This window comes from Plectropomus leopardus, chromosome 10 (genome assembly GCF_026936395.1).
Source record: "Plectropomus leopardus strain MGB_pleo_1.0 chromosome 10, ASM2693639v1, whole genome shotgun sequence".
Lineage (NCBI taxonomy): Eukaryota > Metazoa > Chordata > Actinopteri > Perciformes > Serranidae > Plectropomus > Plectropomus leopardus.
Window position 1 is genome coordinate 20,325,307 of NC_142185.1, and position 144,179 is coordinate 20,469,485.

General features: G+C 39.0%; 3 protein-coding genes and 1 long non-coding RNA gene across 8 annotated transcripts in view; all 4 read right to left on the reverse strand.

Moving 5' to 3' along the window:
* Window positions 1-4,616: 4,616 nt before the first annotated feature.
* On the reverse strand, window positions 4,617-26,527 carry chn1 (chimerin 1). Its single transcript, XM_042494857.2, has 9 exons — window positions 26,469-26,527; window positions 22,711-22,853; window positions 15,701-16,361; window positions 13,802-13,886; window positions 10,185-10,358; window positions 9,019-9,096; window positions 8,039-8,176; window positions 6,797-6,902; window positions 4,617-5,439 (listed from the first exon to the last, which is right to left on the reverse strand). The coding sequence occupies exons 3-9, from the start codon at window positions 15,950-15,952 to the stop codon at window positions 5,268-5,270; spliced, it is 1,005 nt and encodes a 334-aa protein (XP_042350791.1). The 5' UTR covers window positions 15,953-16,361; window positions 22,711-22,853; window positions 26,469-26,527; the 3' UTR covers window positions 4,617-5,267.
* Window positions 26,528-45,601: 19,074 nt separating this feature from the next.
* atf2 (activating transcription factor 2) lies at window positions 45,602-69,393 on the reverse strand. Of its 3 annotated transcripts, none has more exons than XM_042494866.2 (12): window positions 69,310-69,384; window positions 68,278-68,350; window positions 66,820-66,916; window positions 66,611-66,729; window positions 66,371-66,496; window positions 65,774-65,952; window positions 64,174-64,288; window positions 60,403-60,507; window positions 56,946-57,170; window positions 56,078-56,284; window positions 53,197-53,302; window positions 45,602-47,482 (listed from the first exon to the last, which is right to left on the reverse strand). In XM_042494866.2, exons 2-12 carry the CDS (start codon window positions 68,323-68,325, stop codon window positions 47,283-47,285), a joined length of 1,527 nt encoding a protein of 508 aa, XP_042350800.1. In that variant the 5' UTR covers window positions 68,326-68,350; window positions 69,310-69,384; the 3' UTR covers window positions 45,602-47,282. The 3 variants fall into 3 exon arrangements, with proteins under 3 accessions (XP_042350800.1, XP_087939384.1, XP_042350801.1); XM_088083258.1 differs by lacking the exon at window positions 69,310-69,384 and adding an exon at window positions 69,223-69,245; XM_042494867.2 differs by lacking the exon at window positions 60,403-60,507 and having other exon boundaries at window positions 69,310-69,393.
* Window positions 69,394-71,401: 2,008 nt separating this feature from the next.
* atp5mc3a (ATP synthase membrane subunit c locus 3a) lies at window positions 71,402-74,311 on the reverse strand. 2 transcript variants are annotated; one of them, XM_042494451.2, is made up of 5 exons: window positions 74,192-74,311; window positions 73,895-73,991; window positions 73,038-73,112; window positions 72,084-72,274; window positions 71,402-71,972 (listed from the first exon to the last, which is right to left on the reverse strand). In XM_042494451.2, exons 2-5 carry the CDS (start codon window positions 73,931-73,933, stop codon window positions 71,858-71,860), a joined length of 420 nt encoding a protein of 139 aa, XP_042350385.1. In that variant the 5' UTR covers window positions 73,934-73,991; window positions 74,192-74,311; the 3' UTR covers window positions 71,402-71,857. The 2 variants fall into 2 exon arrangements, with proteins under 2 accessions (XP_042350385.1, XP_042350386.1); XM_042494452.2 differs by having other exon boundaries at window positions 74,104-74,230.
* Window positions 74,312-82,551: 8,240 nt separating this feature from the next.
* The window catches only part of LOC148188509 (uncharacterized), a 93,651-nt gene continuing 32,023 nt past the window's right edge, over window positions 82,552-144,179 (reverse strand). For both annotated transcript variants that reach the window (XR_015777766.1, XR_015777767.1), the window contains exons 4-5: window positions 105,178-105,274; window positions 82,552-83,315 (exon numbers count right to left, since the gene is read on the reverse strand). This is a non-coding gene — a long non-coding RNA (uncharacterized LOC148188509). The remainder of the gene's footprint in view (window positions 83,316-105,177; window positions 105,275-144,179) is intronic.

The following is a 144,179-nucleotide window of genomic DNA, read 5'->3' on the forward strand; positions in this document are numbered from 1 at the left end:
GTGGCAACTTAAAAATGAAAAGTTAAATTAGCCTGTTCTTTCTAAGTGTTAGCAACTTCAGTACACAAAGTTAGTCTGACTTGACCATCAGAAAGAGGATTTTGCTCTTAGCTCTGCCAAGTTCAAGTTTGACCTTGGAAACAATATTTGACAAAAAAGTCTTATAGGGCCATTTAGTAGCTGTCAGAGCTTTATAATATAATAATATTCATCAAGCTCATCAAAAAGATCCAAGATTAGAATTTTCTGTATCTGTTGATAAATTTAAGTGCATCATAAAGAATATGGTGACTGAGGCATGTGGTTGTTTTTCTTAAGAGGCCACTGTGTTTAATACCTGATATTTTTTGTTTCATTGTGATTTTTCCATGTGCCATGTTGTATATGTTATATTTTAATATTTTGTCATCTTATTGTGGCTGCTACCTTGTAAAGTTCTCTTTTGTAAAGTTCTTGATCTGAATGCAACTTCCTGGTAAATTAAACTTAGAATATGGCCTTAGATAGCTCAGATGTTTAAAACAGCCTTTTGTGTTTGCTGGTGGCCAGGTGTTACACCCATGTTTCCCCCTTCTGCTCCTCACCACCCCACCCTGTCGGGCCCGTGATGGGTCAGGCAACTCAATTTCCTCACATCCCGAATCCGTTCAATCAACCAGTCACTCAACCGCTCGCCTCATTCATCTCACTTAGGGACAAATGACCATTTTGGCAATGTCTGAATTAAGAGAGATTTGTCTCAACCCACCCCCTCTCTATCTCCAATCACTCAGGCCACCTGAATTTACACCATGTAAGCACCGCTCTGCCTTTCTTTCAGTCTGTCATGTAACACGAGGACAAGCCAGCTTTGTATGTGTTCAGTCGACCTGTAGTCCCCGGCGTCTGTGTGCTCTGTCCAGTGTTAATTAAAACACTTTGAAGGCTCAAGTCGCGATTAAAGTCTCTGGAGGACGATGAGCTGTGTGTTTATATGTGCTCTGTAAAGTGATTAAATGTTCACTGAATCTGAATGAAAGCGTCCATGTAATATCTGCAGGGGGGTGGCTGCAAACTGGACAACATACTGCATGTTTATGCCTCCATGAAGATTAAGAGGATTAAGAGTTTTCAAAGGAGAGATTATGATGTGTGTCGAGTGGCATATTCAAACATAAATATAGAAACATCTAACTCTCAACAGCATTAATGTCATTTCTTTGAAGAGGCAATTTAATATTTTCATCGTCTTAAACCTTTATATATGTGGTTTCACTGTTGCCAAGTATGAATGTGATATTTTAAAAGGATTTCTACTGGTTTGTTTACTTAATGTTGTTATGATGTTACTATAAGTTAACATCAATGAAACTCAACATCCATGATTACACCTCTGCTACTTGTAGTCTATGTGAAAAACAAAAAATAAAGGTTTCCATTTTGTTCACGTGGCTGAACGGAAGATTTTCTGATATTTCAACATTTGAAAATGTATTCAGGTCAGCTGTTTGCAGCGAGGAGAGCATTACCATCCAGTCAACAGAGAAAGGTCAGTTATCTCATGGATCACAGCCTTTTAAATTTAGTCTCATTACTGTGAATGAGGCAAATCCACTGCACAATGCATTTGGCAGACATTACTCCAGCACGGCATTATCGCACCATCTGACTGAGGGATAGAAAGCTTGATAGCTTTATTGGTATGGTTTACCTCCTTTCACAGTCAACGCCTGATGTAGATGGAGGTATGATATATTTAAAATCGCTGATAATGGCGGGGGAGGCTAAACGGTTGGATGAAAATCCAATTTTACCACACAATCACCAGAGACAAGTCTGAATTTGGCTTGTATTAACTCAACGTGATGTGGTCACAAAACCAGGTTGATTAAATGTCAAGCAGTGATTGGTACTCAGATGCATTGTGGGGAAATTTAAAGCACAAAAACCTAAACACAGGAAACAGCTGAATGCAAAGCTGCAGACAATATGAGGTGCCCAACACTGCGGTTACATCAAATTTTATATTCATCAATAATAATCACACCTAAAAGCTCACATCCAAAAAATCTAAATTTAAAGATTCAGTGTGTAGGAATAAGGGGCATTGGCAGATGTGGAATATAATAAATATGTTTCCTTCAGTTTATAATTAGCTGAAAATAAGAATTGTCTTGTTGTTGTTACTTTTGTTGTTACTCCTTGTTCAGCGATCCACCATGTTTCTACAGTGGCCCAGAACTGACAAACCAAACACAGGCTCCAAATAGGACATTCACATTTTCCCATTTTCAGCCAGCCTCTGTAGATAGCAGCCCCTCTGAAACAAGCAGCTTTGAAAATACACTGCTTTTTAAATGAGAAACTGCTTTATTCTGTATCTGCTTAAATCACCAGGTTTGTTTGTTTTGGAGACGAAAGGACCCGTGCCGATAAATCAGCTCATGGTAAAAACCCCTTGAACATCTGGATCTTCACTTGAAAAAAGATGAGCACACATCAGCAAGTGCTGGGCTAGCAGACCCACTCTGATGAGCCAAACAACATCAGAGAGAGAGACAGATTTGTAATGTAAAACTGCTTTATTTCATGTTTTTACCTGTTTAAATCACCTGGCCAGTACTTTTTTAAAGAGGAGGAAACCGCTACAGAAAATTCAGCTGCTGATAAAAACCTCCTGAACAATGAACACTTCAGGAATTATAACCAGGAGAAGTTTCAGCTGGTTACAATCTGCAATCCTCACCGCTGGATGCCACTTAATGCCCCGGAATCTTTCACACTGTTCCCTTAACACAAAATGTTAAATAAATACACTTTCCAAATATCCAAATAACTCCTGGAGCTCTAACAGTTTGAAACAGCGGTCATGTGATGAGCCCGTGATGGCTGTGCATGGCTGGTTCGTAGAATTTGCTTGGAAAGACATAACCTGTGGGTAATTAAAACTAAAAATGCATAAATTTGATGTGACATTGTTTGCACATATATCCAGTAATTAACAGTCTCTCAAATGCAGGAGTGGTACTGCCTTAGGTGTTGTGTGTTTGGGTTTTAATCTCACAGTGAATCAGTGTGACGGATGTGTTGTGAGAGGGGGTTTATGGAAAGTCACATGACGTGTGGCTTTTAGGCACGGCCTGTCATCCTGAATATGCAGGATGGAGGACTATTAGTCCTATCTGCTGGGGTCATGTTGCTGCCTCAAACAAGTATGTTGCTCTGGTCAAATGTTTTAAGCAGCATTAAATATTTATATATTCTTTAGGCTTTTCAAGGATACAGATGCTGTATCCCCTTTCTGTCTAGGGGGCTCAGCCTCAAGCCCATTATTCAAGATAAAAATCTTTAAAGACGGGTCACAAATATAGTTTTATTTACAAAAAATGTTGGTAATTTCCCAGAAGAGCTGGGCACTGCAGTTTATATTTAACTTAACCCTAACAGGAATGAATAGTGCAGTTGTTGGTCACTATTTTCAGCTGTGGATTAATACACATGTTGTGCTCTAGTGAGTATTTATGGCAGCAGGACGACGTACAAGAGACAAACTCAAAATAAACTACATTGTCCACATGTATGATACTGATGTGTCTCAAGTTATATGAAGGTTTAAAAGAACGAAAAGTTCAATGAGGTGTTTTGGACTGCAAATGAGGCTGAAGCCAAAGAGGAATTAACTTTTGTAACCTTTGGCTACATGGTCAACATTTGTTAGTAAAACCCATTTTTGGTTTTGGTCTTTTCATGTGATCTGATGACACTATGATGAATATAAAATACTTCCAGCCTCTTCTTTAGAGCAAAGACAAATAAAAAAAAGAGTGACCACTGTACTGTCACAACATTGAAACATAATGTTTCAGCATATTTGCGACGTATGAAACAAACAAATTTAACATATCTCTGGTTTTCAGAAACGTACAATGCCAATATTTATTCCAGTTGATTGGATTGATCATATAGTTGTCGTAGTTTCCAGATCCAACAAGCAAATGTGTACAGGGAAAACACTCTGATAAAACCATAATCTCCCTCAAAATATCCAATGGATACAGTTGGCTTCTAGTTGGTTAACGTAGAGGGTGGTTGTGACTTTTCAATACAAAAATTATAACTTGAGTCAAATTAAACAAATGTCTGTCTTGATAAGGATAAACAATTTTCTCAGTTAAACTTATGCACAGGATAAACTAACAAGAAATAAAATCTGCTTACTGCCACCCCATGTGATTAAAATGAAAGACCGAGTGAAAGGGTTGCAGGGTTTACATAGGGAGTGAACAGCTGAACTCAATAAGGTTAATGAGAAGTAAACAAAGAAAGGAACCAATCAGTGCCGGTTAAAGGGGAGGAAAGGAAGTGAGGTAAGTGAGGAGAGAAGTGTCAAAATAAAGGGGAAAAAAGGAATATTTACCAAATCTAGTCCAAATAAATGATTATGTTGCTGTGTATCTGCTGAATCCATCATCTAGCAGAATCTAGCAGCTGTTTGTTAACATGTTTTCCATGTCAGCTTACATGTCGCGCATACAGTTCGCTTCTGCTGCCCCCAAGTGACCATAAAAAAGTTGTTGATGCAGGTTTAACGCACAATTTGATCTTTATTATGGTAAATCAGATGACTCATGAAGCACTTAATTTCTCAGAGTAAGGTTTAATAAATTAAAGTGATCATGCACAAGTTGTGTACAAAAACATTACAATAAAAAAAAATTAAATTCACAAATAATGCTGTTTATAACAATAAAAATGTTAAGGTCAGGCAAATGCACCAGTGTGTACACATTAACAGGAAAGGCTCATTCAACTACTTCAGGTTACATAAAAACAGCCGAGAGGATAAAAAAATACAGCATCATAAAAATTACCCCAAACATCAGTAGCTTATCTTTATATCCAGCTAATGTTTAACTGAAAGGAGCTGCATCGCAGGCAGCCGGGAATGTGGACTATCGAACTACTACAGAACAGACAAAAGCAAAATCACAGCGCTACACAATCCGAACACATGCTGGGTTACCACTACAAAGCAACAAAGACCTTGCACCATGCATGCTGGCCTGTCAGCTTCTGAAAATCCCCCGACAAAAATGGGGAGACATAGAGTACGTACAAGTGTAAAGTTCACTGTCCACACCAGATACAGTGGAGGGCAGATGTTAGGTCAGCACTAGTCCATACGCAGGGCATTTTAAAAAAATGTTTCAATCAGTGTAATACAAACTGTCATCCAAGTCTTTACGCAAAAGAATGATTAGCAGTTCTATAAAAGTCCTGATCTGTGTTCAGAAGAGCACATCTTCATTTTTAATGAGCACCTCCACCACCTGTCTCTGGTAGCGAATATCATTAAGTGCTGTCATGGCGTCCTGGTTCGGTGCGCGCATGAGAGTGGGTCCGAAAACGATGGCGAGGTTCTCTGCGTTCATCAGGTTGAATTTCTCATTCTGTGTCACCCTATGAAAATATATTTGAAAGACAGAAAAGAACATTTTAAAAAGTTAGAAACAAAGATAAATTGTGGATCAAACAGAGTTTTAGGGACTGTATGAAAATTACTATAGTGGGGAGGGGAACTTTATTAAAGTTTTAAAAAGACGGGCCCTCTTCAGTGTCACTAATATTTGTCTTGTAGCTTCCCCCTATTTGCAACACCGTCCCCACAGTATCTCAAAATGATGTCACACTAATCATTTTTACACAGAGAGATCTTGGCAACAAGGCCGTTTCAGTACGACACCTTTGTTTTTTGTATAGAATCAACCAACAGCAGCAATATGGATGCCCCAGTGAGTTTTTTCAGACAGCATGCCAGCATCCCAGAAGCAACAAGACCCAAGTTGGGCCGACGCTGAACGCATGATTTGCACCGTTGGCCCTCTTCAACCCTTGTCGGCTTTTTTTCCACCGATTCAGCATGATGAATCATATTCTTTGACTGAGTAGCTAACTGCCTGCTACTTTTTTAAATCAGTGGGTCCTGTCCTACAGACTGTCCTTTTTAAACAGACATTGATTTAGCGCTGATTCTACCTCTGCTTCTGGTTTAAAGGTGAGACAACTCTGTCCCCCAATTCAGCGACTGTACATTTTACAAAGATCAATGAGGTTGAAAACTGCACAACTTCCTGCCTCAACCCTTTGAAACCTGAGAACATCATTTCTTTCAAAAACACGGGTTAAGGCAATAGGAACCTCAAGGACAAAATTACCCAATAAATTAACAAAAAATAAATTGAAAAACACAAGAAAATAAATCAAAAATTAAAAAAAAAAGAGTAAAAGAAGTTTAAAAAACAAACAACAACAAACAAACAAACAAGGAAATACTTACAAAGTAAAACAAAAATTCTGCAAAATTATTTAAAATATGTAAATATGATAATATAGTCATATAGTTTTTGGGCACTTTACAAGTAATATAAATATTTCTCCAAATTACTTATTTCTTGCAATTTGCAGAACATTTCTTGCCAAGTTGCTCTACCTTTTTTATTCTCGTGTTTTCAAAAGAAAGCAAAACAAATTGTTCAGGGTTTGAAAGTTTAAATATTTGTGAAAGGCGTCAGACACACAAGAAAAGAAATGTCAAACAAGGTTTCAAAGGGTAAGTTATTTTAGCCATCCATTATCATCAATTTGAGACAGTAAACTTCAATTGAAACCATAATAAAATTCCATATACTGGCCTATACATACTGCTCTTTTACCATCAAAAAAAAAAGCACAATAATTCCAGTTTTCCAGAAATACTTCATCCTATTAACTTTCACACGGGCCCTAACCTCCTGCAGAGTTTGACTGCAATGCTCACCTTTTTAAATGTGCCATGAGGTACTTCAAAGTTTCACTGTGCGATGGCGGCAGCAAAGCGAGCGCTTCACGGAAAGCTTCCAGCTTCTTCTCTGGGTCTGTGAGTTCTGAGCAGAAACAGAAAAGAGTTACGAATTAAAAGTGGCCAGAGTGCACTCTCTGACCTCAGAGGAGCAGGAATCGATGTTGGTATTTCCTGTGGGGTATGAAAAGCTATTAGTCTCAGAGAAGTCTGAGGCTGCTTGAGATCGCTAATGAACATTGTGAATGGGTTCTTGTTTGTAATATTTTGCAAATTATGGGTACAATTAGAGTTAAATACTGAATTCAGGAATCTGGGTCAGTGTTTTGAAAGTCATGGTCTGATTCTGAAAAGTCAGCTGAATAAGCTGCATTTCCATAGTTTTGTTCCAACTGAGACCGAGGAAAATTATCAATGAATGTTCTCTTTTTTCCCAATAACAGCCATAAAATCTGTGCAAGTGAAGTTGCAGCTTCAAGAATGTATCAAAGATGTGTCAGAATTAATGAATGTAATGTGACTCACTGTGTGACCACATGAAGACAACAACATAAAGCCCAACTGTGACTGTCTGCCATCTGTACAGGCACACTATTCAACAACACCTGCGGCATCATGCTTCAGTGATTTTAGACAGCATGCCAGCATCGTGGAAGCAAAACAGGTGTGACATGTGTGATGTGTAACACAACAGCATTGGCTTCTACTGTGACATAACATATATATATAACATGTAACACATGTCAGCAGTGCTTTACAAACAATAACAATGGCACAACATGTCAATAACAATTATTTACTGTCCATTTTATGGCAACTGATCTGGTCCTCTGCTCGGGGGAGTAGGGAGCTCCCAGACCTCATTGTTTTCCCAGTGTGCAGACATTAATGGACATGCTTCTTCTCTTCTTTTTTTTTTTTTTTTTGAGTTAGCTGCTGACTGCTATAAGCTCCTTTTTAAATCTCCCGCGGTGGGTCACACACATAAACATTGTGAAAACATCACACCTGTCCTGCCCATTATCCCATCCTGCCGGCTGTCCCTTTTACATAGACACCATTTTACTGCCATTACTGTCTTTCTTGCCGCCTCAATACCTTATATACAGAATAGTCTCCACATTTTTTTAGGTAAATCCTGCAGAGTATATCTTAAACTACAGCAAATCCAACACAGTGAAACAGGTGTGTGTCTGACTAATTTGTCTTGTTTTGACTTACTTGCAGCCTCGATGAACCTGGGGTAAGCATCGTACGAGATGATGGGAACAGGCAAATCCCTGAGGTAAAGTTTCAGTGCACCCGTGATGATATTGATGTCTTCATAGGCGTTCACTGAGATGTCTGTCTTGTCCCCATCTGTGAAAATGTGACATTACATTACATTAATTGCTGATGAGTTTATCAAAAGCGACTGACAATGAGTGCATTCAACAATGAGGGTACGACCTAAAACGAGCAAAAACCACATTAACTTCCTCAGATATGCTACTTCAAGTGCTATATTTGGTTGTTGGTTGAATGTGTGATGGATGAGAAGAAGAGTTTTTGCACTGTGAAAACAGCTGACGTCAACAATCTCACATCACTGCCTGAATTGAGGAATAAAGAGATTATGTTACTGTGGGTGTGAAAAAGAAATCTTCTCTCACTCTGTATTTTGCAAAGTAGCTGCTATCATCTGCCTGGCCTGTTTTATTCTGACTTCCCCTCAGTTATGCATGCTTTCCAGAGCAGGCCATGGCCTACTTGTGCTGGCAGACTGAACATCACAGCGCTGTGAGCTGGAATGACACTCTGTCATGGATGATCTCCCACATGCGGATCTGGAGAAGAGTTTAGCCCACTGCTGCAGGGTTTTTCTTACAGTTAAAATTCACACTGCACTGGGGCAAGACAGGCTCATTCCCACTAAGTCTACTACTGAATCCCAACACAGCGGAAGAGTTGTTTTTTTTCCCCGGCTATGTTTAAGGCAGTAAGAGTATATCCATGGTTTGTATCCCCTGAGGTCCCCCTGTCTGTCCACACTGTGAAACCCAGCGTGAGAGGGATAGGATCTCCCAGATGGACAGTAATCCTCCACAAATGTGTCACTTTATCATTAATCCAAAGTGTTCTTCGAGTCTTATGTAAACATATGAAAGCACAAATCAATCGTCACGTTGTGAGCTGACAGAAATCCATAAAGAAACACGTACCTTTGTCAAATGCCATCTTGACTTCTTCCAAAGAATCACTGAATCCAGATATTCTGTAGAGGCCTTCAGACTTCAGTCCTTGAGGGACAAACATAATTTAAAAAAATATTAAAAAACAACCTTTGAGACATCATCAGGGGTGTCATGAGTAATATAGAAAAAATCCCGTTCATATATCGCCTTGCATAATTAAGGAAATGCCATTAAACACCCTTAAATATGCATAAAAAATTAAGGATAAAATGTCCACAGTGTCACATAATAGAACAACATGGGTGGATGCAAATAGTTTTCCGCATCACTGGGCAAAATAATAAAGACATAAATCAAACTTAGCTACAGACATATATTAGAGGGCAGACAATGAGGGAGCAATGAGTTTCCTCCATAGCTGAATGATTTAACTGAAAAGCAATCAAATAAGGCAGCAGGAAACAGAGTAATGTATTCCTCATTACACGTTCACAATTACCCGCACACTCATCACTCCACTCAGTCATTCCCCCCGCCCAAAAAATATTAACTCAGTTAGCAATGTAAGCAGACTTTAAATGCTTCAAACTGAGTAGTATGTACTCGCTTGCTGATCCAAACAATAGTCCCTACCAGGGCAAAATCTGACTACATAATTAAAATGTCATCTTATGGGCCTTGGCAGGAATGTTCAATGTGGGCTGATGTCGATATGAAATTTTAAATTATTTACTGATACCAACGATGTGCCAATATTATGATGCAATACTACCAAAACATTACGTTTCTCAAACTAAATTCAGTTCAAAATGAAAAATAGAAACTTGAACATTCATACCACCATTTGTAATCATTTGACTATTAAAGATCTAGTAGTAATCAGATTTCAAAATGAAGTATGCTGTTTATTATAAGAATTAAATTATCATGGCCTTTCTTTGTTTGCAGCATGTCAGACACAAACCTTCAATGTAAAGTCTTCACTATATTTTTTAGTAGCAAATCATTTCTGAGCTGTTGTTGTTGTTGTTTTTTAGCTTTTTTTGAAAAAAAAATGTCTGGCTTAAAATGAACTAAATGTGTATTTAAACTACACTGCATTCATCACATTTACACCATGGAGGAAAGTAGTCTTATAATGAGCTATAAATATGACACACACACATACACACACACAGACACTCTAAACTGACCTCTTGATTCAATCTCTCGTATGCACATGTCCACCACCATGGGTCGCGCTGTGTTATAAGCTTGCACCAGGGTCGTGAGGTCACAGCTGTAGACTTTACGGATGTGTCTGAGGTCCGGCTTGCAGTCGTTGGGCACCAGAGATGAACAGTGTTTGTGGACGTTCAAACCACAATCTACAGACAGAGACGTACAGCGGATTTAGTTTTTTTAACTGCAGCTTAAAAAAAGTCAAAAAGGAAGAGTTACATGCTATGGTGTTTTTCAACTATAAAATGTATCAACCAGAATACAAAGTCAACTGAATCATTCCTTGCAGGTCAGTCATTTTATCTCTGAACTGAGGACTATTATGCAAATTGACATTCAACATCAGGTTCATTTGGATTTGGTTGGCGGGTTTTATGTGTGTTTTGGCTCGCAGAACAGTGTTAATTCCCTCGATCGATGTTTGCCCCCCTAAATGTCACAAGACCACTGAAGAGCTCCTCTCTCTACACCACATACTGGTGACATTGGAGTCACCTTGAGCACTGGCTGAAGTCTAAAGTCACCTCCAGAGGGCCATTTCTTTATTAAAAACAATTTTAAAAAATGACAGGGCATTAATCTATGAAATAGTCGTGTTTGTCGTTTTCAATTTGCATGAAAGCATTTAATAGTCAATCAAACAACAGGGAAAATGCATTTGATAATTTTTAGATGTGTGGAAATTCTCCTCTTGATGTCTTTTTTTCCTCCTGTATGATATTTTTCGAGACGCTGGATGCACCACACTGGGTGTTCAAATGGCATATTAGTCATGATGTCAGTTTAAGTATCCCACGTCGCTTTTTGTCTTCAGTCACAGCGGCTGGGGCCTGAGGCACAGCTGTTTCAGGGCAGGATTCACCTTGTCGGGAACAGAGGCGCCCGTGGAGAGCAGATGCAGAGAGAGAGAGCAGCTCGGCTTTGTAATACAGACGCATGGAGGGAATTAGAGAAACACTGAAAATGCAGTGGCCCAGAGGAGGGATAGTAGTCTGTGCTGCTGCTGCTGCTGCTGCTGCTGCTGTGCTCTATTCTTCTCCAAATCCAAGCTTGCACACAATGGCTGTGGAAGCAGCATTTGAGGCGCTGCGGGCAACACTAGACCTACTTTCCCAGACTAAAATGGGGCAGCTCCTCAAGCTCTTTAGATCTTTTGAGCCGTCTCCCAAGTTTTGAATGGGCTTTTTTGACAAATCATGTCTGCTATTTGATTCCAAAAACATAAAAAAAAATACCATTTTGGAGAATTACTACTTTTTTATTTTAAATGTATATTTTAAAAAAAAACTTCTCACAGCTCAGAATCTATGCTTCTGGAGAACCTCAGACAATATTGAGATTAATATGGGTCCCTGGAGAAATTCACGCAGCCTGAATTTATATGCATTGATGCAGAAATGTAATTACTTTAAGAGATGATTCTCTTAAGGATATGAGACAGGCAGTATAATAGAGGACGGCCTGTCATCACACACAAGTCTGCTGAGCTCCTGATGTCCATGTGAGCACACTGATGGTCCTGCTGGGTCCCAGGTGGGGCGGGTGAGGGTGAAAAAGAGGCCCTAGGGACACCAGTAGCCAGGAGACAGGGGACGCTGCTTTACTGCACCGTCAGCTCTGTCTCCGTTGCTATGGCGAGAATGCTGCTGATCAGCTTTGGCTAAAGGGCTCTGAGACGAGGTTTAATGGTGGCTGGTTCCTAATTTCTAATCAGCACATTATCATCATGCAGACTAGCAGAGATACCAGTTAAAACCGGTCTCATTTTAACTGGAACTGAAGACAAAACGCAGCACTTGTAGTTGTTGGATTTTTGTTTTTTTACCAAGTATTTAAGTTAAATAGGGGTTGAGCCGCTTGACCTAGCTCTTTGGTTGAAGCCGCAGAATTTTAATGTGTGTGGAAACAGAGCTCCTTCCCCACGCTCCGAGCTCTGCTCCTCATTAAAGAGACATGCCAGCTTTGTTTTCCTTCATGGGCATGATGGGATGAGGCTGGGGGGCGTACTCTGATGAGGAAATGTGGCACAACAAGCACAAGCAGAGGCTGGCTTCCTGGCACGCGGCCAAAAACAGTTCACACATACAAAAAGAAAAGGGGGTGGGAGGACATTTTTTGGTATGCAAATTTGAGCATCATGTGAGACTTCGCTGCCCTAGATTCTGGTAGCTGTGGTCGAGACTGAAGGAATGGCAGCAGAAGAGTTTATAAAGATTGGCTCCAAACATATGTGCCTTTTTTGTGTGTGTGTTTTTTCTTTTTTTATTGTTGTCAGCGTTCAAAATCAAGACATTAATAATTTACGCAAGCGCTCCCACAGATTTGTGTGACATACTTTGTTTCATCAATAAAACATCAAAGGCTCACATCAAACTATATTATAGCACTATTCTGGGATGTGGAGCAGATTCCAACAACAGCTACAGTGAAACAGAAATCTCATTTGAGTATTTGACAAGCAAACTGGCAAATATAACAGAAGCATTTACCTCACAATAACAACGTGTGTGTACACTCCATCCATCACTCAAAATAAAGGGGCATTTATAAAGGACTCAAAATAATTCCAGATTGAAGGCAGTGCTGGATCGAGCAAATTCTGCACCCTAGACAAGCTTATCCTGGGCCCCCTACCCCATCCCCCAAAGTTATATTATTTCCTCTTATCATTATTATTATTATATTTTCTTTATCTTGTTTTTATTACGAACCAGAGCAAGAGCTGGTGAAAAATCAAAACAACCAATCAATAAAGGAATACAGTATGCGCAAAATTTTTCTATCCTTTTTTGTTCTGCACCCATAATAGCTTTTGCCTCTTTTTTATGTTTACACTTTTTTACTCTGATAGTCGTCATTTGAGCTCCACTCCCTGATATCCCTATTATTTTTTTATGCAAAAAAATCAGGATACCCTCTGGGTATCGCCCTGGAAGATCTGTGGGAAGATCCACCACTGATTGAACGTGAATAGTGAATAATTTTTATGCTCACACTGTGGAGCATAATGACAAGATGCATTAGACAAACACAATGAGCTGAGCTTTGTATGCTGCTGTAGTGAGCTTACTGTTGCGTGTTTATGAGGTTATAATGCAGCAAATGTTTATCCATCAAAATCACAGGACTGGAAACACAGATAGCCTTTGTTTTTCTAATAATGACAAGATGTGAAGAACAACTCATGCCCTGAGCTGAAAAGAAATCATTATTTCTATAAAGAATAAAGAGCTACTTTTAGATTTTATGTATCTGTCAGCTCTGACTGACAGTGCTGAAACGCACTCTTCTGCATGTTCGAGCTCCATTCATAAACCCAGTGAGGAAAAAAATGTAGGTCAGAAATAAGGATTTAACATCACATAAAGTACATGTTACATCATAGCAATAGAGTGTACTCACTTTACTCTATTATACAACCTCTAATCCACAAACTACTGTTGGGATTTTTCGATTAGAACTCGATAATCCAGCTCCAGATGCACTAAAAACCAAGTAACCCATATACAGTAATGCCCGCTTTGTGCACCACGAATGTAGCATTAAAGCAGTTTATATAAGACAAGTGTTGATGCAGAACAAGATGTACCTGCACATTTGACTCCCTGAGCCATCAGTCCCCACATGAAGCTGGCACAGTGTTCACACCAGTGAGGCCCTCGAAAGGTATGGACCTACAACAGAGAGGAGGACAGTGACAGATATTAGTGATGAAGTGTAATGAGGTGACAGCGGGGAGTCGTAGCTACACAGACACCAGATCTCCTTCTTTGGCCATACAGGAGACCTGTTGATGCTGCCACCTTAAATGAGGCAGAGGAGGAGGATTGTTGTTCAAACAGACTCTCAAAATGACAACACTGAGGTGAGCTGGGACTCTGAGCAGAGGGGGCTTTGCCATCTCGGCGCAGTAGGATTTGACACTTCACCAGAATAAGGGCACAAGTTGTCAGGGAAACTTGCTATGTAAACAGTAGGAGGCCACCTTGCTGGTTTAGGAAAAGGAGCCTCCACACTCCACCAGGTGACAACAGCATAGCCAATCAGGAAGGCCCCTAGGGGCGAGAACGAGCTGCATCTCTCCCTGTGTAAGTCGACAGAGACAAGAACTGCTAGTCTCCTTCATAACACTGTGCAGTTTGATCATTATGTTGACAAATACCAAATGATGCTACCAAGGAAGTTATTTGAAAGTCAGCTATGATTTATGGCTATCTGAACCACACAGAGTGATGTCATCAGACATTTCTTTTCATGTTTACAGAATCTAGGATCACCATTTTACATGTATCTAATCCATTAGTGGAGGTGGAACTCACCAGAGGCCCTCAAATACAATATTGTTACAATACTTCGGTCACAGTACAATATTATTGCAGTTGTAAATGTTTTACAATATGCTTGTTATTGTAATAACATATAGTTCTATAAATTGCAATTTATTACCTTTCTTCAACTACAAATTGAGGAAAACCTTAATCATCTATTTTTATCTAATATGATCAAATGTTCAGTCTGTTTATCTAATTACAGTTCTTTTTTTGCAGCAAAATTGACTCAAAAAGTAAATTATTTTATTCTATCATGCCTCCAAAAGTCCAATTTGTGTTTGCAATATTCATATCTTTTTTAATTATAAAAAATCAATACTTGGTGTCTGTGTGTTGATGCAATATTACCACGCAAAATATCTGGATACTATTCTGTATCTATTTTTTCCCCACCTCTATCAATTTGTGCAGTTAATGTCGTCATATTCTATGTTTGGTCTGTTATATGTACTGCATCATTTATTTCCTTTATGTTTACAGTAAAGAAAAAGGTCGAAATGCAGGTAGTGAATACATTTATCGACAGTATTAATACGAATTTAGGAGTAAAACTGCAGTTTAATTTGATAAAAGTGGTGTTTGACTGTCAGAGCGGTGAATTTAGAAAGTTTAAAATACTCATTTTAGATGTTGATACTCTCTTTAGTATAAGTTCATTTAAATGTATCATCTTTTAGTTGTGGGGCTTTCAACACACGAACTAACCCATTGAAATGCAACATTCAGCAGTCCTTGCGCACAAAGCTGCAGCAGAGAGAGATTGGTAAGCATCAGCAGTTTGAAAGCCTTGAAGGTAATATTTCACCTGCTGCTCTCCATCCCATTAACCAGCCAAACTAGGAGAATGAGCCTGAGCCAAATAGGGATACACTCCTCCACTGTTTCCCCTCTCCATCGGCCTAATCTCTCCATCTGGTGCTCAAACTAACAGCAGTGGTCCACAGACCACCCAACAGATTTTCTTTTGATAAAGGCTCACTGGACAGACCAAAACAGCTCTGTTTTTCATCCTCTCTCTCCCAGTCTGTAGCACTCCCTCACTCCTCCTCCTCCTCTTCCTGTCTCCCACATGGGAAGCATGAGAAGCAGCCCTCTGGCCACACATGATGAAATTAAAGCAATGTTTTGGAGATGCAACAGCTGATAGGAGTTCTCACCTTGAAGTTGTGGACTTTCTCAGATTTGGGTGTCCGCTCGCTCTCCTTCAGCGTGGCTCTGCGAACCAGTGAGGTGAGCTGTGAATAGGCGAAGAGTTTAAGTGGCTGCCAGAAAGTGGCTGGAGGTTTCTGTGGCCCCATCCTCATCCCCAGAGCTGCCGCCAGAATATCCTCCTGATTGGCCTCTCGCTTGGCCTTTTGCACCAGGGACTTCTCTTCTTTGTGAACCTCGTAGGACTCTCTAGATGGCATTCTGGTGCTGCAGTCTCCCAAACCAGATGAAGGAACAAATCCGGTGGAAAAGTCCCAAAAAAGGAGGGGAAAAGTATTTGATGCTCAGAGCAAGATATCAAATGATATTACTTGCATTGTCCCAATAAAATAGAGACATCACAGACAACAAAGTGCAAATTTGAATTGCAAAAAAAAGATTCTGGATATCATTTAAAGGAGTCCAATAGAGGGGGAAAAACAGTGGTCCTTATTAAATCCTCTCACAGCAGTGACAGTAGATGAAGTGGAGCCTCTGTGATTGGAGTGCCAGGTTTTATACAAAAGAGGTGCAGCCCTGGGTGCTCATGTGGTTCTCTGGGAACGTGTATGCAGATGAGCTGAGTGGTTGCGCTAATCCTCTCCTCCCTGTGCAGAGCTGATATTCTCCCTGGAACAGAGACAGCACACTATTGTGTATGGATGCCGTCAGGGCGGGCAGAGCGAGGGGGAGGAGTACAGGGGCGGACCCTGTAGTAGTCACAGCAGATTAAATGGAACCCACCAGCCAATCGCAGCATGGACACACTGGCTTTATAGTAACCACTACCCCGCCCCCACTCAGCCGTCCCCATCAGATATCCAAGCAGGGGACTCTGGGTAGGATGAAATGAGAGTGGGATGATAATGAGCAATGAATGAGTCATGCATCAAGAGTGGGCTGCTGCTGCTGCCGGCAGAACTTGCGACAGCAGTGGGCCGTTGGAGAGGAGCTATTTTCAAAATCATGTTGCCACAGAAACTGGTCAAGACTGGGAGCACGATGAGCACAAAAGCACCAAACACGCAAGCAAAAATATGAGATCACTGATGAACGCATGCTTTGATTCAAGGTGATGCTCCAGCTTTCAAAGAAACAGAAGAAATGGTTTTTTTAACATTTGGCATTTGGATTAAAAATTAAGAGAAAAACAAACAAAAACATAAAATGATCAAGAATAAAAAGAAATATAAATTAAGTAAGGGAAAAACATTTCTGTAAGTGCATTGTTTATAACAATCCTACACAGTGATGAAACAGTTCTGAAATTTCCACTTTGACTTATTTATTCACCAAAAACAGAATAAAATCACATAAAAGTGCTCTGTTTAAGATAATCCCTGTTTTTTCTTCTAATTTTCATTTCCAATGTTTCTTTTTTTTTGCATTAAGCAAAGCACACTGAATTGCCTTCTGAAATGTACTGTATAAAAAAACTTACAAATAAACAAATGAACAATAAATATATTTAAAATTTTTGAAAATATTTTCCAGTTTTGTTGTTGTTGTTAATCAATATTCAGTGTGTTTAACAGCAGCTTACTCCATCTCCTTGCATGATGATAAAATATACAATAAAGATCTCTGGAAGCTGGGAGCTTTTTCTTTCTTTCTTTGCAGCCTTCTTTGTGTGAATGTTCATTTCCTCAACAATGATTCAAGCATCGTGTTGTGTGCATGCAAATGAAGTATCAAATATAGCATCACGATAGCGATGGGGGAGAAAGGAGCTGCAACCTGCTTCTGTAATTCACACCGCAAGTCAAATGTGATTATGTCTCAGAGTTACAATTCAGACTCAGCTGGTAAAGTGCAGCGTTCTCACCTTTTTATTGTAACAGAGGACAGCTGGAGAGGAAATGACTGTACAGACTGTCCTTCAGAAATCAATGAGGACTGTTATAGCTCTCACTGCCCCCCCTATCTCAGCAGAGAGGTATCAGAATGAGAGTATGAACAGCGGAGGCGAGCAGAAGGGGGCTTTGAAGATCAGTGTACTTATGTAGAATGGTATCCCAAACTGTGGCGTCTGACTGGGTACAGATCCCAACATGAAAGACGTGAAACGGAGGGGCTTCCAGTGCAGCTCTCCTCTCTCGTGCTCGGGGAAAAAGTCTCTGCTCAGGAGGGTACCTGAGAGTGGTATAGATAAAAGACAGTAAGAGCCTTTTATATGCACCCGTTCATTCTCAGACCCTGAGCACTTTAGAGGGTTTTGCAGCGTAATTGCATTGCCTGCTGTTAAGTGCAGGACCAGAGTCTGACTCCCAGGATGTGGTTTACTTTGAACGCAGCTCTAATTGACACTGATTGATTTGCTTGTTTCCCAAACATGTCCAGAAATGAGACTCTTGAGGACAGATGTATACAGTACAGTATCTTTTACATCTCTGATGTCCATCTGTGTAGATCCGGGACATGTGAGTCTCTCTGAGTGTTTGGATCGGGCAACATCAAGGATTTAAACATTAGCCCGTTTATACTGCCTGTTCATAGCGGGAATATTGGTTTGTTATGCTGCGTTGCTGGTCTGTATAAAAGGTACAATCGTGGAATGAGGGACAGAGTTGTCTTGCTTCTACGCCACCTTGGGAGGTAGTAACAGCACAGAAACTTTGTCTGTGTAAACAGGATAGCTGGCAGGATGGGACCATGGGCAGGACAAGTGTGACGTTTTTACGTCGTGTTTAGTGTACGACCAACCGTGGGAGATTCAAAAATTAGCTGGTAACAGTTTACTTAGAAAAGAAAAATAGTGGCCATTAATGTTGCTGCATGATGTAACACCTCTTACAAAGCAGACATGATGCAAGCCAGCCAATGAGGGAACATCAGATTGTTACAGTAGCCCCTTTTACACTGCCTGTTTGAGGCAGAAATATCACGCAGTTATGCCGCCTCACTGTATTGTATAAAAGTTACAATCCTGGAATGGGGGGACCAGAGTTGTCTTTCCTTTGAGCTGGCAACAAAGGTGGTAACAGCACAGAAACAAGGTCTGTGTAAAAGGTACAGCCGGCAGGTCGGGATCATGGGCAGGACGGGTGTGTCACATTGACGACGTGTTATGTGTGTGACCCACTGCGGGAGATTAAAAGCAGTTGGTAACAGTTAGCAGCTAACTCAAAGAAGGACAGCCGCTGTAAATGTCTACAAGTTGAGAAAACAATAAGATTCGGAAGCTCCTTACCCTCTGAGCAGGACGAGATCCGCTGCCATATCACAGACAGTAAATGATTGTTAATGCCATCTTATGCCATAGTTATTTTTTTTAAGATGCTTATGTTAAATGTCACACTAGAGGCCAATACTGTTGTGTTACACATCATGCCCTTCACTCCTCTTTTGCTTCCACGATCCAACATGCTGTCTATAATCAAACACTCAAGCAACATAATTCAGCTGTTGTTTCGTTCTGTGTAAAAATGTCACAAAGAAGGGACTTTCAGCCTATATCGCAATCTCGCTGTGTAAAAAGGGACAAATAATTCAGTCTTGCTGTTAAACAATTTGATACTGATTTAACCCAGAAAATTGCAAAACATTCTTTGTTCAAACTTTATTCCCTCTTACCCTCCCACTCTGTTGTAAGCCCTTAAGCGGGTAAAGTGAGTATTTCTGTGGGTTATAAGGTCGTTACATAAGGAAATGTTCTTCTAATGCACTGTTGACCCAGCACCAACATAAAGACCCATTAGGAGGACAGCTCTCATGATCTGTGAACTCCCAGGGCCATGATTTCTATCTCTCACATAACACTACGTTCAAAGTCTAGAAATAACAGTTGCCATAGTCTAAATAGGTCATGATTTACAGCCAAACAAAATGAAGAGCTGCAGTTTTAGTGATATACCACCCGTAAAGGCTTTAAATGAATATAAAAGGCTGCTTATCCAGCAATCTCATCCTTGAGTAAAGCTGCAAATCATGAAGTTATGTAATGTTATATAACAGCCTGATGACGAGAGTGAGAGCCAAGACGTTATAACGGGGTACAAGAATATAGAGGATTGATGTCAGAACGAGGATGCCTGCACACTGAAAGCAAGAGCTACATGCTATTAAACTTGCAAAATGAGGTCAGGAAATTTTAATCTTGTCGTGCATTGTAGATCTTCACACTGTGACAGCAGTAACCATTTAAAATGAAGCAAATAACACCTAACACATGCATTATAAAAGCATTGATTTTGGGACCTGGGAGATAAAAGCTAAGTGTGAATAAGAGACACAAAAAGGCTAAATCTTTTCAGCCACCACTGCCCTGAAATACCACATCTGCATAAGATGCGTCTCAATTGGTTTTGCTTTTTATTTCTGCTGGGCTTGCAAGAAACCTGGAACAAATTACACCATATTTTACCGGGACAAATAGATTACCTGGATGTGGCTGGAACAGTCTGTGTTTTGACAGTGATGTATGGGAGGCTGCTATCACGGTTGGCTATTCACACAGCAAGGTCAGAACATGCGTGGGACACACTCTTTACAGTGCACAGGCACAATATAGTGTGAGGTTACAGTCACAGCTGCATTTTAAACTGTCTGTATTTATCCCAGTATGCGATTTTACTCTTGAGAATTTAAAAGCTGTATAAATACATTGCTACCCGTCTGTTTCCGAAGGACCCATACCAATAGAAGAATATTTGAACCACATATATGCATGCATGTGGACAGAATAAGGCCTTTACACACCGGGACATGATGAATAAACACAAAAATGCAAAATACTTGACTGCGAATATTTTGCATCAAAAGTATTAACACCTTTTTATAACATACAGTGAGCAAGCGAACTCTGCTGGATGGATTGCTCGTAGTATATTGTCCCAATATACTACGAGCTATGCCACGGCTCGATCAAGTGATGAGGGTTTTGGGGGTTTTTTGCTGCCATTGTGATTTTTCCCTCTGCAAATGAATGTCTTACATACATTTGAAAGAATCATAATTTTCTAAAGTTTCAATCATTTCCTAAGCTACAACCATTATTCTTTGTGGTTTTTACTCAACCTGTAAATGGAAATCAAAACATCCAGGACTGCTGCAGTAATTTTGACCCATGAAAGCAGGTTGAAGGTGGAGAAATTGCCTAAAACTTCATAAAAATAGAGCCAGGAAGAGCAATTTTTCTTACAAGTGACACGTAGCTTAGGCTGTTTGTTTAATGGGACATTTTCATCAGGAAAAGCTGAAACAATCTGATAAGTTGTTTTTTTGTTTTTGTTTGTTTGTTTGTTTGTTTGCTGTTGTGATTTTAGTCGGTTTGTTCTTTTATGTGAAATTTTTTATGTGTTTTTTTTAGCCAGGACTCCCCTGACAAAGAGATTTTGACTTTCAGTTTGACTATTTCTGGTAAAATAAAGGTTAAATAAAATAAAATTAAGAAGTTGTCATGACGACGAAGACCTACAGACATTAAAACTGATTCTGATTTTGATTCTGAGTCTGAGCAGCAAAGTGTGGTCTGAAAATGTCACTGCTGAACATAACAGTGACTCAGTGGAGCAGAGCAACAATCACATTACTGCTGTCATGCTTCACGCTCACAATGAACAGCACAATCTCAGCTAAAGCCTTTGAAAATCTCAGTTTTGCTTCTGGTTGAAAGAAATAAAACAATCATTCTGAAGATAATACTAATACCTAAATAGTGGTATCACTCTCTATACTTGAATTGTAAATTTGTGGAGGCCCCACAATCAAAACCAACTACAGGCAGTCATGTACAAATGCTGCCATTAATTGTGTCTTGAGAAACAATCTGGTTCCCACAAAACCATCTACTTTGGGAATCACCTAGTTTTATAAAGAACGACTGTATTATATGGAATGACAAATGGTTGTGAGGAATAATTAAAAGGCTTGAGTGGTCTTTTATCTCTGTGTGGCTCTACAGAGAGCAGTTCCCTCCAACAACAGTCTGAATAGCCGTGCTTAGAGCATGATGAATGGCTCATTGTGCGTCGGCTATTTTGGCAACAGGGTGATGATAACAGGATGGGATGATTTAGTTAATGCCTGAAATACTTAGTTTAGTTTGGGTGTTTTAGCAGAAAAACAAAGGAATGCCAAATCTGTAGAATATAAAGGGATTGGGGAAATTTACTTTTCCAGCAGCAAAGTTTTTCACATACTTTCCTACAGGAATCTTTCAACATTTTGGGGAATTTGGTTGCTTTACAACAGTGAATGAACCTCATGTCTGTGTGGTTTGATGCTCACAACATCTGTCTGTGGATTATTTTGAGTAACCAGGTGATGATTTCTGGAAGGAGACATCACTGTTTAAATTGTAAATTGAATTTAAAATTTAAATTGATTTTAAATTGTAATTTTTTTGGCGCTTTGAGCACCACAAGCTGAGCGCCATCTAGTTCCATTATATCAGAGAGAACACAGACATCTCTACGGCCGATATCTCCAACACTTAGCAACTCACAACAAAACAAGCGAGACTGATAAATAGCACCACAGGTACTGGGAAAAATATGTATTTTTGAATTTGGAGTGGGCTATCCCTTTAAGACAGAAACATAATACTGATATCGATATTCTTATCGTGCTCTCAGAAGCAAAATGAAAAAATGTATTTCTCAAAATGCTGAACTGTCCCTTGAATTTAAAGCATTAAAAAAACAAATTTTGAAAAAGCTCCTACCATTTAGCTACGACTTTCTGAGTCAGTTGTCATCACCCCTAACATTCCCCAAATGTTGTCATTCAATACCCAGATCAATAAATCAACCAATAAAGAAAACATTAAGAAAATAGTATTCACCACTTCATGTTCTGTTCTGACAAAAATAGAAATCAAGATATCACCATATAAGCCTGTGAAAGCTTCATAAATGCTTAAAAAGCTCCTTTTGCGAATATGTGAGTGCAGAACATCAAACGCTCATTTCATAACCACGGATGGATAGAGCAGCTACTATATCAGCTATTTATTTTTTTCACTGTTATGTAACTGTACCTTACTCCTCCACATCCCTGGAGAGAATGAGGCCAGAAGTCCCTGCAGCTTCCTGAAGGACAGCGAGGCTTGATGATCAGCTTTTACACAATCACCTTCGGTCTCATCAATAACAAGCACCAGGTCAGAGGTCTTCACTGTTCCTGAGGGGGAGAAACATGCACATAGCAACATTTACACTTTATTAAAATCCAGATCAGCATATCATCAGGCATGTACTCAAGATTTATAGAACAGAAGTGTATTCACATACGCTACTTTAAGATTAATTGATTAATATTGATATTGAGGCTGTTTTGACGTGACAGAGTGAATTCATACATGTGACATTATTCTTGGCTGACATAACAGGGAGAAGCAATATATAGTAAAGTATCACTATTGCCTCATAACGCATCCCCTTAAGTTGCTTGTGGCATCACGTCTACGACCAAATCACATCCGTGTCGATATATTTAGTACAACAGCACTCCCTCCCATGTCATACTACTTAAGTAGGGATGCACTGATATAGCGACTGCACATCAGTATCGGTCAATATTTGCTTTCTTGCCTGCTGTCGGCCTATCGACAAATAAGATGACATTCACCAATGGTGGTGGCAAATGTTTTTCTGTTGCATCACATTAATTTTGCAGGGGTTAAAAAGTCCTAAAAAGACTAACGCCACTAAAATTTAAGTAATTAACAAGTACAAGAAGAATACAATAACTGGCATACAGGCTCTCTCAACACAACTAAAATAATAGTCTTTGACTGTTGTCTCCATCTGCATTTTAACAAGAAAAAGAAATAACTGCCACATAAATTAAGCATTAGCCGTCATCTCATAGTTGGGCTCAGCCCCAAAGCTCCAAATATAGTAAATGTAAATGCTGCAGAATAAAATAATAGTTTATATAAAAGTGCATAATAGCTGTATTAACATGACAATGCCTCCATACACAAAGTGAGGTCCAGAAAAAATGGTTTTCCAGGTTTAGTGTGGAAGAGCTTGACTGGCTTGTTGTCAATACTCTCATTTATATTTATGCTTTTCTTTTCCCTTTTTAAAACAGTCTTGTAAAGATGTCCTACATATTGCACTACATGTTTGTACCTTGTTTTGTATCTTGCACCTCATGTGTAGTCTGAATGTTGCTTCACTCCCACTGAATGTTGCATCAGTGAGGCTTTTGTTTTGCACCAGGCACAGGGACAGACACCATTTCATACCTCTATGTAATATACTGCACTGTTTACAGACGGATAAAAATAAAGCTTCTCTTATCTTACTAGTTCTGCAACAAGAACATGATCCCTCACCAGCTTCCCACCTGCAAACAGTCATTTCACAGAGTCAAACAGCCTGTATGAGAGCCCAGTTATGTGCTTGCTACGGTGCATAAAAAAATTAGGGATGTCCCGATGTCTGATCTCAAACGTTGGATCGGGGGCTGATCAAGACATTTTTAGACTGATCGGGATTGTGACTATTTAGATCATAGAGTTCCTCATCCTTTGTTTTATGTCAGCCATCACACAGATTTATAGTTTTTACTTTCATGCAGAACAACGCAGAGCGCAGCCTTTGTCACCTCTGCTCCACTGAGCCGTCTGTCTCTACTCTCTGCTGAACGTCAGAGCAGCTGCTGTCTCCCACTGGCTATGAACACACCATAAATGAAAATTCAGTATGAGACAGTTTATTTACATTAATTACCGAAGTTATGAGCACTCATTTCATTTCAGCTCAGTGTGAGAGAGCAATAAACACTGGACACTTAAAGGGGCAGAGACATTCCCACAAGACAGCGAGGAGATCAACAAGATGAAAAGGAGGGTTTGTCGTTTTATAATTCATTTTGTAAAATGAATAAATAAATAAATAAAAGGCTAATAGATTAAAAAAAACACCAAGGAACAGCTTGGTTGCAGGTATTTTTAAGAATAACTTTAAAGAAGCCTTCTTAAAGTGTGCACTGTGCAGCTGAATTATCACGACTCAATATTAAATGACTCACATTTGGATTTAGGGCAAAAAAAACTTGACTGGGACATCCTTAAAAATATATTAAAATGTTTCAGTATAAAACTGAGCTGCTCCGCAGCTTTATTCTTCGGTGTTTGAGGACAGGTGGCCCATAGTCAAATTTTGGCAGCAGGGCTCGACTCTCTGATCAGTAATCTGCTCGCTGTCTGCTCCGGCTGAAGAGGACACAAACCTGTGGAGTGCTGACCATATTGTATCTTATTATGTTTCACTTGCTGTAGAGGAGCAGCATCTGTTTAGAGTGCCAGGTTCCCATGAGAACAATGTTTCTGAGCCAGTGGACTTCTTTTATACACTGCTGGTTATCATACCAGCTGAAATTAGCTGACTGGTCCCATGAGGAGGTGATGTTAATAGATATTTTAGAGGTGCTGATGTATGAATAATTTGATTAGTACACTTTACTAGGCTGCACTGCTAATATATTGCATTCTGAGCAACAGGGTGGGAGCTTTATGTTAAAAGAAATTGCATCTCACATTTGTAAAGAACACCAGGAGGAAATAATAAAAGTCTTAACTGAAAGAGCAAAATTAGGTTTAATAATGTTATTTCATGAAAGCTATAAGAGCTCTCCAAAACGTGGCGAGGTAGCCTGCAGCTGAAATCATCCCTGAAAATACTCTGGGCTCAGCTCATGAAAATGCCTGACAGTTTTAGAAACAGTAGCATGAAGACTTCTCCTGTGGATGACAGAGGAAGTAAAGAAAGGAGGCAAGGTAAAAATAACTCCCCACTCTAATGACTCGTTCTCTATCTGCCTAAAGGGAGCGACCATTTGGTAGTTTTGTCCAACGTAACTAGCGGCTTTGGTCAGCTTGAATTTATTACAGTGGATGTCAGTGGTAAAGAGTTAAGCGCCTTTTCCACAGGACAAAAAAACACTAATAACTAGTAATATATGGTTTTTATCTTTAGTGGGAAAGGTTACGTTCAGTGTTCATTCCCTGGACAACACCGCAGTCACAGGTATTTATCGGTGAAAACCCTGTTTTCTGGTGTGTTTGCGACATCAAAAGTAACACCCGAACAGAAGCATACACATGTATAAGCAATGGAAGAGGAGTCTATCGCCTGAACTTATTCTTTGAGTAACACGATTGTCTATACAAAATTTAATGGCAATCCATCCAGAAGTTCTACTAACACCAAGAAAGTTACTTGCATGTGGCACCAGAGGAAAAGTTATTAGGATAAATCATCTAAGAACCACAAATGTCTGTCCCATTATCATAAAATGTGATAGTTCAAGTGTACCATTGGTTCTGCACCGTTGACTAGTTTCATACTTGAAATGCAGACAGCTACATCGTGTTGTGTTCACACAACAGATCGAGCTCACAGCAGTCACCTCCCTTACCTTTAATCAGCTGTAAAATCAAAGCTGTGATTCTTATTAGCATTTGTCAGTTTCTGGTTTTCACACTGTTCAAGTAAGTGCAGACTGGAAAGGTTGTGAAAATCATTTAATTAAGGGATTTAAATAGCAAATCCCTTTCAAACCAGCATGTGTCTTTATCACATACAAACTTTCTGAGTTTTACTGGATGCTGTGACTTGTGAACAAAGACAATCTGATTGTTCCTTTGCATCAATTTGAGCTCAGCTTTTGGAAAAAAAAAAAAAAAAAAATCAAAGATAATGCTTTAAAGATAAACTAAGCAACATTGCCACACTAAAATATTTAACAATGCCGACTTGTTTTTTGTTGAGTATGTGTACTTACATTTTCCAAATGTTTCCAAATAAAACCAAACCAAGAGAAAACCCCAGTTGTTCCAACTTCTAGGGAAACACAGGAACACAACACACAAAAACAGAGTAACGTATCAGTGTAAATCAGAAAATGTCACAAAATTATATTCAATAATAGTAATAACTTGCAGTATTTTTTCTGCCACACAGCACATTTTTCATTAATTGTATGCCATTTTGCAACACGATAATCCAGCAGAGACCTTTTGATATTTCAATATCAAAAAATGTGCTACTACACCGTCAAGCTTATGCTTATGCTAACAGTGTTCAACAGCTCATAAAGTTATATTAAGTATGATTTTTTTGGACCACGTAAAACAGCTAACAAGTGACCCTATGATTGAATTTGCCTGATTATGTTAGTTGTTTGTGTAGTTGACTTTTCTAATGCTAACGGTTAGCAAGTCAATGTTACGTTAGCTAACATAGCGGCTATTTCATTAGAATGAAAAGACGGCAAAAATAAACATGACTTAAGGTCTAGTGTGTAGGATTTAGGAAAGAAGAGTGATATAATATTCATAACTATGTTTTCATTAGTTTATATTACCTGACAATAGGAATTGTTTTGTGTTCTGTTACCTTAGAATGAGCCGTTTGTATCTACATACGACGTAGGTCCTCTTCTACATAGTCTGCCATGTTTTTTCTACAGTAGCCCAAAACGGACAAATTAAATACAGGTACTGGTAGTAGATAGAGCAATTCACATTTTTGTTTCACCTACCACAGTTTATCTACATGCAGTAGCTACATGGGAAGGTTACTTTTGAAATGTAATAATTACATATTACTAGTTACCCTGCTGAAAATGTAATAAGTTACATAACTATTTTGATTACTTTATCAAAGTGATGTGACTTATTACATTTCATTAATTATGACTACTTTTCTAACAAATGCTTTAAACAGGACAATAAAGCTGAAAAGGCCTTAAAATATAAGCGCATAAATGTTGCACTCAAATTTGCATCAATGGCTGACCTGCTTTGTCCAAAAATATGCCAAAAGGCAGCACTCCTGCACAGCAAAAAGATGCAAAGGAACCACATGAATGTTATATTCAACATATACATTTTTCTCCTACGTAATCCCTTATTAATCACCAACATTTTGATAAGTTCCTGCAACTGATTACAACTGATTACATCTGATAATGCAAATGGCAGAAATTCAATCGGCTGCAGCTGTAAATAAACAACATATAAATGCAAATCAAGAAAAAATAAACATAAATACAATATAATATTGATTAGTACATAATCTATGAGTTATTTGAGATTTTGATTTTTTTTTCGTTGGGACAAAAAGATTATCAAGTCTGATAATTTAAAGAATTTGAAAATGTTTCATGGACCCCTTGGCAGAGCGCCACAGACCCCAGGGGGTCCCCGGAGCCCACTTTGAGAATTACTGGTTTGGATAATCTGGCTGAACTGTTGGCCTTTTAATTGGACTTTTTTTTGTTGTTGGTTTATTGTTGGACATTTATAACTTTGAGAGTATGATGTCTTTATAGTGTCCAAACATATAAAAGTATGACCCAATTTGGCTGTAATTATCCTTCATTAAAAAGCATATTGTTAACAGCGATAGCAGGTTCAAACAGTATTGTGGTATCATGGCAGCTGGCAATGGCAACATGATTGACATTTATTGTTGCATAAACAACAAACCAGCAGTTTGGAATGAATATATATGTATTTCTATCCATCCAATCCAAGGCATTTGGCTCGAGGCCGTTTTCAAATCAGCAGGCCATGAATATCAAATCATTCAAAATTACCCAGAGCAGAGCGACTGGTGGACATCTGGTCAACCGGTGTCTGTGGATGATGCTTCCCCCATGCAGTCTGCTTGTTAGCATATCAAAGACAGACAGAGAGAGACCGAAAAACAGAAATAATCATTTGAGCTGCAAAAAATATTGTTATGTCTGGATGTTTTAGTCAGCACAAAAACACCTTCACTTTACATAACACCCATAATAAGACATTACACAAGCAGGGGACTAATGAATGTAATCTGCCAAGACTTTCAAACAGAGTTACTCTTTGTTCTGAGGTCGAACTCCCCTCCACCACCACCACCGCCACTATTATCCAACTTCGTTTATGCGTCCCCTGCACTGTGAGGACACATAACACACACTGCAGAAGAAAGGGAAAGTTTACTGCTGAGGTAATTCCGCTGCAAAGAACCACTGAACCACTCTCCCCTCTCTGAATTTATTTCAAAGCGATGTGAAATTGTCAGTGTCTACGTAATCTCTTCCTGCGACTAAACCAAGGACAATCTCGCTCATTGTTGACACGCTGCCTGGCTTGCCTCTGGCTGGTTGTCTGTTTTCAGAGGGCTGCATTTTCCTCCAGAGGCTTTATTCTGTGAGAGGAAGACCTAATTTACCATCCTTTGTATCCATCGGCTGAGTAAACAACTTGCGCACATACTCATGATGGATCAGTGTTAAAGTTCAAAATAAATAAGAAAAGGTCTTACTTGTTTACAGTCTGTAACATCAAAACTCTGCACAATACCTCTTTCATGTTACATAATTTTCAAGAATAACTTCAGTACTTCTTCTGTTGTCACGACCCTTTTACTTTCCATATGCAGTCCTAATTTACAGGTGAAGGCATAAGGAACATATTATGAGTATTTTTTTTTTTTAATGAAAGTGTTTGAAATGATTAAAGTTTCAAAATCATGAAAAAATTTGCAATATTCTTTGCTCTGGGATGTTGAAGTTGTGTCCACTGAAGGAGCTGAAATTACATTACAGTAAATATTAACATTAGAGCTCATATCATTATATATTAATATCGTTCCATTTACCTCATATACATGAGCGGCAAGTTTGCTAGGTTCTACAAGCCCTCTAGCTCTTTCAGTCTGATAAATACATGAATAAACTACAACCAAGCCAGACCCCTAAGACCAGTGGCTCAAAACCTTAGCAGTCCTTCAAACTAGACTGAAAACTAAGGGCAATTGTACATTTTCAGCTATGGCCCATCACCAGCAACAGTGAATACTTACTTATTTATGAAATCATATTTTTGAACTTGCACCCTTAAATGTTCTTTGACACAGTGTTATTTTAGAATTTATGCTTGAACGTTCTTAATGTTCTTAATTTTGGTTATGGTTATCTGGGACAGGGGAGGGGCTACATGGGTTTCTGACATCTTATTTTATTCTGTAAACCTTTTTATCTGGGGAGCACTTTGTGCTTAAGCTTGAAAAGTGCTATATAAATTATGATTATTATTAATATTATCATTGAATGCTTTGTGCTAACATTAACTGCAAGTGGCAGCTAAACAAGCAGCTGTTGCTGCTCTCTTGTTCTGATCAGGGTGTGGGTGTAATGTGCAACTGCTTTAGCTTGCTAATAGGAGTCTGTAGCTGGGGGACATACCATATGAGCTTTGTGCAACTGAGTTAGCTGCTGACAAGAGTCTGTTTGAAGCTTCACAAAAGCTTGTTCTTTGCTTATATAAAGTAGGGGAGTAATTATGTTGACAGCATGGCTTTAGTGCACCATCGAGCAGACTTTTGGGCCCACCCAAAAAAATCCTGGACACAGAAATAGTGAAATTTACATGTCAAAATCCACAATTCACTACTACACCTTTGTGAGTCTTGTCATATTTTCAACAAGTATTTTCTAACATTTATAATGTGTTTGGAAAGAAATTGCTGATTTTGCTTTACCAGGACTTTAATGTCTCTGAGTTGAGAATGCAATGCATGTACACTACAACAGAAAACCACAAATAAAATCAGTTTTTGTATGCTTTTATATCATGTGAACTGACATATAAATGGTCATTCTCGCCCAGGTGGAAAGCCACCGACTTGGAAGCAGTGATGTGGAAACCATTTTTCATTTTGATTATCGAGGCTTTCTCTTTCTGATTGTTCAGTCAGGCCTCTTCTCACAATGAACAGAACAGACCAACTGAATCGATTATTTATGGATCAAATACATCATACAGGAATGCAGTATATTATAAAAAACAATTGTTATGCATGCGAAACAAAGATTTAGCATTTGCCTTTTTCGTCGAAACATTTTCCTGCTGTGTGTCCTATTCACTCTGTGGCTACAATGTCAAAGTGTTTACAAGAGCTGGCTTATTGAGAGATTGTGAACAAAGTCGCCCTAATTCCCCCATTATTGCTTCTCTGACCAGGGAATAAATGAAGAGCTGCGATTTTAGATTTGACACACAGCAAAAAGGCATTAAGTTTGTTTGCACAGAGACATAAATGTAATAAAGGGTGAAAACATCACCTCATGTCTGGACAAATCAATATTTGTCATGGCTGACATGAACCAGAGCAGCACGTTTACACAAGGAGAGTCTAGAGTATTCCAGGAGAACAGGAACTGGAATAACATCATTCATAACATCACAGTTTTTTGTTGTTAGATTTGCTGAACATTTGAAATATAATTATTAGAAACATTTGACTGTTTGGTTATAAGTAATTAAACTTTGAGTGTTTAACAATTGTTTAAAGGTCATTTTACCCAAATTATTAATTATTTGTGATTATTTAACCTCTGGTGGTATATTCTTATGCAGATTGTTTTGGGTTGATTTCCCGGCGGTTTTTGAGATACCTGTCTCCACACCAATACATTGAAAGTATATGGGATTTAATATATGTTTTTCACAGTTTTGAGAAGTGAGAAATTTGAGAAGTTCATGAAAGTGTATAATTCCTGATTACTTTGTCTGTATATTCAACAAAAAAATACACTTTTCATAGTCAACAGGGAATTCAACCTACTATTAAGGGATACTATCTGCATTGGAAAAGTCAAACTATGTAGGGAATTAGGCATTACAGTCATTTTTCCGGGGCTTTTTATCGTACTACATAATCATCTTTAGTAGTTGGAGTTGCCCAGTTGTCATGGATTTATAATTTTTATTTTCTGAACACTTTAGGGACATGTTGTCCACACTGTCTGAACAGTTGAGATTGAAGTTCATCCTTAAATATCTTGAGAGTTTTAAACAAACAGGGGAAAAAAGGTTCATTCTAAAAGTTCTCAACTTGCTGTGTGAATAAGACAGAGTAACAGTTTCATTTTATCTCAAAAAAGAGTGCAGTTAGATTTCCTTTTATTGTATCACCTGTATAGCCAGAAGAAACTTTTAGCTATTTGCAAGGCCAAAAAACAACTAGATAGAATTGGGACGATATGTTTCATTGTAGTTTGGGTGTACCCTAACCGTGCCAAATCCTCTCACATGCTGTAAGTCAGTGTATATTTATGGGAGAATTTTGTGCTCAATGAAGGCTACACATCCCACCCATATATTAAAATAAAGTTTATCTCTATACACATAAACAGAAAACAATGCCAGCATCAGTGTGAGGTTACAACAAGAGATCTTTTAGAAATCAATCAGAGATGATATCTGACTTCAAAGCAATTTGAAATTTCCTAAAAGCCTGTCTTAAAGCACAAACAGTAATTAGCCATCACTTCATTTAATGGGGGAATGTTAAAACAGTGATTAGCTCGTCTTTGTTGTCTTGATTAATTCATTCGCTGGCGTGAAAGCAAGCAGCTGCGAGTCGGCTAATCAGTGGCAACAATCATCACAACACGGCAATCTTCACGACTGTCTGGTGTGAAGGAAAGATATTATAGGGTGCCAAATGATCGATCATGATTTCAGGACAAGATTTTGGATTTTTTTAGGGTTTATTAGAGAGAAAAACTGTGGTTGGATTTATTTTTCCATATGCCAGTATGGTGATCGTGTCTTTGTTGCTTTTGTATTTTAATCTTGTGCTTTTTGCAATGAATTGTACTGTGCTTTACATACACTGCATGTCCCACACCGACAGACACTCGTTCATATTTACATCCATTTACATTTACATGCAATTCAATGCTGAACCTTGACGTGACAGAAGGGGATGAAAATGGAAGCTCTAAAGATGACTCATGCTGCATCTAATGAACTGATTTGTTTTGCTGTTTGGATATTTTTCTGAAAATTGAATCTGTGCACGCCTACTCCTCCAAATCACTTGAAACACTTTAAAGCATTAGATGAGAGATTTCTTTGTTACGCTTTAAAGACATGTCATCTTTTGATGTCATTTTAAAACAAAGGACCCGTTCGTGTCACAGGTTTGGGAACAATCTGAGGCTCCGACATGTTGGTTTCTGTGACTGCCAGCATCTAAAAAGAGACTTTCAATTATTATTCATCAAAGGTGGCTTCGTGAAGGTTGTTTTGCATGCGAGATGTTATTTGTAAACAGATGTAAATGGTGCATGATCACCAATTTATGTCTCTGGATAACAAGGTGTTTTTTTTTCTTCTGTATACTGGCTGATCTAATTAACAAAGCAGAGACAATAGACACAGTTGCTCTCATCAGCATGACAATATTGTGACAGTGGATCAATAAAGGAAAATCTCCATATTTACCGTGTCCAAATTCATGTAAAGAAGACCCCTACAAGATTAATTTAAGCCCATGAATATTGATTAAAAACAACAAGAAAAACAAAGTACATCATGCTCCATGCTTTTCATTCCTTTCCAATAAAGCAAACATTTTGACTTGTCATTGCAGGAAAACCATAGCTGCGGTTAATCACACTGACAACAACTTACCAGGTTCAGGGTTCTGCTAGTGTGCATGCTGACCATGATGCTGACACAGTGGCACTTCAGTAAAATGGACTAAGTTTAAAAAAAAAAGTTAACTTCTAAAGCACCTTTTAACACAATTTAAGCTGATCAAATAGTTGCACAAAATGATAATAATAAAAACAGCAAAAAAGTGCTACACAAAGAACATGAAAAATGAAAGAAAACAAAACCACAAAGGCAAACGACAACAATAAACAGCAATGTACAAATACCGAATTATAGACATGATAACAGACTGATGGTTTATTGGGGCAAAAGGCCAGTAAATAGAAATTAGCCTTTAGCCTAGAGATTGAAAATACAGGGATGGAGGGAGCACTTCTGATCAACAGCAGCAACTAATTCCACAGTTGTAGAGCAGCAACTGCAAAGTCACCTTTCAGTTTAGCTAAGACCGTGAGACACACGAGGAATTAAGCTCTAGGTATCCACCGGCATTTGCTGGTGATGTAACGGGATGTTGCAACTAACGCAAGGATGTCAGCTAAAGCACATGCTTAGGATTCACACAGGGAGCAAACGCCAGGCACCCTAGTGAAAGTCCGGGGTTTGTTGGACCCATCCACCACCTCTCCCACCTGCCATATAGGCTCCTTGCACTCTTTATACTACATTGTTACCAGCACTATTTCAACCTGACACAGTCCAGTGGCATTTCATAACACCACGAAAGGCTCCAACCAGCCGTGCTACAAATTGACAACCCTCAACAGCAAATCATACCACTGTGATAGGTGGCTTTTTGTGTTGGTATCTTATGCTGAAATCACTTACAAAGCAGCACTTTTTGACATTTCAATAAGAGAACGGATTGGCCAGGTGCATATTATTCCACTGTGAAAGATGCCTCTGGGCATCAAGTTTGACGTCCACTGACAATGCTGCGATATATGACAAGTTGGGAGTGAGGACAGGCTGGTTACTCCGTACCTCAACACTGTCTGACTCTCTGATCGTGTCTGTGGCAATTACACTTTACGCAAAATATAAATCTCTCACAAATATACAGTTTATTTCTTTATTTGAAAAGCTCATTAATTTCCTATAACACCTGGACACTGTAGTTTTTAGCAAACCTTACTAAAACAGGAGTAAACATTATTTTTACATTTCATGTAGTGCTATATAAGTCATATCTATTATTATCATCATCACTATTATTATTATTTGGGGGACTACTTTCAGCAGTGGATTAATACAAATTTGGTGCTCTAGTAAGTATTTACAGCAGCAGGACAGTGTTTGTAGGACTGACTTAAAACAACCAACAGTATGTGTGTTCAATAAAAGAGCAGTGTTTGTTTATGTGGACAACAGTGGAGCTCTGTGGCACAGAGAAATGAAATATTAGCCTCTGGCTACACAGAATACTTAGTGGGAAATCACCAGATTTAGCCTTTAAAATGACTGATTATGTACAGAGAAGTCTCATGGTATGCCAGCTGAGGACAATATATCTGCAGAAATTATGTCGGCCGTTCTCATATCTCAGTGTTTGGATTCACAGGTTTGTCAACAGCTGGCGCAGTAGAGCTGAGGGGTTTATGTTGTCTCTGTCTGCCTGTCAGACAGAGACGATCCCCGTTTCACCTTGCTATCGTACACTTTATGAGCATGAGGAGCACAAGACAGACTTTAATACCGCCAATAAAAGCTGTGACCTCACAGTCCCTGGTGTCATCTGATAAATCGCAGTAATCCCGCTCCCCTTCATGTGTGATGAGAAGTGCCCTCATTAGCTCGGCGCTGCTCTTAAACATTTGATAGTTAAATCCTGGGTTAGCAGCCTCTTCTGTAATCCCATTAACTTCATCAGGCTCAGACACGACTTAACCGCTGAAGAAAATGGGTACAGACCATGAGGAGCTCGCTGAGACAGAACAAATTCTGTCAAATTGTGTGCATCTTGAACACATTTTCAGAGTCCACATAAGAAATCCACATCAGGGCGAGGCTGTTTTTAAACCCATTTAGTAGATTTATGGAAATCCCATTAAAGGGTGACTGGCTGGAGTTGGTGCTGGAGAAATTGGAAGATACAGCTGTTGTGACTTGGATTGTTTTTATGGCTCATGATGAATATAAAATGCAGTTGCTTAGACTGTGGAAGGGAGATTGTGTAAATAGATGCCTGACTCATTAGGGTTATTGATGAAAAGAAAAAGACTTATTAACTTTATAAAATACGATTGGGTAGAAAATAAAAAAACAGAGAGTGTCTTGATTGACTTAATCCAGAGTGACAGCAGAAAATAGGTGCTTTGCATACTGTACTCTTTGACTCTTGTGAAATTATAACCTACAGTGCAAGGTCACACTGAGTCACTGAGACAACCGCTTCATAAATTGAGAGACAATGATGCCAAGCATCATTTAAGAGCCAAAGAGTTTCTTTTTGATATCTGCAATAAATAAGTGTTTTTTTAATGTGTAAAGCAGAGAGGAAACCCTCTGTTGGGTGCTGTATGTAACCTTGACTTTGGTGTGCAGTGTGTTGTTGCTTTGATAATGAATGAACAAACAAAACAGCAGCAGTAGGCACAGGGTTGTTTGCAGATGTTTTTTTTTAAAGCTGTTTACTTTGTGCATCATATTAAATTAGAAACTGAAACTTTCCCCCACTCCATATGATGTCCAAACAATCAGTTGAGCAGGAATTATTAAACAATTCCTGACATAGTAGGCATGTTAGTAGAGCTACAAAAAGAACAAAACCTTTATTGAAATAATTCTGAATTTAAGATGAACACATTTTACTGATCACATTCAAGGAGACTAAAAAGTGCAAAATAAATGCAGAGCATAGATTATTCATTCATTATCCGTAACCGCTCATCCTGTTAGGGTCGTGGGGGGCTGAAGCCTACCCTAGCTGACACTGGGTGAGAGGCGGGGCACACTCTGGACAGGTCCCCAGACTATCACAGGGCTGACACATGCAGTCAACCATTCACGCTCATATTCACACCAGCCGCCAATTTAGAGTCACCAGTTAACTTAACCTGCATGTCTATGAACTGTGGGACGCTGACACAAGGAGAACATGCAAACTCCTCACAGAAGGACCGGCATATATTAGTAACATTAAAAAACTGAAATACTCATCAGGAACAACTACTGTATATAAAACCTAGAAAAGAAACTAAGTGACAACTAAATACTGTATACACCCAACACAGATAGAAATTATAAGGTGTGTTCATACTTGTAATTAAAAAATTTTATACAAAAGTTACACTTGAGGTCATAGAATTGTGCATAAAGTCAGCTCAGTTGCTAGAAAAATTGTCTGCATTGTACATTTCTGCAAAGCACAAATGCATTTGTGTTTATTATATAAACCGTTCTAAAATGACAAAGTATATAAACAGACTTTTGTCATCATGGAGACGGACAGGACGGTGGATGGCATGTCACTAAGCTGCAGACAACTGTGTGAAACCAACAACACCAGTTGTTTTTTTTGGCAACCCCTCATGGTGTTTGTGGCGTTTGTGGAACTGAACCTGGCTGCTTCTTTAAATAAATCGCTAAATCGCACCATATCCCAGCGGTGTTTGAACGCTGACCCTTTTCATTGACCTGTCCCTGCTTTTCCTGCAGCTTGCAACCAAACGTTGGTGTTTTAGGCCAAAACATGATCTTTTCCTAACCATAACCAACTGATTTTTGTGGCTAAACCTAAACACATCTTCACCACAACATTGTTAAAAAATGTATAAAATAATTTACAAATGTAAAATATCCAAGGTTTGCCAAAAAAACCCCAAAACAAAACAAAAAAAAACCCATACACACATTTATTCTGACAGTCAGGGTGAGTAAGTAAAGTGTATTAGAGAGCAGTTTTAGCAGCATGAAATACATTTCTTCTGCTCGTATCAGTAAAACCAAAGTGTGCATTTTAAAAATGCAGGAGGCTGCGAGAAATAAATATCCTTTAATGTAAACTGAGAAAAACCTTTTGTGCTTTAAATGTTTTTCTTGTTTCTGACAACAAAGTGAATAAAAACAGAAGCTCAGATGTGAAAAAATCTAACATGATCTCATGATCTCATGTTCTCAGAGCTGGCTCAACAAACCTCGGTGTACAATATGGCCCACCATGCAATGATCGACGGCGTAATGAAGGAGCTAATGAGGGGAATCAAGATCGCTGCAGAGCCAATAAATCAACACAACTGTGCCCACAATGATACAGGAGCAATAAGTAACTCTGGTCAGGGAGCAGAGAGGGGGAGGGGTGGTGTGGGGAAGGACTAGAGGGGGAAGGGGGACAGACATGGGAGTCAACGCTGCGAGTCAGTGTCAGGAGCACACTGGTGATGTTTTATAGCTCGGAAACAGCAGAGCCTCAGTTTACATGCAGAATATGACTTAAACGTGATCGTAAAATAATCCTGTAAAAACTGTAGAATAAATCCATATAAATATGGTAATTATTGCAATTAATAAGAATTCCTGTTGACACTTTGAGAAGAAATCAATCCTTTGCAGAAGTGCCTGACAATCAATGAGACTTTGCACTGATCAGCAGTTAGCAAAGAAGATTCCCTCGTGTAAGCATGTCGAAGTGAAAGGTCAGTCAGCGCTCCAGTTTAGAGACATCTTAAGAGGCACCTCAACGGCACACTTTGAAATCATTTAAAAATAAATTGTCCTCACGCTGAGATCAGAGGACAATTTCACTGCTGTTGTCATCAGTGAATCGATGTTTATGAATTATGAAACAGACAGTTTCAAATACTGTAATGAGCGGAGAAGGTGAAATGCTAGCAGAAAAGACAGCAGCTTCATCTTGAGTAAAGGAAGATAATCTACAGCAGAGGATTGTGAGGCGTTAAAAAAAGGCTGATTCTATATCTTGTTGTACAGAAAATCTATAAAAATCTATAAACACAGATAACAAACCAAAAAAAAAATTTTAGGAAAAGATTCAGCAATTTTCTAGAACAGCTGGGAACTGTAGTTTTTAGCAAATGCTACACAAAGGGGAAATGATGCATTTTTTGGGGACTATTTTCAGCTGCGTATGAATACAAATTTGGTGAACTTGTGCAGTGGTCCCAACAATATCACAAGATGAATTAAAGGGGATGAAAAAAAATTTCTTGAGTCAAAAATAGGACAGAATTCTCAACTGGCCACTAATGTAATAATATATGGTTGCATTTAGCATGTTATATGACGGAAATGCAATGTGAGGACAACATCTAATACCAATGTCAATTTGATGTGGAATACTGATAACAGATTGCTTTAATATTTTCTCAATTTTAAGTTAAGTTTTGAAGTGTTTGATGAGAAACTGAATTTTCATTTATAGGTGCAATTCAGTCTTAAACCTAAGAGGCATTTTAATTTTGTTGTCACTTTGTTCTTGATATTGTGCTATTTACTTTTGGAGGAACAATTTCTATAATAAAGTATTTAAGCTTTATTTCACATTTCTGTGGAGTCACTCTTTGATTTGTAGGTCTATTTATTGTTAAAATAAACTATAAACAGGAATGTAAGACAGTGCAATATTGGTAATTAAAGTAGGTATGGGTAGTGGTGACAAAAATGGTAAATTAAAGCTATGCTGACGTGTGTGCGTGCAGCAGCACTTGTACATGCCACCCCTGTATAAACCACTTGGGCCACCTCAGTAAAAAAATAGTCTGGACACGCCACTGTAAGTAACCAAAAATCCAATGTCTTCCAGATGTCTCGTGCCAAAATCATCTTGACAAAGAATAACTACATTTAGTCTTGAGGTATGGAGACCAAAACCCAACGTCTTCAAAATGTCATAATGTTAACATCCATACCATTTGAAATTCCAATTTCATTCACCAATTACAATATGGACAACGCAATTTTCATTCCAATAAAAATTTAATGATTTGAAAATTGAAAATTTGATATTATATTGATGACAGGTGTCAGCTGGGCCAAATTCTGCTGATCAAATTAAATATCTAAATAACTCTATTGGGGATTTTCTCTAATATTTCCTTTATTTTCCTTGCAGATCACTGTATAGTTTCACAGCGTCAATTATCAAAATATTATTCAAATGAAGAAATGAAAACAGGAAATCTGTCCTCAGTTTAACAACTCATTTACTTGCCAAAATCACATCCCTCAACCATTGTTATTAAAATTCTTAAAAAATTCCTACTGAACAGCTCGTTAGGGGAAATATCAGACATGGATCAGATATGAAACACACAGCACATACAAGAAGAAAATAACACCTCTGAAAAGTCAGCAGGAGTCAGGACATGTACAGCTCTGGAGGTTATCAATCATTTTTAAAATCACTTACCCAGAGGCTGTGAGGGATGGCAGTTGCTGTGAAAACATTCTTCTCAACATGATGTCGACAACATGCAGTTCACTCAGGGTGGCCAGCTGAGGTAAAAAGAATGAGATTAAATGAATAAATGACTTTCTTTGGGTCAAAGTTGGAAAACGGGATCTGAAAGAAGTTTTAACTACTTTGCTAATTCTTTACAGGCTGAATTTATGTGACGCTGAATGCTTTAAAGTTTTAAAGTTTTAAGAGATGAGATGAATGTGCTTAACTACTGGAGATCGAAAAGAGTATTTCTCTGCTGTAGGATTACTGCTTTCAACGAAGTATTCAGATCCTTTACTTCTTTCAAAGAGCTGAAGACATCTTCCACCACTGTACAGCAAATGTAATTCTGGCCAGACAAGACTGGCCCAAGCTCTTCTTCCAGGTTTTACCAGAAAGTACAGCATTGCATCATCAGCATACAGAGACGTATTACTACACACATTACTACCTTCAACACATTCTCACCCCAAACTCCTTAAATAAAGCAGCTTTATCAGTGACCCTATTATTCAAACTATGACCCTCTATACCCTTTAGATATGTCTGTTTTGGCTTGTTAAATGCATACAGTGCCTTTTCCAAAATAAACTTACTTTTTCACAGGAAACACAGGTTTCAGAAAAGATCATGCTTTTTGTTAGAATGATGTCGACTTTTGGTGGAAAGTCCTGTTTGTTTGACCCCCTTCCTACATGACCTTCCCCGCCTACTGTGTCAGTCGCTCCCCTCTGAGCATCTAATATTTCTGATGTTAGTTTAAAGCTTGGCACATCTCATAAAGGCGCTAAAGAGTGCCTTTTGCATCAGTATTAGATGCTGAGGGCTGTGATCAAGCGTCGGTATTTGATGACCAAGAGATGAGAACAGGTTGCCTGTGGGGGCAAAGGGATCGGGGGGACCCTGGGTGTCATCTGCAAAATGCCACTGAAATATACAAACAAAAAATGGCCTAAAAGAAGAAAAAAAAAAAAAAAACTCAAAAAGGCACACAAAAAAAGATGCAAAACAACAACAAAAAGGCATTGCACAAATAAAAAGAGACACAAAACGACACGCACAGTGCAAAAATTACGACAAATGAAAGAAATAATACTAAAACACTATGTGTCTATTTCAGATAGTGTGTCTTCCTTCACAATGCATCCATATCCGCGCAGAGTGGAGTGGACCACTGTAAAATATTGATAACAAAATAAGCGGGAAATATGGCAAATAGAACTGAGTAACAGGGTAAGACTTGCACATATAGTATTCATGCATGTACAGTCACAGGCCTACTGCCATGAATAGACCTCATGCATGTTAATGGCAGCGTAGGCTGATGGAGGAGACGTCCTGGTTCCTCCAGACGCACCAAGGAGTGCCCAGGGGAGGGATTGGCAGAGTCGAGCTCACTCGATGCACGTGCACATGCCCACTGGGGATTTGCCTCCCACCCGTGCAGTGCACTCAGTGATAGCTGAGCTGATACACCCCTATAATACCATTAAATAGATGCACATCCCTGGTGGTAGAGCCAAATGCCCAGTCACCCTCCAATCAAGAGCAGAAGCAAACAGTATGATAGCATGTGGAGGGTGCCACGTGAAAATAAAGAGTGGTTATCAGTATTAGTGGAGAGAACATATATCTTATCAAGAGTTCAATTAAATGCCCGGACAATGTATGAAAGAAATACTTTATTCCTTAGATTTGAATAACAATAGAGGCCATCTTTGCTTGGTGCTGCAGGCAGCTTGCATTGTGTCCCGTGTTTGGTTTGGGACACGACCAGTGTATTTACATAATCTGAATTAAATGTAAATCAAGCTGTTTCATCTCTGTCTCCCTGGATTCAGGGGTTAAAGTGTGTGCTCAAAAACAGCACCCCTCAGCAGGGGCAAAGACTCCTCATTGTTGAGAAATCTGGAGTTTAAGGCCTGGAGCATCTTCTTTTCAGCAAACCTCTGCGTTTTTAAATTTACCCCTGATGGCCCCTGAAGGAGAAAGGGTAGCCAGTTTGTATTTATGATACAATTCACGTAAATGAGGCTGTTTGGCCTTAATCCTTGCCTAATTAAGTGCCAGTCTGCTGAGGCAGACTGCTAAGGGCCAAAGCGTAATACCTGTCGAATTATGGTAACAGCTGGAGCAGTCTGCCTGTCAGCAGATCAGCTCCACATTATTATCTTGCTCATTTATCGAGAGGGTAAAACACAGAGACTCCCAGCTCATGTGTTGGCCATCTTTTTTCCTGTTGCCATTCTTTTCCAATTAGGCTCTGCCGTATGTGATGGCTCCACATCCATGTGTGGCTCATAATTTTGTGAAATATTGAGACTGTTGCTTGCTGTTCATTGATGCTTTTTATTCTACAATGTGTGTGTTCACCACACAGGACTCTGCTTCTCTTCCCGCTGCAGTGTTGGTGATACTTCTAAATGTGCATTCATTAATGAAACCCTCATCAAATTAACATTAAAATCATTATGAGATGAATAATGAATAAGGCAGGGCTGTTTGCCAGGGGGGATTTAATTAATCAAACAATCAAAATTAATAGTCTGCATGTGGAGGTGAGAAAGAATAGAAAAATATCACTGTGATGCTGAGCTTTTTCTCTCCCCTTTGATTTAACTTCAAAGATGCAGAGCTGTACTGTAGCCTCATTCGCTTCCAGATTTGTAAATACGCAGCTTTGAGCCAAAAGTGTTGTTATTCGTGAATGCTGTGACCTACATAGTAACATTTACAATTCTCCCCTCTGTGATCAGCAGCTAATCAAGGCTGCCCCAGTTAGGCACTGTTAGGAGCGTCTGCGTGTTGGGAGGCAAAATTCAGCCTTGGTAAAAAATTAAAAACTGAATAACACAAAACACTTTGTAACTGTGATATTTTTTAAAACATAATTTCAAATGTAATAGTAAAAAAACTGGGTCCACTTTGTGATTATTTATTGAATACATTTTTAAATTCAAGGAGCTTGTTTGTTTTCCTCAGTTAACAAAGAGGTGCCACGTCTTTATGGGTTTTCCTGACAATAATCTAAATAATGCTGCCATGAAAAGACACATAAATTATGCCAGTCGCCTCCATTTAAGGCATTGGTGTGGATGTAACGCCACCTGCTGGTTTTTTAGAGCTGGTGGTTCATAAGAGACCGGTTCAGTCATGCAGATTACACTCAGCTCAGGTTTCATGTTTGCTCAGTTATGTGAGCAAATATCACACACAAAGTCATTTAGAATTCATTTTATATCAATGCCAGGAGTGCAAATATCTGCTCAGATCACATGAGCTGCATGCATTTTGTTGCTTATGCCTCTCACTACAAGAATGATTGTATTTGTGTGGTTTACTTCATCCATGATGATGCAATTCCACTTGTAAGACATGAAATACAGTTTATTTTTTGATTGATGAAAAGTATTGCAACACTAAAAATGATAAACTGTTATTGTAATTTCACTACTGTCAAACTGGGTGGGGCAATATGTTGATAACATATCGATATCTTGATGTGAGACTGGAAAGTCTCAGTTTGGATATTATAATATTAAAAGTGTTGTCTTTTCTGTTTTTAAAGGCTGCATTACAGTAAAGGCGTGGACTCTTGCAACTTGGCTTGAACTTTAACATCAATGACTTTTGATTTAATTTTGACTTGAAAAACTTAATTTCCCACAAGCTCAAAGACAGAAAAAGTATGTTATTTAAAAAGTGCTACAAATCAATTAATTTCCCTTTGTTTTCTGAATCAACTAACGTTAATGTCATTATATTTCATTTATACATAAAATAGAAAAATACAACATATATTATTACTTTAGTGGAAGAATAGTCTTACAGTAAATATCCCTGACATTTGGAAGGAAAAAGCAGACATTTGCCCTATTTGAGGACTTAAATACAACAAGACAGCAGAGAAATATACAAAATTCATTATGTTGTGGTACTGGTACTAGTGCTATAGTAGGCTAATTTTGCTTAAATTCAAACATGTTTTATGAAATGAATTATAAGTTTTGTACATGTGATATATTATTACTCTGTTAAATGGCATTACATTTGATAAAGGGTGCATTATGACTGGCTTTGGACTTAAATATTAGGACTTAGGACTTAACGGTCTTGACTCAGGACTTGAGTGCAAAAACTTGAGACTAATTTATGACTTGCAAAGCATGACCTGATCCCACCTCTGCTGTAAAGTGATGCCATTTTTCAGAATTTACCAGACTGTCATATTCTACTATTTTCTATTATTGCGGATCAACATCAGTTTTCTTGTGTTATATTCAGATGCCTTTCATAAGCTATTTAACCTTTTCAAATCTGAGCAAATTGCTTTGATTTCTTTCAGTAACATGGTAAAAAGGCAATGAGCAATTTGACGAGAAATGTGACACAAATTATAAGAAATAAGTACTGGAAAAGAGGCCTGAAAAATAGTTGTAAAGGGGTGCAATATTAGAAAATACCCCCATGAATTAACTAGAAAATTATATTGAGAATTATTCTCATTATATATTTGATTTTTTCAATATGTTTTGGGGGGTCATTGCTTATTTTCAGGTAATTTTCTTGTAAATTTCCATTACTTTTCTGCTCGTTTTTTTTAGCCATTGCCTTATTCCCTGTATTCCACTGTATTCTTGTTTTTGAAAGTAATGAAATACATTTGCTCAGGTTTCAAATGGTTAAACAAAAGATTTCATGCCTGCATTTATGTCTGCATATATCAAAGGAAGAAGAATCAAAACTGAACTGAAAACCAACCAGCATGACATGATGAACACAGTGATGAACTCAGGGAAGAAATCCACCACAAGAGGACCACAGGCAGGGAACAACACCATGAACACGAGGATAAACACAGCACAGAGGACGACAGGAAAAACACAGGTATATATACACAGAAAACGAATGCACACGGGTCAAAGGAGGGAAACAGGGACTGACTGACAACAAGGGTGTGGCAGAGAACGCAAAGGTCGAGCAAACGAGACTAACACACAACAGGTGTGCAGGGAAGGACTAAGAAGACTGACAGAAGACAAGTGACAGAAAGCAGGCAGGAAACAGACAAATCAGGAAATAAAGCACGATATGACACACAAGGAGGAAACAGACAAATCATGGATGAACTCACAAATACAATAAAAAAAACACAAACAGAAAACCCAAAAGAAAGTCCACAAGATAACAGACTATGGACACAACCCCAGGATTATCACAGTCATTGAGTAAATATTTTGTAAAAGCACCAATAGTTGACCCTTAAATATTGCCATAATGATGTTGAGGTATTTGTTTTACAAAAAAGATGAGAATATGTAATTCTTTATTGTCAAAGGGAGATTATAAAGCAGCTGCATATGAAAATCAGTTTGATTGAACACACATGGGTTTATAACCTGAGAATGATGGATGCAGCAAACAAGTCGATGCAACAACAATAGCACCAGGTAACTATCCGCAACAGTGACTATAGCTGAAAGGTACATCTTATCTAAACCCACAAATTCCCCAATATGTCATGACTTTTGCTAAAAAAAAAAACTCGAAAAAGGCCATGATCAACTTGCCATGAAGTGTCCTGCATATTGCAAAGAAATTTGTATTATTATCCCAATCAAGTTATTTACTACTTACTTACTTACTTACTTACTTGATTGGGTTTGGGGGCAAAAAAAACATAATCAGGACATCCCTGGTATATGTAGTGTAACACACAGTCAGTGCCTCCACTCGACTTAAGGCACAGTCTGAAACTTAATCACAACCTTGGATCTTCCACAAGGTGGCAGAATACACCACGAGAAATGTTTTTGTGCACCAACAAAAGCTCAACAACACTCCAGTTCAAATAAACAGTGTTCTGTGGGAAAGCTAAATGAGACACTGATATTGTGACAGCTGGTGAAGCATGTGGTGAGGACTTGGCCTGCCTACAATTGTCAGTATCTTCTTATTGTTAGAAACATAATATACAGACATTTATCTGTGATTAGACGATTTACATATTTTCTTAGTTTATTTCCACCTGGAGAATTAAATGGAAGCAAAGCTGGATTTTAAAGAGATATTAAAAGGTTTATTACAACAACTTATCAATTCAAATTTTTTACAGAACTTTCACAAGTTACAAGTACACTTTCAACACGGTATCACACTCCTTTTTTAGCAGTTAAGGTAAAACAAAGAACCAAAGCTTTTATAAACTGAAGAGCCACAACTCAAGTTGAAACAACTTGTTTAATATTTATCTGACTGAGACATTATCGAATAAACAGTTAAAATTCTCGCAGAGAATTATTATCTCATGCAGATAGCACATAACAGTAAAATCTTAAAAAAGAATCATACTTTAAGAAAACAACGTGTTAGCTTCTCGTAAAACTACACAGTAGTAAGCCAGTACAGACTAAGAGAAAAAGGCAAATTGACTTCATGGTGTGATTTGCTTCCTACTATTATTTCAATGATGAAATGCTCACAATTCTTACAGGCGGTAGTAGTGTTACTCTAATATACAAGATGCGATTCCAGTTCACATCTGAATGCTTTAATTTGACATGACAGGAGTCAGAGAGAGGCCTATCCTAATGACTGAAACATCGCTTAGATCAACTGCCAACGTGTGATCAACAGGGCTCTGCTACTGAAACCAGAGACTACTCTATAAAAAAAAAGTACATAACACCTAGAAAGATCACGTACAATGTATCATTGATGTTATTTACAATGTTTTCTAAAAATGTCAGAGAATTGCAACCATGAAAACAACATGATGTCCTTAAGTGTTCTGCGTTAAAGCCATAAACAGTCACTTATAAAGCAAAGACGGTATACGGAGCAAGATATTTTCTTACTGAGAATCTATGAGACCCTTAATCTGAGAGAACAGCTAAACTCAAGCTAATCTGCATTAAAAATGTATACAAAAACATTAATGGCACTGAATGAAGTCACCAAGATTGAGTAATGGAAAAGGTACTGCAATCCTACAATCACTGCTTCAGGAACAATCAGACTACAGGTGGAATGTCGATGAAATAACACACGTTTCTAACCAGCTCGCCTCCTTAAGACTATTTATACAAGCAGAGGTGAGCTCGAACATTCAAACTGCACGATGCAACTACAGCTGATCTCACTCACAGAATTTTTTTAATTCAGCCATTTACATGTGTGTAATGTGACAGTATTCAAATCTACTTCTAAAAAGCTGCCGGTACTTAACATGTGGACTCTCGAACTCTAAAAACCCGTCATCTCTCAAAAATGTGCAAAATGGAAAAAAAGCAGCTAATGAAAAAAAAAGGTGGCAATTCTTTATGTAACTTCATCATAAACATAGTGCTTAGAAAAGAAAAATGAACCACAACACACTTTGGTTTGGTCTCTAACAACTCACTGATCAAACCTTCAGCCTTTAAATAAAAAAAAATATAGAAAGATTAATAAATAAATTGCACAGATACAAAACATTTTAGAACCACTTGTTTTACATTTTACACCTAAAGTGCCTGTTCTTTTGTCTTCATCAATTCTAGAGAAAACATTTGCATTTTTAAAAAAAGCATCGCCAACGGAGGACAAAATGGACCAAATATAAACAAGCTATCAAGAATAAATTAACAACACGGTGGTCCAAACTGAAGCTGAGAGAGAATCCCTTTCCTCTGTTTGTCAGAGACGCTGAGGAGGCGACGGCGCTCCAGTGTCAACACTCGGCCACAGTTTGGGACGATCAACTCCCTGAAGGCTGAGACTGGGTCTCCTCTGTGCTCTGGTTTGATGTGGTGGTGGCGCTGGACGGGGCGGAGACGGCCGGGGTCGTGGAGGAGGAGCTGACCCCGTTGGAGGTGCTGACGGAGCTGTGCTGGATGGCCTCGTTCTGGGGGCTGCTGGGAATGGACATCTCCTCGCAGCTCTCGTCTTTGTCAGAGACTGTGTTGAAAAAGATGAGAAAATAACAGCTGAAGAAGCTCGTACCACTGCAGAAAGTTTCTACAGCTCAAAGCAGGCTAGATTTAAGACTTGAAAAAAAAATAAATAAATAATGCCACTTTAAATGACACTTAAGACTGATTATCAAATAACTAAAATTGAGGGGGGGGGAAAGAAAGAAAGGGGGTGAGGGACAATTTGGCCAAAATGTTTATTGTAACATAAACATGTTTGTTTTTTTGTTTCACTGAAAAAGTTAGATGATCTACTTTAAATTTAAAAATATGAATATTTAAAAAAAATTAATAAATATTTTAGACTTTTTAATTTTTTGAACGCCACTCAAAATGACATTTAAGACCAATTATCAAGTAATCAAAATGAGAAAAACAAAACAAAACAAACAAACAAAACAGGAATCTATATCAGTGAGTTAGGGACATCTTATCCCAAATGTTCAATGTAACATAAAACATGTTTTTTTTTTTGTTCCAGTGAAAAAGTGATATGCTCTACTTAAAATGTTTTCAAAATATTAATAATAAATTAATTAATAAATAACAATGAACACTTTCTAGGCATGTTAAAGACAAGGTTAATATCATATGAGTAATAATAATCTTTATCATAAAATGCTTTTCAAAATGGACATACAAAGTGCTACAGAGGGCAAAAAAATTTTAAAGTGACTTATATGACTGTCATAAAAACAACGGCTTTAAAAAATAAATGATAAAACCATTGGTGTATATAAGCCAAGGGAATAAATGACATAAATCTCAACTAAAATCAGCAAAGTCTCTCTGATAAAAGGATGTTTAAAGAAGCGGCTTCAGAGATCATTGATGCGGCCAAAGTGATTTCCTCGGCCAGATCACTCCACAGCAAACGCTCGGTCCCCTTTGGTTTTCAGCAGAGACTCCTGAGCTGACAAACGATTTCTGCATGAAGATCTCAGAGTAGCCGTGTGTACGATACTAAGAGGGAGATACCTTACGTTTTTTGGCAAGTTTTCTCGGTGGTTTAGTGTTTTCACTCTGCTTGTTAGATTTTCATCGTGCCGAGTTTAAGGACTTCTTGCATAAAACACTGTCTCCTGTGTCTCCTGCATTACTTTGTACTGGTTTCAGCAAGGCCTCAAAGTCTTGGTTTAATTCCCAGTTTTTGTTGAATTTGTTCTTTCTGATGTTGTCGAGGGTGCAATGACAGCTAATTAGCAGACAGCGGATCATCTACTCTGAGCTTCCCAGCCAAAAAAAAACGTGTTGATGGTTCCACTATCCTGATCTGTGTGACCTTAATGCAAGGGCATTTGATAAATAATAAAAAAATAGATGTTATGAATTATTCTGAGATTTAAAAAGCTACATCCAAACAAAAAAAGATTTATAAAATCATTTTTTTATGTCCCTTAAGACCTTGCTCTTCAAGAAAGGGTCCACAACCCTTAGGGGGTCCTCAGAGTTACTTCAGGTTTTTTTTCTTTTTCTTAAGTGTGAAAATACACTTTAAAATGAAAACAAGATAAAAGCAAAGTAAAATTGGCCTATTTGTATTCACTGGTCAGTTAGCTGTAATACTATTTCAGGTGTTCAGATTCATGTGAGCCTCAATGGATCATTTTGTAACTTTTTGAGCAAGAGACACTTAAATAACATCCAACTCAGAAACAAACACAATGTATAAATATATAAATCATGTATCATTTTAATAGCTTAGTACTGAATGCACTGCAAAAAAGTATGTTTATACAATAAATCCTCCTCCTTCCCCCTTTCAGCTGAGGGGTCTTTGGTCTTAAAAACAAAATGCTGAAGATTTAGGATATTTAAATAGCAGTTAAAGCCTTATTTCTGGATTAATTAATTTGGTATATTTTAAGACATTTTTAAGGATCTGCAGGAACTCTGGTCACAATGTTTGGATTTACTCACATTGTTGTTTACCTGCTGCATTTACCTCATACAATCCACAAAGGTTCGGTAAAGCTTTGTCATGTCGGCCTAATCAGATGTAAAACAGCTATTTGCATGTGGTGTATGCAAACTGTTTCATTAATCCCCATAATGCTACTTCTGTAGCCCTTCCTTTAATTAAAGCTCCAATGTCAATTTAAACCCACATCATAAGGGTACATTACATTCTGGGGCATGTGGCAGTGTTTCCCATCCCTAACTGCATCCTCATTTGTTTTTTGTTACCTTGCCAACTACTGCAGCGACAGATGATTACAGCACCTGATTTTAATGATGCTCACACTGGAGAGTAGGGAAGACTTGGAGTCGAAATGCCACCAGCTGTTAGGCAGTTGCATTGAATTAATTGGATCCTGATGGAAAAAAAAAGACTCTACTCTCATGCTCTGTTTCGTAAAGGAATAAGGAGCACAGTGATAATTAATATTGTTAATGATATGAAGTCACTTGTTATGGCACTTTGTAATTAATGACTGGGTTTCGCGTTTGAGAATGTAAAATACAGATTCCGTAGCAGGAAGGAGCAATTAAAGTGCAATACAAATGTCTCCACATTAGAGGCTTCATCTGCCTTCCTGGACTGGACTTTGACCGCGTGATTTAGTGCAAGTGAATGTCAAAGCGCTATAAACTCCCTCGCTGTTTTACTATGCAGAAGGTCAACCTCAGAATAAATCAGCTTGGTGGTTTTGTTCCATGTTCAAGTGAGCATTATTACTCCTAACGACATTAAGGGGTGGCTGTCTGATATATCATAATACTCTGAAATTTGGGCTCCCTGGGCAGCCGGAGCTTCTTCCCGCTCTCTTGGTTTCTGAAGTGGGGTTAGCTGTAAGCAGATGGACAGCTTTGTGTGCCAAGTGAAAGCATGTCCTGGCTTGTTTGTGGGGCAGTCTGGGTAATTTCCTCCCACCTGCCATGGCTATGCCTGGGCAGGACGATGAAGGGTATTACCAGGTCTGGAGGGGCAGCGTAGTCTTACGGGATGTGTAACAGTGAGAAAATGAAGGGTTTGATGAGGCCTTTACATGAGCGAGGGCCACGGATCAGTCTGGATCAAATAATGTGCTTCACTAATTAACAAGATCGATTACTTCAGTGATTCCCGACCAGGGGTGTTCGTGCCTCAGGGGGTACTTACTCAATTGCCAGGAGGTACACATGGAAAGATTGAGGAGGAGCTCATTTAATTAAAAAAAAAAACCCAGAAACTATGATTTCATTTGAAAACATTCAGTCAGCCGTAACACTTGTAAATTAAGGGAAAGCCGATAGATAAATGGCTGAAATCAAATAGATAAATATAATGGATTAATGGTTGAAATGGATAAAACTTTTACAGAGTTTTAGCCAACTATTGGTAGCATAGTAGATAAAACTCACATATATTTCCTCTTACCGTAGTGTTATTTATCAGTCTATATTGTTTTGGTGTGAGCTGCAGAGTGTTAGAGATATCGGCCGTAGTGATGTCCGCTTTTTCTTGATTATAATGGAACTAGATGATGCTCAGCTTGTGGTGCTCAAAGCGCCAAAAAATATAGATTTAAAAATCTCAACAATAATATCTCTTTCAAGAAACCATGAATCGGTTAATCTACAGACCTTCTTGTGGCCCGTTTGATGTAGGAACTATACTTTTGAAATGAGTGCTACATGACCAGAGAAAACAGCGCTAAAGGATATTTTTGCTCAAGAGGTAAACAAAACCTACCAGAATGCATTGTGCCTTACCAGACGCTCCCTCTTGTGGGCGACGTAATGTGAACTGGTCCAAGTGAAACGAGGGCGGCTGGCGGATTTCGTATTACAGTTACATAGTAAGCTAAAACATCTTTCTGAAAACATTTGAGGTAAGAAATATGCAACTCAGTAACAGAATATTGGTTTATATTCAATCAGCACTGCCTAGTTTTACTTTTTGATCGAATTTTGAGTTTAATAGAAAGTAAGGGGCAGGTAGGTCTCTTGATCAGCTGTATAGCACAGGTAGTGAAAAGTGCATTAGTACAGCCTGTAGTTTGAGCCTGAGAGAGAGCGAAACTCTGCCAAATGATGCATTTAACATCATTTGGAGAAGTTTCACTATGGGAGGGGAGAAGGGATTTCTATGCACCGATGAGATGGAGGAAAGTTTACCAAAGTTCATCTACTCATACTACCCACATTGTTTAGATACAAAGCTGGTTGAAAATCAGCGAAATATCCCTTTAGGTAACTGGGTCAGGATTTCTAGAGCGAGACATTGCTGTTAAGTTTTCTCAATTTTTTTCTGCAATTTGAGCACCACAAGCTGAGTGGCATTTAGTTCTGTATAACTGAAGAGAAGGCAGACATCTCCACCGTCGATATCTCCGACACCCTGCAACTCACACCTGAACAATCTAGATTAATAAACAGCATTTCAGGTAAGAGGAAAAATATGTATTTTTGGTCTTAGGAATGAACCATCCCTTTAAATATATCACTAAAAGTAATGGATGAAAAGTTGAAATGGTTAGCTAAAACTATTGGATAAATCGGCCTGTGGAGGCGCATCAGACAAAGAGGGTTGGCTGGATTATTTCTTTCTGCCTTTCTACCAGACATTATTTTCACTCTTACATTAGTTGCCGTTCCTTTTCGGCTTGTCTAAAATCTACCTCACCTGTCATCATGTGCCAAACTGATGAACTGGGCTATTTGGATGAGGTGATATCCTTCCAAACAGGGTAAAAAGTGCTCCAAATGTCATCCTTCACACAGGTCCAGAAACACAGCACTGACGTCCTCAGCAAGCACATGAGAAAGATGACCCAATTCATCTGCGGATCTTCGTAAAAAACAATCCAGACAATACCAAATGAGACCTGGCTCTGACAGCCCACTCTAGCCTGGAAACCATCAGTCCCATAATGCACATGACGTGTGTCAGTGGGATGGTTAGCAATAAGGGATGCATAATGAACAGCCTAGCTTGGTGGACACCCCGCGATGAGAATGCTCTGCAGTCTTGTCAAGCTTGCTGCTTTAATGGACTCATTTCAGAGGCAATCATTGTCAATACAAGTCAGCGGAGGCGTTTAGAGCACAGTGGAGAGGTGGCTTGGAGAGCCGCTTGTTCTCGTTGCACACTGGCTCATCTGTGAGGGAAGGTGAGTTATGACCGCAAAATCAGAATGACAGAGCCCTGGTCTCGGAAAACGAAGAAATATTGGTGATATGATTCCAAATGAGACCATGTGATGAACAAGAACTGGCATGGAGATGACACCGCGCAGGCTGAAAACAGGACATTTAAATTACACAGCTTCAAACCGACAGAGTTTTCTCATATATTCAAATATTCTTTAAGATGATTTTTGTATTTACGCTGAGGTTACATTTGAATTAACATGTATGTGTAAAAAAAAAAAAACAGATATCTTACTTAGTTTCCTGACAAACCATTTGGTTTCTGAACATCCTTCCTGCAGATATTTAACTTCATCTGACAAATGTTGATTTAGGTGTCAAATTAGGAGAAACAATTGGTTTCCAGTAGATACCACCTGTGGCCCTTTGAAAAGACTTGGACAAAACCACACTGACCATAAATATCACAACTTTTGCAAAGTTTTTCTCCTACAGGGGGATCTGATATATCGATAGCTCTGTTTGGCCATAAGTAAGACATGTCCTTCCAGTGGTTAGCTGGAGCTCATTTTAAGAAGTATTTCACTGGAAGCCGCGGGCTGAGAATAATGGAGCATTACTCACTGTGATAGCCAGATTTCTTCTGCATGGCGGTTACAGGGCAATCTTTATGAGCCAGAAGAAGCTGCTTCAGCTGAGCCACTTCGTTTCTCAGCAGGGTGACTTCATTCTTTGAGAGAGAGAGGAGACACACAGCAGCACTCAATAAAATGGTCACTCTGGAGCGTACAGTGTGTCAGATTACAGCATGAAGACAAACAGACGACATGTGTGTGTGTGTAGTTCAAATGTGTAAAAATGGCTCCCCCAAAAAACAGATAAAGGTCAGATTCCTGTTGATTTAAGGATGATTGAGGGCCTTTCTTCATTTTAGTATACATTTTGAACCCTTATGTTCTTGTTTTTTAAAGATTTTTTAGGGCTTTTACCTCTTAGTTATACAACGGCTGTAAATGAAAGGTGGGAGAGAGAAAATGGGGATGAAATGCAGCAAAGGGCCACAGATTGGAACTGGACCCTGGTCGCTACCAAGGATTAAGTCTCTATGGGGCGCACTGAAACTGATGTCCTTCATTTTCGAGGCCCAAACTGATTGCGATATTTGACCATTATGGACCAAATTCATATAATGTTAGTCAACTCAGATATGGCTGTTCAATAAGAATATTTGACGATTCATTTTATTCCATATAACGGCACTAACAGTGGATCGGACATGGGCAACAACATTTTCTGCCAACACTCGCTATCAAGCAAATGGCAGACAGTATCGCCCTAGCATAGATGGTGGCAACTATTGGAAATTTGTGCTTCTACTGAGCGGTGTATTTTACAGTCAAAAATTACACATGTTAGTGCCCTCTGGTGGATAAACTATGTTTTGATGGCACTGTATTGTCATCATCTCAAACATATTTATAGCATTTTAGAACTTTTGTTGTAACTTTTTGGCCCACATGTAAGTGGATACTAATACATTTGGAAAACAAAAATCTACAAATACAGCTCACCCAACTTTAATTGATCTAGCTCTTGTCTGATCCCAAAAAGGCAACTAAACATACGTCTGAACAGGATCCAAAACCTGCATACATACAGTAAATGCTCAATATAGTATATACACAAATCTGCAGCTTGGGTTTGTGTAGTCTCTACATGAACAGCCATTTCTTTTATCCACCATGGGCTTTTAATGCCAGTGATTAACGGGATCACAGGGTAAAATTCTCAAGACCTCCTTTGTACAGTAAGGCTACATGACCACTACATCACTGCAGATAAACTCATACTTTCCTTCACCAGACACAGTAAACGCAGCGAAAGGTAACAGCGTGATGAATGAATTCAGAATAAAGTATGATGCACTTCTTCATTTATGTTTTTCCAGCACAATAATTATGGGCCTTCACTGGCTTCCGACCAGCACATTTGTCAGAGGTGAGCTGTTCGGATTGTCATTGCAACTTTGTAGATGCTGTCGAGATTTACACACTCGTGTCGTTACAGCTCCCAGGGGAGCCGAGGATTTCTGCATGTCGTAAAAGAGGGCCACATTACGCTGAAGGTGACTTTAACTGGATTTAGAGCGGCCGGGGGCCCGCAGAACACCCAATGGCAGATTTAAGCTCCTTCTCTTCTCCTTTAAAGGACTACGGGCGGCTTAATCTATTTAGTCTAAAAGCAGCCAATTTATTTGATTCCATCTGTTTAGTCTTGCTGGTGTTGGCAGGGCTGAGCTATTGTAAGACAGATTTAAACACAGCTGGAAGGAGCGTATGTATCACATGTAGCCAAAGCCATATTCACTGCGCCTCCACCATGGCTGCTGCCATTTACAGCCAATATAAACACAGTCCCTTCAATTTCTGCCACTTCTCCGCTATGAGGGGGAAAGCTTGATAGGAAAAAACATTAAAGTAATACTGCCATTCACACTCCACCTACAGTAACATCAAAATGCGTTATACCTGGAATTTTAAGAGTTAAACTTGTTTCTAACTTTGTGATTTAATCGAAATTGAGCGAATGGGCCTCGGGTGATGCTGGGAGCCCTGCGAGCTGCCTGGTCTGACACCTCATTAAAAAGCCAGTTAAGGATGATGTTAAAATAATTGTGCATCATTAGAGGCAGTTTCACTGATCAGCTGGGCCATGTCAGCATGGGGGTTTTTACAAAAACTACACTGCTGATTAATGCCTTCATATAAAGCACCCTTTTATTCTCTGCCACATGTTGTTCCCTTCCTTATAGTTAACAGCAAACCCTTATCCCACCCACCTATCATCTACCTATATTCAAATAAAATCTCAAAAAGCATGACAGGTGGTGTTTCTGAACCGCATATTAATGACATAAACACTTTTCTTTAAATCTATCCTCTCCTCCACCTTCTGCAAATCTTACTTCGCTTTTATAGAAAAATAAGACAGTGAGCAAATAAACACCACATCTCATTTAATTGTCTGGAACACCGACGTGCCGCACCCCCGGCTCACACTTATCAGCAGAGACAGCGGATACATGAACTGTTTCGAACTTGTCAGCATCAGATCCTAATTGCTTCCAGCAAAATGAAGGTTCAAAAAGACACCTTTCCCTAGGAGATTTTTGAGGCCATTCAGTAAACTGCTGAGACAGAAGCGAAGACACGCTTGTGCGCGGCTGACATCTGGAGGATACATCTTTATTGACAGGGACATATCGATGTAAAGGGCTCACACACCGCTGCTGTCACACGGCAGCTCTTCTTAATCGGCTTTAATGACTTCATCACCACAGAAGGGAAAAGTCTGCGTACACACGCTTACACCAACCGCACACGGTGATGAACAGACATGCATGCAAACACACACAAACTGCCACGTTGATGCATAAGAGCACAGAAACAAAGACAGATGAAGCTGCTGTTACATGCAGGAGCGGAGGGGAAAAGGTAAAGATCACCTGCAGCTGTCCGTTCACGGAGTTGAGGTCTTCAGCCTTTTTCTCCAAAGACTGGACCCACACTTTCCTCTTCTGCCTGCAGCGAGAGGCTGCGGCCCTGTTGCGCTCCAGGAACTTGCGCCGCTTCTCATCAGGGTCTTCGCTTGTGGTTCTGCGCCGCCGGCCGCCTGTGCTTGGAGGGTTTGGTGCAGGAGGTGCTGGGGAAGCCTGAACAAAAATAACAGTACAAAACAATGATTGGTAGAACAAAACCAACATATCTGTAATGTCCTGCTGACATCATTGTTTAGTACTGAAAACTGCACACTGAGTCACTGCATTTTTGTCGCTTAACTGATATATAATATATATATAATATAATACTGTCACTAATCCCACTACGTACTCAGTTTAGTTGCCTGTACGGCAGGGCATGGTTTAATAATACTGACAGCAGCACCAATACCAGTACCCTTAAAGTGAAACCAAAGAAGTTTTCCCAATTATTTTCCCTAGATATTTTCCCCTGACTTGAATGATATTACTGTTGATATAATACCTTTTTGGTGCCATCATGTTTTTTGAGAAATATAAACACATTTTTCAGTTGTTGTCAATATGTATTTTTTCGAATGGAGCATGTAACAAGCTGCAATATAAGAAAAAGTAAAAAGACTAAAACTGGAAAAAACAAAACTGAAATCAGCTATTTATTTTTTAAAAAAATTATATGCAATATAACAAATCTGACCACAATCTATCAGTACTTGATAGTTTCTGATATTATTTCAGTCAGTACCAAAAAAATACCACTACTGTACAGTGGACACCCACCTTTGACCTTGATAACACAGTCTGATAAGGAATAAATCTGTAAGTGGACACTTACAGGTGTCTCTGTGGTGGAGGTGGCCGGCTGCTGGAGGGAGTGGGGAGAAGGTTCCTCAGTCGCAGGCAGCTGAGGAGCCGGAGCTGGAGTTAGGACCGCGATCGGGGTCGGGGTCGGAGCAGGAGAGGTGGGAGCAGCAGTGTGTGTTATGGCGCTGCTCTGGACTTCACCACCATCTCCGTTTGTTACCTGAGGAAGCGGCTGGCTTAACGTGGCTTTGAGTTTCTGGGAAGAGAATTTGGCACAGGAAAATAGTCATGACACGTTCATTCAAAGAAATGGTACAAGAGGAAAACTATATTCAGTAATGTAAAGACAGAAAAAGGCAGTGCGTCGATAATATATCGATGCTGTGATATCACACTAGATGTAATTGATTGGTCTTTTCCTGGTTTTAAATGCTGTGTTACAGTAAAGTGATGTAATTTTCCCAATTTATCAGCATGTTCTGGCTGTTCCACTATTTCCCTATACCCATTCAATGATTATATCATTACTGATGATTATTGATCGAAAATCTCACTCTGTAAAATTTAACTTTATAATTTTACAGAAAATAAAGGGATTCACATTTTTTGTGATTTTAGAATACAAAAGGTGCCAGAGTACATAAAACAGCATCAAAATAAGCTTTTTTATAAAAAAAAGTGCCAGTGTATGATCCCCCACACCTCTCAACACAGGTCCTAGCTAAGCCCATAATGTCCAAAACTCCTAGAAATGTTATAAAATCTGAGAAACAACCTACAATCATTAAAATGTCTTAAAATTCTAGAAATATCCTAAAATCTGAGAAATGTCCTAAAATCCTAGAAACATGCTAAAATCCGAGAAATGCTGCTGTGACTGGCCCCTGGACTCCTGCCATTTTGCAACAGTGGCCCCAAAGCAAGGCAAGTTGAGTGTCCCTGCGTGGGCTCATTTTGAACACAAGCTTTAAACTAACAGAAGTTTTTTATGTGATGAAATATGTGTGAAGTTTAGATAAGTGGTACCTAAAGATAGCTAACAATGCCAGACCTATTACAGCATTAGCAGCTAATGAACAGACTGTAACATCTTGCTTCAATGAAGCTACTGAATTTACAGCAGTCAGCAGACAACAAGAAGGGAGGAATCGCTGCCAACTTCATTAGGGATGGTTACTAGATTGTGTGAAAAATCCTTCTTCTACGGCTACCTTTTTATTCAAGATTCCCCCAAAATTAAGGTTATGAAAATAGGGTTCTATAAGAAAACAATCTAATAGGTCCAGATAAACTAAGAACAAATACTTAAATAGAAAAGAAACTAATTTTAGGAGGTAAAATTTAAATAAACACAAGGCAAAGACCGAGCTTTCTGATGGAGCATGTGATCTACTCCAAACATTCATTTTGAATATGTTGAGGTTTTAATCTTGTCTGGATACCAAAGGTGACAGACACCCACGGCACATAAAGTGACCCAAACTATTAAAAGACGTACATTTTTGAACATGTACAGGTACTGCGTGTGCAGCACACAAACACGGCCCATTCACAGAACTATTTCTCCCCAGATTGGTGTCCATGATTCACAGGCCAATCCCTCTCATATCAAACACTGAGCAAACAAGGTGAAAGTGAATGAGCCTTTCGAAGCAATAACAAAGTGAGAGGGAATACATTTACATGAGAAAACAGAGGACCACATTATTCTAACAACTACCTTTGCCAGACCAATCTATCTACCAAATTAGTTTATCGTGTAATACCCTTCCAGAAGCTCTTCTGGCAGAAACAAGATATTATTCTCTTGGAATGGCCCATAGAAAGAGGGAAAAGCCAGTCAGATTCATATTTCATCTCTGCCATGGAAACCTCATCAGTGTAATAACCCTCCATCTCATGGGTGTTATTCAACCATCTGCTACTATATTACTTATCTTTATTTTGCAACTAATTAACAGCATAATCTTCTAAATTCAGCAAGTTAATTATCATTATTGTGGTCTTTGCAGCATCATCAGTCCTTGTAAAGTGCCGTCTCTGCGCCCCCTGAGAGCCGGGTGGGGGCGGGGAGCAGGCAGGTTGAGCGGGGGTCTGTTTTCTTGACGCGGGCTCATTAGGTGTTTGCTGATGAGCTGAGTGCGGTGGGAGGCGCCGGGAGTGAGAGGAGGGGGTGCAGGTCAGGCAGGATTCTGCTGAACAAAAGGTTCCATGCAGGGTGAGGCCGACTTAATGTGCCTCGCTGAGCGTGTGCCAGGATGCCCCCAGCTGGCTTTCGCTGGTAGCCCCCCTCCGGTTGGCCTCGGTGACGGCGTGCAGAGCACAACGCTGTCTCCGCGTTTGTCATCTCCATACCCCATGATCCCCAACAACCCCCTCCCCTCCCCCCTCACTTCACTCCTCCTCGCCAGTCAGGATCAATCCTTCCCGCCCAACACACACACACACACCTCCTCTCCGCAGTTTATCTGTTAATTTCCACAGGCGGAGCATGCTGCGAACACTTACAGGTTCTGTGATCCGTGCTTCATCACATTGCCACTGATCTCCCTCACAACACTTCATATCCCTGCCCTTCAACTTTCACTTTCTACACAGGAGGACCGAATTAAAAGACTGCTGTGACCATCTTCTCCCCAAAGATTTTTTTTCTTAATTTTTTATTTCATTATCAATTCATCTGCTTTTTATTTGTCACCTAAGCTTTTAATCTTTTTGTTAATTTCTCTATAAAATGTCAGAAAATAAGGAAAAATGCCCATTAAACTTTTCCATAGTCTAAGATGACATCTTTAGATGCCTTGTTTTATCAGACCAAAAGTCCCAAACCAAAATATATTCACTTGCTGCAAATCCTTTGATTTTACTGGTATAGCTATCAACTGTATTTATTTTAAGATTCATCTTTGTTTTTAGAATAACATTGTTTTTAATGCTATTTTGATAAGCACTGCATCTTTGCATTAAAGCTGATATCAAATTACAGGTATTGTCATTATTTATAAATACTAGAGAAGCTTGTACCGGCAAATGTTAAGAATTTTGCACAAAAAAAAAGGCAAAAAGGATTATTCTATTAATTATTGATTGATTAATTGGCTAATCTATTACTCACTAAATCTGTAAAAAACTGTTGAAAGTACTATGTGATAAAGTTACAGTTTTTGCTATCATTTATTATTATTTGAGAAGCTAGAACCGGCAAATGTCAAGCATTTTGGAAAAAAAAAAAAAAGTCAGTAAAAGTAATACATTTTTAAAGAGATATGTGAGAGTAAAATACAGATGGGTATTCCACTGATGAAAAGAGGATAATAATTAAAAATTTTGTAATACTTCAGACCCAACCTGTCACTGGCACCCTCATCTGGTCAAAGAATGGTCACTTATCATCCACCTCCCTCATCACGGTGGTTGTTAATATTTCACTCAAACAACAGACTCAACATGGAAATAATACTTGATGTAAAAGAAGAGATAATTAATACCAGCTTTGCCTCTGATTGGGCGGGCTGTGGCTGCGTCTGTGGCTGTGGCGAGGGAGGTCCTGGGATCCCGGGGACATTAGGCACTACGGTGACAGGTCTGACAAGCTGACGGCAGAGACACAGAGACAGATCAGCACAGAGAAAATTAGTCCTCTGCAGTAAAAAAAAAAAGGCAGGCGGCGCTCCCACACAACACAAAAACACACACACGCAGCCACGGCAGGCTCTCAGAGTTTCCTCATATCTCAGCCTCATTAGGTTGGATGGCCTGTTATTTTGTGGAGGCAGCGCCACATGGAGATGCAGTGTGCACGCTAATGAACCTCTGCCTGCCTGCGTGAGAGCATATGGGCAGGGAAGCTGAGGAGAGGATGGAGAGACACGAGTCGGAAGGCCAGAGCCAGGCCTCCTCTCGCAGCCGCTGACAATGAGATGGAGGGATGTGGGGAGAGCTGGGGGGGGGGGGGGGTGATCGAGTAAAAGGGAGGCCCACTGGTGGCTCATGTTCTCCATCTACTTTTGCCCTCCTTTACTTGTCAACGGCTTTCCCAATCCCCACAGACTGGGAAGAGAGAGGTTTTTTCCCTGCTGTGCTGCTATCAGGAGATAATCATCTGCTGCTCAGTGTTCCACACAGACAATCAGGACTACACCGAACAACAAGACAAGCTTCCACATGGGGGAGTTAAAAAAAAAAAACACCAAGACCTTCATTTACAACATATTTCCTTTATGAGACACTGTCATGGGTTGCAGTTATAATTGGTTAGCAAAACACATTAGTAGTATCATCTATCTGCTCTGCCAGAAATCAAGAGCGTTGATTCTAATTGTACAAGGACAAATGGCAGAAAAGTATCCTGGACCGGAGCCTGCTGCACCTCAGCCAAATCCTGTGTCTTTGCCACAGTGACACACGGTTGTACTCTAAAGTCCATTATTTCACTCAGCCGCTTCAGCTCTGAATTCACTGCCAAATCTGGGGTGCCAAAGTTGTAAATAGTCCCTCTGTCCAAGTAGTGCAAAGAAAATAGGTGGTATTAATGTACAGCGCAGTCATCTGAATGTCACGTTTGGAAGTCCTTCAGTTTTACTGATGAGAACAATTGTCTGACGTTTCAAATTTAAAAAGTAAGAAACAAAAAGTGACCTTCTGGCCAGGAAAGCATCAAATGATTTGACACAGGCCAACAACTGTGTTATTCTACACACTGGACTCACTCTAGTGATCTAAAATTACTCCGTTTGATAAAACAAATGCTTTTTTTCATTAGTTCAAAGTTCCCATGCATTTTCTTGGGCAAAACTTCCAAACTATTCTGTTACTTTTCAAGGACCCAGAAACTCATGGAACAAAACTGTATGGTATGCTAGGCTCGAAATATTAATTATTGTATGAAAACTAGACAGCAACATTTTTCAGTATCTTAAAGTTGATCATGTTTGTTACGACATGTGAAAGGTAATACACGAAAGACTACTCTAACAACTAACTTTATTACACACACACACACACAAAATCTATGACTTTTACCAAACTTTAAATGATTTTTACTAATTCCATGACTTCTCTAGGCCTTGAGAATAAGATTGTGAAATTCCATGACTATTCCAGGTTTTTCATGACCATGGGAACACTATTAGTTCATTCTTGTCCATGGAAAGAGCAGCAGACGACACAATCTCACCTCAAGGTTCAATTTATGGTTGTTCTGGAGAAAGTTCCAGAATGGCTACTTCACGGACTATGAGGGGAAATTGTTTTGTTTTGCTCTTCTCAAAATCAAGAACAAACTCTAAAGCTTTTAGAGGTCTTGTGTGTAGGATTTAGTGGCATGTAGCTGTTAGGTTGCAACACTGCAACCAACTGAAACTTCTCCCGAGTGCCGAGCAAGTGGAAGAACGACGGAGGCCAATGCAAAAAACAGAAATGGCTCCGTCTAGAGCCAGTGTTTGGTCTGAGCGGCAAACTCCAGGGTTGAAATGGGAAGCCATCACAAAAGTGCTAAAAACATAGTTCCTCCAGAAGTCAGTCAATCCCCACAGACATCAATGCTAAAATGTCCAACGTCAGAGCAAAAATAAACATGTTCACAGCCTGGTGCACAAAACAGTTTTGGTCTCTATAGCTAATTTCAACTTCCATGACAACTGTGCAGAGGGAGGGTTTTATTAAGTCTTAAAGTTGAGGCCGACTTAATGTCAAACAGAACAGCTTGAGTGACAGGCCGGTGCCAATAGTGTCCTCGGCTTCTCAGTAAGATCCATCCCTCACTCCAAAACAGCTCCAACCTCTCGCCCAAATGTGCACTTCTGTTTCCAAAAACCAAGATAGTGACAGCATAAACGGAGAACTCAAGGCTTCAAAACGGCAGCCGACAAACCAATGGGTGATCTCACGGAAGCTAGACCTATTATTTTTTAGTCTTTTATTCTACAGTAACGAAAACACAACTACTAACAGGTTTAGGTGATGATAAACTAATGAAAACATAATTTTAAATATTATACACCATTTTAGCCCATAAATACGCCTTAATCCTACACACTGCACTTTGAAGCCAATATGAATGAGACGTCCTTCAAGTGCTTAGGAAAAAACAAAAACCTGAAGGGCACTATATGCCACACTCGCAGCATAACCATGGTTAAGAGACTGAGCTGGGATTGGCTGCACACGGTTCTCAACATGTAGGTGGTTGGGCCTAACACTGGGTTCACACCGGTTGCAGAAGCGGCCAATATCTTAATTGTCGCGCCGCAGCTGATCAGCAGTCACCTGGCCATTCTCACCAGGAGCCCATTTCTAAGTGCAGGTGAGCAGCAACTCTCCTGCTCGTTTCACACGGAGAGCTCTGTCCCTGTTTCTCTGTCCCTACTTACCCAGCATGTCTCTGGCTGTGTGTCTGTGTCTGTGAGTGTGTGTGAGTGTGTGCACGCGTGCGTGCGTGCATCCCTGTGTGCGTGTCTGTGTGCATACTCACCTCTCTCCTTCTCTGTAGACACAACTGACAAGCATTGTGGAAGCAGTGGATGCATATTTTATCATTTAACATGATGAGATAATTTATATCATATCTATCCTTTATATCATTCATAATAGAGTTTATAATGTGTTTTACTGCCAGAATCGCTCGTGGCTCGCAGAACGAGTAGACCAGATGCTGAAACTACTGCTGCAGATCGTAAGCCTGCCATGGAGCTTGGGGCCGCAGCACGTCCAGTGTGAATGGTCAGACAGCTCCGAAAGGAAGCAGCCGGCACTCCATGACAAATCAACGCGCTTTGCAGCTGTTCCGCATCCAGTGTGAGCCCAGCGTAACAGTGCTAACAGCGCTAACAACCATAACAGTGCTGACAGAGCGAACCGTGTAAACTGGACTGCGTAACGGTGCTGTGGGTCAGACGGCGTTATCAGCGGTAACTGCTGTATGAGCACATTGCAAGAGGCGGGGATGAGATAGCCGGCGGGACATACACACAGGGACTCACGTACAATAACATGCTGGACCGTCTACAACAACTACTAACATTGAAACTCGGATTTCAACCACACTCACACAGATAAGAAAGAAAGCTCTAGAACAGCAATGAAATGGACCTTGAGGTGAGGTTGTTTTGTCAACGAAGACTTGTTAATGACATCCCTATTTGCTCAGTGAGTAAAGGTCAACACGTGCATTCCTTTATCTCGGATACTGTTAATCAAATAGTCACCAAATTATCAGAAAAGTCTAATAACATTAAAATTATAACCAGCAGCACACTCACGGGGATTGTAGTTGGAATATGTACACTTGAGCTTGTAATAGACGCAGGAATAGCGACTGGCATGGTCTGGCCGTTAGGCAGCTGTAAGAGCACAGGGAAGGTGCCAGACACCGGGCTGCAGAGAGGGAGAGAAGAAATCCCAGTGAGGAAAATAATAAACGTCTTCGTTACTGACATAGAAAACAGAATCTGTCACAAATTAAAGACAAGGATGGCTACTAATACACCAACATCGTGTCAAAATCAAGCAACAAATTATGGAAATAAAGTGGAACAAAAAAATCCAACTCAAAAATACATCTGTTGCATAGCAGGTTCAAGCAATATTTTCTATTACATTAGACCCAAAAGGCGACATCAGTGTTGCCCGGATCTGGACTTCTCGTTTGGTCCAACATATGGGGTTTCCACTAAATCATCTGTCTGGCTTTTCTACAATACAGGAGACAGAATGGCTCTCACTTTCTGTTCACACACTCATATTAAAGCCGAAAGCGTCCTAAAATCTGTTTCTGAAAATGTGTGAGGTGAAAAACAGGTAATACAGTAACAGAATGTCGGTTTATATTTGATCAACACTGTCTAGTTTCATCGTTTGATCTTTAAGACACAGAAAGAGAAAGAGGGGGGGCTCTCTCTTGATTAACTTCTATACTCTTTGTTTTTTACAATCTGTAGTTTGAGCAACATCCCCAGAGCGAGCAAAAATTTGCTGGATGATCCAGTGGATTTGAGCTGAGTGATGAGCCGGAAGATCTGGGCGCTGGTAAGTTAGAGAGAAGTTACTGCCCATTTTTATATGATACAAAGCTGGTTGAAAACTGGCAAAGTCGCTCTTTAATTGCTGAGGTACGGGCCCGAGGATACTCCGCTAAACACAGATTCAGAGTAAGAAACATCATAATCTTTGTTCACGTGTCACTGCAATTACCAGATTTTTAATATTCAATGTATATCAATTATTTTATGAAAACGAGGTAGTGGTAGTAGTTAAACTATTATTATTATTATTTTTATTTTTATTTTTTTTGGTTATTTTTTCATGTAATTTTGATGTTTGTTTAGTTCCCATTTCTTTGTAAAATCGTTCTCGGACCACTTGTGCAGGCGTGCCATATTCAACGTGGCCTCTCATTGTGATCCACTGCTGTCACCCACCTGCATTTATTTAACAATAAGGGCTGGGTGACGACATCTACCAAAGTTTATACATTGTTTCCATATCTGTCACATCTCAATTGTGTTTTGAATAAAAAGCGGCTCAATAAACTAGATAATCCTGTACAAGGGCCTGGTGAAGTGACTGGGATTAAAATGTGGAAACCCCTTTGATTGCTTAAACACTTAAAAATTGAGCTATGAGTCCATATTTGAGCAATGCTGATGTTGTTCTTGAAGATGAGATTTATGAGGTCTACAGCCAAAAAAATAAAAATTCCTGCAAAAGTGCAAATGAATCAAAACACAAAACAAGCACATGCCTCGTGAAATATGAGCTCACCAAGATAAAACTGCACAAATATAAATGCATTAAATAAAAGAAAGATGACTTTAAAAAAAAACTATGATTTTTAAAAAATGGACGTTTTGAGTTACTTACACTATAGGCCTATTAGTGGATGGGACTTGCGTAATAACAGAGCTAGATGTTGGTGATGGGAGAGCTTGCTGTATTACAACACTAGCCTCTGAGGTTGCTAGAAGTACATTGGGAACTTGGAGGGATGCAGGATGGACTATAGTGGATGTTGGCAGTGAGGCTGGCTGCAAAGATAAATCCTGGAAACATCATACAAGACCTTAGCTGCAGGAAGTGTTTAATGAACACCAGACTGTTAAATAAATGACTTCTTATAATGAAAAAAAGGAAGGCCAAATTCTTATCAATGTTAGGCATAAAAGAGCATAATAAATGAAAAAAAAATTTTTTTAGTGTAATTCATATCTCTAGTGAATTTCTCTGGATAATAACTTTGTGCAGAACTGTTAGCATATTTTATTGAAGTGTTAACTTTATTGAAGTGCTGAGTAAAAGTCAAATTAAAACAAGCGAATAATTTGATCTCTTATTACATTTATATTCATACCAGTGGATCTGTCATTCCAGAGTAAATGATGAAGAACACAAAGCAGAGGAACAAGTGTTACTGTAAACTCTCTGCACAAATACTAGAAACAGCTGATTCAGAGGCTTCACCTTGTCATCATTTGTAGTAGATTCTGGGTGAGGCAGAGGGCTATCTCGATGAGCCTCGATAGCTGTGGGCTCCTCGGTTTTGTTGCGTATGATGGGCGTTGCGAGAGGTGACAAATCCAGCGGTAACTACAAAAGAGTAAGAAAAAAATAATCGTAATAAAACAGGTCAGTAATATAAATGCTAACGACGGGACGAGCAGAGAACAGATGACTTTTGCTGACAAGGATAACAAGAGGAACCTTTTTAATGTCATCTTCAGTCACTTTTTTGAAGTCATGGTCGAACGGACTCGCAAGTTCATTGAAGAGTCCGACCTCCTCGCAGTTCTTCAAAAAGCGGGTAGGTGTAGGTGTTTGGTCTGCAATAGAGATAAACCTTCAGTGCAAAGACTACACAGTAAAGTGTCAGGTACTTTTGGTTAAAGTGGCTCAGCTGTAAGAGCATTTACCAGCAATGATGACACTGTCGTTCCTTGCTGGGCCAAACTTCAGGGTCATCTCATGTTTGTGTTTGTGGACAGCCAAGTGATCCTCATTTGTAAATCTCTGTGTTAGAAAACACGACAACAGACAGGACAGTGAAACAGGATCTGCATGGATCAGGTGTGGACCACCTGTTAACAGTTTTAACCTTTAAAACCTGCACCCCTGTGCTGCTTTCAAATACCTTTCACAAATATTTAAAACTGCGAACCCCGAGCAAACTGGTGTGATTTCTCTCAAAAACATGGAAAAAAACGCAGTAAGCAACTTACTAATAAAGGTTTCACATAATTGCAAGAAAATAGGAGATTTAGAAAATTATTTTTAAAAGGCCAGGGGAAAATGTCTAGAAAAAAGAAGAAAGCTAGGGGAAAACTGTATTTATTTATGATTATTAAATATTTAAAATTATGTTACAAAATCATTATAATTTTTAACCACTTTCTCCAGACCATTTCTTCATTGTTGTGTTTTAAACTTTCTTTCTTTTTTTTTCTTATTTTTACTAATTTTCAAGTAATTTTCTTGTGTTTTTTCCTAATTTCTTGCAAAGTTTTGGTTCAGTTACTCTTTCACTGCTCACTGCCTTCTTCCGTTGTTTTTGAGAGAAATAAATACAATTTGCTGAGGGTCTTAAAGGGTTATGCACAGTGACCAACAAACATCATGTCTTCAGTTAGTTGCATGTGGCCAATTTCAACTATAGAAACTGGATAATGTATTATATATATCCTCCAAATGTATATAATACACTGACTACAGATACGTACCACATACAACCCTACTTTATAAGATCACTTTAATACAAAAGAGTATTTTTTAAATAATTTTAAAAAAATATCTTTAGACCACAGTGTAAGGACATTCTGGAATAAGTAAAAGTTTTGAAATTAATTTTTAAAAAAAAAACAAGATAAAGAGCAGTTGAATGATTTAACGTGCTAAAGTTTGCTAAATAAGATAAATTATTTTCCAGAATCCATTCATGCCTCTTCAAAATTATGGTGGAAGGTTGAGAGCTTCTCTTTTTGCAATTATGACCTCAGTTTACTGAAAATCACGCCTTAGATGACCAAGCAGGCATAGTGCACAACTTCAAAAACAACATTTCCCAAAACAAGACAACACTGTGTTTTGGAAAATGTTTTAGCTACTACATTTCCCAAAACACAATGTTGTTTTGTTTTAGGAATTGCTGTTGTGTTTTGTGAAATGTTGTCGGGTTTGGAGAAACATTGTTGCGTTTTGGGAGTTGTGTTTTCTGAAATACTGTAGTGTTTTGTGAAGTGTTGTTACATTTTGAGAAATGTTGTAGCCTTTTAACCTTCTGGGCCACCGTATGACGCAGCCACCGGCCTGTCCACAGACAGGGTCAATAGAAAGAGTGGCACAAAGTAACATTTGTGACAACAGAAATGCCTCACCTGTCCACACCCAGGAGCAGTACATTGGAAAGGTTTGTCATCACTCATATTAAGGGATTCCTGTTGAGCCACCCTGAAATAAAACAGGAAAAAACACAAGCAGTGGCTTAATCTCAGACCTAAAACCTCAAACCTGTATAAATGTGAAATTCAATATAAATATCAATATATATCTTGTACTCCAACCATTCTTGTATATAACACTTTAATTCCATGGTTCTGTTTCTTGCACTGTTACTTGTGTTACTTGTTTAGTTTTGCACTGCTAGACTTTTTATATTTTATATTTAATTTTTAATATTTGTATCTTCTATTTTATCTGGGGTTTTTTTTCTATATTTATGTTGCACCAACCCACCAGAACAAATTCCTCGTATTGTGTTAACTATACCTGGCAATAAATCTTTTTCTGATTCTGATTCTGAAGATGTGCAACAACATAAGGGTTACCTAATTAGAAATAAGACCATTATTGCTCTAAGACGTTGAACAGACATTGTGGCTGTCGTGAAAAATGAAGTTGGGCAAATGCACCGAGCTGATGTCGAGACCAGCGGACGGTTGGACCGGCACTGAGCAGGTGAAAGTCCTAAAAACATGGACAAAGCACAGCGATGATGGGCGGCTGCTGTGGTTGTTTACACCTCTGTGTCATCATATAACACGGTCCGTTTATTTTGGCACAAATGCGCGGCTGAGGAAGACATCCCGAGCTGTCCTCCGCGGACACTTCAGCGGCTTTATGTTGTCAATATAACGGCTCATCATGACAAAATCGCCACACAAAAACAAAAACGTTATTACAGAGAGAGATTAGCTGCTCCAGTCGCTTCCATGGAGCAACCCGAGCCCTGCGTTAACATACAAGCGTCGCCATGTTTGGACTACATTTCACATATAAACACAGCAGGTGTCAGCGTTTATTTCGAGGTCGTGTCATTGTACCGGAGCACAAGTCCCTCGTTTCGCCAGAAATTGTGTCTTTTATTGCAGCTTTGTGCCCATCCGCTATCAGTTTAAGTGGTCACTTACCCCACAGCCACAACCCTTGGTTTCCAAAATCCCACGTCTATGCCAAAGTATCGCGCGACCAGCTTGGGTTCTTCCGTAAACGTCACACACGAAAAAAAAAGAGGACCATTTACAAGAGAGATGTTAAAAAAAAGAGATTAGCAGATGTAGAAAAGTTTTTTTTTTTTTTTTTAAAGAGCCAGGGGGAAATGGCAAGTGCATTATAATAATCATAATTTATATAATTATCATTTATAAATTATATTTAAAATCATAATTTTAAAATATTTTACAGAATTATTATCATTTTCAAGCTTTTTTTCAGGTCATTTCATATTTTTTGTTTGTTTAATTTTCTTTTTTTTTCTTTTTTGTTGTAGATTTTCATGACATTTTTATAAAATTTCTTGCTAACTCTGGGTCATTTCTTCCATATAATACACCAATGAGCCAGGATCTGTTATTCACTTAAATTAGACCAAAAATTGCTATTTTACACTGAAAAAATACATGGATTCATCAGCCTGCCCACCGAAAGAACAAGAGTTTTCCACATCTGTATACTTGGAAATTATAGAATTTATCAGTTAGATTTTATGCAAAATTATGAAATTGACAAGATAAAACCCATGTTATTTGCCAACTTATCCCTTCCAAATGTGAGTTCCAAAAAATATTTTCCCTCTTGAGGTGTTTTTATTTTTAGTTTGAAAAATTTGACAAATATGTCTGTTATTCCAATGTTTTTAATAACTGTAAATTGACTCACGATTTTACCCTTGAAGACATAATTTGTTATTATGGTGATACAAGTAACAAATATTTGTTGTTAATTTTTAATTTTAATGGGGAAATTCTTTATCCAAAAAAAAATTAGGTCCATAACTCTTTCTGTCTTTTCTTGATTGATTTCAACTCAATGCTTTCCTTACTTGCTCTTACAAGTAACAAGAAAAGCAACAGATTTTTAGACTCTTACAAAAACGTATTTGGCGAAAACCCGATGTGATATGAATATGAATTATTTTTGCTTGCTTTAGTTTGTCTTGCCCATTCTTTTTTTAAAGATTTTTTATTGGTTTATGTATTGATATTATTTATGTTCGGTGTAAAATGTCAGTTATCTACGCCCTCACATTTTTTACATATTTTTGTTGAATAAAGCTGTAAAAAAAAATACACTCACATTTACACAAATTACAACTTCAGTTTTTATAATAAAAAGATGAACTATTTACCGACAAAAAACTCTGTTATGAACTTGTTTGATCTTCATCAAGCAGTTTTTCAACATATATAGGAATTACGTAACATTTTCCTCCACGTTTTAATTTGAGACGGGTGCAAATGATCAGTTCTGAATATAAATATAAACCTGATCTGTTTCAAAGATTTCATTAAATAGCATGTCTTCTCCTCCCTCATTGAAAATAACAAATCCATGTTTTTGATAAAAAGTTTCTAACTATACACGTCTTTCGTTTAACTACATTAACCTTTTCCCTCGACATGTTCTGGAGGTTTCCATCACCTTTATGCAAATTGCCTAATCCTTCATTTCTGGTTGCAGTGCACCTTGAAGCTTCTGCATACTTGATATATTTCATTGAGTTTTAAATAAGTCAAGTTATCCAATTAGTAACTGTTGTTATACACTTATGGGTTCTATCTTTCATATTTTATAAAGGCTACTATTAAGGGATATTAGAAATACAGCAGTACATACGTCTGCTTCATCTGACATCCTATTCTGTTAGTTACTCAGGCTTCTTTTATTTGGCATTTACCAGTTATAGGAAATTAAAACATAAAAAGCTTAACATATTTTGTCTGATAGCATACTAAAACCTAAAGACATTAAATTTACAGTGACACACTGACAACAGAAAAGTTGTATATCCTTACATCGCAGAAGCCGGAACCAGTCTTGAGCCATTTTTTGCTTCATATTTGATTTAAACAGTTACCAATTACTGATCATTTTAAACTAAATTCAGTCCAGTCCAAGCAGCTTACATTACAGAGAGGTCCAATATATACTTTTTCTTTTTTTTTTAAACGACGCAGCACTTTCATTCAGGGCGTTCAAAAAAGTCAAAACCCATTATATAGCTCAATTAAATCATCTAGATTTATTTAATGCCATTTACAAAAGCAAGCATTCACTTGCTGCCTAAGTACAGTACTATTTAACTGCATCTGAACCAAAAACTCATTAAGGTGGACCCCAAAAAGCTTGCATGTGATGTGCTGAGAAAACAAGGCTGATTCATGGCAGGTGTAAGCAGCTGCTTCACAGAAAAGATGACATTCAAGAAAGCCGTCTGCTCTCTGTTGTGCTAGCACAATGTTCCACACATAAAAGTTACCCCCATTGTTAAATAGTCAAATACATGTATTTTAATCACGTAATTTCTTACATTTGTACAATACATGTTTTGCGTATTTCGACAGTGTCTGAAAGACTTGAAAATGTACATTTCCATGACACCAACACGGAACGATTTTGGTAGCCACAATAAAATATGTAGTCACATCTGTAATGAAAGTGTTGTATGACAGCAGAGTTTTACATAGCAAACAGGATAAGGAAAGCGACCATCAAACAGAACAGTCCCATGGCTTCAGACAGGGCGAATCCCAGGATGGCATATGAGAACAGCTGCTGCTTCAGAGATGGGTTCCTGCAAACAAGAACAAACGCATCTATTAATAAAAAAACAAAGCATGCACAAGAAATCTGTTCATCAAAGTTTTGTTGTTTTATTTCAGTTAGTATTCCTATGAGAACAAACCTAGCATAGCCAATAATGAGACTGCCGAACACAGTCCCAATTCCAGCTCCGGATCCAGCTACTCCGACCGTGGCGGCTCCGGCGCCAATGAACTTGGCAGCGGTGTCAACGTCCCGGCTGATGGCGCTGGTCTGGAAGCCCCTCAGTGTGACCTGGGTGAGGGGGCTCTGTGGCATCACAGCAACACCGCTCTGGAGCAAGAGGAGACAAAAACAGTCAACTTTCTCCCTGGAGACAAATGCCATCAGATGTGACAAGGCAATTAGTTACCATGGAAACAGTGCTCAAACAGCAATAGATACAACAATTAGTTTTCATGGTTATTTAAGAATTCTTCCAACAACCAAAACACAACCATTTTCCACGTTAATGTTAACAATGCAAAGAGTTTCACGCTCTTCTCTCAGTCAAGTTTAACGCTAATTCAATAATCTGAGCTAGTAGCTGGACACTAGTTCAAGTCTTAAGTTTTCTGTCCATATATCAGACTTATCTGAAACTATTGCACCAGAGTCTGAATATTTTGACATAAGCTCTGTCATGTCAAAGAGCAAATGACTAGAGGCAAGTGGTGCACAGATATATAACTCTAACGTATATATTATCAAGAAAGTTATTACATTTAATTCAAAATTTCATGGTGTGTGTATATATATCTATTTTCTCTTCTGTCTGCATTGTGTTATATGCATTTCCTGTTTTTAACTGTTTACTGTTACTTTTTCTGCTCAATCTGTTTCTTGTGTCATTTATTTTTTGTTTTACTTTTCTGCATAATGTTAGTTTAGTTCTTTTTACTTCTTGGTTATCATTTGTTTTTCTCCTGACGTTGAGAGCTGGGGAGTCAATTTGTATAAAGCCTGTGGCTTCTTGATGTCTCCTGATATATTTCTTATTTTTTACCATGTGGCTTTTATGCAGGTTTATGTTGTATAAGCTTGTATTTCTTCATACCTCTGTTTTGAGCTCAGGCCTGGACAGCACAGAGGCAGACAGGGGTCTGTAAAGAGCCCGGGAACCAGCACGGACCTACAACAGCACAGACACAAAAGCAGTTCAAATTTAGTCACACAACACACACACACAACCTCAATAAGACATGAAACACATCACTGGAAAGCAACCCTAATGTCACTTTGTCAATCACAGTGTCACTCTCTGCAGTGCACACACTATCACCTGTGGCCTTCGATGATTTAAGAGTACAGTGTGTGCTGGCAAAGTCACTCGTGGTGCACAGTTGTAAGTTATTTGTACATCAGTGGTGGAGATAAACTACAATAAGCATTACTAGCAACCTTAAAAACACATTGTCCTACTTTCATTTAAACTGATTAGCTTGTTAGAGCAACTAGAAATAGAAATGTGACCTTGAATACCGACTAACAAAACAAGCTACATCTTTTTGGAGGCAAAAAAGCACCAAATCACAAAGGGACAGTGAGCTGCACTGCTCTGTGCATCAGTCTGCAGGTGAACTCTGCACTAATTTCAGTTAGCAGAGGCTTTGAAATGACCTTAACTAACGACCATTACTGAACATGCCCGCTACGAGGAAAAGCAAAGGAAACGAAAGGCAGCTTTTTCAGAATAACTGGCGTGCACCTTGGTCGTAAATATCAGGGCAACAGTGTTCAGATGTCTGTCTTTGCTTTAGCATTAGCTGCTAGCCTGTCGGCCTAGCCTGCATATACCCTTGCCACTCAGCTGCAGCTCAAGTTCAACCAGAGGCCCACCGGATTGATGCTTGAAATCAAGAAAGCAGGACTCAAATTCTCAGCATGAAAACACACCGAGGGAAGCAAACTCACCAGAGCCGGCGTGGAGACGAACTTTGCACAGGCGTACATTTTCTATTTTAGGTAGTTATAACCGGTTCGGTCAAATCTGGTTGAAGCCCGGGTCTCTCTGAGGAGGGAAGACCGGAGAGAAGTAAGGTCAAACGGGTGTAAAAATGCTCCACAGAGAAAATAAAGCCACTCATATGTACATTCACATCCACTCTGCATGCTGTCCTCACTTGTGCGCTGCAATGTGAAGTTAAGAGAGAGGATGAACAGGGATTTATAAGGCTATGCTTCTCATTCAAACTGCCATTACACACTTACCGACTGCAGAGGTCGAACCACAGTGGAAGAGTGCGCATGCGCGCTGTGATGTATGTAGAGGCCCGGATGATGACAGTGGAAGGTCATTTCACTGAAACTTTATTGAACACGATCACAAGAGCAATGCTCATTCACAAAACCAATCGTGGTTTACACACGGTCTGTGTTTATTGATGGATGCGCCTTCTCAGTGTGGATGTAATTAAAAAAAATACACATGTATTACTCCTAATTATGTTCTTTGTAGTTACATTAATGTAAAATTCATAAATCTTGGTCGTGTGGCTCGAGTACAATGAGTAAGATGCAGGGCAGCCAACTTTTCAGAAAAGTTTGGAGTGCAGCATGTGAAAGCATGAAAAATATATAAATAAGTAAACAGAAATTTTAAAGGAAAATGTGAACAGGTAAGTGATGCTAAAATAAGGATTCAGTGATTTTGAAGGAACCTACAACAGACAACTTCAGCTTTTCCTACTTGAAATTGTACAGAACCTCTCTCATCCAGTGATCATGTTGTGTAATTTTATTTTGACAGGACAGTGCACAATAAAATATTAACCTTATATAAAACATGGGAGGTGCATTGTACCAGCTTCTAGCAAAACTGCTATTTTCCACCCCTAGTCCCTGGTCAGGTAGGTGGAGTAAATAAATAGGTTTTCAATTAAAAAGAAAAAAACGTTATTATTATTATTGCTATTAAAAATATTGCTAATTGTACTTTTCTAATTCAATTTATTTTGCATCTCACCAACAATTTTTATAACTTTGAATTTGTTTATATGTACTAGTAAATTTTGTGTAGTTGATTCTATTTGATTGCTAAACGGCTCTGTTGGAGCAGAAACACGGGGGAGGGGTATATTGTATTTTTCCAAATGTATCTGGGATTTATTGTGTTTTACATGTTTTTGAATACCATTAAAATGACCTCGAGCAAAAAACAACAAACTTTTCAAACTATTAATTTCTTCTTTTGCCTCTTATCTTACATACCCATCAAACTGAACGCTGGTTCTATCCCCTTTTTAATCTTCCTTGTTTTTGTTTAATTCTGTTTTCTGTTTAACTCTGTCTGTACTTTTATTTTATGCTTTATGTCACTTTCTAAATCTCTTTTTTTCTGTTTATATGGCCCTGCACTTGCCTTCACTTGCTCTGTTATCACCACATTTTACAATAAAGGAAGATTTAAAAAAAACAATTCATTTCTCACCATTGCCTATATTGTCTTTAAATTCCACGTTGCTGTTGTCCAGGACAGCTTACTCCAAACCTCCAAGTTTGACTAAACCCGAAACTATCACAAAGTAGTCTGTAGACGTCTAAAGAAGTCACTTTCCACCACTGAATTTTTGTCTGTTTGTTCATTCAGGCACTTAAGTACTGCGAGAAGCTCCGCTCTGTCTGTCTGTCTCACTGTCGGGCCATCACCTGTTTGAGACGCGATAATGAAACGGCGTGGAAGCACATCAGCTGTTGTCGAACACTCAGCTGTATTCCAGAGTCAAAGTTGTTCACTGCATTACAAGATTGTTCCAACACTTCTGCTGTCGCAGTGTTTTGGCGGGAGATTTGCTTATTTGTCGTGACACTCGCTCCAGATGCATGAGAGTTGGCAACCACGGTGGGGAACGAATTAGCAGAATTAAAAAAAACTAAATATTAAGAAAAAAAACAACAAAAATCATCTCGAGTTGTTGCACTCACCTCCATGAGTAATTGTGAGTTTTGACAACGCAAAGTCCTCCATTTGCAAAGTTTCTCAAAATGTTGAGCTTATTGCGGTCAACAGTATTAAGTCTGTTAAATGTAAAATCCCTCTAGTCAAAGCTCTGACGGACGCACGTGGACATTAGCGTTTTAAGCACCTGAATCACGCAATGTCACAGGTGTGTTTGGTTTTGGTTATTAGCATACACAGCGCGTTTAACATTAAATGAATCAATAGTTAAGGTAGACGCAACCTCTGCGATCTTTGATTTCTGTTCACGGTTCAGCCTTCATTTACATGAATTCTAATGTATATCAGCATTATGTCATTTTGCTGCTGGATATGAATCCGCTGAGCGCATCTGTCACCCTCAAACTACATCAATAAATCAAAACCATCATAACAGCTCTCTGTGCACATCAGTCAGACAGCCTATGGCTTCAACATGTAGTGCAATAAAAGAAAAATAATGTAAATAATTGCAAAAAGAAAACTCTTAAATGCAAAAAAAAAAAAAAAAAAACCAATGAAGTTTGACACAGGTGGGCAAGACAATTAATAACAAAGGACCAACCTCGAAGGACAAGTCTGGTGATATTTTCGCCTAAAAATCCCACGAAAATACCAAAACCAACAATGAGTTGATCCAGTTAACAAGTATTGCAAAAGTGTTAAATATGGATTATTCCTCTGTGCTTTAGACATTTGTTGTCCAAAAAACAATTTAACTCTTCAATAACCATCAGCACTGTGGGTTATTTTAAGTCAGTCATATCGACCGTCCTGTTGTTGTGAAAACTCAGCAGTGCACCAAAGCTCTGGCTTTAGTGCCCCCCAAAATACTCCATTTACCCTGTTTGAGTGGCATTATATAAAAACTGCAGTGCCCAACAGTTTCAGATAACCACTTAAGCCTTTTTAAAAAATGACAGTATATATTTGTGACCCATTTTTGTGCCACAGACAGGGTATGTTGGAAAGCACTGACAGGTAGATGACACATTGTTGGTTTAAATCTTTTCATTGGCTTTCTTGACAATTACAAAAATATAGCCAGCCTCATACTTCACGGCAAAAAAAAAATAAATCATTTAATATAGTACTTTACTGGTATGTATTTCCAAGCAAGTTTCCAATTAATTAAATTACCACAAAACATCTGACACATGAATCTCCAACCTGTGGGGCTCATGGAGTGTCAGGTTGGTGCTCCAGTCTTACTTTAGCTTTTAAGTTTAGCTTTTAGCTTAAGTTCACTAGAAACTAAAAAAAGGTCTACAAACTGGATCCCTGCAAACTCATTCATTTTAGCAAAATGTCTGCTTTGGATCGGCTATTCCTTTAGTATTTGCCCCAAAGAGCAGTGCTGCATTGTAAGTTCTTGTGGAGATCACAGTGTCCAAGGATGGCAGATATGTCAAATGTGTAAATTCTGGGAAAAAAGTGTAAAAATTCCAACATATCAATAACATTTCTAATTCAGGGAATTGTGCAGCCACAAAAAAACATGGATTCTTGGGTTGCATATTTGAGTCAGTGTAAAAACCATATAGCTTCAATGTACATTCTGGAATATGATACTGTCCAACTTTAAAGCTACATTAGGGGAAAAGTAAGAGTATGATTCATTTTCCCCTAATGTAGGAAAAGTAATCATACTCTTATGAGTTATTTGTTTCACTGAAGCTGCATTCACCACTATATTTTTAGGGTGTAAGCAATGTCACATGACCTGATTTCATGTGACGTTACTCAAGTCACTGAAACCAACTTAAGAAAAGTTCAACAGACTTTTAACAGTTCAGTTGCATTTGTTACTGAATGGATGGATACATTCTAATAAATAAAGATAAATCATAACCTACTTCTAAATTATATTTTATAAATAAATGACTTAATTTAAGATAATAAACTGTGATTGTAACTGTAATTTTTGTAGGAAAGAAGTGGTAAAACCTATCCGTAAAGTTCTGTTCGTGGTTCAACCGTGGAACAAAGGTTTGTTCCAAGGATGGAAATTATTGGCTGTAGCTTTACCGGTCAAACCGGAAAGTAATGGCAGTTTAGATGAGGTTAGCGTGATCCGAACTAGTTTATGAAGGACCGTGTGCTTTCCGTGCCTGTATATTTGCACAAACACAGTCAAGCACAGTGACACTTTTTCACTGAATGAAAAAAAGTCCCCGCTTCAAAGGGTGTTGTAAATGATATTGTTTTTAACGTGGCACCTGCAAAACATCTAAAAGATGCTCTTTTTTGTCAAATGATCTCTCATCCTGTGGCTGCAGTGAAAGCACATTTCAACCAGTATTTCAAAATGAGTTTTTCCTCATAACAAAAGCTGCCTGCCGCTGTCCACCACTATCACCTGTTGTGGTGTGAATTTAACACTCTGCCCACAGGGACTGATGGCTCGGGGCCCTGTCTGTGCGTCTCACAGGCTGATGGTGGAGCTGTAGGCTACCAACACCAGGGCAGATTTGTAATCGTGATGAATGACTCCACAGCAGCTGGTCTGTGATGGAAAGGTAATGAGCACAGGGAGTCTGCCTTTGCTGCATGCTGGCTTTAAGAGAGGAATGTCTCAGTGGCTCCTCAGGTATGATCTCTTCACTTTTACAGCCAACATGGAGCCACAGATTCAAACAGTCAGTAGATCACACACTGTGAACCAGACATGCAAAACAAGACAGAGAATTGATCTTATGCTTTAAAAATCAGCCGAACAGAAGTAATTCTACTCTATTTTATACCATGCTATTGTTCTCTTCTATTGTAGTCTATTCTGTTGTGTTTAGTTCTACATCTTGTTCTATTCCTATTCCTATTCTAGTGTGTTCTTTTCTATTCTCTATTTTATTCTCTATCCTTATGTGATTTATAAGATTCCATTTTGTTCTATTCTTTTCCGTCATATTCTGTTCTATTTTGCTCTGTTCTGTTCTGTTCTGTTCTGTTCTGTTCTGTTCTGTTCTGTTCTGTTCTGTTCTGTTCTGTTCTGCTCTGTTCTGTTCTGTTCTGTTCTGTTGTGTGTGGTTCTATATTTGATTCTCTTCTATTATGTTCTGTTCTATTCTCATGTATTCCATTTGATTCCCTTCTGTTCTCTCCTTTTGTTCTATTCTGTTTCACCCAATTCTGTTCTGTTCTATCATTTCTGATGAATTCTAATTCTATTCTGTTCTATCATACTGTATTCTGCTCTATATTACTGCATTTCATTCTTTTCTGAGGCATTCTGTCCAGTTCTGTCATATTCTTTTGTGTTTGATTCTATTTTTATTCTGTTCTACCATATTCTAGTGCATTCTTTTCTATTTTGTATTTTATTCTCTGTTCTAATGTATTTTATCAGATACTATTCTGTTCTATCCTATTTTTTTCTGTTCTATTCCAATGTATTGCATTCAATTGTGATGTACTCTACTCTGTCATATTCTGTTGTGTTTGATTTCTATATTTGAGTATGTTCTACTTCCTTTGGGGTTTGCTCTATTCTATTCTGATGTATTCTTTTAGATTCCCTTCTATTCTATCCTTTTGTTCTGTTCTATTCCATGAAATTCTGTTGTTCTCTACTTTTTCTTATGTATTCTATTTATATTCTGTTCAATCATACTGTATTCTGTTCTATTTCAATGTATTCTTCTTACAATATTCTGTCTGGTTCTATCCTATTCTATTGTGTTCTGTCATATTCTATTCTGATGTATTCTATTCATGCTCTTTTCTATTCTGATAAATTCCATGCTATCATATTCTGCTCTCTCTGAATCAGTTTTATCCTATTTTGACTTCTGACGTGTTTATATTTCTATTTTATTCAGTTTTGTTGTATCTTTTCTATTCTGCTGTTTGGTTTTTATTCTATTCTACCCTATTTTATTGTGTTTTATTCTAATTTAAAGTATCACATTCTATCATATTCAGTTCTTTTGATTCAGTTTTTTTATTCTGGGGTATTTTATTTTGATGTATTCTACAATATTCTATTCTATTCCATTTTGTTATATTATATAATGTATTTGATTGTATTATATTCTACCCTACTCTATACTGTATTCTGTTCTATCACATTCTATTCTAATGTATGCTATTTTATCATATTCTGCTCTATCCTAATCCGGTGTCTATCCTAATCTGATGTATTATTTTCATCATAACTGCTCTATCATACTCTATTCTCTTCTGATGTATTCCATTTTATTCTGATGTACTTCACTCTATCATATTGTGTTCTATTTCATTTTGTTCTATGTTAGTCTATTCAATTTTGTTTTATTCTGTTCTCTGCCATTCTATTGTGTTTTATTCTGTTCTGCTGTGTTCTGTTTGCAGTGCTGGTTTCATGTGTTTATTTTGAGCTTGTTCCCTTTGCTGTAGTAATGTGTCAAGTATTTCCTTTTCAAGGGTTATTTCACATATATCATCATGTTTCAGTTAGAACCTATTCAACGCTCAAACTAAACTTCTATATAGTAACACCACTAAGAAAGTTACAGAATCTGACAAAAACTATGTCTCTTGTCCAGCAATTATTGTATCATAAAGTCCCTAACTGTCATTAAACTCCCAGTCTGGCCTGAGACTGAGTGTAGCCTCAACATGACTTGTCATTTCCATAGCAACCCAGCAGAGGGTGCAATAGGGTCTAATGTTATCATAGCCTTTGTTACGGGGGTCATGGAAACTGCACAAAGAGATGAGAAACATAGACTTTGCAGAATAACATTGTTCTAAATATCCCTGGCATATTAATCATAACACAATATTTTATGTTCTCGTCTTCGTAACTATTCCGTTGATAAATCATTGTGTCCCATGATTGCGAAACTCTACCTGGTTTGGTCTAAATCTCTTCATCTTCCAGTTAATTATGTGAGTGCAGAAAAAGAGAGCTATGAACACAAACCCATCATACGACAGCTCTCTAACTTCACAATGATGATATTGTATTTCTGTTAATGCAAATGTAAAATGTAAGAATGCATTGTAGGTCCAAGTGTAATGCAGACACTTATAGGTCAGAGCTAGCCGTATGATAAAACACGAAGATTTACAATATATTAATTGCACGACGGCACATATCAAAGTGGCCATTAACTACCTGGGGTCAATGTCATACTGTCTAATTAACCGGGTAGCGGCTGTGTGGTCCTACATGGCTGTGGAAGGTGGAGAGAGCAGCCGATCTCACGCACCCCCCACCACCTTTTACTTCCTCCCATTCAGAGGCACGCACGCACTCGCTGTCTGAGCTCTTGCATAGAACACTCTGAGACATTCCATTTGCATGCCCGCCCCATCAAGCTGGATGCACTCAGACTGGTAATAAAAGGCATTGACCCCCTTAACCTTTATGAATTACAATTTGTGCCTGCAGCACGTCCTGTCAGAGGCCTCAGAAAAGCAGGCACCTCAGCCGGGGTGTGTGCGTGTTGTTTTGCAGTTGTTAAGGAGAGGGGAAAAGGTTTTTACAGCTCCTCGTCGGAGCTCCTGACAAGCAGGGAGGAGGCGGTCTGACAGGAGAAGCAGGGTAGGGAGGGACTGCAGCGCTGCTGATGGCTCCATGCTAATCTCCATTCCTGGATGCTGCACGAAACTACTGAGGCTCCTTTCTTTGTCAAGACCAAGGATACACAGCCTGTAGGGCTACAGTTCACCCACGCTCCACCTCTGATTTTTTTACTCTCACGTTCATCACTTCAAGCAGTTCCCACTTTTTAAAGTATTATTTCAAACTAATAGATAAATCAAATAGCCTGTAATGGAAACATCTGCCTGGGCTTTTATTTCAAGTCGTCCGTATTAAAGGCAAATAAACGTGCAAACCTTCTTAAATCTGATTGTCAGGAAAAAATGAAATAAGGGAAAGAAGTCTGACTACAAGATCTAACTACAGCCACAAGTCTAAAAACAACACTTGTTGACTGTTTTTGTAATTTAAATAAGGACTGAATCACAGAAAATGATGGTGACCACATTAACTTTCAGCCAACTCTGCTGCAGCCTTTACGTAGGATGACTTAGTATACAACTATCAAAATCAAGACATCAGAGCTCAAAATCTCTTTTGAAAATTGGATGAGCATAAATTACAAATACCACCTACACAGGACTCCCAACGCAGAGACGCACACTGATTACACGAGCATCAGTTTGTTTTTTGCCTTAAATAAGCAGTGTGTAGGATGAAGCTGCATTGTGCCGTGAGGGCTGCACACAGCAACCAAACTCAACCTCGGAAGCTGAAAAATGAAGGCATCATAGAAGTGCCAAAAACTGCAGTTCTTTGTAAGGCCACTTGAGGCTAGCTCCAGAATGAAGTAAATCTGCATAGACCTCATATTGAAATTTTCAGATTTACAGCAAAAATAAACACATTTACAACCCCTGTCCAAATGTTGGCACTTCTGGCTCCAAAAAACCGAGGCAATGACACATGAAACCGAACCAGAGGATTCAGAATGGGAGTCCATAGACCAATGGGTGACATCATGGTAGCTACGTCTGTTATTTATACACTCTATAATTTCAATAGTACGAAATAAAACAGTGAGCTGAATTATCATCAAATGGAATCAGTTATTAAAGCCAGTAAAAATACTGAATAAAGCAGAAGAAGTTGGTATGAATGGGGTTTCTGTATCTCCAGCAGTTCCAGCTATATTTTGCTTTGCTTCATGAATAGTAAATACATAACCTTAACCATAACTTTACTTGAAAGACATAAATGTGATGGTGATTCACATACATGGCATCTTTATCATGAAGTCCCAAAACATGTAGTGTAGGCTCTAATTTTACATTCCTCTCTCATGTGGCATAAAGGCCACATCCTTCAAGGGCTCTTTGTGGGTTATCTTTTTGTTGATATATGATAGGTCACACTATTGATTTCAATGTTTTTTTTTTTATTCTACTTTATGGACTATATTGTTACATTAGCTCAAGTTCTTCTGAGGCTCAAATGTAGCAAGAGCAGAATACTTTGTTTACATCATAATTAAAATGGCCATGCAAAAGCTATTTCAAAATAGCCCGTGAAGCAAAAAAAAATATGATGGTGCCATTTCTCCTGGGTGGCACGGTTAATAATTACAACAGTGATTACCATACACCACGATAACACTTGCAGCTCTATTCCCTGAGCAAACTGGAGAACAGGTGTAAAATCAGGTGGAGACTGAATCCAGGTCACTCGTTTTTAAGGACGTGCACACAAAGCGCAGCTCGGCAAAAACTGTGAATTCTTTAACCTGCACGGGTCATTCAGAGAACCTGAGAACCCGTTTCACTGAGAGTGTAGACAGCCTTCAAGCAGCTGGCCCAATAATCCACAGTAGGAGCAGATCTCTGATACGGCTGGAAATCATCCCACAGAAATGCACCGAGCATTCTTTATCTCTGAAAGATATAAAGGACATTAGCATTCACAAAATTGATTTTCCAACAAATCCATAATAACACTGATCTTTGTGCAGCTGGTGAGCAGCGCGGTTGGAAGTGGTGTAAGAAATGCTGAGGCTTGCAGTATCATTAGTCTTTATCCTGACTTTTTAGCTAAATCTGTAACACCTCTATATCCACTGGATGCTCTGTGCTTAGGGAACGGAACAGAGCGATTTTAATAAATAATTCCCCAAAAGCAGAGCTATAAAATTGGCCTTAATTTAAATAAAACTGACACTGTGTTCTCACAAACACTAGTGTGAACTGAGCTTTATTCCCCTTTTCCTTCCTCTGTTTAACATCAGGAAATTCAGGCAGTGACTGTGTGAACAGGAGCGTGGCTGACAGGGGCAGCCGTGCGATGATTGGTTTACGGATCTGTGCTTTTTCTAGTGACTTCAAGGTCACTGAGATTTACAATGAAATGGCTTATGACACTTTAGTAAAAGCCACCCAAAGCTGATGACAGGAAAAGAAAACGAGCCGGCCCCCTTGGAGGAATCTGCTTGACCTCACACCGTGATCCATTACTAGGATGTGCTGTTGTCTGTTTTTATTGTAACACCTAACTAAGACGTGCACGTTAGTTTTAGCAGACAGAAGGTTGTTAAGGACGGCATATGGAGATCGTGTTTGATAGACAGACAGTATATGGTGCACACGGTATAGTAGATTAGAAGAATGGTGCGTTTCAAGCTCCAGTCAAACTGCAGTTACAGACTACTACACAAAAGAGCAATTAAATATGATTTAAAGGCCAATCTGTAATGGCAGTGTGCTGCCCCCTACTGAAATATTATCGCCCTACTACTTACTGTTTTAGATGGTGATTTAGTGTTCTTAGTGTTCGAAGCTCCGACACATGATGGGTGAGCTTTTGTTTTAAATAGTTCCACTTTCACAGCTAAATAAATACAGGTTGAAGGCTGCAGAAGCATCGTATGTTTGTTGTTTTTCTTTATTTTATTTTTAACCTGAAACCTATAGCAACATCACTGTTCTCGTGCTGCTTTCGGATGCCTTTTACAGGTGTTGCAATCTTTGAATCCTGAGAAAATTGGTTTCTTTCTAAAACATGGGGAAAAGGACAATAAGCGACTTGGTGAGAAATGTTCCACAAATTAATTGATTTGAAAAAAAGGGACAAAGGGTAAATTTCTAGGGGGGAAAAGACTATAATTAGATAATTAAAATCATGTTACAAAATTATCCTTATTTTGTAAGCATTTTGCCCTGGTCTTTTTTTTCACTCTTTACTTTTTTCCTAATGTTCAAGTAATTTTCCTGCACTTTTTTCTAATTTCCTGCAAATTTTTGGGCAATCTCATCTTTCACTGCATACTGCCTTCTTCCCATGTTTTTAAAGGAAATCAAGCCAATATGCCCAGGTTTAAAAAGGGTTAAAGTAATGACGTGTTCATAATATTCAACCCCTGAGCTCATTTTCCCTCAACAAGTTAAAAAAATTCACCGAGCAAGCAAAAAGTAAATGCATGCTGTGTTTCAATCATTAGCAACACTTGGATATTAGACTTGTTACACATAAAGTGATTTTCAAGGCATGTTTACTTTCCAGTCATATGGAACGCTGTTGATTTTTATGGGATGCATATGGCTGCATTTTATTGTTCTCAATTAAATCACTTTAAACTAGGATTAACTTTTTGGGGCGGCAATCCCTTCTATAACGTCTTCTAGCTGTTCACCGGTGTGCGGCTGCTTGCAAATGTCTCCTAAGCGCTGCTCACAGATTGGGGTGTCAAATATGAGGCTGTCACAGCAATATTTAGTGGTAAAGCCCTTCCTGCTTTTAATGGCCTGACCTACAGCCCAGTTCAGAGAGCTAATAAAGGCAGTCTGGTGGAGGTCCTGGAGCTGCACAATGTCACTCACAGATCCCCAACTCAGCAAGATCCGGAATGCTCAATTAGTTGCTTTTACAGGCCCCATTAATATGCATTAACTCGCTTTCCAACGTACGCGCACAGACAAACAGCCGCTGCTGGCCACATATCAGCCAGGTAACAGGGCGCTTTAACTCTTTCTCAAACAGTGAATTTTGGCGTAATAAAAACCAACTGTAGAAATAAAGGCAGAACTGAAATAGAAGTAATTGTGGAACTTAACTATTTCTACTCCATTGCAGGTCAGAGGAAAATACTGTAAAGCTGAGACAATTAATCAATTAGGCAATCAAAAGACAATTAATCGGCTATTATTTTGATCAACAAAAACAACAAAATCAGAAACATGACTTGTGTCTGTCATGTTTTGTGTTTTTTTTGTTTTTGTTTTTCTTTACCAAAAAGCCTAACTTTAACTGGATCTAGCTTCCAAAATGTATTTATTGATGCTTTTGTATGTCATACATGATAATGGATGGAATATTTTTGGGTTTAGCACTTTTGGTGAGATAGAATAACACAACTAATATTGTTATTTATACTCCTACGCAGCAATTTGATAGCTATATGCATTACGGTTTTACATACAAAACAAGATGATGAACTTATAAAATGATATAAACCCGTATAGAATATATTGTTACAGATTAAACAACTCAACCCACTTTTCTAAAAGTGTTCATTTTTAAACTACATACGTTTATGTTACTTATGTATTAATGCATCAATAATAATCATCCAACGATGTGATATGATATACTATAACATTTACAGGGGCCAATTTCCTACATTGAGTACTTTTATAGTTTTTACTTAAAGTACATTTAGCCAGTAATACAATGTACTATGGCTATATTCATCCCACTGGTACTTAAGTAACAATTTACTACAACATCTATTTGTGATAAAATTACAGAAGAAATTTTTGATACTTATATCATATTTTGCTAATAACGCTGTTGTACTTTTGCCTAACTAACATTTTTAATGCAGCACTTTTACTTGTAATGGAGTATTTTAACAGAGCGCTATTGTAACTTTACGGTCTAGATACTTCCTCCATTACTATGTGTTCTGAAATACAAAATGAGTATGCAGACCTATAGATCTAGTGAAGAAAAAACTATCACACACCACACTATTACAAAACCATAACATTTACATATAATCAGCTCGCCTCAGCTCCACTCTTGTAACAAGACAACAGATAGCTCACCACAGAAACCTGCACAATCTGGTACCACTCCTCCCACACAATAAACCGATCTGGCACACAGCAAGCTGAATCAATCATGGCACTTTATTATCCTGTCACTAGTCTGCTTCCTGCAAGTGTGTTTACCCTGTCCATGGCCCTGCGATTGTGGCTGTTCAGTGTACATTAAGACAGACATAATTGAGATTGTGGGCGGCCGAAAGTGCAGGGCTCAACCTGTTGTCGTTAATCTGTCATATTGTCGAGAGTCACAGCGGCGGTGACCTACAGGAGGCTCCACCTTGGAGGCACGGCTGATGGCGCTTTGTTGTTCATGGCAGAGGGCCTCACCTATTTTAAGTTTATAGGTTTGCCACCAACGGAGAACCCAAAGAAAGCGTGATCTATTGCCCAACCTCTGACTTCAATTTCTTTGCTCTGCTCCTAATCCATGTTAGGTACTTTATGATTAGTAGTGACACTCTTAAAACTCATCACCACGACATTACATGCTGCTTTTCATGATTTGAGTGATTAAGGATCAGACTTCTTATTTTAAAGCGTTATGATGAAAAATAAGTTGAAAAACTCAAAGGAGCGAGCAGCCATGCCCAGCATAATGAAAGCTTAATACTGCGCTTTGTAATATACTAAATTATACAGGCAATCGATTTGAATTAATTGGTAACCCTTCAGATAGCAGCAGATTCTTTTTAAATTAGATTACTGATGGTTGTGCTGAAAATTCGCCTTCACTTTGTATAAATTAAAGCTCTGGAAAAGCATTTACAAAATAACAAGAAATAAATGAATGCAATCGTACTGTTGGAAAAGGTGCTTTTTACAATCACACAACATATTAGAAATAATAGCAAAATCTTGCCTCAGCGGCCTGTTATTAATTACCTGGCAAATAGGACCTGTCTGTTTCCAAACTGAGTTATAGTGGTGGTGAGAGATCACCAAAGAAAATTAAACAGCAATCAAAGTACATTTCTATCATCATAATTCTGATTGTCAGGATCACCTTTCCCCAGATGGCTCACAGCAGCACAACAAATCCTAGTTTTTTTTTTTAGCGTCTCAATTTTCTGCCATTCATTTTCTATATTTATCACCACAGTATCACAAATGCATGCTGCATTCTTGTTATTTCTGGTATATGCAACATGATTTGCTCAACACGGAAACATAAGAATGCTGCCATGAAATTGAATTTAACTGAGAGTTAGAAAAGACGTAGCTTCTAAAGAGTCATCTGTGGCATCCTATATGTTTACGCCACGCTAACACAGAAACAGCAGCAATAACACCGAGCCCCCCCACAAGATTTTTATCACATCATGCATGCCTTTTAACCAGCCTTGATTTTGCACAGCAGAAACTCACAATCGCTTAAATCTCAAAGAGGATATAAGTATCTGGCTGTGTGTCTTCAGAATGTGGCTTCTTTTATAGCGGGGGGTTATATCAGCCTGGAGACCCATAAGTTATGAAATGTCAGGATCCTATGCATTCTAATTGAGTGTGGAACAGTTAATGGCTGTGGAAATTCAGCCACTTGACGTCTTATTCCCCTGTGTGCCGTTTCACAGCCGAGCCCATGAGCCTCAATTAAATGACAAAATGGGCCCATTCTTGAAAATAACAACAATAAAAACACAAGCCTATATGGCAATAATATCAGGTCTCACCTTGAATCAACAATGGTCACAGCTTGCAAATGACTAGACAGAGACACTGTGATAAGAGCAGAGACGGGGGAGGAGGCTATATGAGATACTTCTTAACAGCTTAATACAGGAATATTCTACAGCTGCAACTTACACTTTCTTTCATTATCGATTATTCTGCCTATCATTCTCTGTGAAGGCTAGAGCCAGTTGCAAAACATGCCTTTAGTTAAGATTTTCCTTAAAGTCCAAGTTAAGGTTTCCTAGAATAAAGTCAGTTGCACATAACTTTTTCTTAAGATTTCCCGATATTTTTTTTCTTGAGTATTTAAGGTTTTCTTCTTATCTTAATGTCTTACACACAATCTCTTAAGTTAGTTAAAGCGTTGCACAAAAGACCTTAAGTGCGAGTGCAAGCGGTAAGTGGTAAAGGAATCATTTTAAAGGATTCTGTGCAACATCCCTAAGTAAGTCCCTTAGCTAAAAAGAAAAGCTTTAAGTGTCATACTTTTGGAGAAAACTGAAGGTGTTGTGTGGACCCGGTCCAAGGGTTGGAATGAAACTAAGTAGCCTACAAGTATTTGAATTTTTCCATTAAGTGCTACTTTATACTTCTTTTCTATTACATTTCAGAAGGACATAGCATACTTTTTACTCTGCTACATATATTTGACATGTACAGTTACTTTTAAAATTAAAAACCCTTATGCCTTATAGATACTTCTATTCTGCCCTGTGGCAAACAAAGTATCGACCACTGACTACACATTGATTAACAATAACATTAAAATGCTCTAACATGTATTACTCAGTGATAAAAACTTAGATTCAAGATTCAATAACTTCACTGTCATTATGCAAGCATGATGAATTTGTGTCATCCCCATATCGTGCATACTATTACATTTTTTTTCATATATTTAAGGAAAATAAGGCACCAGTGTGAGAGATAATGAATCTAACCAATATAAGTACTAAATATATGCATTATTAAATATAAAAAAACATATAAAAGTACAATTAGCGAGTGTGCATACATATAATAATCTAATTACTTTAATAATATAATACTGTGACTCATTTCAGCATAATAATACCTTCACTTTTGAGACTTTAAGTTCATTATGCTGTTAATCTTATGTTCTTTTACTTCAGTAACATTTTGAATTCAGGGCTTTTAGTTGTAATGGCGTGTATTCACACTGTGGTATTTCTACTTTTACTTTGTTATTTTTACTTAATCATAAAGGCTGAATAACAGGTTTAGTACATTGTCAATCAGTCCATAAATCATTCTGCACATAAAATGTCAGAAAATAGTTTTTTTTTAAAAAGGCAAACACAAAGCTAAAGTTGACTTCAAATTTTCTGCTTTGTCTGACCAATTGTTTAAAACCCCAAATATTCAGTTAAATCCAATGGAAGACAAAGAAAACGTGCAAATACATATAAAAATGTATTAATTAATGGCATTTCTGCTTAAAAAATTAATAAAGGGATTATCAAAATATTTGTGATTCCATCGACCAATCATTTCAGTTCTATACTGTTCATATAGTGAATATAAACAACAATATGAAAATATGGTTGAGTATGAATGAGAAAAGCCTTTAATTGCTTAATCTTGACGCTGTCACACAGCAGGTAGAACTCGGCCTGTCCACTGCACCCACAGGACAAGCACAAGTTTTTCTCAGAGTCAGGCCTACTTTTTCCACCAAACTAGATCATGTCCCAAAATCTCTCGCCCCCAAAACTTAAAGTTACCTGAGTGTTGCTGAGTAAAACTTTTAAAATCCAGAATCAATAACGCCTAAACCTTTTCCCATTTTCAGCAGATGTCTGCAATCCATAAATACACATGGAGCATGTCCTATTAAATCCTGTGATATGGTGAGGGGCTAAATATTGACCCAATCCTGATTGGAGTAGATTTTTTTCACACTCTTGCTTATTGTTTTTATGACTCTTTGACTTTAACCCCTTTACTGCTTCACTGACTTCATGCAACAAACAATAGCTTTTCAATAATTCAATTTATAGCTCACCATAAATGGAATTCAAAGGACAATGCTGTTGCAAATGAACATGGACGCTGCTTTTGGCTCCAGCAGCATCCCAGTTGCCAGAGGAAAGAGAGAATATTTATTTTACGGTTGCCTCACATTCCCATTAAAATGAGGAAGCTACATTTCCAAGCGCGTGTGGTATAAATGTAATATACAGAGTTAAAAAAGACAGATGGTAGAGTGAAAGTCTCATGTGGCAACGCTGTGCAATAGAACCACTGCAGCCAGTGCCAACGAAGAAATCCTCCCAAAACCAACCAAGGCCAGATTAGATCTATTAATACATGTTCATGTGCCTGTTCACATCCATGTTTACATGGGCAGTCTGATTGTGATGCACATGTGGCGTGCATCATTTATTGTTAACACCAAAAACATAAGCCAAAACACTGAGGGAGTGATATGTGGGAAGAGATCTAAGACACAAGCACAGAAATGAATTACCATTCTATTTATTTATCCAGGCCTTTCTGTCAATCACGGCAATAATCAGAACTAACTCATTCAAATTTTGTGAAAATGAAGGATGCATTCCCTCCAATTTTCAATTTGGAAGTGGCAACTATGGCCATGATGAATGTCTGAATAGTCCATCTTCTTCCTCTCATTTCTCCTAACCTTTCCTGACAGCTTAGATATTGCCTACCTGGTAATTTGCTCTTCAATAATTGTTACTGTGAGATTTCCCCCCCAGCTTTTAACAAGGATTCTTAACACCCTCTGTAGGTGACAAAATGCAATTACAAACACAAGTGCCCCATCGTGACTGGTCATCAGCAGCTGCCACCTCTATTCCCCAGCCCCAACTGGTCCCATTAATGAAAAAAACAAAACACATGCAGACAGATTCAGCAAACATTTGCTGCGAATAAAACTTTAATTAAAAGATATGAAGCTGTTTTATTGATTAACAACATCAGTGATTAAAGTGTACGGCTGACATTTTTTTTTCAGGCTTGCTGTTTTGTTCCCTCTCAGAGATCATTTATTTGTTGCGCGGCCCTGTTTATTGATAAGTGTGTTTGATGAATGCAGATGCGGCTGTTTGGAGAGTGGGCTTGCTGATGGAGCGATCATATTGTGCGAAACACCAGGCTCGGGCAAGAACAGCTGTTGCGGCTCCATCCGCTGGGACGCCATGTTTCACCACCACCCCGAGCGCACATGCAGGCGCGCTGCTGTAAAGCTGCAACCAACATATTCACAGCGTCCTAACAACTCTATGAATTTTATGACACATCACCAGCGTACTCTCATCTCTGTCCAGCACTAAAACCTTAATTATTGGACTAATTGCTATGGCTATATTCATCCCGCTGGTAATCCATTGGTGATTACATTTTGTGCTCAATACCAGGCTTATCCTTTAATTAAAAGGATTATTAACCTTTAAAGTAGAGCCATGTGGGATTAAACCCTCCAACGTTAGTGTCAAAAGCATTCTTTTACAAAACAAGCTGAGAATGAGATGCATCATTTCAATCATAATCAGGAGACTGTGGGCTGGTCTCCACACGTTAGCCTTTTTAAGGAGCCAACTTGCAACCGCAATAAGCCATCATGCACATCTCTGACAGAATGCTGACACATTACTCCTGTTGGGCTAACAATCAGTGCAGATAGATGGATAATGATACAGGTCTGACCAGGAGAGGATGTAAACACGGTCAAAACAAGGTGAAAGGGTGAATGAGTCAAAGATAAATAACTAAATATAATATACAGACAGCGAGATCCTCAAGGCCTCTCACCTCCAAACCAGGTGAGTTCAAAGTTCAAAGTCAGTGGAGCGTGATATAAAATCACTGGAGTTCTTGAAAAACATGAGTATTTGGAAAATGAAGGGGATGAATTGGTGTGGTCGAGGTCGGATGACAAATAACTGAATCACATAAGGCTTCTTCATGTACACAGGTACGCAGGCTCTGATTAATATACAAATACTTGTACATGAATAAAAACTATGTTAAAGTGAAACTAGTACTGATTACGTTTACATGCACACTAATATTCCACTATTATTCTGATTATGACAATATTGTGAATTTTGATTTTGGTAATGAAAACAGCATACTGTGTTTGGATATTCCAAATTAAGCCTTTTTACAAATGTAACATTTTGCGATTGAGACGTGGGATATGCTGGTATTATTCTTGTTTTATCAGGTGCATTGTTTGGACATCTATATATGGTGTTCGGAATATGAGTCTTAATTGTTGTTTTACCACAACTGGTGACACGGCCTCTTGTCTACGTACAGCTGACTGTGTGCGTTGTCATGACTATGTTGAACATGCACTAACTAGCCAACAGTTTGCAACACTGTGGTAGAAGTGAATGCCCAAAGGAAAAGCCCACATTTCTGGTCAGACGGAGAAACATACTAACTTGAAGATCAACAGGTTTTTGTATATGCAAAAATATTGCAACGCCAAGCTTGTCGAGAAGGTGGTTGAAGGAATGGAAGAGGAAGACTGTGTATGCAGTCTAACAAGTCTGCCAGTGGTGGATAACTTTGATATAACAAAGCTATATGACAAAACTGTTTGACTTTTCCATATTTTGACATGATAAACAACATGTTAAGGGTGTGCCCAGCTGCATATTAACATGAATATTAGTGGAATACCCCTTTTTATTAGCCATGTAAACAGTTTGGTAGGAATATTATCTTTTTTGAAATAAAAACAAAAAACAGAATATTTTTTTGCATGCAAACGTAGTTACTGATCCACATAAGGCCTTTTTATTTCCATCTGTGTAAGAAACTGTAAGGGTGTGTACACATGCAGTGTTTTTCCCCCCTTAATTACGCTGTTTTCAGTGTAGCTAGAGAAAAACAAGAGCGACAAAGTTACAATATGCAAGTGTTCCAGAGCGCCTATTTTTCAGGGCGCATCGGACAGCCCTAAGTTAACCAAAGTTCAATTTTTGAATGCAGCAGCGTGCACAACATGTTATATGATAAGAACAACCAATCAGAGCCAGCGGGTAACTTTCCCTTCTTCCATCAATGTAAGTTTAAGGTATATATGGAGAAGACATTAATGATTGTAATGCAGGGATAGCCACAGTTTTACATATGTCCCAAGGACAATATTTAAGGCTTAATACACACTCAAAATATAAGGGCTGGAAGAAGATTAACTCTGTACTCAGGGTCTCTGGTATGTAGGCTATGATTCGGTGCAGGTTATGGTTACTTAGCAACTTCAGACACAACCTGCCTTCGCACACTTTAAAGTTGGCACACAGTGGACACGAGAGTAGCACCCAGTGGCCAAACTTGCGTTTTCCAGGTGGTTAAAGGAGGGGCATGCGTCCCTGCTTTAAGGAGGCACGCAGATTAGTATGCGAATACTTGAATGTAAAAGATGTTACGTTGACACCATCAGTGTCAGGTGCTGCTGCGGTCAACCAATGCAGAACCATTTTGTCTGATCAATACCTGCCCTAATCAATAATGTAACAAAACTATTTTGGCACCAAACATGAACCATGAGCAAGAGACCATGATGCTGAACCCCCCCACACCCTCCTGAGGCTGAGTCAAGCAGTTAGAATCAAGAGCTGTTTGCCCATGCCAAAGCCACGCTGCATTATCCAGAGCAAGTCTTCATTTGAATGTCCTAATTAGTTAATTAGTTGGTGGTTAAGGATGATATGAGCATCTCATCAATCTCTCTATCTCTAAAAATAAACACCCTGGGACGGCGGTGGTGAGTCATTAGAATACTGATGACTGTGGGAAGTGTCTGTGAGGATTAGAGGTCTGTCTGTGACACTCCATATTTCCACAAACCAGCCAGCTCCATACAGAAGACTAAAGAGCCATTGCCTGTGAGCATTGTATGGATGACAAACCAAGCATGATATAATGAGTTTACAGAAAGTCTGAGGAGCTCAATTAATGCTTCTTCATGCGTAGCTTTTGGGATCCATTTACTTGTTTATTACTGATGGAGGGAAAATGATAATTAGACAAGAGAATGAAAGTTGTTGTCATGCACACAAATTATAAAAACAAGTTCATTTTAAAGGAGCCCTACATGATACTGAGTGTGTTTACATGGACATGAATAACCAGTTTATGATTGGCTTTTTCAAGTATCTTGTTTATGTGCTTGAGCATGTAAACATCATACCCCGTTTTTAGAAACATATATGAGACCTTTTCATGTTTCCAAATATGCTACCTGGAGTACTCACAAAGAAACCAGTATACTGGCCCATTTTACACATAGATTGCGCGATAACGCTGCTACGAAGTTACTTTTTTATGCTTCCTTCACATTTTAACACAAAACCAAACAATAGTGGTATCATGCCACTCAAGTGTGTAATTTTAGATAGCATGCCGGCATCCCAGAAGCAAAAGAGTCATGACAGCAACAGTGTCAGCCTCTTTTGTGACGTATAACATATGCACTGGCAGCACTTTCTAAACAATAACAATGGAATAACATAGCAGTAACAATCATTTACAGTCCCTGTTACATGGCTGCTGATCTCGTGCTGGGTTTCATGCACAACACGCTGTCAAAACGTCTCACCGGTCCCACCTACAATCTTGTCAAGACAACTCTGTCCCTCCATTCCATGATGGTATCTTTCATAAAGAACAACGAGGTGGCATGATGGCACAATATTCCCACCTTGAAAATGCAGTGTGAAAGGGGCTACTGTTGCAAATATTCACCTAATCCCGATTATTTAGCGCCACCGACTTTCTAAGCAGGTATGGCTATATTATTTTATATCTTGCACGTTTTTTATTCATTTATTTTTTTAGCTTTGTAATTGTTTTATTGTGATGGACTTTTTAACTTTGTAGAGGTGCTATATTAATTAAGTTATTATTATTATTATTATTATTATTATTAGCATTATTACACGTCTGCAACAACCTAATATCAGCGGCAACTGCGCAGTGCAGAGTGGCAGCGATCAGCTAGCCAGTGGAATACACACATAGAGACTCACATTAACATGCACGCATGCCAGACTGTCGTCCACAACAAAGAATGTCTTTACATGGAAAATAGTTGATTTCTGCTTAATTAATGTTCTGAATAGAGCCCCTTTAAGAAAGTGCACCTTTAAAATTTCAAAAGGGCTGTTATTAAAGGTTTTGTTTAACTAACCTCCTTAGATGTCATGTGGACTTTTAGCAATTACTTTAGGCAAAGTAACAGCAGTAAGGGCTTTGAGTTAGTTCTCCACTTATGCAGTGGAATATATGAAGGAAAGAGGAGAAGAAAGGGAAGAAGAGGAGGAAAGAATAGGTTAAAAATAGTTAGCATATGGCAGCATATGATTGAGTTTCCAGGGCTCTGAAAATTCACTCTAATTATTCAATGCTATCCCTCTGTCATCCTTCCCTATATGCATTCCTTTGCGTGGAAGTGCAAGTGACTCCAGCTAATATACATAATTCTGCCACTTAATTGGCACGGATCGGGTGAAAGTGGGCTAGGAAACCTCCTTAGAGACTAATAGGGGCACATATCATTGGCTCCATCAGAACAGTAGTCCCATAGGTGATGGAAGTCAGCAAATATTTCATGAGCAGCACTATCAAAGTACCTCACCTCTGGAGTCCTGTGCACTATCCTGCGAAGAACACTTCCGAAACAGTTCTGCTGTCAGGTGTATTTATAGCAGGCGGGCTCATGACTGATGCTAATGCCATGGAAATTATGCAGTGCACTATTGCTGTCATAACAATATGTTAGACTTAAACAGGAAGGTTAACTAAACTAGTCATTTAAGTTATAAGTGGGCCACTGGCGTATGTCTGCGCACACAGATATGGATTAGACTTAGTGCTGAAGTAACTCCATATGTTTTTTATAGACACAGTTCTAGATTTAGCCTCGTGTTGATTTAAATAATGAGGTGTTACAGGGTCAGATGTGCTCATGGGCTTAATGTGGAATTAAGGTAAATTGCCACTAAGAAAAAGTCATAGGTTAATCATGTGCCAGAAGGTAGACAAAATAACTGAAATTGTCCATAACTAACATTAAAAGTAACTGATAAGGCATATAAAAAAAACAACCTACATCATCAAGAGGGAAAAGTTCACACCAATGGTGACTGACTGAGAGGTACAGCAGATTCATTCAAATTCAACATAATACAAGACTCACTGCGATTAATCATATGTGTCACTCTACCTTGTAACTTTGATTGAAACTTTAATTGCTATTGTGTTGCTTTTTTAAAATCTAAGATGTATGTGCCTCTTATTTAGTTTTTTTCCGATTTTTACTTTTTACTTCTCTATTTATGTGTACTTAATCTGTCGTTGTGCTGCTGCAACACCTGAATTTACCCTCTGGGGACCAATTAAGGTTCATTTTATTGCATCTAATTTTATCCCAAATTCAAAAGTACTTCTGTAAGACCATAAAGCTGCAACCTCAAAATTTAAAAAAAAGTACAGATTTAAAGTTCTTTGCAACAATATGTGGTGAGATTATCACAAGGCTGCATATAATTCTATTTTTTTCCTTTTATATTATTCTAATAATAGTTGTATAGGCTGATAATGTATTTTTTTCTTATTTTTACTTCTCTAATGATGTGTACTTAGTCTGTCTTATCTAAATCATATATCACATCACATCATATCATATAATATCCTAACTTAAATGTACTTAAGTCAACAAGGAGGCAACCTCAAAAATTACAATAAAATGTGTCACCGATGCAATCATTAATTTATGTTGTGTCATTATCAAAAAGCTGCATATCTGACAGGGCTGCTATTCTGAACCTATATTAATACAATATGATGAGTAACCTGAAGTCGGATAAAATTATTCATGGAAAAAACTAAAAGACGTAAACATGCTGGTGGATTTGCAACAGCGAGAGCAGCAATTTCACAGGAATCATAAGCACTGATAATTAGCTCTGTGTGGTCTCATAATAGACAGAGTATATGAGGATATTTTGCAGGACGAGGCGCACCCTGGGGCATCAGTGCTGCTCACTCAAGATGCTTCCATATGAGATTAAGACAATAATTATAAAGAGATTTCAGAATGATTTCAACTGCATACTGCACAGCTCAGGCTGTGACAAGGACAGCTGTTTATCAGGTATAATGTATGTGCTGTTCAGTGTTTCCACTACTTTGTCCACTACTGGTGGTCATATAGTATTCAGTGTAATTTGAATTTTTGCTGGTTTGTTTTACTTAGTTGAGCAATACACTAAGATTTGGAGGAATACATCGTTGTTCTTGTATAAATGTTAATAGTCTGACTTACAACAGAACTATCATCCAGCTTGCAGTATTCAATAGAGTCCTCTCTCAGTGTTAGATACATGCTAACTCTTAAAATTAAAATTAAAGTTAAATTTGGCCACCCCTTCCTGTATGATAAATAATTAGCATCTGAAAAGATGTCACTGTTTTAAATTATACATCCAGTTATCACGGATTTTATAAATTTAATGTAATTAAGTCTAGAATGCTAATGTTAATATTTTAGACACATTCAATCATTTTTTTCATATTTTTGTAATAATCTGACACACAAACAGCTAACCATATCTATGTAAAAATAAAACAAATAGTAATAAATAAATAGTTCAGAAAAGCAGGTAGGTAAAACAACCTCTGTCTTGACAAGTCAGTTAGTCTGTATGTATGTATATATATATATAACCTGTTTTCTAGATCTAGATTTTGTTTTTAATTCATGAAACAAATTGATTTGAACTGAAAAGAAGCTAAATAATTTCAGCAAATAGCAGATTTTTTAAGAAAATGAAGGTTGTGAGAACACTAAAATTAGTGCCTTGCAGTTGTAAGCCTACATCCATGTCTGTCCACACTTATATATGTAGTTAAGACTTTGTAAGAAATTACTAAAGGTATTAAGTGTATTTACGGCAGAATTGGAAGTTATTGTGGTATTGACATGTTTGATTCCTGTGAAAGACTTCTAGTGACAAACATGCAATCTTTACTTAGAGGCTGTTTTTGGACAGGATAGTATAAAGGACTGACAGAGAGCTTTGTCACATGGTGCAATGCCAATAACCTGAATCTCAGTATCAGCAAAAGACAAACTCCCCTTCCTTTCCTCAGTTATGATGTTTTTGCAGAGCTTAATGATGTCACAATGGAGTTTACCTTTAACCTTTTTGATAAAAAAATTGCCATTGCTTTTTCAATGTATCCTATGGGACATCTGTGTGAAATTTTGTCACAATGAGCTCATGAATTCTTGAGCTATGGCCAAAAAACATGTTTAGTGAGGTTATGGTGACCATTGACCACCAAAATCGAATCAATTCAGCACTAAGTACAGGTGGACATTTGTGCCAAATATCGAAAAAAAGTTACTGTTCTCATGAAAATGAGACAGAGGGAGAACAAAAACTTGCCTCAGGGCATGGCTGTCACCAGCAGAGAGGCACAGAAATGTGTATGGAGACTATCTGCCGAACTTGTCACACACAGTATCTTTATGTGTTACTTACATAAGCATTTAAATCTGGGGGTGCATTTTGAGGTAATGTTAGTCACCATCACCCACCACAGTGAATGCTAACACACAAGAATGCATGGATGGTTTCATCAATCGACCAATCTCCCAACAAGCTCGGTGTATTCCTATAGGACACGCCCCTTTAACCTTCCTGAAATGTAGACTGCAACAACTATCAAAATGATTGGTCCCTTCCTCCTCTGATTGTACATGGGAGTCATTGTGGTCAGAAGCCCTTTGGTTGAAACCGAAACCCTCAGAAACACAGCACCAAATAGTAAAACGGCACCACAATAAAAGGTTCACACTATATCAAAACAAATTGTGGCCACTAAAGGAATCAATTTTTGACATTTCACCTCCATCTATCCAGAGTTCACTGACCCTGGCTTTTAAATTTACTGCTGTGTACAGCCTCAATCAAAGTGTTTGTCAACCACGCATTTTGTCGAAGTTTTAGTGTAACACACTGCAGATCATGACATGTATGGATTTAACAGGCCCTTGAGCCACCCTTATATATCTCATGTCATTCACACAGGATAAATATCTTAGCTCTCAGTGTAATAACACAGAGGAGATTTGTGGATGAGACCCTCATTTCTAATCTTAGATCTATTAAAGCACTGCTGAATGAATCATCAAAGCTATTGATGTCACTTCGGGCTTGTTAGCTGGATCCTGGAGTCAATAAAAAATTCTGATGGGGTTTGTAGGAATGGTCGCAAACAGTAAGTTTTTATGAGCAATTGTCATATTGTCTACTGTAGTTGTACAGTAAGCATGGTATTTGTATTTACATTTTGCCTCTCAAAGATTAGAAAATGTTTGATTTGTTAAATTAAACAAGATAGCAAACATTCAGTTCAGTGTGTTTTTTTTCTGTCTTTTTTGTAAAGTCAAGCACCTCATAGCACAAGGTTTAGATGGCACGTCAGCAGTCAGGAAAGAGATAAGATACCAGCAAAGAGGATAATATAATCCCAAATCTTTTCTTTTTCCAGGAACAAACACAACCCACCATCCAAGTTTCTTTGAGAATCAGAGAAAGGAGAACTACTCAAGCTGAGGATTCCCTCTAAGCAGCAGAGATGACTTTCTCCATCGCGGTGAGAGGCTGTTCGGTTAGCCCGGGGAGAGGGATCATGAGTACAATATTGACTTTAAATTACAGCAATAGCTGCTGCTCATGCTGTCTCAGGACCATGCTGCGGATCAAACACAAAGATCAGGCCCGGATTAGGAGAAAGCCACTGACAAGCGCCGAGCCGCCTCTCTGCTGCGGCAGCACGCGTACTCACACAGCACCTCCCAAATCTCACACTAAGCTCTCCCCCGCCTTTCAACATGTAACACACAGACCTTACACTCATCTCATTTGGATTTCAAAGCCAAAATTGATTACAAACAAAATTATCTAAACACAAGGGGTAAAAGCAGCTGTAAGTGTGTGTGTGTGAAGACTTTGTCAGGACAGATTTATTCTGAGGTCTAGAAGACGGCTGCATTTCCTCCCTGATGGCGAAGACTCTCACGTTTGCTCACAGGAAACAGCCGTGTTCTTGCGACGCCTTGTAACTGGGCTTTTATTTTCCTTTTCCTGGCAGTTAAACACAAATAACAGCATGGATGATGTGCTGGGATTCATTGTCTGCGCTCTGGGAGGAGTGCAGGATATGACTGGTGTGATAAATGATCATGCCTTGTGCCTGGCGTGACAAAGGAACTGCGGCACAATCTGCATGTGCTCCATCCTTTCGCCATCATTAGGTGTAATTGGGACTCATGGCGAGGCGTGTTCTTTTTCCGCTGTGGAAGTATCGGGGAATCAAGCCACAACTCCTAATAGGACGAGCTACAGAAGGGAGACACGTCCAGGGGCCACTGCTACAGCACTAAAAGTGTGTCCCAATATCACACGGCTGGCCTAAATGGAAGCTCAACAGATATGCGCTTGTTTTAAATCCCCTTAACTCTAATGCCAACACTATTGTAACATCAAACTACCTTTTTTGATGTTGACCTTCAAAGGTGCCGTTGACATCTATCTGAGTGAGGTGGAGCATGTTCCCTCGCTCAAAACAGCACATAAAAAAATAAATAAATAAAAAAAATAACACCCAGGCAGCCACTGATTACAGTGCTGCTCATTAGCTATAATAGGGATGCATGTGGAATTTACAGCATTGTGTAACGAGCCTAAAAACAGACTCATGAATCCTAGTATTCATGCAACCCTTTTTTCCTGCGGAGTTATTATTCATCATTAAGGCGAGAATACCCGAACACAGCCGAGTATATACAGCAAGTTGGGACTAAACTGGCAGAGTAATAATAGATGTTGAGGGGTAAATGAGCGTTCAAGTTGCCCCTGTTTGTCAACCAAATACTCAGAGACCCCCGCGTGCACTCTTTAAACACACTAAGTTTCAGCAGCAGCAGAAACACAAAGTCTTTGTTTCATGACCTCAGCCTGTATATCCTTTCCCCTCCTTTGAATCAAAGCCCCCCACACCATCTTTAGCATTTAGAATTAATTGCACAGTTATCCTCAAATTAATTCCTAACTGTTTTACAACACACAGAGAGAAAAGGGCAAACCAATTATTATTCTGTTTTCACCTTACAGAGGGGGATATTATGCAAATGATCCTCTCTACATGAGAAGGAAAAGGGGCTTTATTTTCCTCAGCAGATGCTGCCTAGACAGTCTAGCATTCTGTGGGGGACAGGAAGTGGGGATGCTGTGAAGATCTGATCGCTCCACCTGGCTTCCTACTGACTCCATATCCAAGCAATAATAGAAAACACAGTGATTAATTATTTATTTCAAAGAATCATTTTTTTCTATATCTCATGCTGGACAACTAAGGTTAAAAGGAATGTTCCAAGTGCTGTCTGGAAGTATTTTACAACTTCTGCACTTACGAGCTAGAGGTGTTTCTTGATGGAAGACAAAGTCCCTCGGCTACGCAGACCTGCAAAATGTTTTATTTGCTACTTTCCCAGGAAGAGAATACATACTAAGAGCGAGAGGCGAGCCTGTGAGCCAGACATCAAGAGGTGGTTGACAGGATGGCAATGCTGTGTTTCAGAGAGGACAGGGGGTATCTCACCTCCCTTGGCTGCTCCGCACTTCTGACCACAGCGAGTGTTTATTAATCTGAGACCTTGAGACCTCAGAGAAGTTGCTGAATGAAAACTAAAACACAAACACGCAGCATTTCCAACTTCTTAACAGTCAAGAGCCATAATGCTTCGCAACGAGCTGATTTAAAACCGGCTTCTTCTTCCAAGGTGGAACAAACAAAAGCTTTAATGAGCTGTAATGATGAGTTAAGGTCAAAGCACTTATCATCTTTACAAATCAGGAGAAGATGTGCGCATGGAAATAAGCTCCCATGAGTATCCATCATCACCTCAAAAAACTGCACGCAGTGGCACAGCTCCAGGTGCTTGAGCAAATTGGGCTTTCGATGTGGGATGGATCAAACGCTGGCTCAATATTCATTATTCTCTCTGACTGTGATCTGCTGCAGTTCTGCGAGTGGGTGAGGGTAATTGTGTACCTCATTGTGCGCATGTTTGGACCCAAACTTAATCATGATGTCAGGCTGTTAATAAAAGGTTATTAAAGGAACAAAGATCCAGGTTTTACATATGTTAGGCAGGGGAGGTCTCGGGAACTCCTGTCTCTGAGGTAAACAGGGGCCTTCATGACAAATGATGCACATGCTGAGATCAGATAGTTAACAAGAGATCCCCTTATTAACCAGGTCTGCATAGATAATTGGCACTTGAGCCTCACATTTTGAATCTGGCCTGAGCAGTGTCATTTATCAAGAACCCGAGCATGCTGTCAGGGCTCCATAATAAGCTGCAGTAACTGATGAATCAAGATTAAGCAGATAGATTGAGAATGAAGGAGGAGAAAATGGGCCACAGCCACATTGCAGGGGGGCTTAGCTTGATATTCATAACATTAAAGCAGAATTATTCCTTACAGGGAGGGATCTATCCTGCATTAGAGGCTATAGTTGTAAAATAACTGCAGCCCGACAGCGTCATGATGAAGAGTCTCAGTGCAGATTGCAACACTTTGCTCTAATCTGCATATGCTGCGTGCAAACCGTTTGACCTGGAGAGGGAGGATTTGTGAATTGTTGGCTTGGTTAAGCATTTTGTACGTCATCTTAAGAGTTTTTAAAATATGCGATAATGCATGCACACATCAGCATGGTCAATTAATCAATGGTCAATCCCCAGAAAGTTAATCAGTAACAAATCTGACCTGAATCAATGAACACTGAACATTTTCTGGTTTTTGCGTTTCAACTGTGAAGAATTGCTGCAGATCTTTGTAATATATAAGAGTAAACTCAATATTTTGAGGTTTTGGACTGTTATTAAGATAGCACAATCAACTTCAACGTGTAACCTAAGGCTATGGGATATTATAAATGGCAATTTTTTTCAAATTTCTTTAACATTTTGTCCACAAAGTTGGTGTGTTTACACCGAACACGAAGCAAGCGTTTGGCACTGCAATTACATACAAAGTCAATGCAAAGACACCGATAGACGCGAACACGTGATATTGCTAATGACACAAACATGGAAATTATACAATATTCCCGTGGAAGCCGAGAAATTCGCATGACACTGTATCACGAAAGCCTATCGGCATTGAGATCTAGTTGAGATTCGCCTCATACTACCAAGAATTAGAAATGGTGGACAAACTTACTGTCAGCATCTGTGCACCCAGACCTCTACCACTCAACAGCCACACAGGGACAGAAAAAGTAAGGGGCTCTGAGATTATTTAGCAAAGCATTAGATCACCTGGTAAATTCTAAGTGTATGTATTTGTGACTTGTTGGGCTGCTTCTTAGCAAAATGCTCTGAGTAATTTAAGTTGGTCTTTTATCATGAAAGGTAAAAAAAAACAGAAGGAGTGCTGTGGACAATATTAAAAATAATAAAGAGTATTGCCTTTTTAGTTAATGCTGGTAAAAGCATGTTGCCTACATGTTTACCATATTCATATCACTTTAGTCAAGCTATTGGTTGTACTTTATTACAAAATAGGGATGTAAATCACAAGTTTCATCACAATACAATAACATATTAAGACTTTGGAAAATGATATGTAGTTTCCTTAATAAAAAACGTTACAATTTCAATACGATTTAACTCAGTGGACTTCGACCAATAACAATATCAGTAAATATCGTCATTGTCTTTTTCCATGCTGCTTATCATTATCTGCCCGGCCCTGGCAGCTAGCACTGAATAGATGTTTAGTAAGGAGTTGTGATTGGATGGAAATGGTGACACACACCTGCCATGGGATTTTTTGTTTTAAAAAAAAGGGCGTACCTTAAAGATTACTTTATGTATCCATGTTTTCACTTTGTATCGAGAGTATTGGATTGTTGATCATTTAATCGATATATCAATCCAGATCGATGCATGGTTACACCCCTACTACAAACCACGTTAGCCATTAGCTGCATCAATTCGCTTCACGTTTGGTGTTAACACACCATTAGTCCAAATATCGAGAAAATAAATGAATTAATTTCTGATGAAGTTATCATTGGTTTCAGCCGTAAGTCAATATTACTTTAATTTGCCCAACAGAAATATGACTCATACAAAACAGCAATGTATCTCATTGTTCAGTAATAACTATTGTTCACAGTTTGAGCAAATTGTTGTTGTTATACAATATAATTGTCATTAGCTAAACAATGCAGGGGCACATTATGCCTATTACTGCTGCACAACTATATCAATCAAAACAATTACAGCAGATTCAGCTTCCTCATCAGAGTAACATAATTAGGTGCATTCATTCCAAGCTCATTGGTTTCCACTGGTTGGTCAATGGTCTGTTTTCATAGCCTTTTAATGTGATTTTAAATGTGTTTGTGTGTGTGTGTGTGTGTGTGTGTGTGTTCACCATCCCTGTTTTTTTATCTCACTGGTATATAAGTGTAGATAATTACAGATGATGGGCCGGTGATCAGCTGCAGGTATGGGAGCCACCTCAGGCCTTGCCCAGCCTTGCACCTCCAGCACTCCCCTGCTCTGTCAGGCATGTTTGGCAGCGTCTCCTTTCCCTAAGTCTCCAGCTGTCCAGTGGGGTGCGCCAAGTCACAGCAGGAGTGCCTGCCTCTCCATCTATGGCCCTTCTTTTTCTAGTAGTGTGAGATTTGTGTGTGTGTGTGTGCGTGTGTGTGTGTTTGGGGGGTGTGTGGGGGTGGAGGGGGTCGTCTCTGTACTTGCATTACTCACTAGCAGACGGAGCACGCTGCCAGCGCCCAGCATGTCCGCCCACACGCCCCTGCCCTGCCGGTTAGACCTCACGGTTGGAGGAGATGATGGAGAGAATCTGGGATCCAGGAGGGGGGTGGATCCAGAGGAATCTGAGAGACAGACAGAAGCCCAGAAGCTTACCTCCTTCCACAGGCCGATCCTCGGACAGCCCGACCTGATATGGTAGTCTGAAGTCTCCTTGTTGGGGTTCTTTTTGGGGGAGGCAGGAGGGTTGTTTCTGAGAAAGGACAGCTAAATGAATTGTTTGTTTTTGTATTATCACCTTCCCTTGTTTCTGCATTCTACAGGCATCTCTCTCAGCAAAATAGCTTTATGTTAATCTTGATGTGATGATGATCGAATTTATATTTGACAGCCCGACTGACTTCACAAGAGTAATTAGTGGAACACATTTCCAAAAAGTTTAAGAAGCATCATCTTGTGTTTGAGGATAAAGATAATAATACTTATAGCAAAATAAGTGACTTTTAGCATACAAAAACAGTTACTAAATTTTTATTTAAATGTAGCTATTAGTCATATATTTAAAAAGCAGAGTGGTGGCTAATTGTAGCAAAATATTATACAAAACAGCTCAGAAACAATAAAAAAACAGCAGTCAGATCATGTTCATCATAAACATTGAGACAAAACAACAAATCCTCATCCAAACATATGTAAGTAGGGCTCATTACGACCAGGCAGCATTACTTCCACGTGCCCACAGGGGGCTCTAGTGTACCACACATTTTACTGGCCACACTATGATAGCCAGCTGCTCACAGGACCACGGCACTGATTGTGTTGAGGGTAGACCTTTTGAACTGCTCTGCTGTACGATTGATATAAACATTAACCAAGCTTATATACAAATCAGAACATAAGCATGCTGTAATGGTGCAAATTAAAAAGGGTAAAAAATAGTTAAAACAAAACACAGATGCACTCACAAGGTAACACAGCGCTGCATCAAAGTGGTCCAAAAAAAAAAAAAAAACCCTACAAAAAGCTGAAAGGCTGAGTGAATACACACCTTATCTTGATCCTGATATTTCTGACTATGTGTGTGTCTGTGTATGTGTGTGAAATTCCAAGGTGGTGAACAGTACTTGATGAGCTAGCTCTGGAGACCTCTGAATTTTAATGATGTTGGAGATGATATTGTGTGTCCTTCAGCTTGTTATACTGACACAAGCACTCCATAAATCATCATACCTAGCTATCGTAAAATCAATACCAAACTGCTACCTCAGCGCTAACCCGTAATAAGTTTTTCAGCCATCTAACAGCTTAAACTTTGCTGTAATGCCGTTCGACCTATAGGTTAAGATCAGAGCATGCTTAATTTGTTTTGTAATAGAGACTTTCTAATCCTTAATGAAGCGCCTATTAGGGAGGCTTTTGTTGGCACATTGGTGATCAGTTGGTGGAACAGCCATTGCAATTAAGTTTGAATCTTTGTCCTGGAGCTAAAAAAAAAAAGGAAGAAGAAAATAAAAAAAGGGGGTGGAGAAAAAAAAAGCAAAGCTTGAACGGTCAATAAATGTTAATCCAGTCAGAACTCGTCTGTGCCTTTGAACAGGACTCACGCTGGGTTTTTTTCACATGCACTTGTTTCATCCTTCCCTAAGAGAGGCCATCCCTTAAGGATACTGCCACTGATCCTGAGACCAGACTACCACTCACTAATAAGAGCCCATGTGTAAGCAATATTGTCCACATTAAACACATTATTACCAGGCTTTGTGTAAAACATAAGCCATAAATACATCTGCAGAAATAGCTCTTTTAAAAAAAAATGGTAGTTTTTCCACGAGAATGGAGAAATAATGAGACTGCTATTAGGTCATTGTGAGAAAGTACAAATAAATCAAAGGCGTTCGTTTGTGTCAATGTTTGATGGATGTAAGAGTTCATTCTACTTTTATCTTCTTTTTGCGCTAAAATGATCTCCGCATGCTTTATCCAAACACCAAACAAGATGCAAATGACAAACTGAAAATGACAAGCCTCATGTAACCTTGTGGGCTGGTGTATTTTTTTATTTTTTTTTAAAGAATGATAGCTATAACTGGGGCAGCATTTCTGAGACACACAACATATGTAAAAGCCTTTGCACAAGAGAGAAGCCATTGCCACAATTTCTGAAGCGTAAACAGCTTATGAAAGTCAAATGGATATGTGGCATAATCTGACACGGCGAGTCGCTGCTTCAAAAACATCCCTAACAAACCACGATGCCAGACAACAGCGACGATGGTTGCATGTTTTTGAACGCTCCACAGGTGATCATGCTATGATATCAGACAGTCGGCACATGAAATTAGGCAGATATTTCACATGAGAACGTCACAACTTTTGCTTGACAAAAATTGCTAATGAAAAGGAGACCATATACTGTGTATTTCATGATTGTCAGCTTTCGGTTTACACTCCAGTGGATGGAGAATTTACAAAAAACACAAAGGGCTAACACGGGTCACAGCCCCAAAATTTCAGTTTCCAAAGATTAAGCATTAAAGTGGTATCACTATCAGCTCATAACTTGTGTTTTTTGGCAAGGGGAACACCCACATACCAATGGTTTTTGGGGGACGCTGACATTGGCTGTGATTTACACAGAGTAAGAGGTGGTAACCAATTGTCAGAGGTCTTGCTGGCTGACCCTCAAACATCTGTGTTTAGGGTGTGTTGCTGATTACACAGCAGACAGGCAGCTATGAGGACAATATAACCCTGGCAATAATTCAGCATGAAAAATGTTTCACTTTAATGGCAGCAGCACATAATGTGATTTCTTTAAAAAAAATATTGTGGCAAAACAGGCAAATATTCCCAGGGGTCCAGTAATCCTAAAGAAATTATACAAAAATACTTTATTCAGAGTTACATTCTGCTCCTTTGTGCTGGATTGTTTTTTGTCTTTGTTTAAGACAAATCATGTCTGTTAAATCACATTTATGCCTGAGGTGAACTTCCGACACTTTTTTTAAACTGATGCAAAGGTATAAATCACTCAGCCGACACTGTCACAGTGTACTCATTTATGGGGAAAATTCAACATAGAACAAAACTGTATGTATATTTTAGTTTTTGTTGGTTGCATGTGGATCTGTGGACAAGTATAAGAAGCTAGAAGTGATGGATAAAGACAAAAAACATCAATTAAAGGCAGACAGCATTTTCAAACTGATAATTGGTGCAACTGTTGAAAACACGGGTAATTTTTGGTAGAAAAATTAAATGATTTTTTTCAGTAGAGTTTCAGAATTTTATGAAACTCATAATTAACTATCAAAATCAGTCTAATAATGTTTGAAAAAAAGGCTTTTTGAATTTCTTTCTGAGAACGTAATTATGAAGCCTTGTTTTATAATTAAAATAATATGTAATGCTGTTTTCAGGGTTTTAAAGTTCATACTGTAATTGTTTACATAAAGATACTTTTTTTAGATTTCAGATAATGCAGTTTCCACATTAACCAACTTTTCCCTGTTTACTAACATGTTATCATGATTCTTGTCACTCAAAAACTGAGTCAGTTTTAGTCAAATTTCCAAAAAATGCTCTTTGCATCTTTCCCTAAAAGAATAATAAAAATATTTGCTGTCTCAAAAATGCTGATTGTTGCCACCATCCACACTTTGAAATACGTCTTATAGTTATAACGTTACTTTGTGACAAAGTTTGAATTTTTAGATCTTGTGTAAATATGAGTTTTTTAAAAGACTAAAGAGTATGACAGAACTGTTAACTTTACAGTGTGACAAGTTGCATTTTTTTTCATGTTTTTATCTTGGTGAAGACATTTGTTCATCTTTAAACATCTAAGTTAACCAGTGCAAGATCAAAGACAGCTATACATGATTTCCTTAAGGTCCCTTTACCCTTTAAGAAGAGGTAGTCAGTCTGGTTTTGTGTTGTTTGGGCTTAAGGTGTTTTGGGTAGACATAAAAATCAAGAGCATTTGTTGCACTGAAAAATTTAAAATTGAGTATCAATACATGGTCTCTGAGTGCACTTTACAGTCACTTTTGTAACATCAGAGTTGTGTTTGTGCATGGCAATGACAAGAGCCGTGAAGTTACAAAAGATGTAGCGACTTTGCACACAAGTCCTTTATTTGAATACAGGGGTAAATTGGAGCAGCCGTGTATCTTACGTGTCTGTCACAGGCCTCCCATGTGGCTGAGGCTGTTCGGGACTGGCGAGGCCAAACCGGGGCAGGGAGCTACAGCAGGGGGAGGGGAGGATTTATACTTAAGGCCAGAGCTGGGATCCGTCAGTGTGGGCGGGTTGGGTCGTCTTTTGCGTGACCTGCCACCTCTAACGGAGCTCTGAAAAGTGCAATCTGACCCTAAATGCTGAGCAGTCGTCCCTCTCTGTCATAAGCCTGTGTCATCTGAATGGAGACTGGAGCATAGTCTATTTGTGCAATTTGTGTATAACAATGTCAAAAATGTTTATATGAAATTAAAATTGATGGAGAGAAAGATAAAAATGTATAAGTAGGAAATCCTAAATGCAAAATTCTGATAGGAAAATGCAGCAAATATAAACCAGTCCCTTATTTGCATGAAAAAAACAACAATGTCTCTCAATTACACTTCACAGCAGCAACCAACACCTTAGGACACAAAGATGTAGTTTTTCACAATTGTATGATCTGCCAAAAAGTCCACACTCGCCCTTTGTTGAGCATCTACAGAGGAAGAAACACAGATAATAAAGGTCTCTTTATGATGAGGCTCCTGCACACAGAGCCACAAAAAAAACTTAAGAAAAAAGATCTATCAAGAGGTGGGAATTACATTGCCCTGTGCTGGGGGTGGGAAAAATGAAGCAGGCATTTGTGAGCTAGCTGGCAACATAACCTTCAGAAACATCCTATTTTTCATTAGAGTTGTGTCAGACAGCTATGCCTTTAATAACATTCATCCCCGTACCAAGGAGAGGATAACTCAAGCTTTAGGCACATAATGAATGAGAGAATAGGCCCTGGCGCTGTTAAGAACAGGAGGGCTTGCCAAACAGCCAGAGCTGCACTGCTGCACTCATGGCAAGCCTTTCACTGCACGGCATCCTCCTGTATTAACGCCATGCAAATGAACAGTCAGATGCTTCCTGAGGTGGCTCTCTAATGTGGCCTTGTTAATTACTGTCATTAGAGCAGGAGGCTAGGAGAGAGGACTAACAAGCCACCGTCCTCATGATCTCTGCATTTGAAAGTCATCTTTGGCGATAAAAACATGTCAGAACCCCAGTAAGAAAATTGCAAATTGCCAAATTTGCTGACAGAGTGGAAAATTTTCTGCTGACTCCGAGCAGCCTGCCAGTGATGGATGCATTCTTGACACAGTCTTGGTGTTTAGACTTAAGAAATAATGAGTATCAATGTCCCAGCCGTGGAATATGCAAAGATGAAAGAGCGCTGTGTGGGTTTAATTAAGGGAAGCAGAGGCAGGAGCTGCTTTCAAACAGAGTGACCCAACATGATCAGGTTCTTATTGCTGTCATTTTTGTGCTGAAATATGGCCGGTAAGGTACGGAGAGCACTTTAATAAAACCGACGTAATGTCATAGCGAGCGAGCCCGAGGCAAGCTAGTGCATTGTAGATGTAGAGATACTGTATTTTTGTGCAGTACATCTCGGTTCCAGAAACACAGGTTAACATGTAGAAACATCAAAGTGAGGCGCTTTGAATCAGGGCAGTTTTGTTTTAAGAGCGGTTGAATTGGTTTTCACTGCATCATTACAACCACGGGGGGTGTGGGCGCTCATTGTTTCCACAGTCAAGTAAAGTATTTTGTTTTACAAATGCCCTCCGGCAGCTCACACTCCCTACAACGGGGGGGGGGGGAGAAATGCTTCTCATACTTCAGAGAGCAAACCAAAATATCCCCTATTATGTCTGTGATGCATCAAATCCCTCGTGTGGCCTTGAATTTAGTTTCTCCCCCAAAAACTGGAGGGTGACACAGTCAATATATTCAACACACGAGGCCACGTCCAGGCTAATACAGAAGACTTTTCTTCCCCCTTTCTCCTCTTTCTTTGTTTCACTTTCTCGCTCTCATTTCTTCCTCTGTTTTTCAAACGTCTGTGCGGTTGAGGACAAATCAAAGGCTCTATTTTACTAATGTAACACTGAGCAGAATGTGAGGTGGCTGTGGGGATAATGAGGGACTGCAGAGATGTGAAACAGACAGGCTGAAATGGATAATTAGGACAGAAAGTTTCTGCGATGCCAATGACACTCTACAGGAAATAGGATCATTAAGTTCTATATAAAATCTCTCTATGCACACTGTATCTATATAAATTTCCCATCCTCTTCATCCTCTCCATTACAATTTTTCATTCCATTACAACCTAGCTGTGTTTAACTCAAGGTGCAGCCCTTACCTCTGTTTTAGAGACATGTCAGAATGTAGCCACTTTAACCATCTTTATAACTACCTATGAATATATTTAGCATAATTACTGCTTTTACCTGCCGGAGAAATACATGAATACTTCTTGTCCTTTCGCATGACTGCCCACTTATAATATTCTGCAAAGTCTTGTTTTGAAATGTAGCTATGGCAGATGTGGTTTTTGATTGCTAGCATGTGAATGAAAAGGACGCCCTCACAGTGCTCAGGAGTATTTCATATTGTATGAGAGGGTCTGGTGCAGGCAGACTGGATAATGAGCCGCAATAGCTGTTAAAAGATGTTTGAGGGAGATATCATGCTATGTTGCTCTATTATGATTAGATTTCTCCTTGACAATATGAAAAGATCAAATCAATATCTACTGAGATTTTGATGATCCACAAGCCACCCTCATCCGGTTCCCCCCTCCCCGAGCTCTATTGAGAGAGCATGATCTGACATCACCACAGTAACATCAGGCTTTCCTCTGCTACTGTGAAAATATGTAACTTCGATTAGTGAAATGCTGAACAAAATGACCTGTGTTTTGGATTCTCTCCCAAATGTTGCTGTTTGGGTACTGATGACAGGACCTATTGTGTTTCACTTTAAAGCAATTCAATTAGGAGTCATTAGTCCTCTGAGTGATTACCAGTGGCCTATCGATAGAGAGGAAGGACACACTAATTAAAGGGCATTTAAATGTTTCTCGGCGCAGAGTAATGGGGAGAAACACAGCATTTAAAACGCAGTTTGGAGGAAAATATCCTTGCACAGCAAATGACCGACATAACATGTTCACTTTGCTCTCTGCAAATTCCCTTTATAGGCGCATATACGGGAATGGATCCCTGAGGAATACTAAAATATGGCCATACAACAGTCACCAAGAAGCTAGCAGCCCCGCTGAAGCGCAGGTAAATATTCAGATGTTATGGTTCTCCACTTTAGAAAAAAATAGAAAAGGACAGATAAATAGCAAAACTGATGTAAAATCATGGCAGGTATTTATGGCACATATGTGAAATTGAATATAAGCATTTCACTAAAAGGAAGGGGCGGATTATCTTTCATTTTTAATTGACTGTCAGCGTTGTGCATCTTTGAATTCATTGTATCAGAGATGGATCGGTACTTTCACTGCCTATCATGAAGTTAATTCCATTCTTAGATGAATGGTAGTGATTATATTGAAGGAAGGTGACTTACTCTAAATCCGCTTCCCTTTTCTCTAATAGGTTGCTGCTTTTTTATGCAAACGTTATAGTGTGAAAATCATCAGAAGTGGAATTACAGATATCCTCCATATCAACAAAATGAATAATGAAAGGCTGATTGTTTGAATGCATACTACAAACTAGCTCATCTCAATCTAAAAAAAATGAAATAATGCAGCATGTGCAACGGTCACAAAATCGCATTAAATTTCTACATGTATTTCTGGAGACTCATCATCCACAGCACAAGGACACTGCAGCTCTACAGAGTTGAGAGGACTGCTTTGTGTTAACATAGTGAGAGAGATATTGATTAAAGTATGATAAGAAGAAGCTCCAGTCCCAGGGCAGAGCCTTTACAGCTATGATTAAATACGCTGCACCGAGCTAGGACCTATATCTCAGACAGAAGCTTGTGCATCTATATACAGCAAATTATCTTTAATATCGAATCAAAGCGTATCAGAGCTGTAAAATCCTAATTATAGCTGTTTTGATATCAAAGCAAATGCCTGCTTGTACTTTTGTACAAAACCTTGAAAGCCATCTTATGAATACAGAAGAGAAAGTACGTAAAAATGTACATTTAATTAAGGGTGCAACATGATAATAAGATAATTGCACGATTTATGTTACTGTAATAGTGTCTTCTATCCAGAGTGTTATTAAACTGGGCGTCGTTCACAATTTAAGTGGCTTATAATGAACCAGTATTACGTCACAGGATGAGAACCTCTTTGTTATGAGTAGTTATGGACAGGAAATCTGAGTGATCAAGGATGTTTTCAGTCAGGCTGACATTCAGAGCAATGGACAGTACTGAAGCGGCTGGATCAATCACTTAACTAACAGGAGGACGCCACAAGTACATCATGTTCTGGATATTAGTTGCAGGAATTTAAAACATTTAATTCAAATCAATTTTACCATCTAAATAATAGTGCGGGTAAAGTTTTGTAGTTGGCCCCTAACTGACTAAAATACAAATGCTGCAAATGTAAACAAAACTCTGTTTAGCTGTCACGTTATTACACCTCGCATGAAATAAGGCTGCAACCAACAATAATTTTTATAACCAATTCATCAATTAGTTGTTTGGTGTATAAAAAGTCAAAAAAGGGTGAAAAATGTCAATCAGTGTTTAACAAAGCCCACCTAGATGTCCCAAGATGACTGGTTTCGTCCACAACCTAAAATATTCAGTTTAATGTCTTAAACCAGATACCAGAAAATATTACCATTTATGAAGCTGGAAACAGAGAGTTCTGACTTTTTTTCTTTAAAAAAAACACTCAAACTGATTTATTAATTCTCAAATTAGCTATTAAGTTCATAAAATTGTAAGCAAAGTTAGAAGGTGGGAAACAACATTGCAATCTGCAATATATATAATATATAAATAATATATATATTCACGGAGGGTTTCATGAACAGGGCCTTCAATTTTTAAGTTTGTATACATGTTGATACTTTGAACTGACAGTGTTTAAAGGTTGAAAATTAGTTTATGTTATATACATTAACAGCAACAAGAACAAGGTTTTGTTAAGGTTAACATGGGTAGTTGTTAAAATCTCTGGTGACCGTACAAGAGTGGCCTCATTGACTGAGAATCCACTTGCATAATATGATACATGATATAGTCAGGGCTTTTTTTCCCTTTTACATTTCCACATATCAAAGCTTCATTGTGACAAGCAGTAAAATATTTATATTTTCATCTCACAAAAGTTGCTAGTTTTTTTCCCATTTTGGTGAAATACAAACGTCACAGTGGTCTTAAAAATACATCATAAACACATCAGATTTGGGTGGTGGGCAATGAAACATCAGTGGAGGTTTGTGAGGCACATACTCATTATGTACAAATTTAAAGGTATGAGTGCACCAATAATCTATATAATGTATGTATTTATATACTTTGCTTATTTTTTGTATGTATGTATTTGCAAAACCAAATATCCTTGGCATTACGGATGTTGCAATTTCAAATTTTAGAATAAAAATTAGAACAGTCATCAATTAGCCACACACACGCTAGTTTAAATATTAAACATGGTAAGATCAGGCCTGACATATAGGTGGATGAGACTCCACCACTTTATGAAGTTTAATCTACAGCCTGACACACAAGAGTGACCTTTTGTACCTCTGTGTCTTATAAGATCACTGTTATTTGTACAATCACAATAAAAATGATATTTTGCAATTTAAAATCCTGTTTTGAACTGTCAATAAGTGAGGCAAAGAGGGCAGGGAGCAGCTTCTAGATCAAGATGGGAAGCCTTGTTGTTTTTTGTGTAAAACTCATTAGTTATTTTTCTTTAAAACCTGCATGATCCAATTTTGCATGCCAACTGCATTCCTCGGTTTTAACCACGCAGCCGAAATAACTGTGAGAAATGTCCCCTTGGTCTGACTTTTATTCCTCACCTTATTCCCAATGTCATTCATTTGCCACTGAAGGTAACAAGCCTTTTCCACTCTGTGCTCTGTAACGGCAGACCTTTAATAGCCATTTCCCGGTGTGGTGAGGGGAGAGCGGGGGAACATGTTTATTTGTGTGTCTGCACATGCCTCTCCAGCGATTCTCTCTGCTCCACTCACCCAGCTGCTGGCTGGAGGAGTGATTCATGGGCCTGACAGATGCCTGGTGCAGCTGGATCTGTCCTTGATCATCCCAAAAGCCTGGACAGCACTGTCATTCACCATTGCCCAAATTATCTCTGTATTGACTGCAGAACCCTCTGTGACAGCGCCGTAATGGCTAATTACCCAGGATGCTTTGGGTACTTTTAAACCCCAGAGTGTTCTCTTGCTGTCTTGCCATGCGGCTGCTGCTGCTACCGCGTGTCGCTGTGAGGGCCACCGTTCTCTCAAGCCCCACCTGAGTACCACAGCCTGAGGAACCCGGAGCAAAACGTCAAGAGAGAAAAACAGGCATAATATCCTCTTTTACTGAAATTATACAGAGATGCCAAAGTAACAAAACACTTTTGTTGTGGTCTCAGCGGTGTTTGGTGAGCTGTCGCTTGTGACAGTGAAATGTGCACATAAATTACCATTTATGGTTTGGCTGTTTCTCTATCTTCCGCTGCATGTCAGGGGAATCACCTTGTGAATCACGCACACAGTCAATTATCAAAATCCATCGGATGATGTTAAAAACTAGCGTATTCTCTATTTTATCACGAAAACACATTTTTGCAAAAAAAAAAAAAAAATCCACACAAATATCTGTCAAAAGTTTTACACTTGAGTCAAAAGGTCTACAATAAGCATGCTCATCTACAATTCCAAAGCTGCAATGTTGCTTTCGACTTTGAGATGCATTTCGGGAGGAAGGTGACAGAGGGAAGTGAAAGGGAATGAAAGGAGAGACAGAAAGAGGGAAGGAGAAGGTGAGGGAATAGAGGGTACAAAATCCCATCCTGACTGTTAGAGAAGATGATGAGGTCCCCTGAGAATGGACAGAGCAGAGAGGGAGCAGCTTTTCTTCACAAAGACTCCAGTAATTTGCCACATCCTGTCCGCACACCCGGCATGGAAGCCACTCTGTCCTTAATTACCAGGATAACAATCCCATCCCCTCCCGGCTCCTCGTGGTGCTGTTCTCCTCATGTTACTCCCCCCCCCTCCTACCACTTCAGCCAACATCGGCACCACCCAGGCTTCCCGCGCTCCTCCTTCCCATCAGTGTCGGGGTAGAAATGGATAGCCTGCGCTGCTGTCTGCAGACAGTGGAAGGATGGACACCAAATAAAGTGATAAAAGCTGAGAGAATGGCCCTGCCTCAGTTAGCAGCTCTGATCTTGATGGACAGGAGCACTATAATGACACGGAGGCCTCACCTGAGTAAACTAGCAGCTCTGACAGCCCTGTTAGCCATTTACACAGGGGAAAGCCTTTAAGCGCACTACCACTGATGGTCTCCAGCTAATGACAAAATGACTGGAAAAACATGTTGATTGCTTCTCAATAATAATTACCCATTCTACCATTAAATTTTCTTAGAATCAATTTGCTCTAAAATCTATAAATCACTTCCAGTTTCCAGAAATTTAGTAAACATTAAAATGTACATCACAGGACACCGCAAACCTTGCGGCTTGTAACGACATCGCTGTCATGAGACAACCAGAGTATAGGGGCCGTGGCCTTTTCGTCTGGTCGTCGTCTGTCATCTCCAAGATGGCGCCGCGTCTGCCTCGGCTTTATTTGCATTGGCTTTTGCATACGTCGCATCCTGACTCCACAGATTCAAAACAAAGGGGACAAGCCAAAAGTGACACCACAGTTCTGCCTTGCTACAGCACATACAGATACAGCTCAGGGGGAATGACGAGGCTGTATTAGCACAGTGTTTGTATGCTTTTTTTTTCCGATGAGCAGGCAGTGGGAGGGTCTGCTATTCCTGGGGGTGAAGGGGTTAGAGGGGTGTGTGTGTCTGTGTTACCAGTCACCTGCTGCTAAATCCTATTAGCAAGGCCTGGGGGTTAAACCAACCATCACCATTAAAGGCCTGTCAGGGGAAAGCCCACAAATAATAGGGCTGATCGCTACAACTCACAAATAATAAGGTGCTTTGATAGAAGATAATCAATTAGTGATAATAGGAAGAGGCTTGACATTCTGGAGATGCCTCTGAAAGTGACAAAAATAGTGACATAATAAAAACAACAAAATGTTTAAGAGAAATAAGAGTTTAGAGTTTAGAGGTTTTTTTTTTAGGGGAGCATCATTAAATAAATAAAAAAAAATAGAATGTAATATTTTGATTTATTTTTCTTTATTGTCATTTTGAAATATTTAATATTAGTGTTATGATGAATACTAAATGGGTTTATTAAGCTGTATTTTTTTCAGTGCATTATCTGTTAAACATTTACTCTTATCTTTAAATATAGCACTTCAGTTGTTAATGATTATACATTAGTCATTGATTATGTGGAAAAAACAAAGACTGGGTTTTAACTTGAGGTCATGTGTTAGCATTACCGAAACCTGAGTAAAAATACTTTGGATGTTAGCCAATAGTACTGTTGCTCAGTTATACTACTCCACATTACAGTACTCATCACAGCTGTTTTCAGACTGGATGTCTTTGAACAGACAGTAAAAGCTTCTGTTTTGACTTTTCAGCTAACCCAAGGACAAAACAGTGCTTAGATTTAAGGCCTTATCGCCTCTAGGGAAAAAAAAATACAAGTGAAAGTTATAAAGCAGATATTGTTATTCGAGGATTAGAGTGTCAGCCAAAACATTTCCATATGTTTTCTGAAGGGAGGAAAACGAGGTGAGAAAATTGGCAAAGCAAGTGTTAAATGAGATGGGAAGTGACAGTTTACATCTCCAGCCACAATTAACACGTTGATGGCGTTTTTCGCCGGGCCCCTCACAGTGATAATGCCTGTTGTCAAATCTGTTTAGCACGCCAAATCTCCTGGAGCCTTCAGCTAGGCAGCAAGCTTTTGACAGATTGAAGGTTCAGAGATAGGCTATCATGACAGATGGAAGCTGGCATCGATGTTCAGCTCTCGCCAATCACAGGGGACCTGCCCCCCTTATTCTGCGGGGCGCAGCTCCGCAACCTTCCCCCCTCTGATGGGAGCAGGGGATGGCATTGTTAAGCAGTGCATCTGTGAGACTCAGTCTCCTCTGATGGAAGCATAAGGCAAAGAGCTCTCAAGCAAAAGACGGCCACTGCTGTAAGCGCATTTCAGATATGATGGGAGGCTAGCTCAAGGGAATTGTGGAAGAGAAAAAGTTTGAAACATTTTGAGGAGCAGAGGAAGGACCCAGGAGAGAAAAGAGCAATAGCAGCAAGCCTCAGCTATTCAGTAATGCCATCATTAAATTTGATTATTACCTAAATGCTAATCCGAAGAGCAAACGCTCGGCACAGTCACAGCACAGTGGAGTTTGACAGAAACGTTTACTTGATCAGTCTTTATATTTGATTAGCAAAGTGACATTTTTCATCTGACCAACAGAATCTCACCTGTTAAATGGTCAATACTGAGAGGGGAAATCAATTTAGATAGCCTTGGCTTGTGTATAAAGTCCTCCTTAGAACTCACACTACAGTATGATTACCCTTAATGAGATCCATCTGAAACGGTGGCACAGGAGAAACTCATTAAACTGAGCTTGTTCTAATCAGACAGGCTTATATGGATTTTGCAGACATCAGAAATTGTTCTGAAAAAGAAAAATACACCAGGGCCTCTGAAACAGAAGAAGGGATCCGATAATTAAGTGTCTGCCATGCGCTGATGATATCACGAGTGTTAATGATCACTATAATGACAGTTCACGCTGCACCCAGTTGATTTACAATACACCTACTGTGAGGCACCACTGCGACAAACACTGCAGCAAACACACCCAAGCAAAAACAGTTTAGTACAGACTAAAAAGCCATAAGTTAGACCCGATTGGCACTTTTAGGGAAAGGAATTAAATGCTTACTTGCACAATAAAATTTCCGCAGGTAGATAACTTTGAGATGCAGTGTTGTTGGTTTACTTGCTGGCAGGCAGCCCTCTAAGTTGTTTGGTCTCTCCCTCCCTGTTTAGGCGAACACATTGTTGATTCAGACCCATCATGTTGAGGCTTGAGGTCACCCTGTCTCAGGCTTGGCTAGTTAGCAGCAGCCCACCTGATGGCCCAGAGGAAATCACAGCAGCCGCACTCACAGGAGAGGGCCTGACAGCCAGGCCCCGCACCAGAGAGAGGGGTCCAGCCAGGGGGGTGGAGAGAGGAGGGTCAGTATGGGGGGAGGGAGGAGAGAAAGGGAGAGGGTTCTAGAAAGGAGTGGGGTGGGGGTGCTTTCAAACATGAGAGACGGCTAAAGAGGGCGCAATGGTGAGCTGTGTTGTGATCGCGGCTGCATTAAGTGAGACAGAAAACGCAGACAGGCCTCAATGATGAAAGAAGGATGCAAGAAAAGAAACAGGGTTGATAAAGTGAGTGATGCTTACTTACTGGGTGGTATACCAGAGGAGAAAAGGAAAGATGAGGGATTACGAAAATAGATTCTGGGTTAAGTTGTACAAAAAGAGGGAGAAGGGGAAGGTCCGGTCAGTGTAAGAAAGTGATCCTCATTCACAAAGACGGACGCTGATATTTGGGGAGGAGGGAGAAAGATTTCCGTTCAGTGGTATATGTGGATCTATACAGGGGGCTGCTCTAGAGGTCTCGTTGTCTAGTTTTTCCAACACCTAACAGCAGTTTCTGCTCAAGCAGAAGCAAAACTGCCCTGTGTAAATGAAGTGAGGCATCAGTGTAAGTTATCCTGGGGCAGTGATGCTGCTCTTGCAGAGAAAACGTTGGCTGTAAAATGCTGTGATGAACAGCAGACATTTCCAGTTCACAAGTCTCCCAGTCTCTCCTGAGAGTCTGCTTCATCCCTATTATAGCCAATAATAGCCCATTGTAGTCATATGCTCTTTCTCTTCACTGTGACTGAATGAGGACACATTATTTACTGAGAGGAGACAACACTAATACACCGCTGCAGAAAACTGCTGACGGGAAGAGGGCAAAAATCATAGGTTTTTCCCTCCTGGAGGACGTTACACTTCTTTATATTTATAGTTATGTTTAATAACATCCCACAATCTGCCAATATACCTCCAGACAACCTCCACAGTCGCTCTCACTGCAGGTTCAACTACACGGTGGCAAACTGGAGAGATAGAAATCAGTGTTTTATTTATACTTTCTGTAGTAAGTACGTCGATGCTGATAAAGTCATTATGTGTTATAAGAAATGAAAGAGGCCCTTTTCAAAATGTGAAAATTCTAATAAGACTGTTTAACACAAAAGCAACATAATGCTAACAATAATGCATGAGTGCATGTTCCAATTAAAAAGGGTGATTACAACTAAAGCTAAATGCTACAAAATTAAGCTCACAAGTAGGGCATGGCAATATGGCTTGAAAAAAAATGTGATATCTTTAGGCTATGTTGCGATACAAGATATATATCTCAATATTTTTAAATCTGCACTACACTTTTGTAAACTATTTAAATATAAAATTATTAAATTAACTACAGTTACAAAAAAGTTAATTGAAGTATTGTTAAAATAAAGTTCAATAAAGTTTTGTCATATTCAAATAAATCAAAGCAGAACCACTGGTGCTTTTATTTTGAAGAATGCTGCATGTCTAAGGTCAGAAGTTTTAATGTTTTTGCTGTGAACTTGAAGCTTCTGGTCAACAGTTAACTGTTAGCAGTTAGCAGAGAGCTGAACTGTTTTTGCAGCATTTTTAAACATGAGATTTTTTTCACTGTGAGCTGGAAATAAAAAACAGCTCTCATACATCAATACTATCTGCAAGTAGCGCTGGTTCGCCATGGTGGCAAAATGTGACTAACCAGTAGAGGTCTGGAGCAAAAACACACACCTTGCCTGCTCAAACACTATCATTCAGAGGAGGGTTTGGATGGACAGTGGAGTGTGTAAGGTATCATGTTTGTGAGTCTTTTTATATGATGTGTCTGTGAGAGCCAGAGAGCCAAATGCCGAATCAAGTCTAAAGATTAAAAAAAATGAAGTCAACAATTTGTACTCAATGTTCAAGTTATAGCCATTTTATACACCCCTCTTGAAACAAGCTGCGATACATCAAGGATATATTGCAAACCCTTACTTGCAGACTTCAAATTTCATATTTCACAATATGTACCATATGGAAACAGGGAGTTAATTTATGGTTACAGTTTGTACAGATCATGAGCAATGCACAAATTAAAATGTGAAAAATTAACTAATTAAATGAGTCCTTTAATACTCGTTAAAATGTAATCTCAATGGATAAAGGCCCTCTCTTCTGGAGCATTTCAACAGGGCAATAACTGCAAAATGCAGATCAAAACCTCATTGTGTCCATGTGCCATTGAACACAGTTTCTTTAGGTTTCCATTTCGTGCTTATGTCCAAAGGCATCCAGAGACAAATGCCTCACCACAAAGTCATACACCATTAATGCAGTCAGTGGTGCTGCAGCCTCAGAATCTTATTATCTTAGTTGGTTCAGCCTCATTAGCTGTTCTATGCATATTAATGGATGGGAAATGGAAAACTATACCCCATTTAAGAACAAAACATGCTCAAAGTACTCGCTGCTTCGAGGTTATAGGACATAACTCATTCTGCAAATTGCTATCATCGGGCTCCTGGCAGAACCCTGCTGTTTTCTTTACCCAAAAGCTCCTGGTTCCCTCACAGAGACAGAGTTTCATTAACCTGCACTGCATTCAGATGCCATTATGGCTCTAATTATGGCACATGCTCTTGTGAGGAACTGCCTGGGTTCTTAAAGACTTTTATGTCCAGCTGTCCTGTCGCTAAGGCCAGGGTCGTCCCCGCTGCCGCCGAAGTTCCAGATAGAGAAGATGTGCTAATCTCAGATGCATTGAAGCTGGCTTTGTAGACTTATGCAGGCTTATCTATCATGGTCACGACTGCATTACACATAAGACCTTAAGTTTGCCAGCACTGAAGTAGAAAGGAGAGCAAATTAAATTCTTCTCATCTACCTCCTCAGCTGTGTCCAGATTGCATCAGTCAAAAAGAAAAAAAAAACTTGTACTCTTGAGGATAAAGCCAGCACCTAGCAGTGCAGAGGTAAGTCTTTATGTTCTGCTCGTTCTCCACAATAGAAAGACAATGTTGTCATTAACTGCAACAGTCTAATCTTAATTATTAGAAAAGCAAGATAATGACAGTGTGTTTGCCGTTCCAGACTCAGCACATCTGCCAACAGTGCAATGGAGACCTTAGCTTGGGAAACAAATAAAACCTCTGTCCAGTGTCTCATTATCCATGAAAGTATCTCCTCGGCTTCCTCTGTCTAATCAAAGAGAAGGGAAACACAGGAACAAGCTGAAAAATTCCAGCATGAGGGAGATTGAAACAGTTCCCTCAGCGTTGAGCATTGTTCACTCACAGCAGATAGTGAAGGTAAGAAGATCCTTTGGCAGGTGCTGCGGGCTGTCAGAGCTGTAGATGAGCTCTGCTGCTGGATAACATCTTGCCAAATGCTCGAAGCTTGTCAGTTAACAGTCTGCCAGAAAAAGGTGGACAGCTACTAACCTCTCGGAGAAAAAACAAAGACCAACAGTGAGTTCCAAGCCATGGAAAGAAAAGTTTAGAGTTTTCTGAGTACAATTGCCAGTATTGTCACAAAGACGAAGGTAAACCATTTCAAAATGTAGTATATGTTAATGTATTTTAGTCAAATACTGCACGGAGAGTGCATTTCACACGTCGCCTGTTAGACACAAGATTTCCAATGTATTCAGTTGTTTGTGGGGGACCACCACGATTAAAACATCTGCCAGCACTGATAGATTTTCTGGACCATTCGTAAGGAGGGCTGTTAAAATATATATATATACCTTTTGGTTATTCATTGAACCACACTTTAGGAGTGCAGAGCCAATCTGGGCACAGATGAAGCAGAACATCAGGCACATTGAAAGTGAAACTTAACCATTCACTCTGCTGGATCTAAAAGTTTGCATTCTCTCCCAGCAGCTCCTCCACTCATCCATCAATCTGATCTTATCAAGTCTAAATGGATCGGCAGATCAATGTCCACCCCGCGAGTCACAAACTACTGCTGAGGACAAAGAACTCATGGAGAGCTCTGCCTACACTGCGTTCACAGATCCAAAAAAACTCAGAAGAGGGTAAACAGAATGATACAAACTGATGCAGACGCATTCAAAAGAAAAGGAAAAAAAGTTTGCTGTCATCACTGTCATTGTGTGTCGTGTTAATTAGTCTGTAGGGCCTGTAACATTATTTTTTTTATTGCCAGTGTCTTTTTCAATTACTCCCATTCAGCTGCATGTGTCTGCCCAAAATAAAAGTGCAGAGTATTTTGGCATTCCTGTTCAGCCACTCCAAGTACCTCTTGCTGAAAATCTCTGAACTTCTCAGAAAGGTCCTGGTGTCCCTCTAGGGATCCATCAAATTATCGGCCACACATTAGTATCGGCCGATATGCACCCTGTTGACCGCGATCTTTCTAACTGCACGTAAGATGACATTCACCAGTGTCAGTCAATATTTTTCTATTGTGTCACATTCATTTTGGGCAGACCTAAAAGCAGAGCTATGAAAACAGATCAGTGCTGTCAGTGGAAATGGAAAAAAATAGAAAACGTGTTGGGACTAACAGCGATGTTCTCTAGGATACTGTCGGGATGACAGGATGCAGTAAACTCCCCATCAATGCATCAGGGGAAGCAATCTTTTTCCTAATAACGCTACAGTGTGAACAACAAGTCTGTTTGAACTGTCAAGAGGAGAGCAAATTAACATTAGCTGTTAGCAGCCGGTGGCCTTAAATAACAGCAGACGGAGGCTCATGATGATATGTTCAAGCTCTGAGTGTTGGCCATCATAATGTGGTTAAGATGTGTTCAAATGTAACCTTGTAAATGTAGTTTTTGGCAAGAAACTTGAAAAACTGTTGTTCGAGATAGAAATTAGTTTATGTTTTTAAAGCAATCTAAAAATAGATGTTACAGAGGGGGCAATGATATATATATAGTAAAAAAGCTTATGAGGCATTTGAAAAAAATGTATTTCACGTGAAAGAAGGTTACTCTCAGAATGTTTCATAAATGTTCACAGTTGAATTTGTGTTTGTGTTATGAAGGACTGAATGATTTTAAAATAGAATGAATGACTTTAAAATTATTTCATCATAAAGATTTCTTTGTTTCCCAAGGGGGATTAAATAACAACAAAAATATCGGTATAAGTATCGGCAATCAGCTATCAGCCAAATTGTTATTTTAAACATCTGTATCGGTATCTGCCAAGTATTTCACAATCGATGCATCCCTAGTGTTCCCACTGTCGTTCCTTTAGCTACTGTCTATCCTGAGCTATACGCTATGTCAGTCAGAAACTATCAACAACAAAGACAGACAAGCCCATTTTGTGGGTGCATATTGTCCGGACACTGCATGCTGCTGGTAAGTGTTGTACTGTAATCAGCGTACACAATATAATCTTGCTGTAAACTGCAAAATCAACCCTCTGATAAAACAGCAGTGGGATAGCTACCTCACTAACTTAAATGATAAGATATTGTTGTCAAAGAAACAAAACCCAAGCGTAGCAAAAAAAAAAAAAAAACACTGGGAGTGCTCTTTTTAAAAAGCACTGGGATGAAGCACTCTCCAGCACCCTGCCACCACGTTTCTGTCAAAAACAAAAAATGCTACGTGTACATCCACACTTATTTTGGTGGATAAGAATTTGATATGTCGTCACACGTGTGCAGTTCTGACAAATATTAGTCCATTTGAAATATTTCATAGAGCAATGGACCATTACTTCTATGTGCCACTCTAGAAAATTCTTGTTTATTGTAAAAAAATAAATGCACAATCTTGTAGTGTCAACAGTAATTATTAATATAAATCAGTGGAATTATGTTGAAATGTGTTAAATGTGTTGAACTGTATTGAGTAAATAAATCATTTTCTCTTAAAGTAAAAATGTGACGCAAATACCAACAAAAAAATGAAGATGTAACAAACACTACATACTTTCTAACACACTTGGTAAACAGTGTAACTCTGCTTTATGGCACACATTTAGTAGAAGGTAAAGTGAAGCACCGACTGAAAAAAGCTCTGCGTTGCAGCTGCAGTATACAAGTTCTCCTGGGACAAGCTCAACAACCCTTAAAGGTGCTAAACAGCACTTTTTATTTGGAGTGTACAGGTAGGTATAGCTTTCTTTTACATCCAGCTGACGTAGTCCCATGAGCTCTAAAAGATGACCTCCTCTGTAAATATTTTTTTTTTAGCATTTGAAACAATCAGTCAAGGACTCAACCCTGTCGATTATCATAATCCATTAATCACTCAAACAATTTACTGAGTTGAAAAACAAAACTGGCTAATTTTCTCAACATCATATACTTAATTGATTGATCTTGGTTTTGTATGTTCTGATAAAATACTCAAATTAAATAAGTAATTCTAATGTTCCTTTAAGATCTGTTAACTTACTAGTCTTTATTTTTTGCCATTTTTAAAGACAAAACAATTAACAGACAAATTGATCATCTAAATAATCTTTATTAACATCCATACTTTGAGTATATATTGTCACACAAATCTCAAGTAACTCAGTATGTTTTCATTGACTACAGCAATAACTCTGACTTATTGAATTATTTTAATATGGCCACAGGAGTGAATAGACCTTAAAGGCTTTACATATAGAATATCGCACGTGTTATCGATCCATCGACATGAGCACCATGAGCTATCAGTAAATCACTCCAGCTGACACTCTGCATTTCAGCGTTACTATGAGGATGTCTTTGTTTTCATTTCCTTTTCCTAATGCAACAAACCATTTGAATTAATGTGATCTCATGATTGAAAACACAGCTGAAGTGTGCACACTTGCAATGCGCAACACTAATTCCAATAAACCCTTTTCCTAAATAATCTAAATAATTTTGCTTTAATTATAACCACCATAACAATGAGCCACAGTGAGATAAATAAATAACTTCACTGTCCTCCCTGGAATTGTGCTGATGCGGAGGCCTGCCTAGGCATTATAAACCTAATTAGCAGAAGATTACTATGCAGTGTGCAAGGCTGTGGTCCAGAAAGACATCATTAGGTCTTCTGATGGGGATATGCCTTCAGCACATTGATTCTTTTTCGCTCCAAGAACAATGCAGATTGCAGACTTTATAATTGGGCTTTCAGGTCACTTGTGACTTCACTTCCACTATGTGTGGCTGGCGATCTCCATTCAAACAAAAGAAGCCGATAACAAAAAGACATTCCCGCTGAGCTCAAGGAATGAAGAGGATGTTCATGGATTATGAGACGCACCAATGAGACATGGATAAATAAAAGTCATGTGAGCAATACATACTGCAAGACGACATAAGTATTCTACTGATAAAGATGATAAAGCTTTGTATCCAATCAGATATTCTGTAAACCTAAATTAATAAATAACAGCAGTACTGTTTGACTTAATTTAGCCTAGTGGATCTAAGAATAATGGATCTCTTATGACTATCACATCAATAATAGTCTCAATGAGACCCATCAACAAGAATCATTCAAATGCATTTCACGTTTGATAACAATAATACTAATACCTATTATTCATATTGCACATTCACATGTAAAACCTGCGCTCCTGAGATATAAGCTGGGCCTGCAAAAATAGACACAGTGCGTAAAGAAAGCATAGAGAAAAGCTGCATATGAGCAGCTCAGCTCTTAAATGCATTAGACTAGAGCTGCAATGATGATTAATCAATCAATGAATCAATCTTATTTGTTACATGTAATCATATAAGGTACAATTTCACTGAAATGTAATCCTGACATTTCTTTCAATTTGTCAATTAGAAAGAGTTTAAATAGCAATAAATATATGTGTATGATTGGAGGGGCAGTTTTAGGCAGTGACCACATTTATGATTCTTGTGGCCTGAGGGTAGAAGTTCTTCCTGATCCTCTCAGTGCTGGCCTTTGGTATCTGGCAGGGTTTATGCTAGACTTTTTTCTTTCCAGCAGTATAGAAACAACTGCTGGACTATGTTTTAAGTAGCCAAGTAACAGCCTACATTTAAACTGCAATAAACACTCCAAATTACATAACTTGAAAATGAGCTATATGAAGAAGCAGTCCACTGAACAGAGTGACTAACCAAAGGTTTAGTGGCAGAGGCAAAGGAGAAAAAGGACTCGGTGTGCCAAGCATCACCATAAATCACCATGCCCGCTGTCTACCGTCTGGCTTGTTTTGGTGAAGTGTAGGGTATCTCCGGTCTTATCTACGAGTAGGCCCACAGTGTGTCAGAGGTCTTCCTAAAGAACGCGATTTGTGATGTTGTCACCTAAATACAATGCACTAAGAAAAGCTAAGGACTGCCATGGAATGGGCATATGGTATGAAGAGGCAGGGGTGCACTCTGTATTCATTTTATTTTGCACACTGGTCCAGAGAAACGTTATTTCGCTCCAGTGTATGTGTTCTTACAGATATGGATGGAATGACAATTAATAAACTTGAACTTGAACTTCAGTGGATAAACAGATCAGTCCGTGGTTAAAACCCAAAAGTCTACACAACAAAAGTTTATATTTAAGTTGTCTTGTAACATATGTGAGAGGGCTATACATTAGGTTAGCTGTCAATGGTATTTTTGGTGGTCCTTATTTTTTTTTGCTCTTTGTTGTTTTTTTGTTTTTGATGCCTTGCCCTTTTTTCTTCCTTGTATTGTTTGTTAAGTACCTAAAGGGAAGTAATACCTTCGCTAGTCGTTATAATCACTTTGCATATGCTTCACAAAAAAAAAATTAAATTTGAAAGACATATTTTAATTTGCCAGACAACTCCTCGTGATCAAGCATCTGGGATGAAACAGTTTCTATCTTGCCTATCTCTGTGACACCAGGGTTAGAGTCTCAATGACATGGACACCAAGGTACTTGGTGTGCCCCCTCGCCACCATTTTAGATCTGCTGATATTAAGAGGGGTCAAAAGTGGCTACATAGTCATGTGTGTGCAGGGAAAATAACAGGGGTCTCATGACGCAGCCCTGGGGTGCTCCTATGTTCAGAATGTATCTAGCCACTCCCAATACCTGGGGTCTGCCTGTCAGGAAGTCAAGGACCTACATGCATAGTGAGGTGTTTAATCCTACCTTTTTGAGCTTTGTGATGAGCCTCGAGGGAACAATGGTTTAAACACTGAAATGTAGTCAATGAACAGCAGTCTTACAAAGCTCCCTTTTTCATCCAGGTGAGAGAGGATGGTGTGGAGGAAGTGTGCTATGGCGTCTACTGTCAGTCAGTTGGGACAGGGGGCTAACTTTAGTGGGTCCAGTGTGCTGGTTTGTGAAGAGCAGATATAATCCTTAACCAGCTATTCAAAGGACTCATCACTATAGATGTGAGCGGGGCAGTAGTGGATCCTCAGAAATATTCAACGGTTTTGATTACTAATATACGTAAGACTTGCCAGTTTAACTATTGTAAATGTGATAATTTGCTGCTTCTCTTTGTCATATGTTGATTAAACACTGAAAGACATGGTTGTGATGAAATCACAAGACAGCATCATCAGCATAAAGTTGAGACCTAATCCTGAGGTCATCAATGTGAACGCTCTACTCTTCGGCTGCACCGAGAGGTTGTGTCTGTTAAACACAGACACAAAAATTCCTGTAGAAAATTGAGCGGTGTGATTCGGCAACTGATGCACACCTTCTAGTCCCATTGATATAAATGGCAACTACCACCCCAACCTTCCAGTTTATAAGAACTGCCCTGACATCCCAAAAAAGCTTGTCAACCAAGATAACTAAACACTATCATCCTCATTCATTACCTCAGGTTGGATATTATCCCCACCTGGTGCCCTGCCACCACAGATTTCTGAAGTTGAGATCAACAGCTCCTCAAAGCATTTCTTCCAGTTCCCAAAAGTACTCATATTTAATGTCAGCACTTTTGCAGCAACAAGGGCAAAGCAATGCTTCCCTGTTCTGGGTTGTCAACAGTTTATCAAAACCAACGGATAGACAGACCTAAAGAAGCCTCTTAGATGAGAAGTGAAATGTCTTCAAGAAACTCAAGCAAGTCCACCTACAATAGATAGTCCTTTTCCAATGGCTTCACAGAATTTTCCACACATCTAGATTTTTCTGACAAAAACTAAGTAGTCTGACAACATAACAAGATTCAAGAATCAAGACTCAAGCGTTCATAGCTTTTCATAGCTGGGGCACCAAATTGAAACTGGGTCCCCCCATAACTTTTGCATCTGCTGCATATGTTTTTATATTTGAAAGAATGTTAGGATAACATAACACTCAAATTCACACTTTAGAGCTGTAAGAGTATGAGAGAATAAAACTATGATAACCATAAATATTCTAATGCCCTCTTCTGTCTCCTGCTTGGGTTGCGTTTTGTTTGCTTACTTTGCATTCCTCTGTGTGTGTTTATAAGAGAGCTTTTTTAATCAGCTTTGCTCGCTGCCTTCCGATCTGGACTTGCCCGTCGTATGCTTGTCTCCTGCACCTCGCTCTCTCCGGCTGGCGTTTGTAACAGAGCACTACAGCCCCATTTGAGGTATGATAATCAGCTGATTAGCCAGTGAAGTCCTTTTCCCAGAGGCTCCTTTGTGTGCAAAATCCTCACACTCAATTGACATGTGGACATCATCAAGCTGATGAAATGCAATTGTAATGAACAAGTGAGGCATAGCATCTGCAGTGGGACCCTGAACGAAAAGGACCCTTCCCTCCTGACATGCTAATGCTGAAAGCTGCTCTCTGCCTGTACTCCCCGTGGGTCCCTCATGGAAATGTGAAGAGATGCATATTCAAACCAGCGCCTTCTGAGGGGGCTAGATGTACGGAAGAGAGAGGTGGGAGAAAAAACCCTGTGCGGACTTGGCCAAATGCTAATTCTGAGACAGATTATATTGCATCACGCGCAGTAATGATCTGACAGTTCATTTGTGAGGAGAGTTCAGGATCTGAGGTTTAATGCTTGGGTGGACGCAGGTGCTGAGCCCCAGCTCCTCAGAGCTGTCAGAGGAAGGCAGGGGGCTGCTGTCAAATTATCCCAGTTAAAAAGGCTGAGGCGCCTGCAAATATGAAAGACATTTAAGAAATTAATGCATTCGTATTCAACACATATTGCAACAGTGTTTCATTAGAGGTGCTCTAGTCATATTAAAACTGACATCTGACCTTTCACATTTCTCCAAGGCACTCAGGAACATTCTTATTACATACATGCTAAAGTCAAAGAGAAGGTAATTGTGATAACTAGCAATAATTAAACAAGCTGACATTTTACCACCATCGTTTTCCCTATTTTTCTTCTTCTTTTGGCATCGCACAGCACAATGATTATAAAAGACATATTTGTATGAGTGAGTTTATTTTGGAGGAAAAGATATAAACGGTGAAAAACCGTGAGGATGTGACTACCAAATACTGCCTAAGTATACCATCATTTCATCTCTTAGCTGTTTTGCGTTATCAAGGAGACTTATTGTATTACCACTGCTGCTTTGTTACTGCATAATCTTGCTGTGATTATGATAAGCATGCATAATGGAGACAAATTCCATACAATTTCCCTGATCAACATTTTCTGCTTTCATGCATAAAACATTCATCATAAACAGATACAAGGAGGGAAGTCATGGAGACTATCAAAGTCAGGATTTCATAAATTACAGCAAAAGAATGTCTAAACTCTGTCCTTCCAGCTGTGGTGTTGCACAGCAGCTTGCAAAGTTTATCTGAGTACATAAGACTTTTTACAAACAGACTAGGTGTTTTGGATATTCACATGAACAGAGTGTAGTGCAGTTGGTAGAGGTCAAGCCAGATAAACAGACTGATGATGCCATACATATTGTTCTATATGGATAGATGTAGGTCATTACACCTATGGCCTCCAGCTGAGCTGCTTTGTGATGACAGGACCTCTGGGCTTGGACCTCAGAGACAGAGCAAATGGGCAGTCAGCAGGCCCCCTGCTTTCTGAGCCTTTTGGGTCACTGAGGTGTCAGGGGCTGAGAGGGTCATAGACCCTGAAATCTAGCCTCACACACCTCAACACTATTCCTAACCTGGTGTAAGCGTGACTAGACCCTAGGCTCTGAGGTGGGCTCCCTCCCACCAGGTGTTCGGGATGGCATACATGTCTTCAGGGTATGGAGTGCCGTTGGCCGCCCAGAACTACACATGGTGCTGGGGGTCAAACATGGAGCCATGCTGGACCAGCTGTCGCTTTGCTGTTCGTCCCAGCTCTGAGCCAGGCTTGCTGGAAAGGGCCAGATGCGCACACTCAGTCACTCTTCCACAGCTTACAGCAACATAGGTCTCACTATCTGACCTCAGTGCTTTAGCATTATTTTTTTCCAAGATCAGTGCAGTAAAGTATGTAGCATGTTGTGATCAAGACAGAAAAATCCAACTTTGGTTCTCTGCAAAACAGCACAGAAAGTGTGCAAACAGCTCCTCAGTATTCCCCCAATAATTGGCAGGGTCACCGTTCTGTCTTCCCATTCAGCATACAAGGGCATCCATTAATTTGGAGGGGCTAAGCTACCACACTCATACATGTACACACCCAGATCACAGACTCTGCACCGCTTTGGAAGCAGCAGCACTCCATCTTCTGTCTAACTGCAGCTAAAAGCATGAAAGCAGCAGTGAGATTTCATTTGGCTAACTGACTGAAGGCACTGAGGGAGTAAAGCTCGCTGGAGAGATTTATACACCCAGCCTGATGCCTCCTGCTCCCTATAATAGAACAAAAGCTTGTTGTCTCTTCCAATTACAGATGTCAAAACGCTTATTTTGAGGGTTGTGATCTTTTCCCTTTTAATCTGCAAAGATAAAAGGTCTCAGCTTCATTAGCATGTGTTCTCTCCCCCCAGACTCAGATTCCCTGCAAGCAGCCAGCTCAGCCTTACAGCCTATTACCCACTCTTGGGGCCATTAAGGTCTAACATTAATGATGTGTAATTAGCATATGATGACAAATAATAACAATGCACTCCCATTCCATGTAATGGGGGGTAAGATAATAACATGGAATCCCACTGTTTCAACCCTACATAAAGCTCACAATATCTATGTTTTATTGCCCACTCTGTTGTTCAAAGGTATAATGGAGTGGAATGTAGAACGTGTGCATAAATTATTCAAATTAATATGTTTATCGAGAAATATCACAATTACAATACATCAATGAGTCAAAGTGCTTAATCTGCACAAAGCCTGACTGTAGTTTAATCATACTCAATGACGGCAGAAGTGCTTTTTTTCATATATTTCTGAGAGCTTTTTTGTGTGGAAAAACATGAGAATATTGTGAGCTACCACTATGATGTTGTAACCTTAAAGTCCAACAGTATGCACAGAAATCTTTATATCTACTCAATTAACCATTTGGGCCAAATGAGCAAATAATGGGGCTTCTTTAGCTCTGGACACATCTTACATATATCCCTAATTTATAAATGATTTATTAAAGTTATTGACGGCAAGAGCTCAAGTTAAATGGAGTGGTATTAGTAGACAAGTGATCAATTATGCTGTAGAACAGAGGCAAAGCAATCAGAAGTGACAGACCGTCTTCAAACGGCTCTTCTCATCCATTAAACAGGCTGCCTGTTTGTGTCAGCTGTGGGTCTGGAAGAAAACCATACAATTAAAGAGACCCCGCATGTTTGCGCACACACATTCATATGCAGCTCCAACATGGAGCATCTTGTATTGTGTTTTGTGTAATGCAACCAACACTACTTTTTTTTTCTATTTTTCACATCTGTCACAAAACAACCCATCACCAATTATACTGAAGCACAAACACGTCCATTTTCAAATTTGTTGGTTACCTCCTGTAAAGAGGATGGTGGGGCATCTCAGAATCAAACTAATCAAAGCACCTCAAAAGTAGAATCTGAATGAAAATATCGACAAAAGTGAGGTGCTGTTGAAATAAACAAGTGTGAGATGTTACTGTGAGACATCCTACTGTCTTTGTGATTTAAATGTGAGTAAAATTGGATTTAAAGAAAAAAAAACTGCCCTTTTTTTCAACCATTTAAACATTTAGTGTTAAAGAGGATCTCTATAAAATATGCTGTTGCTTTACTGTTTCCTTCTGTAGATTACTGGAAAACCTTTACAGTCTTGATCACAGCTATTTGTGAATTAATGTATCCAAAGAGTATAAAAAAACCTCACTGAAAAGGACCAAACACAAAAATGCAGAAGCGCTCGAACAAAACAGTGCAAACAGAAAAGCATACATCTTCTTGTTTCAAATTGAATTTGCTTTCTGGAAACACAGACATTCTGTCTTTTTTCAAGCGAGCAAAGCAGGGCTATTTGAAACCCTGTTTACAGCACCCAGATCTCAAATTGACTTGCTAATGTTAACTTTTATTCCGTTGCCATGGGTTACCATGTCGTGTGATTTGACACCGAGCTACAGACACTGCTGATTAGTAGCATCCAGTTCTGTCCATCTCTGTGCATCACTGAACCATCTGGTCATTTATTCACTAATAAGCCCCTAATGGCCCAAATATTCAGCGGCCTGTCATTGTGACATGGCAGAAAATGCCTACATCTTTCAACTCGCCTTGACATGTTGCTTGTTTCACATCAAAACTCGTCATTTACAGGAGAGAAACTCAGAGGGGTAGAAACTTGACCTAATCTGCAGTGTTAACACTGAGGCAAGGAGCTTTGTTATCTGCTAGACTGACTGAAGGGATGTTAATGCATTCATCCTTCCCCACTTCAAGATCTTCTTTTCTGCCACAGGGAGAAGGATATGAGTGCTGTCAATAGGAATTTGATTATGCACACATTGATTCTGCGCTCAAAAATGAAAGATTATGCACAGCCCCGGACTGTGAGATGCTGTGAGAGAATGCAACATGCGGCTCGTGCTTCTGCAATGTGTTCACGTCCAACCTGTCATTTGTCCCCAAAACATTGACTTTTTGCCATAAATATTGCCAGATGAACAAAGCCAGCTGGGACTGTAATTGCTGACATGCAACCATAAATTTAACCTTTCCTGAGACACTGGTGGCAACCAATTAACTAGCCATTGAATAAAAAATATCCTCAATTATCTGTCTCATTATGGCTACGTTGGCCTGCATGTACAAAGAGCAAAGAGCAAAGACGATAAGCAACAACACTGATTTTTTTCTGATGTTAACTTTTCACATTTACATTTCTCAGATTAAAGTTGATAAAAATTAATGTCTAATTTATTAGATTTATGCCAAGATGCGTAAATTTGTGGCAAAGGCAATTTATCACAATCACAAGAGTATTTAGGTACATTATCTGAAGAACATTTTAAATTCAATGTTCAATGTAACCACTGCAGTTATTATGAAGCGAGGGAAACAGATACATCCCCTTTTTCATAAACTAAATTCTCTCTTTTATCCAGAGCCTCTGGTGTTTTTCATTTATTTGCTTGTTTCACAGCAAGATCACAGGAGTGACACAAAGGGACTTCAACAGTTTTTGATATCGACAACTCGAGTAAGCAACATGTATTTTATCCTCTTCTGGACATGCCGTCAGGGCAGCGTTACATTGTACCTGGTTGTGAGACTAACCGCCATTTGAAATCTTTTATTCCCTCTGCGATTTCTCTTATATTCAAAAATTTCTTTTGTTTATTTTTGTTTATTTTATTGATAATAAAACTTAACTTATTCTATTGATAGATTCCTTTATACCACAGAACGTCTTGGTGTATTTTTATTTTTTTATTTATTACTAATCTCCTTATGTGTTTACATGTACCTGTATGTGTAAACAGCAAGCTGTTCAATCAAATTGTGCCCTGGAGAGATGAATAAAGTTGTCTGAATCTGAATCATCTGATGTGTGTAAAAACATGAAGGCGATCACAATTGTTGTAAAAGAATAAAAGCTTTGATACAAAATTCTAAATGAAATCCTGAAACAGCCCTTTTCTCTATCATTGGTCTGATTGGAGAGTGAATGAGCTTCATGTTGTCCGACTGGTTGCAGAACCTCTCTGTCAACTTAACTAGCAGCCCAGGCTGGTGTGAATGTATACTTAACTCCCTGTCACTTAGTGAGGCATGCACCCTGAGTCTCCATCAAGACGAGCTAAGTAAGATGGAAGACGAGCAGGCTTTGGCTGGAAAGGAGACGGGAAATGCCACCTTTGGTGAACTCGCCTGGAACCAAAATCTCTCCGACTTATTTGAATGTTGTGCTAAGGGTGAGCGGATACAGAGTGTGTGTCTTTTACACACTTAATATCATTTCTATTGTAGAAATGTTATGGTATGGCTGTTTTAAGGGATTTACTTCATACTTGAGGCATTCACAGGAAAATCCCTATTCTAGCTCATCTTTTCCCTTTTTAAATCTCCCACCATGCATTGGCATTGCAAACTACACCACGAGCCGAGGAAATCAAATCATCTACGTCTTAAACCATCAGCCTTCGTACAAAATAAAGTTGAAACCAAAGGCATTTGATATGGCAAAGCAAGGGGAAAATGTTTTATGTATGCAGCACAGATTCAGGACTGAATTCAAAGCAGTGTATATATTTTGAGTCCACTTTTTTTTAGCACTTCTAATTAGCCAAAGTATTCAAATACAAACAGTCTAGCCTGTCTGATGCCACTGCAGCTCTGTGGTCTAATTTATGTAAACTTGTTCCATTATATAGGCTGCTGAGAGTATCATTAAGGTCTGGCTTGGTTTTGGGACTCTTTTAAAGCAAACCTACAATAAAGCACAGCCAGCTCATCTCATTTGCTCCGTGTGTTGGATGTGTATTCTAATGAACAGCTTACAACAATGCGACCTGCCAGCGCAAATAATTAACCTTAAGTGAAACCAATTACATACTTTTCTGCCATCGCAAAAAAGCCTCCAAAAGCAATCATGTATAGCTTTCTCCAGGAATGTTTTGCTGATAAAGAAACTAAGTAGAGGATTCTGGGCTACTCTGTAGCAACAAATGAACACTGAGAAGTCTCTTTATGCTCAGAGAGATATCTAAAGAGGAAGAAGATAAACAACAATTATACTGCTCTCCCTGTCAGCACAGCATGCCTCGGGTCAGTCCATTAGAGATCACTGTTTGGTGCACTCTTGTGCTGGAATAAGAAGTGCACCCGTTTGCGGCCAGGCTTTTGACTGGCAGTTGGGACCTGGAGACTGTGTGTGTGTTGTGAGCTGCCTGCGAATGCAGACGGAGGGGGGGGATATCCAGACATAAACTTCCGCTGTCAGCATGGGCAATCATGGCACTTCATTGTCCAGCAGCATCATTACAATATGGTTATCATCTGAGCTTGAGTCTGACACCTTCTCCAGGACCTCTCCAATCACCCCCATAGTAGGCTTCAGTACCAGGCAGTCAGGGCAAATCTCTGCTTTGTGCTTGTCTGCCTTAATAGACTGGATGTCACTTCTGCCTGTGGAATGTGCCCGGTCTTCAGCTGTCAGTCAGAGGCGCGGGTGTCAGGCCGGAGCGTGGCTGGAGCCGTCTGGATTAGAGGGTAGTTACCATAGCTGTCAGATTACTGACAGCCTGACACCCCCTCTCCCAACTTCCTCTTATTGTTTCTTTGTTTCTCTCAAACATCCTCCAGATGGGAGAATTACCAACCAGAGGAGAGAGAGAGAGATGGGGAGAGAGGGGGGGTGAAAGATACAAAAGCCGAGGCGGGTTTTAAAAGTTGTATGCCACGTTAGCTTTGTGATGAAGTAAAGCGTGCTTGGGTAGATTCCCATAGAGAGAGATGGAAGAGAGAGGATGAAAGAGAGAGCATTACACCTATTCCCACCTCTCCTTGTTATCTTTGGTATTCATGTCAAGATAGGTGATTGTGTTGGTCATTAGTGTTCCTATACCCAACTGAGTGTCTTAGTTAGTACCTTTGAGTAAAGCTTCATCTTCGCTGAGTATTCACCTCTATGACTGTACCTGTCTCGTTCATCTGGAGAAATGTAGGAAATGTTCTTTAATTTCTCTTTCTTTTTAAGACAAATGAACTGGCTTAATGTGGAGATGTAGACAGGCATGATAAAAAATCACTTAGATACTATAACCTATAATGAATTATGGAATCATCCATGGTTTCTGGGAGTATTTTAATGATTGAAGAAACCGTGGGTAGGCTACGGGTCAGCACTTGTCTTTACATTTTTCATCTCTCTCATTTCCGTGACCCTGTATGGATGACACTGGCAGTCTGCCATTTTTAAATGAGCACCGGACTAACAGCCGAGTCTACATTAGAGAGAGAGATGAAGACCACGGACATGAAAAACCACATCCCATTGTCTGTTCAGCTTTTCATTTAAAAGATAGCCTGAAAGGCAGATTTATTTTTTTCATATCATATGAACATTTCACCTGATTTAGCTGATCAAATATTGACAAAAAAGAACTGTGTGGCAAGACGTATAGAAATTCAATATTAAAACTTTCAACAGCCCCGAGCAGTAAATTTCAGAAACAATTACACGGATGTAAAATGAAAGGAAATGAGGTGTTATGTTTGTAAAATACACTGATACACCGCTTCAGCCCCTGGCCGTCGGATTCTGCCATAAAAATAACCGAAGGCAGATTACAGTTTGCCCTGACCTCCAATCTCCTCTAACAAGTCCGGCTACTAAAATCAGCTGCACCGTCATGTACGGGTAAAGATAATGAGGGCGGCTGCCTGAGGAGAGACCGAATGCAAAACAATTATAGTTAGTTACAGGAGCACAGGTTAATATTCTCTCATGTTCCTCCTCTCACGCATTCTCTTTTGTCCTACATCAATCTTAATGAAAGTTATGAGACCTGTCCGCAATGATAAGCAGCCACTCAGGCGTACTCTGTGTCAAGGCTCCCACATTATGCCTCCCCTTCAGCCTATGTTTTGCATAGCCTAAAGCATCTATTAAAATCCCCTTGTAAAATTCATAAAACAAAAATGCGGTGGGTCAAGTCTAGAGGGAGCCAAAGTAAGCTGCTTATTAGCAGGGAGTCGAAAACACAGATCCAATTACAGATCCTGAACAAGGAGCACTAAGAATCAGCATTGGGGAATAAGTATTTTCCTTTTCTCTCCCCTTCAATTGGCCTAGGTGCAGAGGAGAGAGAGAGAGGTATCAGAGAGCCAGATCCACGAATGGTAATTACAGTGGGAGTGTTTAGTGCATGAAGCTAGAGTTGGAGCCATTCAAGTACAAACTCATGTAAATCTTCACTTTGCTTCAGATAGTAAATTGGTGGGGTTTAAGGGGAATCCCACAAGGAGAGGAGGAGAGGGGCTGCGCCGAGAGGAGCCATGAGCTCCAGAGATATGTAAAGAATCTCTGTCTGGAATTTAAAGGGCTACAAATTAGACCAGACATTAGCCTTTTTCTTTTACAGAGCCAGCAGAATGTGAATGAAACAGAATAAATAACTATAAGACGGCTTTTCCCCCCTTCTTATAAGATGACATTAATCCTTTCATGTGCAATGACAGCTTACAGGGTCTGACCCTTTCCCCAGACAGCCATATAAAGCCAGGAGATTTCTTAAGATCCCACCAAGAACAAGCTTCTGTTAATAAGAGGTCCTGATAGAGGTCTCCACCTCACATTTAATACTCTAGTTTACACCGACGCACCCTGCTCAACATGCTCAACAGATGGCTCTCACTCAACCAATCAACAATATTGTGAAATTTTATTCCATTTAGACGTTTACTTTTAATTTGAATCTTTCCGTGTCTGTAACAAGCGGACAGGACAGCAGTTTTACATTTTTTTCTTCCTGGGTAGTGAAGGCTGAAGTGTCTCTCAAGCGTACAATAGTGTGAGCATTTGAGCCCTTTGAAAGGAAAAAGATCAAAGGCGGCAAGTCCTCCTGCTGCTGCCGGGGTTTAAGCTGTAACCAGCACAGACCCTGCTCTCCACATCTCGGATAGCGCATAGTGGTGGGTGGCGAGCTGACTGATTGCCAGGAGTGTACTGTCAGCATCACTCTCTCCACAGAGGACCATGATGGGGGACAGTGTGCAGGCCAGTCCGCGTGGACCCCCACACCAATACCATGAGCCCTGCAGGGAGGACGGTGGCAGCCTGCTTCTCCCATAATGACCTCAGTGGGTAATGTGCAACACTAATATCTGGACAGGGTAATTCATTTGCACAAATAATCCATCACAATCCATCACATTTTTGCAGACAATGAATTCTGCACCGAGCTGAGCGGACGCCGTGTTTAGTTTTCAATACATTCCTGTAAAATAATTGGGTATTTTCAAAAAGAAATCAATAGGATTATACCCTAATTTCTATAAGTGATATTTAGCGAGATGCCATGTTAATGCATTTCCTGAATTTAATAGTTTAATTTGAGACCGGAAAGATTTCAAGGTAAGTGCAAAATGTAATACAAATGATTATAAATGGGAAAGATTCATTTGTACATAAATTAGCATGCAATTAACAAAAAATTATAATTGCTATAATGGTTATAGCTGCAATATACTGTTTAGAGTCACCATCGAAGCTAGTAGAAACACCAGAGGTTAAGGATTTTAACTGTGAAATTATATAAAAAATTTCAAAAAAAACATTTGCATGGCTCAGCGGACTATTAGGGGACATACCATGTGCTGTGTGATGTTGTGGTTTCAGGTCTAGCTTGTGGCCTATGTTGTAGGTCATCCCTCCTTTCTCCCACGAACCTCGCCATCCTGTGACACTCTGCTATGCTCTGATAAAACAACATAAATTATGTCGTCTCAGTTTCAATACTGTTCTATTCATTACAACTGGACATATTGGTGTAATGTCAAGGGCTAAAATAAGCCCAAGGTCCTCACATGCTTAAATAAATGTTAACACAGTGGTATGAGTTAACAGACGTTCCCGTACAATTACCAGCCAGCGTTACACCGCTGACATTATCAGGAGGGAACCTACATTACAAATGGTCTTCCTTTTGAAAACAGCAGCAAAGTGGCCACTTTATATTCCATCACCTCAGATTTTTCCCCCCACGCTGCAGCCCCTTATTTCCCCTGTTTCCAATCAATTTCATCTGCTGCCAATGGACTGATACAAACACAATTTCTATTCACGCAACAAGAAAGCAAATAAAATCTGCAAGATATGCAGTCCAAAACAACATCTGCTAGTCAGTGTATGCAGATTAATTGAAAGTCTTTGTGCTGTCATTTCAGTTGAGTGCAGTTTGACTAACATCTTAACCTACTTAGTGCAATTAGTGCTTCATTAGAGAGGCTAACTAACTATTGCTTCTCTCCATAATGATGTGCAAGAGTGTAGACATAAAAGTACATAATCAATGGTTTCCAATTACTCCACAAGTGCAACCACTATTTCAAATAAACTGGATAATAATATAGAGCCATTACAAAGTCTAAGGTAGCAGAACCATTTAATTGCAGTGCAGTTCTTCTCAGCTCCAAGATTTTTTCACACTAATGAAGTGTCATACAAAAAAAGGCTGTATTGATTTTTTCACCACACAGCCTCCACCACAAATATGTAATTATCCTTTTTATATCTGGCAGGGGATTAAAGTAATCTATAGTATCTAGCCTTTGCGCTTCCCTGACAGGGTTGTGTGGGGCTTTTACCCTTTTCAAAATATGCAGCTTTTTGATGAATGAACTTTAGACAAAATGCTGTTCTGTTATATATTGTTTTGTCTAAAAACCTGTATTCTGAAGACATCATGCAGCATGTACAGCTGCCTGAGCTTTCAGTACACAATCATGGCATTTCAAGCCCTGTCATCTATGAGCCAGGCAGTTAGAGCTAACCATCAGCTAACACACACACATACACACACAGACAGATAGGCTCCACAATCAAACACAGGCACACGGAAATAGAAACAGCCGCACTGCTCTCACACACTCACACAATTTCTTTGGAGATCTCTGTGAAGCAGTGAGCTCAATAGAATTCATCACAGCTGGTTAATAAGGTTAATTTAATCCAATAATGTGCCCATGAAAATCACTACTTCCTCTGGAGCACTACACAAAAGCTCCCTGCTGTTCACTGTCAAACACACAACGCATCCACACTCATCCTCGGGCTTCACATAATAACAGCCCAGTCCATTTAAACTTTAGGCCAGCTACTCTTCTCTGTCTCTCTCTCTCTCTCTCTTTCTCTCCCTCTCTGTCTGTCTTTGCGTCTCCAGACCTGAGATGGACGAGCAACCTTAAGACTACCCCACGCTGGGCTGCCCTTCACGATAATAAAAAGCCATTACCTTGACCGCTGACACGAGGCCAAGTGTGAGGGTCAGAGTGATATTTATTGATGAAACTCTGAGCTCCCAATCTGCTGCACTCAGTGCGCATCATACAGCTGTCAGCACAGACAGGGATCAGGCAGCATGATGGCCCTCGACATGGCCCATCTATAATTTATGAACTACACAGAAAACAACCAGGAGACAACAGAGAAGCCCTGGCTGCCCAGGGATTACCCTCCAGCCCAGCTAAAGAGATCTGAACGAGAACCATCTAAGGGCCACTGTGGGCCACGCTGATATGGGGCAGCAGGTAAGCACAATAGCTGGTGTTCCATATTCAGAGGGGCCTCACCGGGATCCATCTCTCTGGAGGACACTGTTGTGAATAATATAATAGACAGTGTTTACAGTGGGGATGTAAAGTGAGTGCGCTGGTGCATCACACACCCCAGCACACTTCAGCTGAGCCCTGTAAATGAGCTAACAGAGGGGCAGGAGATGTAAAGTTTCACACTGTTCTCTACAAAAAGCTCTGGGACAGCCCAGTGCTAAAGACAGTCACAGATGACCATCACAGGGAAAGAACAATTGGCTATTATTATTATTATTTTTAAATTATAATTATAATAATTGTATTGTTATTATTATTATTATTATTATTATTATTATTATTATTATTATTATTATTATTATTATTATTATTATTATTATTATTATTATTTCCTAAATTGTGATTTTGAAATTTAATGGCTTAAATGTAGAGCTTCAACCGGAGTGCAAAAAGCTGCACTGCACACTGTAGGTCAACTTAATTATTTAAACTTTTAACTTTTAAAATTATTAAAGGTATTTGCACTGTGACTATACTTCAGAAAAACTGTACAATCCCTCCTTTTGTACATACATTGTGTGTCCTTTATATTCTTTTTTTGTCATTTTATATATTTAAATTTCCTCTATATCTATTATCTTATGTTCTATTCTATTTAAATTCATTATTTTATTCTGTCCTTTATGTTAATTGTTTTGCATCGAAACACAAAGTCACATTCCTTGTATATGTAAATGTACTTGGCAATAAACCCAGATTCTGATTCTGATTCTGATTCTGAAAATAACAATTTTGTACAGAACAGTGAATGTTCAAAGATTACAAAGAAAAATAAAACAATACTTCGAATACGACTCAGCGTAGCTTACTAGTAGCCGCATTTTGTATTAAGTCTCAAACTGAGTAATTTTGGGATACTACTATAAAAGGTTCTACAATTTTAGATCACCTTACTTGTGTATATTAACAGGTGTTAATTACTTTTTTTTAAAAAAGAGTTGAATGCCAGATTTTTTTTAATATCCCAACTCCAATTTCTAAATGTTCTTAAGAATTAAAAGTTTATTCAGTCAAACATTGTCTAACTTCTGCCTGCTGAGTAGTGGCCCACAGAGATATGTGCGGTTAGTTAAATAGTTGGTTAAAAGTTGATACCCTCCCTGTCAGCACCAGAAATACTACTTAGGTAACCTTATTATTAAAATTATTGTTATTTTCTGCCATTGTGTTCACCTATTAAAAAAGTTGCTATAATAATCATTCATGATTTCAAAAAACGTATTTTCCTGAAGGATATTGTTTTCAAAGAACTTCATTTGTTACCTTATGTTTAGTGAGCTTTTGTCTCATTTTATGGTGCAATGCTGATTGCGATAAGGTTTTCAAACGGCTCTTATAATACACACACTATTTTTTGGACAAAATGTACCCTTACAGATGAAACTGTGCTCAATTTTGACTGTTTTCTGAAAGTCTTCTCGCTTTTAGGCGAGTTGACTCACCTAAGTTTAACCTTTCATTTCAACGTCAGGGAATTCAGTCATTCCAACATCCCTGGTAGCAGAAAGTTTTTGGCTAAAGCAAAAGAGGCTAAGTGGTAATAATATTACTTTTTTTCACAAACCATGGTTAATAACAAAACTGATTCCATATTAATGTGTAAATATAAAAAAAAAAAAAAAACACCCAACCAATTTGAGAAAATATTTTTCTTCTGTTAGACCATATTTTTTCTGTTGTTAATTATTACTTCTGGTCTCAACAAGACAAACATTGGTTACATTAAATAGGTAGGTTTGTGTTCTAACATATTTTATTTATTTATCCCCACTGGTTTATTTCAGTATTTTTATGCTTTCTTCTCATTTCAAATCCCATTTGACAGTTCTTTGTGGAAAACTTTAATTGCAAATACACTTCTGGCCCATTTTTTAACACAGGGGTATTCTGTCTCCATTCTTGAATTCCCACCCAGATCAAATGCAATCCTTCATCGGCCAATTTCCCTGACACTTCCTTTTTATCCTCTGAATTCATCTTTACACACTGCAGACAGACATATATTGTTTCTGATCAATAAATAACCATATAATTGAATACTGCTGCATCCCAAATGAAGCCCTCATTTACCAAGCTTCAGTAAACAGGCTGGAGTCTTTGCCTATCTAACGCTGACATTTCAGAATTCAAACACAATCAGGGCAGTGTCAGTGCACAGAGCTTCTGTATCCCACTTAGGCTCCTCTTTTCAATATGGAACTATCTCCACCCTATAAATTATTCTGGGCATCTCCAAAGT

Bases quoted from the DNA above. Each gene is read 5' to 3' on its own strand.
- chn1 (XM_042494857.2), bottom strand. From the start codon at position 15,952: ATGCCATCTAGAGAGTCCTACGAGGTTCACAAAGAAGAGAAGTCCCTG. The intron at 6,903-8,038 runs GTAAGTCAAAAC...GTTTCTGCTCAG, and splicing joins CAGGTTCATCGAGGCTGCAA to AACTCACAGACCCAGAGAAG. The intron at 5,440-6,796 runs GTGAGCATTGCA...ATATTTTCATAG, and splicing joins CTCATGGCACATTTAAAAAG to GGTGACACAGAATGAGAAAT.
- atf2 (XM_042494866.2), bottom strand. From the start codon at position 68,325: ATGAGTGATGACAAACCTTTCCAATGTACTGCTCCTGGGTGTGGACAG. The intron at 66,730-66,819 runs GTAAATGCTCTT...TCTCTATTGCAG, and splicing joins CGACAGTGTCATCATTGCTG to ACCAAACACCTACACCTACC. The intron at 64,289-65,773 runs GTAAGTAACTCA...CCCTCTCTGCAG, and splicing joins TCCACTAATAGGCCTATAGT to CCCGGTGTCTGGCACCTTCC.
- atp5mc3a (XM_042494451.2), bottom strand. From the start codon at position 73,933: ATGTACGCCTGTGCAAAGTTCGTCTCCACGCCGGCTCTG. The intron at 73,113-73,894 runs GTGAGTTTGCTT...GTGCTGTTGTAG, and splicing joins TCGTCTCCACGCCGGCTCTG to GTCCGTGCTGGTTCCCGGGC. The intron at 71,973-72,083 runs GTTTGTTCTCAT...TCTTGTTTGCAG, and splicing joins CTCATTATTGGCTATGCTAG to GAACCCATCTCTGAAGCAGC.